Source organism: Nuphar pumila, chromosome 13 (genome assembly GCF_984573655.1).
Source record: "Nuphar pumila chromosome 13, dmNupPumi1.hap1.1, whole genome shotgun sequence".
In the NCBI taxonomy this organism is placed as follows: domain Eukaryota; kingdom Viridiplantae; phylum Streptophyta; class Magnoliopsida; order Nymphaeales; family Nymphaeaceae; genus Nuphar; species Nuphar pumila.
The window spans coordinates 97,530,907-97,675,085 of NC_143261.1; the positions used below are offsets into that span (position 1 = coordinate 97,530,907).

General features: G+C 37.0%; 4 protein-coding genes and 1 long non-coding RNA gene across 11 annotated transcripts in view; 4 read left to right on the forward strand and 1 right to left on the reverse strand.

The window, feature by feature from the left end:
* The first annotated feature begins 13,766 nt into the window (after window positions 1-13,766).
* LOC149819356 (ammonium transporter 1 member 1-like) lies at window positions 13,767-16,134 on the forward strand. Its single transcript, XM_089984976.1, has one exon. It carries the CDS (start codon window positions 14,063-14,065, stop codon window positions 15,590-15,592), a length of 1,530 nt encoding a protein of 509 aa, XP_089841102.1. The 5' UTR covers window positions 13,767-14,062; the 3' UTR covers window positions 15,593-16,134.
* Window positions 16,135-22,465: 6,331 nt separating this feature from the next.
* On the reverse strand, window positions 22,466-73,174 carry LOC149819357 (uncharacterized). 5 transcript variants are annotated; one of them, XM_089985521.1, is made up of 17 exons: window positions 72,979-73,172; window positions 71,333-71,423; window positions 70,989-71,125; window positions 70,268-70,423; window positions 69,888-70,004; window positions 69,719-69,803; window positions 65,787-65,895; window positions 65,545-65,612; window positions 65,291-65,413; window positions 64,612-65,208; window positions 64,004-64,521; window positions 55,144-55,347; window positions 54,972-55,032; window positions 50,122-50,232; window positions 24,463-24,576; window positions 24,290-24,379; window positions 22,466-22,747 (listed from the first exon to the last, which is right to left on the reverse strand). In XM_089985521.1, exons 3-17 carry the CDS (start codon window positions 71,096-71,098, stop codon window positions 22,718-22,720), a joined length of 2,493 nt encoding a protein of 830 aa, XP_089841647.1. In that variant the 5' UTR covers window positions 71,099-71,125; window positions 71,333-71,423; window positions 72,979-73,172; the 3' UTR covers window positions 22,466-22,717. The 5 variants fall into 5 exon arrangements, 4 of the variants coding, with proteins under 4 accessions (XP_089841647.1, XP_089841645.1, XP_089841646.1 ...); XM_089985519.1 differs by having other exon boundaries at window positions 64,004-65,208; window positions 72,979-73,174; XM_089985520.1 differs by lacking the exon at window positions 72,979-73,172 and adding an exon at window positions 71,531-72,226 and having other exon boundaries at window positions 64,004-65,208.
* A 26,514-nt stretch (window positions 73,175-99,688) lies between these two features.
* LOC149819358 (uncharacterized) lies at window positions 99,689-118,715 on the forward strand. Of its 3 annotated transcripts, XM_089985019.1 has the most exons (6): window positions 99,689-99,878; window positions 100,071-100,145; window positions 113,593-113,677; window positions 115,778-115,859; window positions 116,540-116,619; window positions 118,290-118,715. In XM_089985019.1, exons 3-6 carry the CDS (start codon window positions 113,633-113,635, stop codon window positions 118,329-118,331), a joined length of 249 nt encoding a protein of 82 aa, XP_089841145.1. In that variant the 5' UTR covers window positions 99,689-99,878; window positions 100,071-100,145; window positions 113,593-113,632; the 3' UTR covers window positions 118,332-118,715. The 3 variants fall into 3 exon arrangements, 1 of the variants encoding a protein (XP_089841145.1); XR_016427262.1 differs by lacking the exons at window positions 115,778-115,859; window positions 118,290-118,715 and having other exon boundaries at window positions 99,708-99,878; window positions 113,590-113,626; window positions 116,540-116,675; XR_016427261.1 differs by lacking the exons at window positions 115,778-115,859; window positions 118,290-118,715 and having other exon boundaries at window positions 99,708-99,878; window positions 113,593-113,626; window positions 116,540-116,675.
* Window positions 118,716-120,799: 2,084 nt separating this feature from the next.
* LOC149819359 (uncharacterized) lies at window positions 120,800-121,710 on the forward strand. The gene is made up of 2 exons (XM_089985590.1): window positions 120,800-120,923; window positions 121,395-121,710. Exons 1-2 carry the CDS (start codon window positions 120,802-120,804, stop codon window positions 121,597-121,599), a joined length of 327 nt encoding a protein of 108 aa, XP_089841716.1. The 5' UTR covers window positions 120,800-120,801; the 3' UTR covers window positions 121,600-121,710.
* Window positions 121,711-140,939: 19,229 nt separating this feature from the next.
* The window catches only part of LOC149819360 (uncharacterized), a 9,629-nt gene continuing 6,389 nt past the window's right edge, over window positions 140,940-144,179 (forward strand). The window contains exon 1 of the long non-coding RNA XR_016427243.1: window positions 140,940-141,582. This is a non-coding gene — a long non-coding RNA (uncharacterized LOC149819360). The remainder of the gene's footprint in view (window positions 141,583-144,179) is intronic.

Sequence of the window (144,179 nt, forward strand, 5' to 3'; positions counted from 1 at the left end):
TAATTAAAGTAAAGCATTCCAAAAAAGGGATATATCTCTTACAAAGAAAATATGCCCTTGATTTGTTATGAGAAATAGAAAAAATTGGAGCCAAAATTGTTAGCCTACCAATTGAAATAAATCACAATTTGGAAAAGGCCTGATAGAGAATGTAAAACAATATCAAAGGTTGGTTGGAAAATTAATTTACCTCACTGTAATCCATCTAGATCTTACCTATGCCGTCAGCGAGGTTAGCAAATATATGCAAGCTCCACGGCTATCTCATTTAAAGGCAGTAAATTGGATTCTCAAATATATTAAAGTGATGCCTGGACAGGGTATATGTATGAAAAGGAATGGTCATTGTAATGTGAAGGCGTTTGACGATGTTGATTGGGCAGGGGACAACATGGACAAAAAATCAACAATAGGTTTTTGTGTTATAGTGGGAGGAAATTTGGTTTCTTGGCATAGTAAAACATAAAAGGTTGCGTCTCGATCCAGTACAGAAGCCGAGTATCGAGCCATGGCTATAGTGATAGCTGAAATCGTGTGGACCAAAGTGGTACTCAAGGATATGAGAGTTGAGGTTAAGCAACCAGTCCAGTTATATTACGACAATCAAGCCGCAATATATATATCTGCAAACCCTGTTTTTCATGAACAAACAAAGCATATTGAAGTTGATTGTCGTTATGTTCGTGAGAAGGTGCAAAGTGGTGAAATTACAACTATCTATACTAAGAGTGAAGATCAAGCAACAAATATATTTACAAAGGCAATTGTTGACTCACGTCTAAGACATATACTAAACAAGCTGGGTGCTATGGACATTTACCGCCCCCAACTTGAGGAGGAGTGTTGAGCTATATATGCGTAATTTTAGAAGCTTGCATTTTGTTATTGATATCTTGCCTTTCTCAATACTTATCTCTTTGTTAAGTAGTTGGAGTGGTATCTATTTTTCAGGGATTTTGTTTCCCTTTAATGATATCTCCACAAGATGTTTCTATTTATTTTGTAACAACTTGAGAGAATATCAATACATAGAATCGAGTGTGGCTCTTGTTACCATGGATGTAAGTCATCTATGGTTGAACCACGTAAATGATGTGTTTTTCTTTTGTTCTTAATTCATTTTTATTCATTTTCGTAACAATATAACTTACTAATGACCCTAACATAATCAAAGTGAAATGGAATGGTTACCCTAAAATGAGCGGGCCCACTAGTAATATAAGCAATAAATTGGAATTTTTAGGGCCTATTTGCATGTTGTAAAGTGGGTGGCTTACCAATGAAATACTTGGGTCTTCCACCATATTTGAAGGTCTCTAGGGAACATCATTGGAGTGTGGTTGAAGATGGGATTTACCAAAAGATTCAATCTTGTGCCTTTTGGTTTCTTTCAAGAATGGGTAAAATTGGTCTAGTGCAGTTCAACATCTCTTGCTCAACGATTCACTTTCTCCAAATCTTTAAAATTAAAAAAAAAAGTGAAAATAAGGCTTAACTCTTTTTTTCAAAAATTTATTTGGCACGGATCTTTAGAGAGTAAAGCTAAGGTGAAGATTAATTGGGCCTTACCGCTAGCTATTGGAGGCTTGGGTATTCACAATTTAGAAAGATTTAATAAAGCACTTTTTGGCAAGAATTAGTAAAAGAGAAGACAATCTAAGCCTTATTTTTATGAAGAAATATGCCTTGCATGGTCTTGGTGTTGGTCTGAAAATCATAAATGGTTAAGAGGGTCAGGTATTTGGAAGGGTTGGACTTCGGTGCTTCAAGCTTTTAATGAAGTGATAAAAATTAAAATTGACTGATTTTTTGTCCAGAACCTTGGCATTATAATCTCAAATTAAGAGACTTATACCCTTTTGTTTATGATCTTGTTCGTGTTGGATTCACTGGTTGATGCTTTACTAGAGTCTGTAACTCTGTCTGCATCTGTATTGTATCTGATCCCCTTTTTTCTGTCTTTAGCAAACAGCAGGTGATATCTCATCGCCTGTTACTGTTGCGACGTTTCCTATATATGCTATGAATAAAGTCTTATTTCTCTCAGAAAAAAATTTTAATTACAACTTGTTCCATTTTCGAATAGGCTTTAAAGGGTTGATTTACATTTTAAGATGCAGTTCATTTGCATTGCATCAGGTGACATTTGACCTTATGCCAATATATAAAACAGGCAAATATATATGACACTGATAATTAGTATCTGATGGATCGTGTTGTTCCCCTATTACAAGTAATTATAGTTTTATGTTTGGTTCCATCGCATGTGATTTGGAATCACATGAGATGGAATTAAATGTGATGTGAAGTCATATGGTTTCAAATCACATTCCACCATGTGATTTGGAATCACGAGATTCACTTCATGTGATTTGGAATCTCATGCACGTGAGAGGATGAATCTCATTTGACAGCTAACCAATCATGTGATTTGGAATCTCATTTCAATGAGAAACTGAATGTGATTTGAAATCACATTTGAAGTGCCTCTCATGTGGTGGAATATGTGATTTAAAATCATATGACTTCAAATCACATTTGATGGAATCACATAAGATGCAACCAAACATACCCCAAACGTGGTTTCAAATCACATTCTGTTTCTCATGGGCATGGGATTCTAAATCACATATTTGGTTAGCTGCGCAAATGCGATTCATTCTCTCATTAGCATGATATTCCAAATCTCATGTTTGGTTAGTTGTGCAAGTGAGATTCGTTCTTTCATTTTCCAAGAATCAAGTACTTGTGATACCCTCTTCATTAATAAAAGTGTCTCTTTATGAACACCACGAATACACTTTTTCAGATATAATGTTGGTCTATTAATATTCGCTTTTTTGCTCTTTTTCTTGCCAAGGATCTGTACAACGGATCAAGGTGGATCAACTATAAGAACATTATTCTGATGTTCTAAAGCAGGATAACTATGTTATTTCTAGAATCCTAAGTACGACTCATTCCACATCCACACATTATATACTTTATACTTGAATTGATTTGACTTTTCTTCTTGTAACATAATAAAGTTTTTATGCCATTCAAATTTCCATAAAGAATTCAAATATGGGAACTGGTATCCACAATGACACTTCTGATTGGGGAGGATATGCCAACTGTTTTGAGGTTTCTTGTGGAAGCTCCTGAAGATTCTGCGACTTCATTATATGAAATTCTTAAGCATGATGCCGTTAACTGCTGGCATAAGAGTGCAATATCTTTTATTAATCAATGGAATGGATTTTATTCTTGGTCCTAGTTTTATTTTATTCAAAGTCATCCTACTGAATACTGACCCTGTGAAGGTTGCCATCATTCAATTAATGACATTTCTTGTGCCGTTTGATCACGTTTTCGTCAAATCAATCATCTCTCTCTTATATATATATAAAGAAATCAGAATGAAACTCAATATTTGGCCAAATTTTCTACTGCTGTTGACCTTTTAATTTTCAAAGTAGAATAGTGAAATGTATGGTATGAGGTATTTGACAAATCTGCAAGGTTTGAAATGGACCGGGATCATTAAATAAGCATCTTCCACAGATAGAAGTTGAATATTCATTTGTCAACTCGTTTTGGTACCTTGTTCCTTTTTCAACTTTTCAGTATCTTTCATGATTCATCGTTTTTCCTCAGGCATATACGTGTAATCTTGTATGCCATTGATTTCTTAAAAAAAAAATCTTTGAAGTCTTTTATTGTGAACGAGCCTCGAGTTTTTAATCCTTCAACTATGTCACAGGGATTCGGCCAACAGGGTGCTGCACCTGTGTCGATGCGATGCAACTCGGGTGCGGGTAAGATTGCAGTCAAGCCAACCCTAGGTGCGGTCAACGCACCCAGTGTTATAAATGTCCAAATCAAGACTTGAAAAAAATACTGTAAAAAATTAGTGTTACTGATGTTAACTGTTAATATATATCCTCTCGCTCTCAAGTTTTTTTTTATAGTGCCGCATCGCCGCACCCTGCACCTATGTGACATAGTCCTTCAAAATGTACTGAAAATGTGTGCTACAATTTTATTGGCCTAAACTTTCAAAACCCCAAGCATGTGCACAAGTGTGTTCATTTCCAATTCATTTTTTTTTTAAAGACAAGCTAAGGTTAGGCAGACTCCTACCAGATATCTCTTAAGCAGAGGGATTCGAACCTGGGCTTTCAGCTTGGTACAGGACTCCACTTACCACATGGGATACCACCTGGGTGGTACTTCCAATTCATTTAAAAGAGAGGATTGATGTTCATTTTTGACATTTATGTTAGGAAAGTTTTAAATTATTAATGGTTACTACCAAAAGTGTTTTGAAAAAGTTTAGTCCCATATTTAAGAGAGAAAAGTTTTTCAAGAGGTTTAAATAGAGAGTTTGTAATCTATTCTTTACTTTGGTAAGCCTTGAGTATTTAGGTGGATTGCGGATGTTGATGCGCATCGTGCAGCAACGGACGCTCGCGCACACGCGCGCGCACGTGCGTGCGCAAGGGTGCTTGAGGCGCAATGTGGCGTTTTGATGGCGCACTTATCCATTTTGATTTTTCGGTTTTGAGACATCTGGCCGTTTGAAAGGTTTTAATAGCATTTATATTGAGTTTAAGACGCTTTGTGACTGTTGGACGGTTTTGGAGGCCTTTGATTGACAGTCAAAGGTGGGTGACCGTTCAGGTACCTTTCATCCTATTTTCAAACTGTCAGATTTATGGCCTTTAATCTCATTTATCGCAAAACATTTTGGCCTCTCTAAAAGGTTATAAATATCTTCTATTTTTGTCTTTTGGATATCAGAATTTCTGACTCTCCAGTTTTCTCCTTTCTTTCTTCTCGGTTTGGCTTGCAGAGTTCATGTGTGGGAGAGGTCATCTGTTCTTGCGAAGCAGTGAATCTCTTGAGGTTCAAGCCTAGTTGTATCCTGGGAACTCAGTCGTAACAAAACCCTTTTTCGCATCTTCGGAATTTCCGGAGTGGGGCAATTGAAGTTCTAAAGATAGCGATCTTAAGAACGTGCCTCTAGGCTTGAATTCTCTTTTCTGAAATCCTGTTTTCACTAGGTTGGTATAACAATTTATTGTCATGATATATATCATATGGCACCTTATGAGATAACTGGAGCTTGATTGGTAATCAAAAGCATGTGCATGCGAATGGAGGAATTGCCTCGCCCTTCCACCAAAAAGTGGGGAGTTCCCAATTCCCATCCCATCCATCAACATTGCCTTACAAATTTTTTTTCAAGGACTCTAACCCTCAAATTATGTAAATTTTCAATAAGAAAAACTAAAATTCAGATTATATGATTACTTTCAATTACTTTCTGCCTAACATTATTCAGGCCTTTACTGTGGACAGAAAACTATGGCATTTCCATAAACAAAGGGGTGTACGTTATGGGCTTTCACTAGATTTTAATGCTCTTACTTCATAATTTTGGCATGTTCATAGTACTCTTTCTGTCTTGGGCATGCAGATTTGGATGTGATGTCAAACAAAAAACATAGTATAGATTGTAAGGGGGTACCTTTGACATGTTTTTTCCACTACATATATTTTTTTCTGAATTTATAACCCAATGACCTGGTCGCGCTGGCTCAGCCTGTCATACCTACCATCGCCATGCCGGCAGCATAAAACTCTGATGCTAGGACCCTGCCCCCGGGGCCTATGCTACGCGTTGGCTTGTGCAGAGGAGTGATGCCCATGATAATGAAACCTTGGCCCCAACCCACTACGCCAACCCCCTTGGGGCTTTTTCCACTATATTTATGATGTCTTTATATTTTTATGGGAATATTGTGAAACTCTTCTGCGGGTTGCCACTTGAGGACAACCATACTCACAAATCTCATTTTCGGCAAAAAACTCATGATAATTTTGACAATTTTGTTTTCTTTGAAAAATATTGGTGTATATAAAATTATCAAATATATATAATAGAGTGAACATATAAATAATAATAATAAATTAAGTTGATTTTTAATATGTCAATATCATTTTAAAATCATGTTAATATGTGATACTTTCAAATCAAACTACATTAATTCGAAAATATTGTGTTCGTAACAACAAAATAATGATGACCGAAAATATCTTAATGTTTTCTAACATCGGAGATACTTGTGACTATGAGGAAAACCCTCCTTGGCAACCCTAACAATGCTCGAGTTGTACTATCTGGTGAATTCTATCAATTCTTATCAACCCGATAAATTCTTGTCAACATAGGACACATATGATATATTTATATTTATATTTATTTTTGATAAACAAGATGGGGAATATCCCAGTTTATATATATATACACATGAAAATGGGTCGGTGCTAAACCCATTTGGTGCTAAATGGGGTTTTCAGCTTTTCCGGTGCTTTTTATGCGGTTCCGGTCATATAAATGTGTTGGGCATGGTCGATTTACTAAGAATTTACACCTGGATCATGTGTTTTCAATGAAAAAAATGATGTTTGGAGCCTTGAAATTTTACAAAGATTTTGGACAGTTGATTTTTTGAACTTTATAAAAACTCACCCATGTATTGGAATCAAATGCTTCAAGAGCTGATCCTCATAAAATCAAGTACATAGATCACATCTGCACGGTTAGAATTTAAAAATAAAATGAAAAAAGCCCAAAAACCCATTTAGAATGTGGTTTAGCACCAAATGGATTTAATTAGCACCGACCCATTACTCATGTATATATATATATATGTCATGTCAACTTATTGTGATCTATAAACTCTTTATTTACATAGATCGAATCTCCAAAAAAGAAGAAAATTAAAGAAGCATACGATCATGCTTGGCATGTTCTAGTTACTGCTTTTATGCATCAAAGTTGAATCCAAGGGAAAATTTGGTCATTTTTAAGCCACCCTTGTCTTCATGATTAAACCTAGCTACTAACATAACATATCGACTCCAATATGAAATTTGGCCCGTTTTAAAATTGAAATCACATATCATATATATTGACAATTATTAAACCTACCATCATAATAAATAAACCATGCTAGATCTTACAATTTGTAGATTTACACAAACAAGAGTGTATCACCAATTATATATATATATATATATATATATATATATATATATATATATATATATATATATATATATATATATATATATAGAGAGAGAGAGAGAGAGAGAGAGAGAGAGAGAGAGATGAAATTAAAGGCACATGATGTGTAGGAAACTCGCGGTGACCTTGTTCCCCTTAACTCGTTGAGGATACTCAATCTTGTTCTCTATCGCCAGCTAATGTGTCCTGATTGGATCTCATTTGTAAGAAGCCCAAATGATTGTATTAAGGATGTAAACGGATGGGACTCGATTTGGATCTAGGCATTATTGAATCTGACCAAATCAGATCTAGCCTAATCGGATTCAACTTCTGGTTCAGAGAGTTAGATGGGAAACAAGGCAATGTCCAACCTGGATCTTGTGAATTGGATTGTTTCAGATTCAGACGCAATTTTGCATACCAAATCACGACCCAATTATTAATCATGTCGACCTGATTTACTGAATTTGACTAATTGGATTCAAATTCAGACATCTATCTTATCCAAACCCGACTAACTGGCGTCCCTAATTATATATTACATCCCTACAAGAATTTTATTAAAAGCATGAGAGAATAAATATATTTCACAAGTTTCAGAGGCAGAATCTTTGGCTATTAATCTGGACATGTCTTGGATCCAATGCTGAATTTTTTAACCAGGGTTTCGTGGTGATTTTGTCTTGTGTATTAAAGTGTCGAAACTAATTAATTGTTTGTTTGTTTATTGTATGGCTGTGGTTTCTCTCTCTTGTGTTATATATATATATATATATATATATATATATATATATATATATATATATATATATATATATATATATAGAGAGAGAGAGAGAGAGTTGGTACATAGAGTCTAGTAGAAAACGTCATTTTTCCGCTTTTTTATAGATCTAACCTTATAGGTGTGATCTTTATAGTTTTTTTAGTATTAAACAGGTCTTGGATCATGTTTTTATAACATGTAAGTTGGTTTTCAAAAGGATTAAAAAATTAACAGCATACAATGTACCAAAATTTCATAACTCAAAAAAATATTAATTTAAATCAAATAAAAATGAACAAAGTATGATCAATAGCAAGCAAACCATGCTAAACACATTTATGACCAGACTGAGTGGATACAACTTGGACCTATGATTTGCCAACTAAATTGTACATACAGTAGACAGTAGCTTCTGTGCACACACAAACACAGATTATATATTGGGACCTAGAATATTCTGTGTGGATAGAATATACGAAATTTGTTGGCTGCTTGTGTTGAATCTGAGCTTTGTTAGTTGTCAGCCTAACGCATCATTTCTATTTAACTTTATCACGTTTCCCTTCATTGACTTCAGCTGAGTTTTTAATAACCACAACCGTTTGCCACAGTTGAATGAAAAATAAATATTGCTAGATACTTTCAACTTGATTGTGCCTTCAGCCGAGGTGAAAGAGAGAGATTCCATTGGACACCATGGCTATATATGTTCTTTTGAGAGAGAGAGAGAGAGAGAGAGAGAGAGAGATGTTTAGAGTTAATGAAGAAATAAAGATTAAAACACGGCTAAATTCTAGAGAGAGAGAGAGAGAGAGATGTTGAGAGTTTTGCTTTAATGAAGAAATAAATATTAAACCATGGGTAAGTTCTAGAGAGAGAGAGAGATCACATGTTTAGAGTTTTCCTTTGATGAAGAAATAAAGATTAAACCATGGATAAGTTCAAGGGAAAGAGATGACAGGTTTAGAATTTTTCCTTTTATGCAAAAATAAAGATTAAGCCATGACTAAGTTCTGGGGAGAGAGCTGACATGTTCAAAGCTTTGCTTTAATGAAGAAATAAATCTTGAAACACGAGTAAGTTCTAGAGAGAGAGAGAGAGAGACGACATGTTTAGCGTTTAATTGCGTGATGTCTTTGGCGTAGTAAGCAAGGTGAAACGATGCTAATTTGCCGTAAATAGTTTAATCAATAAACAAAGGCTAAACCGGAAAACTAGGCAACTTACCACAGGGCTTCAATCCCTATGCCATATGGAAAATGTTTGTCCGTACCTACCACCCCTACAAAACGGCTCGAACAACGGAGTTTCCCGTGTCTCGACGCTTAGGACACGTTTGGAATCAAGAAAAACTTTATAAGTTTTGATAGGATGATTTATCTAAAAAAAAATTTACTCGTTTGGGTAGAATGAGAAAAATAAAATGAGAGAGAGGAGGGAGTGGTGGTAGCGTGATGAATGGTGGTAAAAAATCATAGGGAAGGCAGTTTTCCGAATGGTGGTGGTGGTGGTGGTGATGATGGGAAGATGGTAGGTGGTGGTGGTGAGATGTGAGGAGAGTATAAATCACTATTTTCTTTTGTTAGGAAATATTCATGGAGGAATGTTTCCTATCAAAAAAATGTACTTTTTAAAAAAAAAAACTCAGCTAAAAAAGTCTCTCTTATTTTGAAAGGTTCGAAAAAAACATACAAATTTTTCAGTTTCCTATCTATTTCCCACTTCCAAACGTGCACTTAATGTTACTGGTCCATATTATAAGCATTTTGATTTTGGTCGGTTGGAATATGACGATTTGTGAGTCGTGAGGGAAGCAAATAAAATATAAATGTCTCAAAAATTGAACATGTTTCACTTTCCTAACCCTTCAATTTCTTTAGTTAAAGTTTACAACATGAACCAGTCATTATTATTCTCATGATTTTATAGGTATCATTGTATCAGAAAATAGCAATATTTCCCTTTCAACCTTCTCCATGAGGTAATAGAAAAAAAAATTAACCCTGCCTCTCAAGCCATAACTTAATAACTTCATTACCTTTAATCATAGGTGTGATAACACGTTATGACTCTTAATTAATGTTAAGTCTGTTCATTCAGGATCTTGACCATTAATTTAACCCAACCTTCTAAAAAAACAAAAACAAAAAATAAAACCTTGCTCTATATACAAATCACCTAGAGATTAAATTATTCCTCCATTTTTATAGTTGTGCTGCTTGTGCATCATTCGTGATGCAAATCATGAGGGCAGCATAACATGGGTTAGCTGACAGTCTTGTCAGCTATCAAATTCCTCATGAAGAAATTTAATAATCTTAGGGAGCCAGGACAAAATTGTTAAGAGGGTAACCCCTTGAAGGGTTAAAATTGATCTTATTTGGTTAGATATCCTATCCAATTCTAATTAACACTTGTTCCCTCTAATTAGTGGTGTCAATAAACCAGATTGTATCTGATATCCGACCGAATTTGATTCTGTTTAGTTGCATTTAGTAAGTCAAACAATATCCGATCATAATCGGATCGATGTGGATATGGTTTGGATTTTTTGCTGCCGAATTTGGTAAATATCTGAATTTGACAGATATCCAAATCCATTTACATATAGAAAAAGTGGATCTGGTATGATCTTCTCACCATCCGAATCCATTTAGCCAACGTCCATTAATCAAATATGATATTGGCCACATCTTATCCGAATCCGAACTGTTTACATCCCTAGCTTAAATAGACACTTTAATATGAATTCATATCATTTTTGGACTTATCCAACATGACTTTATACAAATTTGGATCCATAGCCACATCCTTTTTTTTTTTTGAAGTTTTCATTTGGATCAGGATCAAATCTAGATAACCATTTGTATCTTCAACATGGATAACCATAAAACCATTGGCTTCAGCTTTTTCTTTTTACCACGCATTCTCATAGCCAATGCAGATCTGGCTCAACTCTATTTCATTGGACCTATGCCAGATCCGCATTCAAATTATGTTCTAATAGTTAAAAAGTTTGATCCAGGCCAACCATGATCAAGGGTCGAACTCTACCCTGCCGTGACTTGGGATCCTCTAAATAAGGGTCTACCCGGCTACCATAGCAGTCTAACAAAGAAGGAATCCAGTTATCTTAGAGGACAAAAAACGAATATCTTGAGAGTTATAAAGTAATTTATACAGAAAGAACCCCCTTCGTTTCCTAATTCAAACAGGTATCACCTCTCTCTCTCTCTCTCAAAATCAACTAACTACCTGTTTGAATTAGGAAACGAAGGGGGTCCACTTTGAGTGCATATATATATATATATATATATATATATATATATATATATATATATATATATATATATATATATATATATATATATATAGAGAGAGAGAGAGAGAGAGAGAGAGAGAGAGAGAGAGTCTGACCATACATTTTTGAAGTCAAAGGGAAAAAGTGAGGTGGTCGAATATTCAAAAAGTTTACTCTGAATTTTTTTTCCAAATATAATAAATTATAATTCCAATGGTTGCATCATTACTGAAAACGAAATAATAAATATTAAAAAAAACATGCCCACTTATTTTTCAAACGTTTACTCTGCACTTTCTCCGCATATTTTCCAAATTTAGCAAACTATAATTTAGCAAATTTAGCTTCACATCTGCAATTGAAATAATAATTTAAAAATCGCAACCACTTATTTGCAATAATTCAATATCATTCCCACCAAGGCACCAACTTTTTTCACCAGTTACCGAAGCTAATACCCACTAAGCGAATACTGGATTGGATAATTGTGGAATAAAGAGGACATATGGTTTTGAATTGGAGATGGTACCTTGATTTAGCATGAAAAAAATGCAGGCATGTCTTTGAAATATGGAATAAAAGAGGTTAAGTAATTAAAAGATATGGTTGTGGCTCGGCTGGGGGGATAGCAGGCTGAGCCAGGCGCAACCAGGTCTTCATACTGGGTGCAGTTTCTTTGGGTTATAAATCAAAAATAAAAAAGTAATTGTCATCTGTTTTTGCTCCCTTTGGCCAAAATTCATTGAAGAAATGAATGGGGAGGATCTAGCCATGAGCTATGCTTGCCACTTCATCCATGAACAGCTCATTTTTGTTGATTTTCATTAATCGTCTAGTTGCACCAGTAGAGAAAACCACATAGTTTATTGCTTTAGGGTTGTCAATAGATCTAATTTTGCCAATATCTAATCTGGTAAGATGAAACCATATCTGATTATAATTGGATGCAGATATGGTTTTGATTTTGTTGCCGCCTAACCAGATGGGTATCCGGATTTGATGGATATCTGAATCCTATTACATGTAAAAAGCAGATTTGGTATGAGCTTTTCACCATTTAAGTCTGAATCTGAAACTGAATCTGAATTTGAATATGTTTAAGCCATTAGTAGGATCTAGTATTGGCCACATCCAACCCCAATCCAAACCTTTTATATCCCTGCTAGACTCTAGTGCTACAACTGATTCAATGAACCATATCCACTAGCATCCATAAAAATACCAACCTCAGATTGTGAATCAGTATCTGCCATAAAAATATAATATAATATAATTACAAACGAGACATATTTATCAATACACATGAAAGCTGTCCAAGTTCGTGATGTCCTCACTTACCACTTACAGAAGTAGCAGGTTATAGGAACTTGGGCACGCTTCAAACAGCATCAACCGTATCCCTAACACTAACCAACTCTAGCCAAACCTCCTCCAACACCACCCAAAAAGGAGAAATTTTGGCAATTTAGGAAAAGTTAAAGCATCCCCTGCCCCCAGAAAAGGCAAGGCAAGGAAAAGTTAGGAATAATAAGTCAAGATGGACGCCTTATTGAATTATCAATAACTCCAATTAACAGTGGCGAGAGAAGGAAATAAAAGAGCATCACAATCTTGACTGAAAGAAGTGATACGATTCTAAAAGAATAAGAGTTGTTGAGGGAATGGAGGCACTTTGATGTAATACCAGAGGACTAAATTTAATAAAAAATGCTATATTACCTTACTCTTATGCACAAAAACGGAAGAAAAGTAAAAAAAATGAAAAACAAGAAATAACTCATTTTAATATTTTGAAATCAACTTCAATTGTCGACTCTCTAATCTCTCCCTCCTCACAAATATTTATAGAAAAATAAAACCCTAACCCTACAATGGATCTTGGATAAGATTCTAATACAAAAGCAAACCCAAAACAAAAATTTAAAATCCTAAATACTAATTACAGAATAAACCATCACTGCTCTCTTCAGTGTCGCACTCAATGAACAACAAGGTCTCAGTGAATCTTTCTTCTCTGATACTAATTTGTCACGAGCATAAAAATTTTTGCAAACTCGCAACACATTAGACTGCTCAATCTTGCCAAAGGTTGCGCACCAACACTTTTCTATGTGTTAAATCATTTCATTAGCCCTACACACCACCATGTGCGCTGCTGCCTAGCGAAAGTTGATCAACTGCATCTTCAAATGCGTATTCTATTTAGTCCATGTCACTTAGTGCATAGCTGTCACATACCAATTATCACTTCTGAAAAAAGCACAAACTTGCATTAACATTGTACGTTATGGTGTGTATTATGATTTTATGTACACGATACAACAAAACCTCGTCACTGAAAGAATAAGACATTGCGACTCCAGTTCGAAGACTAGTTGATAATTTAACACCATAGCGAAGAGCACTACTCAAACTCATTCACTGACGCCTAGGCATTCTATCGTCTAGTCTCGAGTTATCATACTCGGTTGGAATCACCTAAGGTGATCCTTGAGAGAATTAGCTATAACCCACTGCATCCAAAGGGTACGCTTAAAAAACTTTTGCAAGTCAAAAGATCCTTACCGATCAGCATATCGGCGTTTCTAGGCTTGATGTATTTTTCACTGAGTTCGATTTCTAAAACTGAATACGAGACAATTTTGGTATATTTCAATAAAACCCCAATTAATAAAAAATGATACACGCATGCTACTCACTCTCTCGTTTCTCGCTCTTTTTTTTTTTCTTTCTTTCTACAAGATGTGAATCGCCTAGCTGCAAGATTTTGACCATCTCGGTCTATTTATACACACGAGAATCAGCACTGTGGGACAAATATTTCCATCCCCCCGAAGAAAACCCAATTCCCCAAATCTCTCACTCTCTCTTCTTCCTATCTGTGGCCTCTGGTTGAGTTGGGCCTAAGGGAAGGGAGACGGACTTGCAGCCAGCGATGGCGAACCTGACCTGCTCAGCGCAATACCTGGGGCCGCTGCTGGGCGGCTCGGCGAACGCGAGCGAGGCGGCTGACTTCATCTGCAGCCGCTTCCAGAACGCCGCCGACCAGTTCACGGCGACCACCTTCGCCGTGAACAACACCTACCTCCTCTTCTCCGCCTACCTCGTCTTCTCTATGCAACTCGGCTTTGCCATGCTGTGCGCCGGCTCCGTCCGAGCCAAGAACACCATGAACATCATGCTCACCAACGTCCTGGACGCCGCCACGGGCGGAGTCTTCTACTACCTCTTCGGCTTCGCCTTCGCCTTCGGCTTCCCAGGAAATGGCTTCATCGGAAAGCACTACTTCGGCCTCAAGGGCTTCCCGAGCTCCACCTACGACTACAGCAACTTCCTCTACCAGTGGGCCTTCGCCATCGCCGCCGCCGGCATCACCAGCGGCTCTATCGCCGAGCGCACCCAGTTCGTCGCGTACCTCATCTACTCCGCCTTCCTCACCGGCTTCGTCTACCCCGTCGTCTCCCACTGGTTCTGGTCCAACGACGGCTGGGGCAGCCCCTTCAACGCCTCCAACCTCCTCTTCGGCACCGGCGCCATCGACTTCGCTGGCTCCGGCGTCGTCCACCTCGTCGGCGGCGTTACCGGCCTCTGGGGGGCCCTCATCGAGGGCCCCCGCATCGGCCGCTTCGACCACGGCGGCCGCTCCGTCGCCCTCCGCGGCCACAGCGCCTCCCTCGTTGTCCTCGGCACCTTCCTCCTATGGTTCGGGTGGTACGGCTTCAACCCCGGATCCTTCAACACCATCCTCGTCCAGTACTCCGCCGGCGGCTTCTACGGCCAGTGGAGCGCCGTCGGCCGCACCGCTCTCACCACCACCCTGGCCGGATGCACTGCCGCCCTCACCACTCTCTTCGGCAAGCGCCTCCTCTCCGGTCACTGGAACGTTGTTGATGTCTGCAACGGACTGCTCGGCGGCTTCGCCGCCATTACCTCCGGTTGTTCCGTCGTCGAGCCGTGGGCCGCCATCATCTGCGGCTTCGTCGCCTCGTGGGTGCTGATCGGCTGCAACAAGCTCGCCGCCTGGGCCAAGTACGACGACCCGCTCGAGGCGGCGCAGCTCCATGGTGGCTGCGGCACATGGGGCCTCATCTTCACGGGGCTCTTCGCCACCAAAAAGTACGTCAACGAGGTCTACTCAAACAAGGCCGATCGCCCCTACGGCCTCTTCATGGGCGGAGACGGCAAGCTCCTAGCCGCAAACCTCATCCAGATCGTGACAATCATCGGGTGGGTGAGCGCCACCATGGGACCCCTCTTCTTCATCCTTCACAAGCTCTGCCTGCTCAGGATCTCTACAGAGGACGAGCTCGAGGGGATGGACAAGACCCGCCACGGAGGGCTGGCCTACGCCTGGCACGACGACGGCGACGGTGGCTCCGGCAACGGCTTCATGACGACGCCGCCCTTCCGGGTTGGCGATAGGTCGCCCGCCACCGTCAAGAAAGATAACAACAATGAAGTCTAAGTCAACCAAAACTCTTTCTCTCTCTCTCTCTCTCTTCCTTTTCAGTGCCCTTCTGTGATTTGGGAGGTAGTGATTTGTGAATTATGGGTAAATTTTTTTTACTTTTTTTTGTAATCTTTTTGTTTTGTTTTTTGTCCCTCTTGCTTGTTTTTCCTCGTGTTTGCGTTGGAGGAAGGAATGAGGTTTGATGGGCCAATCTCTCTCCCTCTCTCTCTCTCTCTCCATACCCTTGTTTGTTTGTTTCTCCTCGTGCTCGTGATGGAGGGGAATTTGATGGCTTGTTTGGTGATGGGCAGGATGGGAATGTGGGGTTTCATGGGATAGAAACCACAGAATTCTGATCCTTCTTGTCAGGGAAAATGAGGGCTGTGACATATGGGGGGAAAGGAAATGGGTGAGGGTTCTTGATCTCTGTGTTCGTTCTCTTGTGAGTGGTGGGGTACCCTATTTTCCTGTTCGCTTGGAAAGGTGGGGCTTGTAAAATAAGAGGATTTTTACTGTACTGCTTTTCATATATCAATGCCATAAATTTTCACACGAAAGCGAAGCTTCTGTCTTCTTTCTCCTCCTTTTTGGAGTTTGTGGGTGGGTGGGTGGGTGAGTGTTTTCATTGTGGTGTGTACGCCTTTTCTTTTGTACGGTGAGAAGTTGGTGTTGACTCTGTCTGCGTAAGGGACAGGTCAACTTGACCAAGTTCTTGGAACCCTGTCTGGGTCCAATTTTGACAGGGTTTGGTAGGTACGGATCCAGGTTTGAATGAAAAGCTTTTTTTTTTTCATTCCATAGTTTGTCCATCGATCCAAATAATCAGAGTGATCACCCCTTCATGATAGGATGCTAGCTATGTCATATGGATACATGGATTCGACTGTGGTGATAAGGGAATACTGCCAATTTTAAGAAGTTTTTAATATAACTAGTATATAACGAAAGATAGTCAACATGAAGTATCCTTAGGATGTATGTCACTTTCCTAAATGCAGCTAATGGTTTCATTGTTATTGATTCACATGCGACTCGCTGTATAGAAATACATAGAAAAGAGAGAAAATAGTGAACTACACAAATGTCTGCCATAGTTAGGAGCCAAGCATGATCGACCGGAAGTTTTTTGGGTGTTCTTTATGAATCTGGACCCATCGATGTGTTTAGCATGATCAATTACATAAAAAAAACGATTCGTGGATGATCCAAGATTCCATTGCTATAATATCAAACATGTAAAATATATTTGTATGGTCAGATTTGACAAAAACATGAATAAAATTCGGAAACTCGATGGTCTTTTGGTAGGCACATGTTGGAGTAGGCAGCTATCCCCCACAAAAATTATAAATCAACCACTTATTGGGCTAACAAGTTTTGTGGCGCGCAGGTTAATCTAGATACTTTTGAAGCTGGATTTAATTGCTGGACCCGTGTTTTAGTTTCTTTAACCTAATCATTTAGAATCAATGTTATCAAAATTATCAAAATCTAATTGAATTGGCCTGAATTGATAGAATGGAAACGGCCCTTTTTCAATTCAATTTGAAGGCTGATTCAGCTGTATCAGGCCAAATGGGCCCTTATACTTTCTGAATCTGGTCCAAGTCAGCCTCTCTCTCTCTCTCTCTCTCTCTCTCTCTCTCTCTCTCTCTCTCTCTCTCTCTCTGTATATGTAGTCATTTGTTTAAATGCACTGATTAAAAAATGATTAGCTTCTATTTGATTTCAACTAGTTCGGCCTTATTTTGGAAGACCGATTCTGGCTCTCTGGGGGCAAGGGGCAAGCTCATGGAGTTTTATGCTGTCAGGACAACGACCCTAAGTACAGCAGGTAGAGCCAGCGAGGCTAGGTCTCAGATATTGAGAGTGGTTTCTCTGCGTAAACATCAAAAAAAGAAAAACAACATTGATTAGAATTCATGGTCGAACCCACATCAAACCGTGTGCGGACTGGTCAGCTTCTGTGTTTGCCAAAAGTATTGCTGTGGATGATCCATGTCCTAGCCTTGTTCACACCAGACTCAATTGAAGAGCTTCTAGATTATAGGCGGCTACTTTTGCAGATCTTGACTGGGTCTACATCTCTGGCTAGACCAGAAACGTTTTCTGAAACCATGACAGACACCAATATTGTCCCATCAACAAGCCATGTACTTTTGAGTCAATGGACCAGACAAAAGATGTCCACATTGAATTATGGTGTCCTTTAGCCTTCTCCAAATTTAACCTCAAGTGGTCCATCTAAAGTTTTCATTGGCACATTTTAACCATAGGTGGTCAAGAAGATGATGACCCACCAAAGGTCAGGCCAATGTCAGATCAAAAATCAAATTTCACAATGACCATCTTCCAAGAAAGCAAGGAAAAGTCAAGAAATGAACGGCTCTCTGCTTTATTTTTACTCATCCATGATAGTGACCATGGAATCTTAAAAGAAGTTATGACATCTAGCATTAATTAGAATATTGTTAAGGAAAAAAAGGGAAGAGGTCCCCATGATCTCCACCTTCAGTGAACCATGACAGAAACACAAAAACATGCTGTAATATATGTATCTTGAATATATTCTTGCAAACCAGCAAATTTTTCCTGACATTGATTTGAAGAATTTCTAGTTCACAAAAAAAAACTACACTTAGAAAAGAGTTGTTGATAGATTAGGAGGCCAGCTTGTTAGGTGGATGAGGTAATTCAATGCAATTTGGTGGCATAATTCAATGCAGGACTCCTATTTATGAATGCACCAGTTTGGTTCCAATTCATATGCAAGCTATAACCAGCATCCAAACACAAGACTTTCTAATACTTCATGGATTTCCTTTAGGGTGCGTTTGATCGCCGAGGATCTGACATCTGAGAACCGATGGTCAGATCTGATATGCAGCCCATGCCGGATCTCTGGTTTTGCAAACAGAAGATCGTAAACCCTTCAGTTTGAGATTATCAAAAGATTGTGGCCCCTGAGGGGGGTCACTAGTCAAAGATGTGTATTAGATATCTTATCCCTGGCAATCAAATGCATCTATTTGTTTTATGTAAATTTTATGAGAAATTGCAATACCTCAGTTTCACATGAAACAAACATCAAATCATCCTATTCGGAAAGTGTTCTGCTGGCACAAGTGAACTCCAAATTTTTTTCATCACCTACCACTTTTTATAAGTAAATCCTTTCATACCTCGCTTGTAAAGGCATTCTCATGAAAAAGCTGAACTGACAGGACTTTTTAGAGATCTGTGTTCATTCCCACGAAAGACCTTTCCTTTCCATGGGAACGAAACAAGCATGCCCATAGTGCTGCTTATCAACAAAGTAAAACTTCGTACTCTCTTTCTGACCTGAATCCTGCTGCAACTCTCTCTCTCTCATATAGCTTAATTTCTAAGTGTAAACAATATAACAAGTCTTAGAATGCTTATTACTTTTTTTTGTACCAAATGAGGCAAATTTGAGGATGTCACATAGTTACTGGGATGCGATTCCTAATGAACTATACGAGGACAATAAGGGTAGCCATTGGATCAGGCCAGGCCAGCCTGCCGAGGCCTATTAAGACCCAACAGGCTCGACCCAAACCCAGGCGACCCAAAGCCTGATCCAACTCTTGTTGGGTACTCGGTTTCAAGCCAGCCAGGTCCAAGACTTATCAAGTTGGGTACAGGTGAGATGGGTCAGGCCCTTTAAGCCCAACCAGTTAACGGGCCGGGCTGGGCTCCATTTGCAATCATGTTTTAGCCCAAACCACGCCCGGCCGGTTTACTAGTTGGGTCAAGTCAAACCCAATCCTTGTTGGGCTTGGGCTTCAAGTGGCAGCCCAACCACGCCATTTCTGACCAGGTACTTGAGAGCCTGTCGCGGGTTCCTGGCCCATTGCCTACCCTTAATATTGTTGAGGTGTTTTTCATTTTTTGGATGAAATACTATAATGAGGACCCAAAATTTATCAATATCCGATATTAGTGAATAGCATATAATATTGTAGAATTGGTTTCCGGGTTCTCATGGAACAACCCATCCTACCAAAAGGCTAACAGCATAATATATATAGATAAAAAGGAATTTTCATTATCATCCTTACAATGCCCTAGTTGCTAAATTCCCTGAAATTTGGCATCTTTTTTATCTCGTTTTCTTTTTCTAGTCAAGCTTGATAGTAGACCTCTAATCCGAATAGCGATCCGGGATTTCAAGTAGCAACTTTGAATCAATTCCTTCTTTGCATAAGCTGACTTTAAATCTACTGTAATAAGTTATTTTCTTGTATTCTTTTCTTGTCTAATTCTTTCCTTGCTTAAAAGAGGGAGCAAAGCTACCTACAAAGAAAGTAACAATTGAGGGAGCTGACCCATTTAGAATGAACGACGATAAAGATTAAACTCAATAGGAAACTGTCATTCCAGTGCCTAAGTGAGATAGTATGAGAAATCACCCCTACTCTCTCACCAATACAATACCTTTTGAAAAGGGCAGGCTAACAAATCAATACCCTTTTCAAAAGAAGTAGCTAATTATTCCTTACACTTTTAAAAAGGTAAGAACAACAATAAAGCACTCTTTGTTCACCTAAGGTAGAAATAAAAGATATACCTTTTAACATATTGGTTTTTTCTTCCTTCCTGCCAACAACAATAGTAGCTCATTAACCTTTAGGTTAAAAAACAACTCAATCACCCTTCATAGCTTAGACCTAGTCGTAGTATGAGGGCCCTCACCATCTCTGATTCTCCTCCCGAAAGATTGTAAGGGGGTTTTCAATCTCCGGTATGGTTGGTGAATCAATGATGAGACATCAAAGGTTTAAAAAAAAGAAAAAGGATTAAATAGCGGCAGTTGTGTAGCTAACTGTCGCTACATATTTAATTATGTATAGTGGCAATCGTAATCGCCACTATATGACAAGTTTAGTGGCACTTGAAATCACCACTATTGAATTTTTACTATACATTTCCACTATTTCTCACTAGTGGCAATCTCTAAAATGGCACTTGTAAAGCTACTATAAACTCTGTTGTGGCAGTTACAATTTTCCCTATAAACAATCAGTGGCTTGATAAATGATAGCATTTTTAAGTTTTTAGTGGCAGTTTTGGCTGCCGCTAAAGATCTCTTTCCTTGTCCAACATAATACATTGTTTATTTTCGAAGGACAGAGTTATATTGCCTCTTGCAAAATTCTTAGTGGGCCCAATATATAATGGCAGTTACAATTGCCAATGTTTGACCTATAGTGACTGTAGCACATGAGTCATGACCAGTTGCAATTTCCACTTGAGAAAATTAGGGACATTCCCACTTGCCACTATTTGTCCCTATAAGCAATTAGTTATTACTAGGGGTGTCAATGGGTTGGGTTTGACCCGGACCCGACCCGTACCATACCCTATAGTTTCAGGGTTTCTTAATAAACAAAAAGGTCCGATTAGAATCTGGGTCAGACACGAAGGGTCAGATTAATAGATGGAGTTGGGTATGGTTTGTGAAATTTCATACCAGACCTGGGCCCGACCTAAGTTCCGAATAATATCCATAATTTTTCAATGTAAAAAAGATTTAAAAATATTATTTTACCATGTATGGTCCAGGTCTGGTTCATGGAATCCTTATAGGATCCGGGTATGGTTTCTCTTATGACGAGTCTGATTAGACCCAGGTCTAGACCCAATACCATCATCTCAAATCAGGTCTGGGTTTGGTTCCACCTGGATCCAAACAAAACCCAACCCATTGACACCCTTAGTAATTACCACTAACACTACAGTAGTAACTTGTAATTACTAGACCCTATAGTGGCAGTTACAATTGCCGCTATAGGTACCCCTGAAGTTGTTTACTGTCAAATCGGCCCCACACTAAAGGCCTCTTTTTTTTCTTAGATTGCACAAAATGTTGTTTTGCATAAAAAGTGTAAAATAATGAAAGCACAGCCGCAGTTGTTACCACCGCTACAGAATTCTTAGTGGGACCTATAGAATGGCAGTTAAAGTTGCCACTATTTGAACTTAGTGGCATTTGCAATTGCCACTGTACTGCAATTCCTACTTAAAAACATAAGATGGCAAGAAGCAAGTAATGAGGCCCCAAACACGGGTATAGCAATGTAATATTGCCACTAAAAATCTATTGTGGCCATTTTTTTTTATGAAGTGCCACTATAGCACACGCTTTTTGCTGAACACTATTGCACCTGTAGCTCGAAAATCTGCCACTGCACCCAATGCTGACTGGCTTTTGGTGCAGTTGCCAGTCGCCAAACAGTGGCTGTTTACGATGTCTATGGTGGCAGTTTCTACCACCACTATAGACTGTACAGGTGGCTTTAATCGGGACGCCATTCATCCTCGCGCAAAAACTGTGAGCCCCATTCATGAACCATGCATAAAACCGCATGCGGTTATTCTCGCTCCAATATTTTCTTGTGTGAGCGCGGATAAGCAAGAGATCTGAAACTTCTTGTTTGCTCCATGAACAGGATCGATAAGCAATAGAACTGAAACTTTATAGAATTTGGCAAACCAAAACTATATCCAAATCATCAAATGCTGATATGGTTTTTGACTTTTTGCAACCGAATCTGATGGATATCTGAAATTGACGGACATGTGAATCTGATTACATGTAATAAACTCGATTTTATGAGTTTTTCACCATCCTTATCAAAATTAGAATGGATTCAGCCAACATCCAACCCGAATCCGAATTATGCCTTACATTCTGAATATTCTGCATTGTTGATTTTGTACGCCCTATGCCAAACGCGTGGCCAGCTTCCATCACAAGTGTGCACACCGTTTCGACATGGCAAAATGAAAAACGTCTTGCTTCGAGAACTTATGCCATGAAAATGCTAGCCCAGTGATGTACCTTACAAATCTACCATGTCAAAATTTTGCAATATATTCCTTCAGCATAAATCTTAGCGGGCATTGCGCGCGTGCTCACCCCAGTATTATACATTAGTAGAAGAGGCAACCGTACAAGAAACAGTTAACTTGTTACACACAAGAAACATACATAGGCTATAAATATGATGAACATGGATGGGTGGCATCGCTCTGTGGTGTCCCGCTGCAAAGATGACAAGGACTGCATTCAAGATGAGCATCACACGGTCTAGTTGGCAGAAGCAGAAAAGAAGTTCAGCATTCCAATGCAGCATACGTCTGCACCTGTCAAAAACATATTGTGGGGGTGAGTTCACAGATAGCACCATTACATCCCCCATCTCATTCACAACAAAATTTACAAGTGAGTGAACCTAATCACAAAATGAACAAGCTAAGAACAAGATAGCAACTGCTGTAGCAAATTAAGGTATCTGTATATGCACCAACTCTCTCAAGCTGACTAGTTGGATGCTATAAAAGAAAAAAATTTAAAACAAGTGTATGCATGAAATGAAAAATCTTGAAAGTAAATCTTTATCACATGGTCCAAGAAGCTACAATTGATTCATAGCTGATCACTCAGAGCTTCGTTCTCCAAAAACTACAATCTTGTTTATTTTTTTGCTCTTCGTGTGGTAACACAACAGGACAATGATCAAGACCACCTCTTCCATGCCACAATTGGCATGGAACGCTTTACAGGGCCTGACTTGGATCCATTGGCTTTTGAGGAAAATACTTCAGAAGAGTAAATATCGATTTTAGATTTAGGCCAGAAGCTTCCCTTTCGGCTTTTGCTTATTCTGGACTCGAAGATATATTTTGTGGTTGTCCATTTTTTTCCTTAAAATTACAAGTACCTTGATATTTTTTTTAGTTATATATGCATATTTCATAAAACTCTTCTATGATCAATTAAGGAGGTATAACATCAACATAAACAATAGATAAACTGTGGGTGCATTCTGTCTGAATATCTAGTTTTCAAGGCACAGTGTATGCAACACCCTGTGCCCCAGTCTGACACCAACATTCATATCGGTGTCCAAGTAACACAGTCCAGCCCCATATATAGAGCAAGTCTGACACCAACATTCATATGACTTGTGTGCTTTCTTGTCCAGACTAAAGATGTAAGCATCTTTCCTCTTATCCAGTCCTACCAAACAAGTCATCCTCTAAGATCCAGCTCCATAGATTTGTGGACTTCTCACCACATGGCAGAGGTATTGTGAGCCCAAATTCTGGAGGTGAAAAAGATCAACGCTCTGCCTTCATATTATCCTCAAGACTGCTACCAAAGAACCCAATCCCATTCCCTTTAACAGTCACCAAGTTAAATTTGTTCAGGTAAATTCGAAACCCTAAAATGTAAAACATGCCTACATGTTTTCACCATAGCCCTCTCAAGCTCCAGCCATAGACAATAAGCGGATTACAAGCAAATATAATCATACTATATAATCCACCATCCCCCAATGTCTACCAACCTATTATTGATAATAGCAAACGTGTAATCACATACCACATAGTAGTGTGTATTGTACATATAAAATATGTACTCTGTTCCACCATTACAGCAATACTGCCAACTATTCAGTAAAGAGCATGCAGCATGACTGTTGCACTTGAGCTTCATCTGATAAAAAATTGGTCTACCTGAGTATTACAGCTTAACCAACTGACAAAAGCCCAAAAAAAAAAAAAAGATCTCATCGATGCAAACATTATTGATGAATCAGAGAATGAGATGACGGCCAATAATAATTCAAAAAGAGCTAATGCAAGGAATGAAATTATTGTGCAACTTTTCTTCCATTGTACCTCAAGAATATTTTTGTCCAGAAAAAAACCAGGGCCCATACAATTTGCACTGTTGGAACCATCATAATGTAAGATCCGAAGCTTCCCTTCCTGCACAATGAAAACAAGTGGAGTTATCAGGAAAACATAATCAGAACCTCGAAGGTCATATGAGCAGGATGAGTATTTCTTGCCTTAGTTCCATATACAAGACCACCCCCAACTACTGGGTGAAAGCAAGCAACATTAACTTCATCTTCAGCGCTGGGAAGGATGCTGACAAGCTCCATGTCTGAAACTTTATAGACCTGACATTTTAAAGGACAACATTCACATCTTCAAAAGCCAAAAAAGGTGCAGATATATTATAAGGAAATAAATGTTTTTCATTGTCAAGAAATATTAACAGAATATTCATCTCCACTACAGGTTATAATTGTTAAAATGTAAAATATAAAGTGTAACATATATATATATATATATTACATTATATTATTATTATATTTTTTTATTTTCTTATTTTTGCTTTTTATATATACCTAGTTCCATTTGAACTAGATATATAATCTAGTCAAGTTCTTGTTAGAACTTTACTAGGCTATAGTCGTTGGACTCTAGTCCAACAGCTATAATAAGAGCCGTTGGACTAGAGCCAATGACTCTTTTTGGGAGAGCTCAAAGTGAGCTCTCCCCTCTTCATTCTTCTTGTATAAATAGGGGTGAACCCCTCCATTGCATGTATTCAATGCTTCTTAAGCATTTTGGTTATTAATAAAGATTTTTTTTATTGTTGTGTTCTTCCTTTTATACCCTTTTATGCGTTTTGCTTGAAGTGTCTTTTAGACACTCTTTTGGTGGATTCAAGTGCTTTTATGGAATACCACTATTTCATTACATAGTATCAGAGCCGTGGAGATCTTAGATCATGAAAAGCTTCTGCCTCGTTTTTTGTGCCACTTGCAAAGGGTGTTTTATCACCTAGTTCTTGGCTTAAGAAGATTAGTTTGAAGAATGAGGCTATTGAAAAAAAAAATTGCTACAAATATTTGTATTATCTATCATCTCTCCTATACTTTTATCTCTTCTTTTCTCTCTTCTTTCATCTTTTTCTCTCTCACCCTTATAAAAAATGGAATAAGATCACCATCATACCCATGACGCTAAATGATACTAGTTATATAATGTGGGTTTCGATTATGAAGCACCACATTTGGGAAAAAGGGTTACGGGGTATAGTGGATAGTTTCGATTTAGAACCTAAACTATCTCTTATCAAAATAGAGGGTGATAAAGAAGTTCCTCTAATAAAAGAGGAGAAGAGCAAAGCGTTAGCCACTTATGTAAAGAAATGGAAAGAGTGGAGAATAGGGTATGCAAAAATTATGCCATAGCTAATTAATAACATAGACATTAAAAAATGCTCTAGTCTTATCAAGTTCGAACATGCCGATAAGGCTTGATAATACCTTAAAAATGTGTATTTCCTTAAAGATATTGCACATGTGTGCAATTTACAAGACAATGTTCGAACAATGACTCAAAAAGAGAAAACCATTTGGAAATATTACAATAAGTTGTCCGAACTTTGGGAAGAATTGGCTCTTTTAGAGCCACACAATGGCATTGTCCCGAAAACATTGAGCTCCGTAAAAAACAACTTGACATGGAACATTTTTATCAATTTGTAAACGGTTTAAGACCGAAATTCGAGTCGACTAAATCGGCTTTCTTCATCGAGGAAAAATTCTCTCTATCGTCGATACTATAGAGGAACTAACTATGGAGGAAAACAGAATTAGAAAGAATACTCCAAAACCATAAGATGATTTTGTTCTAGTTGTATCTAGACCGGGTAATCATTTACGCTCTTACAAGGCACCTAATTTCAATAGACAAAATGGTGACTTTGATAGAAAAAAGTTATTTGCCACCAACACTATAGGCCTCAGTGTCATAAACTTAGAGAGTTGCGACATTTGGATCGAAACCCAAAGATCAAGATGCACTAGTTTTTATGGCTCAATTAATGGAGATTCTCCAACCCCTTATCAAAGGAGCTTCCTCCTCATCTGAAGCCTCAACAGGAGCATATGTTTCATCCTTCTCCTATCCAGGTAACTTTTCATGGCTTCTTGACTCTGGTGCTGCTTTTCATATGACCCCAAATAACAATAGCTTATCTGAATGTTTCAAAAATAAGTCAAATGTGTCAAAAGTTTACAGCTAATGGAACCTCTCTTGAAATAAAAGGAATAGAAAAATTTGAAAAAAATCCATAAAACTAAGAAATTTTTTATTCTAGAAGTTAGATATATTCCTAAACTAAATTTAAATCTTTATTTGTCTCTCAAATATCTTATCACGGATGTAATGTCTCATTTTCTTCTCATGGTTGTTGGGTACAGGATCTTCAGTCAAGAAAGCCGATTGGGGAAGGCCACAGAGAATGAGGACTCTATTACATAGATTTTTGGAATTGTCTAAGATATCTTTTTGTTATAATATTCAAAAAATAGAGTTGGATTTGTGACACAAAACACTTGGTCACCCTCATATGGCCAAAATCCAACATTTTCTAAGTTTAGAAAAATTTTGTAATTATGAGAATTTCACTTGTAAAGATTGTATTCTTGGCAAAATGAAAAAATTACCATTTCATGATTGAACCTTTGTTTCTTCCAGACCACTTGAATTAGTATATTCGGATGTTTAGGGTCCTACACCAATTATTTCAAAAGGTTGATTTGCATATTATGTCAGCTCTGTCGATGATTTTTCTAGACATACATGGATTTATTTTCTTAAACATAAATCTGAAGTCTTTTCGTACTTTCAAATATTTCATAATATGGTTAAAAACAAGTTTCAAAATGATATTTCTATTTTTTGCACAAATTTAGGGGGAGAATTTATGTTCAAAGAATTCAAAGATTATCATAATTTACATGGCATTACACATCAAAGGTTTTGTCCATACACACAACAAAATGAACTGGTTGAACGTAAACATCGACACATTGTGAAAACAACTAGGACATTATTAATAGCAAACCAAGTTTCAAAGGAGTTTTGGGCAGAAGCTGTAAAAGTATCTTCAACAAGATACTAATATCAAGACCTTAATATTCTTGATATTCAACCCACCACGAAAGCACAATAAGAACACTTTAGAACACTTGTGCACAAAAAGCACAACCCACAAATAACTCACAAATGCACAAAGGCATAAAAACAATGGAATCAATTTATTGAGAACTTGGGCTTTGACTCAAAGCCATACTTCGAATACAAGGGGAGAGCCCCTATTTATAACAATCCAAAAGGGAGCCTTGGAGGGGCTCCACTCATAGACGTTGGAGCCCCTCCAACGGTCACAAATGTGACCGTTGGAGGGGCCCAACGTCTATTTGAGTGGGCCCCCCAAGGTTCCTTTAAGTGAAAAAATAAAAGAAATAAAAATAAAGAAAAAGAAAAAGTAAAAAGAAATTACAAACACATTCAAAAGGTGAATGTGCGTAAAATGGAAGAAAAGACGAAACTACCCCTATGACTAAATAATAAGAAATATATATTTTATATATATAACAACTAGATACATATACATATATATTAATATATGTATATGTATTACCTTATATATATAAAATATATATATTACATTAGGTAATAAGATACATAATTTAACACCCCCCCTCAAACTTAGGGCAGGATGACCGAGAGTTTGCTAAGAAGAAAGTTGAAACGCGGAGCACACAAGGCTTTGGTGAAGAAATCCGCCAATTGATATTCGGACGTGACATATGGAAGGTCAATGATTCCCTTGAGGTACGCCTCTCGAACATAATGACAATCCATCTCTATGTGTTTGGTTCGCTCATGAAAGGTGTGATTTTTGGCGATATAAATCGCACTTTTGTTGTCACAACAAAGCTTGGTAGGTCCTTCAATAGTGATTCCCATGTCTTCCAGCAATTGGTGAATCCAAACAATTTCCATGGTAGTAGTTGCCATGGCACGATATTCGGCTTCAGTTGATGATAGAGACACCTTTTGCTGCTTCTTGCATCTCCATGAGATTAATGAGTCTCCTAAGAAAACACAAAAACCAGTGGTGGAGTGACGGTTATTTGGGTCACCTCCCCAATCAGAGTCAGTATAAGCAATTAACCTTAATTCAGAAGAAGAAGACAGAAAAACTCCCTTATTAATAGTGTGCTTTAGGTATCTTACGACACGTAAGATAGCACCCATGTGAACAGAAGTTGGTGCATGCTGAAATTGACTTGCCGTATGCACCGCATGTGAGATATCTGGTCTGGTGATACTTAGATACATCAACGATCCTACGAGCTGCCTGTAGGGAGTAGGATCGGAGAGAGGAACACCATCATCAATCTTCATTTTTGCTCCTACTATAGCAGGAGTTTCACAAACTTTATCATCTGTAATACCTGACCTGTCAATAATCTCAGATGCAAGCTTAGTTTGAGACAAAAAATACCCTCTATGAGAGTATGCAACCTCAATACCCAAAAAATAAGTTAAGAAACCCAAGTCAGACATTTCAAACTTATCCTTTAAAATGGACTTTATGCTTTTAATCCCTTTAGAATCACTCCCAGTAATAAGCATGTCGTCCACATATAGCAACAGAATAACAATCCCTGCATTAGACTTTCTAACAAACAAAGCAGTATCAGTAAAGCATGATGAAAAACCATTATCTAACATCACGGAGTTAAACCTATCATACCAAGCTTTGGGAGCTTGTTTTAAACCATACAGTGCTTTCCGAAGACGAAGCACTTTCCCTTTAGGATACTCCATTCCAGGAGGAGCATCCATATATACTTCTTCGTTTAGATCTCCGTTTAAAAACGCATTCTTAACATCCATCTGATAGATGTTCCATTTATTTATTGAAGCAACGGTTATAAGACATCGGACGGTGACCATCCGAGCAACGGGGGCAAAAGTCTCCTCATAATCAATCCCATATTTTTGACCATATCCTTTTGCTACTAAGCGGGCCTTATATCTCTCAAGAGACCCATCACACTTAGTTTTGACTTTAAATACCCATCTACATCCTATTGCTTTCTTATCTTTAGGAAGGTCTTGAAACTCCCAGGTTTTCGCTTTCTTTAGGGCTTCAAGTTCATTATTCATAGCAATTATCCATTCTGGGTATTTTCGTGCTTCCTCAAAATCCCTAGGTTCTATGTACGAGTGAATGGCGCTTAGACAAGCTCTATATTTTGGTGAAAAAGACTCATATGAGATGAACCTAGAAGGGGGTTTTCTTGATCTTTCGGTCCTACGAAGATTTCCTTCACTTGAAGGGGTAGACTCATTATCATATCTTTCGAGGGCACTTCTAAAAGTACTCCTATCTCTATGAGAATAGGTTATAGGATCTCTATGTGGTTCTTCATTAATGGGTTGATCAGTATGAGTTTCATCATTTTGATTTGTTTCATCATCGCTAGTATCATCATCTTCAGTTAATAAATCAAACAGAAAAGAATAATCTATATTCTCGTCATTAGTTTCAAGTTTTTCGAAACCACTAACATTTTCCAAAAAGCTTACATTTCTAGAAACATAAAGTTTATCACTCTTAACATCATAACAGCGAAAACCTTTATGAGTTTCAGAGTAACCAAGAAAGGCACAAGGAATGGCCTTAGGGGAGAGTTTGTCATTTTTATCAGTAAGGACAAAACATTTACATCCAAAAACCCTTAACCTGCTATAATCAGGTTCTTTTTCGTATAATTTTTCAAACGGGGAAATCTTGTTCAAGTTTTTAGATGGAAGTCTATTTATGAGATAAACAGAAGTAAGAGCGGCCTCCGCCCAAAGTTTTTCGGTATATTTTGAGAAATGAGCAAAGTTCGTGTGGTTTCAATAATATGCCTATGTTTCCGTTCAGCCAACCCATTTTGTTGGGGGGTTTTGGGACAAGACTTTTGATGAAGAATTCCATAGTTTTCAAGATAGCTTTTAAATTCATTGGAAAGGTATTCACCACCCGAATCGGTTCTAAAAATTTTAAAATTTCCATTGAATTGATTTAAAACCATCATATGAAATGTTTTAAAGGTTGAAAAAACTTCATATTTATGTTTAAGAAAATATATCCAACTAAACCTAGTGAAATCATCCACAAAGATAACATAGTAAGAAAAGCCTCCCTTGGATATCACCGGAGCTGGACCCCATACATCGGAGTGAACAATTTCAAAAGGTTTTGTTGTAAACATGGATCTTTGAGGAAAAGGAAGACTTCTCATTTTTCCAAGAATACATTCATTACAAACAAAATTTTCATTACAAAGATGCTTAATAAAAGGCAAATAAGAGATTTTAACAATGTTGGGATGACCCAATCTCTTATGCCATACATGAATATCTTTGTTTTGAGCAACATTACAAAATTGATTCTTGGGAATTTTAAGAAAATCAACATAGTAGAGGTCTCCTCTCCTAGAGCCTTCCCCAATCAATTTCCCGGACTGGCGATCCTGTATCCAACATTTATTAGAAGAGAACTTTATATCGCAACCATAGTCCGAGAGTTGAGAAACGGAAAGTAAATTTAAGTTTAGCTTTGGAATAAGACGAATTTTTGGGATAAAAAAATCTTGTTTTTCAAAATTTCCCATTCCTTTAATTTCAAGAGGGGTTCCATCCGCGGTTGAGACAAAAGATGGAAGACGATTTTCAGAATAATTAGAAAGAAAACAATGACTTGGAGTCATATGGAACGAAGCACCAGAATCAAGTAGCCAAGATGTCTTACCAAGAGAGGAAGAAGATGACATGGCGGCTCCAGAGGTGCCTCCTTTGAGAAGAGGTTGAAGAGCATCCATAATTTGATGAAGCGAAAGAGGTTCATTTGATGTTGAAGGCCGTTCCTCTGATTGGGATGCTAAAGCCGCGGCGAGGAACTTCTTCCATTTGGGACAATTGGGTTTGATATGTCCCGGTTCTTTACAAAAATGGCAAGTTAATTTGCTATAATCTCTCTTGCCATATCGATCATTTTGCCCTTGATTTTTGAAATGGGGCGGTTTGTAGGTCTTCAAATTATTACCGGGTCTTGACACGGCATTGACCACTTCATAGTCATTTTGAGAAGGTGTAGCAAGAATACTTGGGTTATTTTTACTAAACCCCATACGTGTTTCCTCACCACTTAGCTTGGTGATGACATCTTCAATAGATGGGGAGGTAAAAGCCGATAGAAGGGAGGACCGAATTTGCTCAAATTCGGGTCTAAGACCATTTAAGAAGTTGAAGAAGCGATCTTCCTCTAGTTGTTTGTGCCTTAATTCAATAGCTTCTCCGCTCCATTTTGGTTCGAGCATGGCAAGCTCGTCCCAAATAGATGATAATTCGGCAAAATATTCCCGAATAGATAAATCATTTTGTTGAAGAGTCAAGGCTTTCTTTTGGAGGTAGTATTTGTGAGACAAGTCCCTTGACGTATACATTTTTTCAAGGTATAACCAAGCTTCGGAGGCTTTTTTAAATTTGATGATATTGGCATTGATCTTGGTTTCTACGGACGAAAAAATCCAAGACAATATTTTGAAGTTCTTCATTTCCCACTCATCATGCCTTTTGGAATATTCTTCTAAGGCCTTTTGTCTATCTTCTCCTTCAAGAATCTTGATTTCCCCTTTCTCTATAATAGAAAGCTTGGGTTCGGGTTCCGATATGGAACCTTGAACATAACTCCAAAGACCTTTCCCTTTGATATGGGCTTCCATGTTGCCGGCCCAAACATGATAGTTCGAACCACTAAGTTTAAAACCAAGGGAGAAGTGGGAGTCTTTTTCACCCATTATGGAGAGGAGAAGATGAAAAATAAAGCGTACCTTAACGGATTTTCAACCTTTTCTTGACGAAAGTTGCTTCTAAAATATTGCCCGGAGCAAATGCTTTACTCAAAAACTTCACTAGCTTGAGGGCACGATTTTCGAGGTGCTTTACAAGAGGCGAGATACACGATCTTCTTTCTTCCAACGAGGCTTTGATACCATGTAAAAGTATCTTCAACAAGATACTAATATCAAGACCTTAATATTCTTGATATTCAACCCACCACGAAAGCACAATAAGAACACTTTAGAACACTTGTGCACAAAAAGCACAACCCACAAATAACTCACAAATGCACAAAGGCATAAAAACAATGGAATCAATTTATTGAGAACTTGGGCTTTGACTCAAAGCCATACTTCGAATACAAGGGGAGAGCCCCTATTTATAACAATCCAAAAGGGAGCCTTGGAGGGGCTCCACTCATAGACGTTGGAGCCCCTCCAACGGTCACAAATGTGACCGTTGGAGGGGCCCAACGTCTATTTGAGTGAGCCCCCCAAGGTTCCTTTAAGTGAAAAAATAAAATAAAGAAAAATAAAGAAAAAGAAAAAGTAAAAAGAAATTACAAACACATTCAAAAGGTGAATGTGCGTAAAATGGAAGAAAAGACGAAACTACCCCTATGACTAAATAATAAGAAATATATATTTTATATATATAACAAGTAGATACATATACATATATATTAATATATGTATATGTATTACCTTATATATATAAAATATATATATTACATTAGGTAATAAGATACATAATTTAACAGAAGCTGCCCTAACTGCTACCTATTTGATTAATCGAATGTCGTCTTCTTCTCTAAAAAATACAACCCCAATTGAAAAACTTATGAATCTTTCTCCAGACTACTCTAGATTGAGAGTATTTGGATGCAAGTGCTTTGTTGTCACTGACAAAATTGACACTTTCTCCTCGTGCGATTCTCTGTGCCTTTTTAGGATATGCCGATAATCAAAAAGGCTAAAGGTGTTTTAATCCTCAAAATGAAAATTTGTATATATCAAGAAATGTCTCTTTCCTAGAAAAAGAGAGCTTCTTTGATTTTGAAAAACCTAAGGAAGTTACTAAATACTTCTTTCTGATAGATCTAACATCAAAATCTAATGAATATGATTTTGAATGTGACTTTGACAATGATCGAAGTACTATTGATATTGATGACAATGAAGAGCAAATCCATAGGGATGTAATTTTACAATATTCAAAACGAATGTAGTCAAACCTTTCATGTGCACTTGAAAAATATTCTGAAGTACCAACCAGAAGATCATCCTGAGTCTCAAGGCCTCCTGAAAAATTTGTGTCATACGAATCCTTTTCACCCACATATAGGGTAGTTATTGCATTAATACACTCATATGAGGAACCATTATCGTACTCATAAGCCAAAAATCATGTATAATGGGTAGAAGACATGAAAACTAAGTTAGATGCACTCGAAAAGACTTCTACTTGGACTATTCAAGATTCCTTTAGGTAAGAAACATATAGGTTGTCGATGGGTTTACAAAATTAAAACCAAGAGTGATGGAACTCTTGAGAGATACAAAGCTCGATTAGTGGCTAAAGGCTATGCCCAAGAATATGACATTGATTATGAAGAAACATTTGCCTCAGTTGCTCGTATGATCATTGTTAGAACCTTAATTGCCTTGGTTTCCATTAGAAAATGGCTCATATATCATATGGATGTCAAAAATACATTTCTAAATGAAAATCTAGTTGAAGTGTACATGAAAACCCAACATGGTATTAGTATTCCCAAGGGTAAGGCTCTTCATTTAGAAAAAGTTTTTTATGGCTTTAAACAAGCACTAAAAGCTTGGTATGATAGGTTTAGTCGTGTAATGCTTGATATTGGTTTTCAACCCTATTTGACTAACACTGCTTTGTTTATTAAGAATTTTGATGCAGGGATAATAATTCTTCTTGACATGATCATCACCGGAGGCGATAAACAGGGAGTTGCAAATATCAAAACTCTTCTTAAAACTCATTTTAAAATGACTGACTTAGGTTTATTAAGATATTTTTTAAGAATTGAAGTTGTTTATTCCCCTCGTGGGTATTTGATATCTCTATCCAAATTTGCCTTTGATATTGTTTTCAGGTCTGGCATTACGGATGATAAGAAAGTGGACACTCCAGAAGTTGTCAATGTTAAAATAAGAATTGATGATGGAGAACTTCTTGATGATCCCACTCCTTACAGACAGCTTATCGAAGCACTTTACTATATTTCCATTACTAGGCCAGATATAACATGCGTTGTACACACCGCTAGTCAGTTTCAACATGCTCCTACTTTTGTACACATGGGAGCAGTTTTGCGTATTATTAGATACTTAAAGACCTCTCTCTAACGAGGTCACTTTTTATCTGCATCATCGTCATTAGACTTAATGGACTATACTGATGTTGAATGGAGAGGTGATCTTAATAATAGGCACTCAACCACTGACTTTTGTGTTTTCTTAGGTGAGTCTTTAATTTTGTAGAGGTGCAAAAAGCAGCATAAAGTCTCTCTTTCCTCCATCGAAGCTGAATATAGAATCATGGCGACCACTACAATGGAAGTTGTTTGGCTCAAGAGACTGTTAGCTGACATGGGAGCTGAAGCAAAACAAGCTTCAAGAATATGCTGTGACAACAAGAGTGTGATCTACATTGCAAGCAACCGGACATTCCATGAGCGCACCAAACATATTAAGATGGATGGTCACTATGTTAGAAAGGAATTTTTGCATGGAACTATTGATCTGCTATATGTTACATTAGAGTATCAATTAAGCCTCTCGTTGCTCCTAGATTTCACTTCCTCTTAAACAAACTTTCGCTGATTGTACCGTAAGTTTGAGGGGGAGTATTAAAATGTAAAATATAAAGTGTAACATATATATATAATAATAATAATATATTATATTATTATAATATTTTTTCTTATTTTTGCTTTTTATATATATCTAGTTCCATTTGAATTAGATATATAATCTAGTCAAGTTCTTGTTAGAACTTGACTAGGCTATAGCCGTCTAGTCCACCAGCTACAATAAGAGCCGTTGGACTAGAGTCCAATGACTCTTTTTGGGAGAGCTCAAAGTGAGCTCTCCCCTCTTCATTCCTCTTGTATAAATAGGTTTGAACCCCTCCATTGCATGTATTCAATGCTTCTTAAGCATTTTGGTTATTAATAAAGACTTATTTTATTGTTGTCTTCTTTCTTTTATACCCTTTTATGGGTTTTGCTTGAAGTGTCTTTTAGACACTCTTTTGGTTGATTCAAGTGCTTTTGTTGAAGACCTCCATTTCATTACAATAATTAATAAACTCGAGTCATAGTATTTTCCAGACAAGCAGTAATGGTTTTATGTCAATGATTACTTATTTGACATCACTGAAGAACAATACACTTTATCAGAGAAGAAGACTTCTGAAGCCCATTGGAAAGCCAGCCTTTTATGTATGTTAACATTGCATAAAAGTATATACTATCTTAAAGATTGTAACAGATGCCCATACTGACATGTTACATAAATATTACATAAACACCATTATATCACGATGTTTTCTTAGCCAGAAAAGGTGTTCTCTTATATCAAGATTCAAGAGTGATAGGTTGTACAAGTTGGCGAAGACTCACAACAGCAAAAGGTAAAAACGCAAAATAAAAATAGGCAAGCTAAAAACAATCCACACTGAACATTGATGCAAAGCTATGCTCCTGGGTGGAAAAGCAGAAGCCTATGTGGTAACATTTACCTCTGGGTAATTAAGTTTGGCCTACAAGAAAATCATTAAGATGAGGTACTTTGAAAACCTCTATAAAAAGAGAATTTGTGTAAAAACACAATGCTAGAGACAAGAAGTGTGCACAAAGGCACAAGGAGAACTCTCACAAATGCACAAAGGCACGGATACACATGCAAAAAGGCATGGAAAAGTATGAACTTCAATATATTGAATCCCAAAGGGGCTTTACAAAAAACACTCTCAAGCTAGAGGGAGATCACCCCTCTATATATACAAAAAAAAAAGGGGGGGGGGGGGGGGGACATTACATTTTAACTCTCTCTCTCTCTCTCTCTCTCTCTCTATATATATATATATATAAAGAAAATTACATTTTAACACCCCCTCAAACTTAGGGTGACATAACCGAAAGTTTGCCAAGAAGGAAGTTAAATCTTGGAGGGCATAACGCTTTGGTGAAGAAGTCTGCCCGTTGATATTCTGATGTTACATATGGGAGGTATATGGTTCTTCTTAAGTATTCTTCACGAACATGGTGGCAGTCCATCTCAATGTGCTTCGTGCGCTCATAAAAAGTGTGATTTTTGGCAATATAAATTGCACTTTTATTATCACAACATAGTTTTGTGGGCCCTTAAACTTGAATATTCATATCTTCCAGCAAGTTGTGAATCCAAACAATCTCCATAGTAGTAGATGTCATGACTCTATATTCGGCTTCTGTAGATAAGATTGAGACCTTCTGTTGTTTCTTGCATCTCCAAGAAATTAAAGATTCCCCTAAAAAGATGCAAAAACCAGTGGTGGAGTAACGGTTATTCGGGTTACCTCCTCAGTCAGAGTCAGTATAAGCAATTAAATTCAATTCAGAAGAAAAAGATAGAAATACCCCATTGTTTACTGTACCCTTTATATATCTGATGATGCGGAGAATGACGCTCATATGAACTCTAACAGGTGCATGTTAAAATTTGTAGAATAAGATGGGGTTGTACAGCCACCCGTGAGTGTAGAGAGAGAGAGAGGGAGAGAGAGAGAGAGAGAGACGGCTGCACAATAGAACTCGTTAAATGAGATTAGGGCTTCTCTCTATATTAAATAGAGAGAGGCAAAACAGAAAAATTACATCTAAGTCCTTATAAAAATAATATTTCAGAAAACCTCTAATATATGAGAACTTAACCAAAAACCACCTATTCTCAACACTCCCCCTCAAGCTGGAGCATAGATATCTATCATGCTCAGCTTGTCACAACATCTGGAGAAATTTGGCCTAGCAAGAGGCTTTGTAAACATATCTGCAACTTGGTCTTCAGACTTTAGGTATTTTGTAGTGATATGACCGGCTTGAATCATATCTCTTACATAGTGGCAATCAACCTCAATGTGCTTTGTTCTCTCATTAAAGACAGGATTGTTTGTTATATATGTTGCCGCTTTGTTATCGCACATCATGGTCATTGGAGAGGAAACCTTCACCTGGAGATCATTAAGAACAGTGCGAACCCATATCAATTCAGCAGCTGTTTGGGCCATAGCCCGATATTCTGATTCTGCACTTGACCTGGAAACCACATTTTGTTTCTTACTTCTCCATGAGATCAAGTTGTCTCCCAAAAACACACAGAATCCTGTGGTAGACTTTCTATCTACTACAGATCCAGCATAGTCAGCATCAGAATAGGCTACTATCTCCAGAGTTCCACCTTTTCTGAACAGTAACCCCTTTCCAGGAGAGGATTTTAGATATCTGAGAATCATTATGGCTGCATTTCAGTGTACCTCAGTTGGTTTGTCCATGAACTGGCTAACTTTGCTTACTGCTAAAGCAATATCTGGTATGGTCACAGTTACATATAATAACTTCCCTACTAGGGAGCGATAGCTTTTGCTATCAACAGGTTTTGACCCTTCTTCAAACAACTGAACTTTATGGTCCATGAGAATATTTGTTGGTTTAGCTCCCAACATGCCTGTTTCCTTTAATAAGTCAAGAACATACTTCCGCTGAGACAAAACCATCCCTTCACGGCTTCTAGCAACTTCTATACCCAGAAAATACCTGAGTGAACCAAGGTCTTTTGTAACAAAGTGTTTTTGAAGATGAGCCTTTGTGGCTTCAATAGCTTTCACATCATCTCCTGTAAGAATGATGTCATCCACATATACCACCATAACAACTATGTCAGAGCTAGTTTTCTTTATAAAAAGTGTATGATCTGCTGCCGATCTATTAAAGCCAAAGCTTGACATCACTTCAAACAACTTTTGAAACCATGCACGAGGACTTTGTTTCAAGCCATAAATCGCCTTTCTCAATCTGCACCACCTTCTGACACTCCCCCTCAACCTCAAAACCTGGAGGTTGTTGCATGTAAACGGTCTCAGATAGATCCCCATAAAGAAACGCATTTTTCACATCTAATTAACACAAGCTCCAACCATGCTGAACAGCTACTGAGAGAACAAGACGGATGGTCCCCATCCGTTCCACAGGAGAAAAAGTTTCAAAGAAGTCGATTCCATATGTCTGAGTATACCCTTTCGCGACTAATCTGGCCTTGTACCTGTCAATAGAACCATCAGATTTGTACTTTATTGTATATACCCATTTACATCCAACAATGTCAGCATCTGCTGGGGAATCAACTAGATCCCAGGTATGCTGAGAGACCAAAGTTGTCATTTCTTCTTGCATAGACAGCTTCCAGCGATTATCGAGTGCTGCCTGGTGATAGTTCAGAGGAATGGTTTCAGCAGACAAGGCTGAAATAAACGACTTCATTTGATGTCCAATTCTGGCATGGGAGACATAATGAGATATGGGATATAAGGTGCATTGTCTTGTCCCCTTTCGTAGAGCAATAGGCCTGCTATCATCATCCTGAAGATCACTTTTGTCAGTAGAACTTACCTCAAGAGAAGAAGAAGATGAAGGCTCTTGCGGACATGGAGCTCTACGCACATATACCAATGGCGGATTATTAAATCTGGAGGAGGATAAAGTTTGGTTCGGTAAGGAGGGCACAGATTCCAAAGGAAAAGGAGGGATAGGTAATGGAAAAGATTCAGCTGGATCAACCTGCAACGGGGAACCGGAACTAGAGTAATATGGAGAAGATTCCAAGAAAGATACATCCGCACTGACATACTCTCGGCGAGAAATAGGATCATAACATCGATAGCCCTTTTGATTTTTTTGGATAACCGATAAATATGCATTTTGTAGCTTGAGCGGCTAATTTATCACGGTCAGGGCCAAGTTTGTATACAAAACAAACACATCCAAATATTTTTGGTGAGAAAGAAAAAAGTGGGGCATCAGGTTTTAGGATATGTAATGGAATTTGATCACCCACAGAAGACGAAGGCATGCGGTTGATCAGATAGCAAGCAGTGGTAATCGCATCACCCCAGTATAAGGCAGGAACATTTGATTGAATCATAATGGTCTTGGCAACATCAAGGAGGTGCCGATGTTTTCGCTCAGCCACTCCATTTTGTTGAGATGAATAGGCACAGGAAGTTTGGGGTTGGATGCCATGATCTTGGTAAAATTGTAAGACCTTTTGATTTAAACTCGAGAGCATTATCAGTGCGAACAATCTTGACAATAGATTCAAACTGAGTTTTTATTTCAAGAATTAGGGATTTGATAAGACTTGGAACTTCAGACCGTTCTTTTATTAAAAATACCCATGATAACTTAGAGAAATCATCAACAATAACAAGATAATAACGACACTGAGTCCTAGTATGAATCTTACTAGGACCCCATACATCTGCATGAAGAAGTTCAAAAACTTTATTACTAGACTGACTCTGACTCGAAGGGAACGAGCTTCGATGATGCTTGCCCAACTGACATGCTTCACACTGAAATGATGTGGTGGAAGGAATCTGAGGAAAGACTGACCGAAGCTTTGACAATGAAGGATGACCAAGACGACGATGCCACTGAACAGGACTGAATGAATGTTCCACTGCAGCATGAACAGAACCCATTGGATGATGTAGGTAGTAAAGTCCATTTTCTTCATAGCCTCCACCAATCTTCTTCCCCGTCAGCAAATCCTGAAAATGACAACCCATTGGATCAAATATTACTCTACAGTTTTGTTCTTTTATAAGGCAACTAACAGAAAGTAAACTTTGAGGAAAGTTTGGAGCATGAAGAGCATTTTTCAACTGTAATGAGGAGGATATAGAAATATTTCCCTGACTAACAACCGGGGAGGAGCTCCCATCGGCTAATGAGACTCTAAGTTGAGCCTTAATGACCTTTAGATCTGAGAAAACACGTGAATTTCCACACAAATGTCTGGATGCACCAAAGTCAATAACCCACTTAATATCATTCGGATGGAGATGATTTCCGGTTGAAAAGGCAACCCCAGCTATAGGAGTGGGGGAACTCAAAGGTCGAAGAGCAATCAACTCATCATATTCCGCACGACTAAGGGTGATACTACTTTCATTTGCAGTGATAGTCTCTGGTGAATTTGTTGCCTCAATAGTAGTAACATTTGCTTTGGGGTTATATGACTTGGATGAAGAAGAGCTTGGCCGACCATGCTTATCCCAGCAACGATCTTCTAAATGTCCAGATTTTCCACAGAATGTACATTGAAGCTTTCCTCTGCCTCCCATACCACGTTCACGTCCTCGTCCTCGTCCTCTGATATTCTGAATATTTCCACGCCCATAACCAGATGGGACAACAAGAGCAGATGACTGAGTCACAGGCTAAGATTGTGGCAGAGAGATCGCAAGTCTACTCAGACGATTGTAAGCATCAGCAAGAGTGGGAACATCTGAACCAGTCAACATTTGAACTTTTGCAACAGAGAAATCTGAAGAAAGACCTGTAAGAAAACGAGCAACCATGGTTTGTTCCTGATGATCCTTTTGCTTCGAGCAACAAAGAGGCCTGTGAGCATTAAGTCTTTCAAACGTAGCTTTGACAGAGGCATAGTACTGGGCCAAGGTCTGATCTCCCTGTTGCAAGTTATATATTTCTTGTTCAACTTGCAGGATCCGACTGACATTCGTTTCTTGTGAGTATGTATCACGAAGATTGTCCCACATTAGTTTGGCTGTATTATAGTAGATCAATCCATCGGCAATATGGGGTTCTACACTATTCATGATCCATGACATAACTATGTCATTATCTTCATCCCAAGTGACATATTTTCTCAATTTCTCAGTGGGTTCGCCTTCCAACAAAATATGTTTTCGACGATGTCCAGATACCGACATCATAAAAGTTCTGGACCACCTGGCATAGTTGGTTTCATTCAACCTTACAGAAGAGCCATATGAGAATGGGTTGGCAAAAGCCTTATACTCCCCAATGTGTTCCAGTTTGGAATCACATTTCGAATTTTCAGCCATACTGAAAAAAAACAGAATACCTCACTTGAACAGCAAGTGTTCAAGAGAAAAAAATTTTTTCTTCAACTCAACAGGAAACCACACCTGTTGTTTCCACAGCAAACAACAGCCCACACACGAAATAAAATTCAGTCCAGCAGGAAATCACACCTGCTACTTTCCACGACACAGAAACTTAAGCTACCATGTTTCCAAAAAAAAAAACTCGACACAGCAGCCACATTCTAAAATAAACCAATCCACTGAAACAACTAAATTTCAGTTGATGTTGATAGCACAGAAATCACGAACATTGAATGGCCCAAACACATCACAATAAATGAGAGACTGCAGTTGCAAACCAAAGTATTCACTACACTTGTTGTTCTCCAACATATAATGCACGACATCCAGTAAGTATCACAAGTAATTAGCACAGAAAAGGAAGTTGCATTCACAACAGCACAGAAACGGAAGTTGCATTCACGGCAGCACAGAAAAAATATTTTCAGCTGCTCCCAAACAGCAGGAACACACCTCGACAAGAACTTCAGCACTCACGGCAACACAAAAAAAATCTGACAGCAGGAACACACCTCGACAACTCACGAACAAAAAAAAATCACGTCATAGTAGAAACCAGTCTCGGCAACACTCGGTCGCAGTGGATCTTCTCCTTAGATCTGACGACAGATCTGGGTAACATCCCAGATCTGTGATCAGATCTTCCCCAGTCAACCCCACCGAACCTGAATTTTAAAAGGCCGTAGTGTTGTTGCTCATCGTTGGTGAGAAAAAAAATCAGTCCCTGTTGATGAAGATCACGCTCCCACGATCGAAGGCTCTGATACCATGTAGAATAAGATGGGGTTGTACAACCACCTGTGAGTGTAGAGAGAGAGAGAGAGACGGCTGCACAATAGAACTCGTTAAATGAGATTAGGGCTTCTCTCTATATTAAATAGAGAGAGGCAAAACAGAAAAATTACATCTAAGTCCTTATGAAAATAATATTTCAGAAAACCTCTAATATATGAGAACTTAACCAAAAACCACCTATTCTCAACAAAATTGACTAGCAACATGTATTGCATAAGAGATATCAAGCCTAGTAATGCTGAGACACGTTAAAGATCCAACCAGTTGCCTGTAAGGTGTGGGATCTTTTAGAAGAATCCCATCATGAATCTTCATCTTCGAACCCACTATTTCAGGAGTTTCACAGACCTTGTCATTTGTGATTCCTGATCTGTCAGGAATCTCACAAGCAAGTTTAGTTTGAGACAAAAAATAACCATTGTGAGAATAGGCAACCTCAATTCTCAAAAAATATGTCAGAAATCCTAAGTTTAACATTTCAAATTTTGAAATCAAGATAGATTTAATGCTCTTATTTCCTTTGGTACCATCACTTGTTATTAACATATCATCAACATATAACAGTAATATAACAATTTCTACATCAAATTTCTTAACAATGCAGTATCAGTATAGCAATGAAGTGAAACCATTTTCTATCATTACATTGTTAAACCTATCATGCCAAGCATTGGGAGCTTGTTTCAAGCTACAAAGAGCTTTACGAAGACGGAGAACTTTATTTTTAGGGATTTTCATACCAGGTAGAGCATCCATATAGACTTCTTCATTAAGATCTTCATTTAAAAAGGCATTTTTTTCGTCCATTTGAAAAATATTCCATTTTCTAATTGAAGCGATGAAGATGAGACATCTGACAGTAATCATGTGTGCTATTGGAGCAAATGTCTCTTCATAGTCAATCACATATTCCTGACTATACTCTTTAGCTACTAAGCGAGCTTTATACCTCTCAAGAGATCCATCACTCTTGGTTTTGACTTTGAACACCCATCGGCATCCTATAGTTTTCTTTCCATTGAGAAGCGTTTGAAATTCCCAAGTGTTAGCTTTCCTAAGCGCTTTGAGTTCACTCTCCATGGCTTCTCTCCATTCGACACATCTTTTGGCCTCTTCAAAAAAATTTAGTTCAAAATATGAGTAAATGGCACTTAAACAAGCCCGATATTTAGGAGAGAAAGAATCAAAAGATACGAATCTAGAAGAGGTTTTTTAGTTCTTTCGGTTCTTCTAGGATTTGTATCATGTGTGAAGATAGATTCGCTAGGTTCACTGTATTGTTCAATAGCACTTCTAAAGGTACTTCTATCTCCTAGTATAGGTGATAGGGTCTCTAGTTATATTTTCTTCTTGAGAGGTAGGAGAATTAGAATCATTGTTGTTTTAAACCAATTCTTTGTCACTATCATATGTTAATTCATCATCACTAGAGATATCATCTTTAGATAATAAATCAAATAGAAAGGAATAGTCGACATTTTCTAAGTGTGATTCATTCTTTTCATAACCACGATCATTTTTCAAAAACGTCACATTCCTTAAAACATATAGCTTATCATTTTTAGTATCATAACATCGAAACCCTTTTTGGGTTTCAGAATAGCCAAGAAAAACACAATGAATGGCTTTTGGTGAGAGTTTATCATTTTATTCGTAAGGACAAAACACTTACAACCAAAAACTCTCAATCTATAATAATCGGGTTCTTTTCCATATAGAGTCTCAAAAGAAAAAAAATTATCTAAATTTTTGGATGGAAGACGATTAATAAGATAAACGAATGCAAGAGCTGTCTCGGCCCAAAAAAATTTTGTAATGCTTTGGAATATAAGAAGAGTTTTAATGGTTTCAATGATATGCCTATGCTTCCTTTCGGTCAACCCATTTTGTTCTGGGGTCTTAGGACACGATCTTTGATAGACAATACCATAGTCTTCAAGATATTTCTTAAATTTATTGGAGAGATATTCACCTCTGAAATCGATCTTAAATATCTTTAAATTATTATTAAATTGATTCTTAATTATCATACGATATGATTTAAAACATGAAAAGACTTCATTCTTGTGTTTAAGAAAATATATCCAACAATATCGAGAAAAATCGTCCACAAAAATCACATAATAGGCAAAGCCTCCCTTGGATGTGACGGGTGTCGGTCCCAAAATCTGAATGAATAATTTCAAAAGGTTTTGTGGTAAACATGGATCTTTGTTCAAAATGCATACTTTTCATTTTTCCAAGAATGCAATCATTACAAGAGAAAGTATTTTTACAAAGATTTTTAACAAAATGCAAATAGGATAACTTGGTAATGTTGGGATGACCAAGTCTTTTGTGTCACACATTTATGTCTTTATGTTGGACTACATTACAAAAAGGAGTTTTAGGAATTTGAAGAGAGTCCACATAGTACAAGTCTATCTTCCTAGAGCCTTCCCCAATCAACCTCCCAGACCGGTGATCCTGTATTAAACACTTATTAGATGATAATTGAATGTCACATCCAAGGTCCGAGAGTTGAGAAACGAAAGTAAGTTTAAATTTAATTTTGGTATAAATCTAACTTTGAGAATAAAGAAATTTCGGGTTTCAAAGTTTTCAATTCCCTTAATTTCAAGAGACGTGCCATCCACGGTTGAAACAAACGATGGTAACGAAATTTTAGAATATTCGAAAAGAGAAGAAATGTTTGGAGACATATGAAATGAAGCACCCGAGTCTAAAAGCCAAGAAGTTTTACTTGGAGGGGAAGGAGTAGATACGGCGGCACCGGAAATGACTCCCTTAAGAAAAGGTTGAAGAGCTTCCATAATTTGATTTAGAAAGATAGCTCCATTTGTGGAAGTAGATGCACTTTCTTCTTTTTGAAGTTGGGATGTAGTTGTCATAGCCAATAATTTCTTCCATTTGGGACAAATTGGTTTGATGTGTCCCGGTTCCTTACAAAAGTGACACACAAATTTGCTATACTCCCTTCTTCCACCTTGTCCACCATTGATCCTTGATTTTGATTTTTAAAATGAGGTTTATATGTCCTAAGTTGTTCCCGGGCCTAGAAACAGCATTTGCTCCATCACACTCTTCTTGATTTGTAAAGATTGCAAGAACACTTGAATTTTGCTTGCTAATGCCCATACGAGTTTCCTCTCCACTTAATTTTGTAATGACGTCTTCACGAGAGGGAGAGGTGAAAGAGGATAGAAGAGAAGATCTAATTTGCTTAAACTTGGGCCTTAGTTCATTCAAAAAATTAAAAAATCGATCTTCTAATTGTTTATGACAAAGATCTATGGCTTCTCCACTCCACTTTGGTTCGAGTATAGCAAGCTCATCCCAAATGGAAGAGAGTTCGGCAAAATACTCCATTATAGTCATTTCCCCTTGAATAAGGGTTAACGCCCTCTTTTGGAGGTAATACTTATGGGACAAGTTCCTAGAAGTGTACATCTTCTCAAAGTACCTTTGAACTTTATAATATTGGCGTTGATTCTTGTCTCAACGGAGGAGAAGATCCATGACAAGATCATGAAGTTCTTCATTTCTCACTCATGTTTTTTGCTATATTTCTCAAGATCCTTAGTTCTTTCATCTCCCTCAAGAATTTTGATTTCCCCTCTTTCAACCAAAGTGATTTTAGGCTCCGATTCCGTAATCGAGCGTTGAACGTAACCCCAAAGCCCTTTTCCTTTAATATGGGCTTCCATATTTCCGTCCCACACGTGATAATTGGAGTCATTAAGTTTAAAGCCAAGAGAGAAATGGGAGTCTTTTTCACCCATTAGAGAGATAAGATGAGAGAAAAGAATATGTATCAAAATAAGATTTTAAATCTAGTTGTAGTAATCTTCTAAAATTTTGGATGGAGAAGAGTCTTCACGCCAATCACCAAAAAGTTAAAGGCTCTCTCTCTCTCTCTCTCTCTCTCTCTCTCTCTCTCTCTCTCTCTCTCTCTCTCTCTCTATATATATATATATATATATATATATATATATATAAAGAGCATTACATTTTAACAGTACAAGAGGTGAATAAGCAAGGCTCTTGATAAGAATTTTATAACAATGAACCAAAATTATCACATTATGTTGATTAGTTGATGGAAAGAAAACACCGTAAAACATGATTTAGTTTGATGGAGAATTCTCATATGAGCTGATGCACCCTATTCTACCCATAGTGCTTCATTCATTCTGCCCAAAACACCACAGATTATTCAACATTATTATCTGTGATGTTTTTCCAATTATTGCATCAAAGGCCAGTAAGACAAGAAAACCCCAGTCCCTTCAATTCCACACCTTACATTTAAATATTCCTCCAATTTCTTCTCAATATCCTTTATTATGATCCTCCCCTTTGCAAGAAAGGCTTATAACTCAAATCGCATTCCTGTTCTTAATTCCAACTAGAGGTTCTAATTTCTAAAAGATCATTTGAATGCTCAGGTCCATATTGGTTGAAGAAAGCTTGTGCTTAGACGCTATGAACTTAACCTAAGTTTCACCAAACTTGAGCACAACATATCTTCACTCATCCCTTGTTCATTTTCCATGTGACATAGCAATTGTTCCTAGTGTTGGATCTTCATCAATGTTGTCAATATCATATCATATCACACAATATCATACTGAATATCGTTATCCGTATATCGGTTTGTTGGTCGATACAATTCAAGCTAAAAAATTGCAAACCAAGAGTCATTGTTAGTGGTGGCCACCGGCCAGGGCTGGGAGGGACCCGATGGGACTGACTGATTTGAACACCCACCAAAAGCCTGACACAATTATTATCGGGTCAGGCTTTTGTGGTCATGATCATGACCTGCCTGACTAACACGATAAACCCAACTGCCCCATGACCCAATCATAAACCAGAGAGAGGTGCCCCTGCCGGTAGCCCCTCCCATATGGCCTATACCCATCTCCTTGACCTGTGTTGGTCGACCTCCACCTCCCCGAGTACCATTCATGCAGAGAGAGAGAGAGAGAGACTTTTTCTCTTCCTAAGAAAGGAGAGGAGAGACTCTCTCTCTCCTTTACTGTCAAGTCATTGTGGCAGGTGGCAGGCTGACAGATGCCTTTTTCTCTTCTAAAAAAAGGAGAGAGAGAAAGACAATGTCTCTCTCGCTTTTTCTCCTGTTAAACAAGTGACAGTTGTCATAGGACAGCTACTTTTTCCAAAGTTCAAGAGCGGGCAAGGAGGGCAAACCTTTGTAAAGTTTATTTATTTTTTAATATTTTTTTTACAGGTAGTAAAGGCCCAACTCAGGCCGGCCCTTGTGCCCAGGACCGACCCAATCAATTATCCGCTTGGGCCCGACCCGGCAATATTCGAGCTGTGCTTCCGGGCCCAAGTACCCAATAAGCCGCAGGTGATGCGGCTCAATGCCCACCCCTAGTTATTGTTTATGTATCATACAATATCATGCAATCTTAGTTGTCATAGGCGCTAGGCAGAGCCTAGGCGGTGAACCCCTAAAAAGGCCTAGGCGGTACCCCAAATAAAAAAAAACATAAGAAACATGTATACAACATAAAATCAATCAACAATAAGCAATAGACAAATAATATGTCGTTGAACACTGTAAATCACTTATATTATATAACCTTAACCTACTCAAACAAATTAAAAATAAATTAACAATTGAATAAACAAACCATACAACTAACAATGTGAATGAACAATACATAAAAAATAAAATCATGTATACAAAAAAATTAAAAACAATAGACATAATACAAGCAATAGACAAATAATGCATTCTTCTTCTTCTTCTTCTTCTTCTTCTTCTTCTTCTTCTTCTTCTTCTCAACAATAGACATAATACAAGCAATAGACAAATAATAAGGTTTTTTTTCTTCTCAACAATAGACAAATAACATGTCTTCTCCTTCTTCTTCTCAACAATAGACATAATACAAGCAATAGACAAATAATGTCTTCTTCTTCTTCTTCTCAACAATAGACATAATACAAGCAATAGACAAATAATATGTCTTCTTCTTCTTCTTCTTCTCAACAATAGACATAATACAAGCAATAGACAAATAACATGTTTTCTCCTTATTTTTCTTCTTCCCCTTCTCGAAGAAGAAAACAAATGACGTCTTCAAAAAAAAAGCCTAGGCTCTAAAAGAAGCCTAGGCGGTAATATAGGGCCCCACCGCCCAAACCTGGTCACCCAGGCGGCGCCTAGGCGCCGTGTTTGACAACTAAGCATGCAATATGCGTATCGGACAAGTTGATGATCGCCGACAACTTAAAGTTCCAACGATTGAAAAAGTAGCACCTTGCCACTCTTGGGTTTTAGGGTTATTTTACATAGGTACTTCTGAAAGGGTGTCGACCCCTGCCAACATGGGCACTGCTACTTCATCGGTGTGAGCTAGACCAGTTTTGTATCTAACTGATCCAAACCAACCCATTACCTGTTACGTGGGATCATTTGCATCCACTTTTAGGTGCATAAATAGTTGTTTTCATCCATTCTCGTATGGTGTTTGATGACATACGTGCATGCATATACACATTCTTTTCTCAAAAGAAACATCAATATGTATGTGTGACATAATTTCAAACTGTAACCATAATTTTTAAATCATATCACCCTAAAATTTGATGATTCACCGATAAACAACCTCTATGAGGTGTTTTTCCATTACATCTACCTTTTTTCAGTCGTAGGCACTCTTTTTTAAACAAGTATACTTGAAAACCAAACTCTAGAAGATCTAAAAAGTGTTTTGTGCAAGGATCTACACTTTTTAAGGTAGAAGAGAGATGTAACACCCAAAACTGTAAGGTAAAAGGTTTTATCTATACTATTTACACTTTTTCTTCCACTGCCAACCCGTGTTTGGGAACTTTTAGATTATAGAGGAAGAAAAACAGCATGGGATATTGCAAACAGATCAAATTGGAAAAGATTTTGAAGGTATTAGTAAAATATTGTTTCTGTGAACGATACAATCCATGGTGGATTATATAGATTAAATGCCATGTTGTACGCCACGACAGCTCCTTCATATAACCATGTACCTCATTGCATATTCCATCCAATGCTCAGGATAAGTTTGTTAATAAACTTACAGAAAAAGATAGAAGAAAGACACAAGTGCGAGCTGAATTTGTCAGGCAAACATTGTCAAAGGTCATCCCTAATTCAAAAGATGGCTCATCCCTAGTTGACAATTGCAGGCCACAGACTGAGAAAATCCTCAAGCTGATGACTAATTTTATATATACAAGTATATTATTTATTTATTTAGGCTTCTAGGCTCTAGCAGCCTCGGCCCTAATGTATTTTGTGACTTTTTTTTAATAAACTTTTATCATTTTATATAATCATGAACTATGATGACCTTACACATGTATAATGTTTTTCGCTGTAGCTATTTATAATTATATTTCCTTGAATTTAATGATTTTTACTACTTTTACATTTTTTTGTTTTTTGTTTTTAATTTTAAAAAACTTTTGTTGGAGTATCTTATGATATGATACTATACAGTCCGATACACCTGTATCCTAGACCCTTTTAATATGTTTTTTAAAACATTGTTCTTAATTGTTATCATTGTTGAACTAGGGAAGAAATAAGATCCTTAATTTTGTGCTTTCTTATTCTACATTTTGCACTAATGAAAATAAGTAATCTTCCCAAAGTATTCACTTAAACCAATTTATATGGAAAAACATGACAAGTTCATCATCTGAACTTCGACTAGCATATAGGATATAAAACAGAACAAAGAAAAGGGCATAAAATTTTGAGTATCCTATCAGTGGATGAAAAAGAAAGCCATTGTAATCAGTAAACTGAAGATTAATTCTTTTCACAAGCATGCTAGCATATATTAGCACATCAGTGGTCATGCTGCAAGCAATAATAAATTTGCTTCAATCCACATCACATGAACTAAGACTGCAAAACTTACCTCCAAAATAGTGTATGGTATATTAGTCTCCCCATCAACGACAAGGCTTCTAAGAAGAGAATTATGGCGACGACCATAAGCTAACAATATGTGTTCAGATGTGGGTGAAAACTGCAACGGACAAATCCAATCAACATAAGGTCATTAGCAAAACCTAAAAGGAAAAATATGTAGTGCAATACAAATGTATGAATCAGATGATACAAAAAGCTAGAACAGTTTAAGGTGCCCCATGGTTTGTCCCAGTAGACACAACACCAGGTTTTGACTGTGATGAAGTTTTAGTATCGTGGCAGCATATGTATCCATGTTTTCAGGTGCTTCCATTTTAAAGTTAAGATCCTTTTTCAAGGTTTATTGAGTGAGCCAAAGTTGCAAACCCAAGAAAATATTCCATGGATAATTATAAAAAAATAGACACTTAGTCCCCATACACAAACATGACAAAACAAGGGTAGACGGAAAAAGTACTACTAGAAGAAAGAAAACAACAAAAAAGGTGGCAAAGAGAAAGCAGACGTGTAGATATAGAACAAACAAATAAATAAGTGCACCCATATAAACTCGCATTAAAGTAAGGAAGGAAAATATTGAAGTTGACATACAACTAAACATAGGGAAAAGTATGTGGGGAAAGAAAAAATTTGCAAGTCGACGTATAATTAGGGAAGAGCATGTAGTGGATGAATTTAGTACTAACAAACAACTTTTTGTTGAGGAAGGCCCAATTGAGTGGTGTCGCTTTGTGGGAGCCTATCACTTCTTATTTTCCAAAGGATGGCATATGTAATAAACGCTTTCTCAAAGGGCTGTGGTCTTCTCATGTTTAATCTCCAAAGACAAGGCTTTAACTCAAAACAACCTGAATAGAAGAAGATCTTCTTTGCCAAATAGGTGTTCTCATGCCTATCTGCTCAAGAAAACTCTCTGCATCTTCTCTTGGTTATGTTCCTTTCTTTAATATCAAACTTCTTGATCGCATGGCAGGATAGGAGGATTGAAATTAGCAGGTTTGCGTAAATTAGACAGGTCATATTGGTGCCATCAGTTAGAAGTGTAAGAAATGGTTCAAGGTATGGAGATTGTGTGTGGTGACTTGGAAAGAGAAGACATGTTGGATCTTTGAAGGACTTGCAAAGACACCCAATCGGATTCATTTCAGAATTCAGTCCTCTATCGACGAGAGCGGAGACCCACAGAGGGGTGGGTTTTGTGGTTGTAAACGCTGGGTGAGATTAGCACAATCCGCTCTCCTCTATCAACCTTTACGCTGAAGAATCATGGGTTAATATAGGTTTAGACTTTAGTCTGCATAGGCTCTAAGAGCACTGCAGCTTCTTTTCAAAGTGTAAAAGATTAATTATACTAGTTTCCCCCTTTTTCCCGTAATGCTGTAACTTTTGGGCACTGTTCATCTCCTTTTAAATTGAAAGCTTGCTTTCCTTCAAAAAAAGTAAAGATAAGGAAGAAAAGATGGCAACATTTGGGAGAAAATCAATGGAATCTGTAACAATGCAGCAAACATGATGAAGTATCTAACTGACCAAGTGGCACATCTTGCCCAAGATTCAATATTTCAAGACTTCATAAACACATAACAATTGCACGTTTTCCAAGTTTTCAAATACTAACCTTCTTTTTCCTAAATTTATTGAAGGTTCCATTCCCTAAAATTTCATCAAAAAGTTGGGCCATACATGACGTTAAAAATGGCAATTTGTTCCTGCAACAGTATTCCAGATTTATCGGTGTCTCGACTATCTCAAATCACACTTGCAAATTTAAGTAGCTTTACTTTTACCTGCCATTTATTTAATGGGCACTCTAGGAACCCTCCCTTCCATGACTAACAGAAAAACATATCATAATTCATATCCTTAACATCTTCAGCTTTGGCAAATACTGAACATGTTAAATATTTAGTGACCATCAAATACTCAGGAAATTCAGTAATTATTCAATGCTTAGAAGTAGAAATACAAATACAATAAATTTTGTACAATCAATGTTTTATCAAAATTCTAAGTCTCCCAATGACAGCAAGGTAACATCAACAAGTAGAGTGTACAGAGTTCCCACTTGTTTGACCCTTTTGTCATGTTAACACCCATCTAGAGGAACGCTAGTCTTTCAAAGCAACATATGCTGATTGAAAAAGGCAAAACATCAAGAGCATCAAGCAGTACTTCTAGACTGTTCTTTCCTACACCTGCCTAATCAGCATCCAGGGATCGCCCAAAATGCAGAATCTAGGGAGACGCTTCATGGGCAGAACTCCTTCCAAAGTCCAAACATTTAAAGAAGCTAAAAAGTGCATTTTTATATTGTTTTACATATATACAGGGAGTAGAACATCCTCAGCAATTTTGATAATCTCAAAGCCACTTTAAGTACTTTCAAGAGCCAACCAAATCCTCCAATATTACAAAGGATGAAGCTTGACAAAGTCCTCCAAGCCACAATGTGAAACACCCTAACATTGTCTTATTTAGTATCTCACCCGTGTTGGTGAAATTTAAGTTAAACTGTAGGTGTTGGCCAACACAAAGATACAAACTGCATCATGTTCATCCATCAACATTCCTGCTCTCACTCTATCCATGCATCTGTACCATAGCCTTTAACTTAACCAAGAACCAGTCAGCCATTAAAACCAAGATGTGAAGATTCAATGTCCCTTAAGTCTTCTAGCAGCAAAACATCGCCTATATTTAACCCATCATTATGAGATGATTTGTACCAGACTTAAGCAGGCCAAACTTGCCTGTTAATCTAGCTAATTTGTATCCAAGGCTTTGAATAACATTTTCCGAAAAGGCTAACTATGCTGATTGTAAGCAAATGTGGATGCTGAGAAGCTCTATATCATACATCAATCTACTATAAGTCTATAAGTTGTTTAACATAGGAATGTTTGAAAAACATGGGTACACATGGAAACTTCTGGTCCCACATTTTGAAAACATTGTGTCTATTAAACAATTAATGGTTAACAACGGTTTGAAAAATAATATCATCATAAAAATATGGTTTACAATGACACCCACAGCATGTTTACATGGAGAATTTAAGTGTCTCTTGTTCTTAGATGACGAATATGGCCTCAAAGGGGGTGTTCAGGCATGGATAACTTTAACCAGTAAATCGATTAGTGTGAATAAAAGGAGACGGACACAAACTAAACCTCCCCCTCCCCCAATCCCCAACCTCAGTGGTAGACAAGGACATTATTACTATCATCTGCAAGCTGGGAAGAATGGAAACCAGCATATACAGAAAAATGAGGTAGGACCGCTCTTCAAGCATCAATCCTTGCAGGAAAGAGCTCTCTAGTCTCCACATGCAATGCCAAGAAGCTGATAGGAACTAACCAACCACATAGAAAATGTACATCTCTGGTTAAGAACATTGCAAAATCAACAATCACATAATCAAGGACCAAAAACCAAAATCTTACACAAAATGGCCTTGGCAAGGAGAGCGGATCCTTTAAAACGCTGGGTGAGATTAGCAATCTCACCGAGCGTTTTCAACCACAAAACCCACCCATGTACTGTAGCTCAGTACAAGTGGGACCCACATAGGGGTGGGTTTTGTGGTTGTAAACGCTGGGTGAGATTGCTAATCTCACCCAGCGTTTTACAGGATTCACTCACCTTGGCAAGACCATTTAAGACATTGATGTACTTTTAGTGCAGTGGGCATATTAACAATATGGACATGGACAAGCTTTGGGAAGCCCACCAACTATTTCAAAGTAGATTCATGGAACTTATGTGAGACAATGAAGGGGAAAAGGTGTACGTTTCCTCCTACCCTAACCAATTAAAACCATTCCTCCTGTCCTAGTTAATAAAACAATTCACAAGCTTGAAGTGACAAATACAGTGAAGACTACAATGCATTTTCCAGGGAGCCCATCGGCTTTCAAAGGTTTCTTCAGGTATTAGTGACATCACTGTCGCATTCATACACTTATGGAAGAGTTAAAATACATCAATGGCCCTAATTCCTGAGGAGCACACAACTAAGAAACACAAGATTTAGGAGCATTCAGTATTAGCAATAGAAATAAATATTATTTTGAAGGTTAGATCAGCTCAAAAGGGTTCAATCCATCCAAATGAATTGCCAGAAACCAGAAAGCCTTCATCATCAGAAAGAACTCTCATCAGATGATATATGGTGCAACAAATGTTTTTGTGCAACCACATTGTACCTGATCTGCGCTCGATGTTGCATGGATGAAGTGTTTTATGACTTTTAAGCCTATGAGAAATCACCGTATTTATGTATTATCACAAATTTTGCAACCAAAAAGACTTCAAAATTAGAGAAAAGAAGGATTTTATCTGTCACAAGGATACTCCAATTCATTGGTGATGTGTTCTGTTATATACTGTTCTTAATGTAAAATTAAACAAGATAATAACACGTCCCATGTCCTTTTTGCCGTGCCCTTATGACTTTGGTTTTTAGTTTTAACAAAAATACAAAACAAAATAACAGTTTGTCAGCTTCAAAGAGAGACGAAGAACTAAGCTGCTAAGGTGGTTGAATCTGGCCTTACACAAAAAAATCCTGCAACATAAACTGAGGGATAAATGGACTTAAATGTTCAAGAGGAGATGATAAATATTGATACTGATAAAATGTTCAAAAAATAGAGGGAAAAGCGGGGAGTCATCTTCAATTCCGACTATTCCGAAAAGAAAGGTTTTTCATTTTAGAAGCTCTCATAAGCAGAAAAGCACAGACATACCAATAGAGGATGGCATGCAATATCATATGAAAATGCAAACAGTATAAGCAAGTTGTCTTTCATGTTTATCAAAAGTAAAGCAACTAACCTGAATGGAGGTTAGACAGTGAGCAGCTCTGATAGCTCTTGATGCAAGCACTTCCCCAAAACTATAGGGTAAATCATGCACAAACTATCAATAAATATTCAGAAATTGTCCTTGAAGGAGAATAAACAAAAAAAAGGCAAAATACTTCTACAAACAGAGGAAAAGGTCATACGTTGCCTCCTCAAGAGAATATATTCGAAGTTCGTAAACAATTCGGTGTGCTGCAATTGGGTGCCTTGTTGGGGAGGTTGCAGCACCAACACCATCTTGATGAATCTGTAGTTGTGATCCAGGATCCATCTCAATGTGAGGAAGTATACATGCAACACAAGAAGCTAAAAAGCGACCACAAGGAGAAAAATGGGCTCCCATTTCACTGCCATGACAAAACATGCTCGCTATAGTCAGAAAATTTAGCCTAAGATGCATATCACCCCAAAGTTATAACACTGCAAATGCGAATTAACCAGAATCACTCAAAAAACCAAGAGATAGGACGAAAGTCATAGATCCTTGCTTTTTATTTCTTGGTATGTGAAGAATTTAAAAATAGAAAGAGTAAAAAGCACTGCAACCTGTATAAAAGATTAATTTTCAGTTAGTTGATTCAGTCAATGTCATGAATAGCGTATTGTATTGTCCGACATGACTAATAGTGTACTGTATACTATCAGCCTGTGTCATCCTTATTGTACAATAAACAGGTCTATACCAGTATGTATCATACAATACATGTACCACACGAGTTGACAACTGCCAAGAACTTAAAGTTCCTAATAGTTGGAAAAATGTTGTCAGCCACTTTTTTAGGGGAGGTACTTTGACCCCATTTTCACACACAGATCCTTAAAACAACTTTCCCGCTTGCATTTTTGACCAAGTCAACCTAAAAATTTGGGGATTTACCTAAACCCAAGCCCTAGGGAGTGATTTTTTGCTCTATCTACCCTCTTCCAAGCCCAAGCACCCTTTTGGCATAAATATATCAAAGAATCAAGCCCCAAAAGCATCGACAAAGGTATTTTATAGAAGGATTTAATTTGTTAAAGTTGAAAAGGGCCGTGAAACTCGAAAGCACAAGAGGCACAATCAACACTATTTTAAAGGGATTCTCAATTTTTCCTCTTCATATTCTTTTTTTCTCCTTCCGGTAACCGTTTTTTTTGGTTTTAGGTCAAATTTGCTGATGAATGGAGGAAGAAACCGCTGATGCAATGACTTGGAGTGGCAATATTACGAAGCAATCGATTTGAGGAAGGGTCCACAGAGATTAGTGAAATGTGCTTTCTGTCACTGTGTAATTACAGTGGAATGTACAGATTTATATGTCACGTTGTACCTATTCCTCTATAGAATCATGTACCTATTCTCATATTTCATCAGATGTTTGTGCTGAAATTATTCTTAGCCTGGTACAAAAGGATTGAAGAAAAGCACAAACACAGGCTACATTCATGGCACAAACAATGTCAGAGATCATCCCTAATTTAGAAGACAAAATGTTTGACAATGAAGATGACTCAACACTATTATTGTGAACTACAGGCACCGGAAAAAAAATTCTAGAGATGAAGAAGCATTGGACAGAACTACGCAATGAAATTAGAGGTGTCAACAGGTCAGGTTTGGTTCAGACCCAGGTGGAACCAGACTCAAACTTGATTTGAGATGATGGTACCGGGTCCGGACCCAAATCTAATTGAACCCACCATAAGGGAAACCATACTCAGATCCTATAAGGATGACATGAATCAGACCCAGACCATACCCGGTAAAATAATATTTTTTATCATTTTTACATTGAAAAATTGCATATCTTAATTGGAACTCGGGTCCGGCCCAGTTCTGCTATAAAATTTCACAAACCATACCCGGCTCCATATATTAATCGGACCCTTCAGGTCTGAGCCAGATTATAATTGGGTCTTCTTATTTATCACCAAACCCTGACCCTATAGGGCTTGGTACGGGTCTGGTCTGGGTCAAACCAGATCCATTGACACCCCTAGATTAAATATTGAAGATTTACATTTCAAAATTTTGGGAGTAGCCAATGGCTTCAAAATACTAAGCATTTAGGCTCTAGCAACTCGGACACTAATGTGTTATAAACTTTTGTTATTTTATGCAATCATGAACCATGATAAAACATGTACACATCTAATACTTTTTGTTTTAGTTATTTACAAATGTGTTTTTGCTTATTTGTTTGTATTAAATTTTTTGGTTGTTCATCACTTTGCTGTTATATATTCGTTGGTTTATTAGTCGTTTCTTCTTCCCAGTTAGTATTATTGAAACAATTTGGTAATCCACCTTTATGTGTATTCGATGTTCTAAATTTCTAGTAGTTTAGTGTTATGTTGATATACCGTGTCATTTGAAATTCATGATTCTTTCTTGATTTTTTTTTCTATTTTTGAAGTTTTAAAAATCTTTCTGACATGTATTACAATACAATACAGATTGATATACCCATATCTTAGACCATTCTAATATGGGTTTTTGATATGTTTTTTACAACATTAGTTTTACTATTTTTTATGAAGAAGTTTCCAGGAAGGATTGCAAAATATGCCAACCAAAAGAAGCAGAAAAAAGCAAAATACTGGCAAGCTATTTGGATGTTTCCAAAATTGTTGTTTTGTGCATGTTTGGCTGCCACTATTCCAAAGAATGTACTTTTGAAAACTTAAAACATTTTTGGAAAAATAGCAAAATATTATTTTCTTAAAACGATTTTGTTTTTTGAAAACTAACTTCTCATATCAGGCCTTCCCTTTTCTCAAATCATATATGCCTTCCTTTTGTCCCACGCATGAGCATGGAACTTCCAGCAAGCAAACTGCCGACATGAATGCCTCCACACTTGCAACTGCAACAACTCGATGGTGAGCTTTGTAATGAAATATGTGGAAATGCAATACAAGAATGTTAATGCATTAACAATGTCAAATAATGGATAATCACAAAGGCACAAGAGAGATAAGAGAGAAGTCCACAGTGGGACAACACAAAAAGCCTTTAAAAAGGCTACACAAATAAAAAAGTAAAGAACTTTATTGAAAAGGAGCTCACAAGCTTGAGAATACAAGGAGAGAACACCCCTATTTATACACAAAAGAGAGGATGAAAAAAGGCAGCCATTGGGGGGCTCCAACATGGTGTCGTTGGGAGCCCCCAACGGTCATATTTAATTTATGACCGTTGAGGGGTCCCAACAACTATATCTGAGACACCCAATGCATATTAAAAAAGAAAAAAGAAAAAGAAAAAAGTAAAAAGAATCTATCCTATTTAAAATAGTTGTTTCTAGTAACAACTATGCAAAAAAACCAAAATACCCCTATCGGGTATCGTATATATATCTAAGTCACACGGACTCGACTAAAAAGTCGACACACCCCAACACGGGTGCGGACACTGGTGCGGCTTCGGACACAGGGCGAACACGGGTGCGGCTTTGGACACAGGGCGAACACGGTCAACTAAGTGTCGGACTCGGTCAACGCATTGGGGCCGAGTCCATCCACATTTTGGACTCGGTCAACTTTGACCGCGACTATTTTTGTCCATTTATTAAATTTAATTTGGACTCTGGTCGGGTTCGGATCCAGACCCGACCCGGATCCAAGACAGTATCGGCGTCGGATCTTATTATTGTTATATATATATATATATATATATATATATATATATATATATATAATTGTGTCATCGTGTGTAAAAATTTTAAAATTGCTTTGCACCTGTGTCGTACTCGTACCCCACCCATGTGACACACACACACACACACACACACACACACACACATATATATATATATATATATATATATATATATTAACATCCCCTTAAACTTTACGGAGAAATGACCGAAAGTTGGCTAAGAAGAAAAATAAAACAATGTGCAGGAAGAGCTTTAGTGAAGAAGTACGCCAACTGATAATATGATGTGACATATAACAAGGTAATTGTTCCTCTCAGATATTCATCACATACATAGTGGCAGTTCATCTCTATATGTTTGGTGCGCTTATGAAAGGTGTAATTGATGGCAATGTAAATTGCACTTTTGTTATCATAGCATAGCTTCGAAGGATCGAAATGTCAACACTCGTATCATTAAGAAGACTTCGTAACCAAACAAGTTTTATAGTGGTATTTGTCATAGCCCGGTATTCGACTTCAGTAGAGGATAGCAAGACTTTTTGTTGCTTTTTGCATCTCTAGGCAATCAGAGAATCTCCTAAAAAGACACAAAAAACAGTGGTTAAGATTCTATCATTAGGGTTTCCTCCCCAATCAGCATCAGTATAAGCAATTAAATTTAATGATGAGGATGAGTATAGAAATAGTCTTTTAGTGATAGTATTCTTGATGTATTTGACGATTCATAGCACAACACTCATGTGAGCAGTTGTAGGAGCATGCTGAAACTGGCTAGCAGAGTGAACGGCATGAGCAATATCTGGTCTCGTAATGGACAGATAGGTGAGAGAGCCAATGAGTTGTATGTAGGGTGTGGGATCTTCTAGAAGAGTCTCATCCTCCAATCTAAATTTAGCATTGATCACTTTAGGAGTTTTCACCTTCTTATCATCTAAAATTCCAGATTTATTACATATATATGCAACAAGTTTCATTTGAGAAAGTATATATCCTTGGAAAGAGTATGCAACTTCAATTCCTAAAAAATATCTTAAGAATCCTAAGTCAAACATATCAAAATTATCTTTTAACAATCCTAAGTAAAACACCAATTTGATCATTCCCTATTATAATCATATCATCTACGTAGAGTAGAAGAATAACAATACTAGTTCCTGCATTTTTTACAAAGAAAACAGTGTCATTATAGCATGAAGGAAAACCCAGACTAGTCATGACATTAGTAAATCTATCATACCAAGCCTTGAGAGTCTGCTTAAGACAATACAATGTTTTTAAAAGTTTAAGAGTTTTTCCCTGATCAATGATAAATCTCGGCAGAGGATCTATATAGAATTCTTCATTTAGTTTTTCATTAAGAAAAGCATTTTTAACATCCAATTGATATATATGTCATTTTTTAGTTGACGTCACAACTATTAGGGTCCTAACACTAGTTATTTTAGCCACGGTTGCAAAGGTTTCCTCATAGTCAATACCATATTCGTGTGAGTATCATTTAGCTACTAATCTTGCTTTATATCGTTCTAAAGTTTCGTTATTTTTAGTTTTAACTTTAAAACCCCACCGACATCCAATAGGTTTCTTGTTGGGAGGAAGTTTAACTATCTTCCAAGTGCTAGCTTTCTTAAGAGCATCTAATTTTATATTCATAGCTTCAATCCAATGTGGTATCTTTTTGGCTTATTATAATGTATGGGCTCGTGATGGGAGTGTAAAGTTATTAAGCAAGCCCTATAATTAGGTGTTAATGTTTCATAGGACACAAACCCATTTGGTGGAATGGATTCTCTAATAGATCGTCTAAGAGAGGTTTCTTATAGAGACTCATTGTTTTGAGAAAAATTCTCTAAGGCACTAATAAGTTTGTTTTGCTCACGCAGAGTATAAACTTGAAGGTTTTTAGAATAATCAATGATGTCATCACTACTTGGTGATGTTTCAATATTAGAGTTTTCATGATGTGTCATCTATTATTTCAAAATGATTCAATGAATCATCACTGGAATGCATATCTTCCACTGGAGAAAGATCATACAAAAACATATAGTCAATTTCATCTTTATTATCAAAACTTTCAAAACCATTTTCATTTTATAAGAATGTCACATCTTTGGAAACATAAAGATTATTATTTTTGAAATCAAAGCATCTATATCATTTTTATTTCCACTGTATCCAAGGAAAACACACTCAACTGCTTTTGGAGGCAACTTATCTCTTTTATGTAAAAGTACAAAGCATTTGCAACCGAAAACACGTAAGCGATCGAAGTCGGGTGCCATATTGAGAAGTTTTTCATAAGGAGAGATATTTTTCAAAATAGATGATGGCATACAATTTATTAAATAAGATAAGGTTAAAACGGCTTCAGCCCAAAAAAATTTGGGAAAATTTTTAGAAATAATTAATGTTCTAGCGGTTTCTACAATATGTCTATGTTTTCTTTCCGCTAGCCCATTTTGTTAAGGTGTTCTACGACACGATCTTTGATGACAAATTCCATTTATCTTTAGGTAATTTTGGAAATCATTAGATAGATATTCTCCACCCGAATCGGATCTAAGAATAGATATATGGCTTTGAAATGTATTTTTAACTTTTATGTAAACTCTTTAGAAAATAAGAAAATTTTCGATTTAAAATTAAGAAAGTAGATCCATACATACCTAGTAAAGTCATCAATGAATGTTACATAATATGAATAACTACCCTTAGACATAACCGGAGATGGACCCCCTGCATCCGAGTGCACAAATTCAAAAGGTTTTGTTGGAAATGGAATAGATTTCATTTTCTTAATAATACAATCTTTGCAAGTCATCTTTTTCTTTACAAAATTTGTTCACAAAAAGAAAAAGATACATTTTTGAATAGCTTGGATGTCCAAGTCTTTTATGTCAAGTTGTATAAAATGAGTTTGAAGGAAAAGTCAAATAATCCAAAATAAAGGTCTCTCTTCCTATGGCCTTGCTCAATCCGCTTACCGAACTGGAGATCTTGCACAATGCAATCATTAGATGAGAAAAATATTTTACATCCATGGTCGGTAATTTGAGAAACAGAAAAAGAGTTAAGTTTAGTTTTGCAACAACTAACTTTTGGGACAAAAAAAATTGAGAATTTTTGGAATCTGGTGCTCCTACACTTTTTATTTTTAACAAAGTTCCATCGGCCGTAGAGACACAAGATATTTTTGAATTTGTGCATACATTGATTAAAGCATTTTAATGAGGAGTCATATTAAAAGATGATCATGAATCTAAAATTCAAGAATATGTATCGGGCGGTGATGTAGAGGCAATGGCGGCACCCGATGTAGAGAAGGTAGCTTTGAGAATTTGTTGAAGAGCCATGAAAATTTGTCCAAGTGTATCTTTAAGATCTCAACTCTTGTCTTCATCTTCCTTTTTGGTAGTTGATTCTTCAACAGAAGCAACCTTAGGCCTGAAAGTTTCAACAAATTTTGGGCAAGCGGGTTTAATGTGACCCGGTTCATAACAATGATGACAATCAATCATCTTTCTACCTCCATCATAGTTACTATTGTTGGTAAAGTTACCTTGTCTCCCAAAATGTGGGGGTTTATATGTTTTAACATTGTTGTCGGGTTTAAACACGGCTAAGACCTCATCAACACTCTTACTCATGTGAAGCCGAGTTTCTTCTTGAATAATTTCGGCAATAGCATCATCCAAATGAGGAAGAATAGATATATATAAAAGAGAGGATCTAACTTGCTCAAACTTGGCACGAAGCCCAAATAGAAATAAAAAAAAAAACTTTTTTGTTCCATTTATTTTTGCCTAAGTTCCACATCCTCAATGGCAACCTACTTAGGCTCTATGAGTACTAATTCATCCCATTGAAGATTTAAAGCATTATAGTAATCTTGAATGCTAAAATCACCTTGTTTGGTGGTACTCATTTTTTCTTGCAAGATCTTTTTTGATATACATACCTTTCATAAATAACCAAGCCTCATTGGCTTTACGAAATTTGGCAATGTTAGCATGTACCTTGAGTTCTATGTTGTTCATGAACCATGCAAGAATCTTTGCATGAATCCTCTCTCAATCTTCCACCCTTTTTTATGTTCTTTAATGGCCTTGAGGCGAGCATCTCCTTAAAGAGCTTTCTCTTGACCTCCTTCTATCTTGGTGAGCTTTAGTTGAGGTTCAGGAATAGAACCCATTACATAACCCCAAAGTTTTTTTTTCTTTGTGATTATTCTCCATTGTGAATGCCCATATCATGTAATTCTTGCCATTGAGCTTGAAGGAGAGATCAATCTTGGATTCCATTGTAAAGACAAAAGAGAAGAAAGAAAGCGTTGTCACGACTTCAACTCCAAGAACCATATGGCTCTGATACCATGTAATGAAGTATGCGAAAATGTAATACAAGAATGCTAATGCATTCACAATGTCCAATAATAAACAAGCACAAAGGCACAAAAGAGAGATAAGAGAAACCACTATGGGACAATACAAAAAGCCTTCAAAAATGCTACACAAATAAAAAAGTAAAGACCTTTATTGAAAATGAACTCACAAGCTTGAGAATACAAGGGGAGAACACCCCTATTTATACACAAAGAGAGGATGAAAAAAGGGAGCCATTGGGGGGCTCCCACATAGTGTCATTGGGAGCCCCCAACGGTCATATTTATGACCGTTGGGGGTCCCAACGACTATATGTGGGACCCCCAATGCATATCAAAAAATGAAAGAAAAAAAGAAAAAAAGTAAAAAGAATCTATCCTATTTAAAATAGTTGTTTCTAGAAACAACTATGTAAAAAGACCAAAATACCCCTATATATATTAACAAAGCCTCCCATCGGAGAATGGTTCGTTCTCTCCCAACTGGATTTTGATTTTGTGTTCCAACTCTTTGGCTTTGTTCTTTTGCCCCATTATTATTTGCATCATAGAGACACCATACTGCAGGCCCACCAACCAGCCACCTTCCTTTGCCCAATTACTATTGGAATCATATAGTCACCGGACTGCAGGCACTCCCTCATGAGTCAAATCCCTGGTGATGGGATTTTTAATGCTTTGGCAGATCAAGGGCAAAGGAGGAGGCCAGATTCAAAGTCTAAGAATTATTATGCTTTCTTTTATCCTCTTCGCATTTTGGGGTATCATACGATGCAGGGAAAGAGTATTTTTATTTCTAGAAATTATAAAATATTTCTAAAACTCTAAGTGGCAGCCAAACACACTTTAATGCCATGCATCATCAAATACTTCTGAAATTTTTCAAAAAAACTTGCTTTGAAAATATTAATTTTATCAAAAACTTTTTTTCAAAAATGACAATCAAAAGGGCTTTAACCTGGCCAAAACATCATACCTACAAAGAACGGCATGCGGTATAGTTAAGCGGCAAGTATCTGGATCCAGCTGTGCACAAGGATTTTGGTTATCATGCGGCCAAATTCTTAGCTTCACAGTGCAAGGCAACTCTGCAGCAGCAGTTGCAGCTGACAGTGATGCTGGTGCAGCAACAACATCAGAAGCCAGTGTACCAGCACCAGTATAGGGAACATTATCTAAATTAGGAGCAACAGATGCTTCTCCAGAGCTTACATTTGTCATCAACCTTGAGCGTGATTGATGCCGTGAACTGGATCTGACAGTGCCTCTTGTTACTGCTGAAGAAGCAAGACCAGCTTCCACACTTTGGGCTGCCTGTGAATCAGAAGCTGAGACATCTGACACAATTCCTCTAATTCCTAGTGAATGTCCCTGAGATCCATCAGAAACAGGCAATATTGGATGTATTCCAGCATGTGACTGACCCATCAACCAACCTTGCAAAAAAGGCAACTCCCAACATGATGGATCACCAAGTGGCAAAAACTGATGTAGCTGTCCAACAGCAATGTTTCTTAGTAGAAATTGAAGATTAGAATTTCCAGAAATACTCGATTGATGGATGGTGGGAGAAACCCCCATTGCCAGGACGGACTGCCTGCGAGGTGATTGTGGAGGATCTGTACCACGAGGTGCTGAATGGACAGGAGGTCCAGTCGATATCGTCCCATTATTAGCATCATCTGATCTTTCCATGATGTTGCCTGTTCTTCTTGGCTCAAGCATGTCAAAAGACTGTCCCTCAACAGCTTCCATTAAGTCAGCTGTAGAGTCTAAACAAAAGCCATCTGTCCCAGTAATACAGTTACTAATGCTTTCAGGCAAATTACTAGAACTAGAAGCTAAGGAGGATATATCCATGGGAGCTGCTACATAGTCATGGTCACTTGTGCTTCTATCTGTCTGAAGCTGTGGAGAAGATTCCCCTACTTGTGGACCAGAGTTTGAATCAATGACCATACTATCTTGCTGTGAAGATAACGAGACATGTTCTTTAACAAGAGCAGCAGGCAAAAGAAGACCAGGGAAGGTCATCATAGGAGCTTGGGTGCTGATCACAGTATCATTATTTTGGCTGGAAGTAGAATAAACATTTGCAAATAACACAGCAGAGGGAGGGTAATGCAAGTAGCCAGGAGATGTTGCTAGAGTCATCGAGTCTGGAGAATCAAGATCATTGACCTGCAAGAAGTTAGACATGACAGCTATCATATAAAGAGAACAGTGAATAGTGAATGAATACATTAACATCAGAAGACTCTACCTCAGCAGTTAAAAGAAATGGAGCAGCATGAGGGTGAAAATGCACAGCTCTCAGTGAACGACGAGTACGTAGCACAATTGAAGGAGAAGACTCCCCTTTCTTGCTGTATTGCCATATGTACAGCTGAAAATGATCAAAGGCAACAAAGCCATTGATTAAAAAACAAATAAAATAACAAAAGGAATAGTATAGCAAACTTCAATCCTTGCACTGAGGAGAATTATCTTCTAAGTTATCTAATTAGCATTCATTACCTTATGACCTGAGGCTACAGCAAGCAAGTCCCCCTGAGCATGAAAAGCAATAGAAGCTATGGGACGATCTGCTTGAAGAAATATGAGGCAGTTAAATCCATGGGGATTAAATACAGAAATATTTCTCAAAAATAAAGCAAACAGATAAACTTAAGAGTATGATACAGGTTTCATCTATTACTAGAACAGACAAGTTTCTAATTCAGTGGAAATCTAACTGGGTTTTAGAGAAATGTAATTACAGAAATCGCGTGATCCTATACATTCTGCACTGTTGGCATCCCACAAACGAACTTCGTGATCCAAACTCCCACTGGCAAGCACTTCTGGATGTCCAGGATGAAACCTCACCTGAAGAGGCAACATACATTTAGCATACATAGGGAGAAAAAGATGAACCAAAATGAACCAACTGCACCACATAAAAAGATAAAATCAAGAAGAAATTTGTGTCAGATAAATATGCTTGCAGTGTATGGTGCAAGAAATTATCCAACCACTAAATCAAGAATACTTGTTGGATCGCAACAGATGTTACTCAACCATCATGTTCTCAACTTGATACAGTGTAAATTGTAATAGTTTATATGTTAGGAGTTACTGATTCAGAAGATCAGAACACATAAAACCCCAAGTTACGAGCACAATTATCTTTTGCTTTCATAACGATGTCATGCTGTCAAAATGACACTTGGACACTAAAGTTCCACGCCATAGTCCAAGGCAAAATTTGCATTTTCTCTTTCCAAATTTTTAACTATTGTATAATAGTCTTTCCAGTATGTAACAGTACTGCAGACTGCTTGTGTACAACTCTTTACTTTTATTATCAGACAAGCATAATTATAAAGTTATGCAACATGCACCAAGTTAACACTGCCCAAATAACATCATATCTTTGCTTCATACTAAACCAAACCAGATTCAACCATGCATACAAGACCGACCTAATCAAGCAAGTTTCAACATTTAAATGGAACTTGATGGTATTTGTCCTTATCAGGAGTCAGCTATATGTGGCCTTCAGATCCTAGCAAACCAATTAAACTTGCTGGATTACGGGTTAAAGTCCATGCATGGCCTAGGCTAATGATAATAGGTTCACCAAGTTTAAATTTGACCAAACAGCAATATCTGAACCAAGAACCTCTCAGAATCATAGAGACATTTGTAGAGTGATGTCCCACATTCACAACCAAGCTTGTTGGAAAAAGAATACTCCAAAACTTAGTGAAGTATTGTTTTTGCATTAAACCATAAACACGAGCTAGGCTAATTACCATAGAGCCATTGAGTAGAGTTAATAAAAATCGCAATGGTTGAAGAAGGAATCCATCTATATAACATGGGCACTTCTACCATGCTCCCATTTTGATGTCACACCCATGTTGCATCTGTTAAGATTACTCTATCCTTTTTGTATGTATATATTTATTTATTTATTTTTATTTATTAATATATTTATATATATATAATATTTATATTATATATATGTACATATATATATACATATATATTCATTGTAAAGTCAACTAAAGTTGACTTTACACTAGTTGTTGGGAACTCAATCCAACAGCTAGATTTGTGTTGGGAACTAAGCCCAACAGTCTAGTTGTTGGGAACTCAGCCCAGCAGCTAGAATTGTGTTGGGAACAAAGCCCAACAGCTAGATTTTTAGTCTAATGGCTAGAGAGGACTTTCTCTCTCCTCTCTTTACTCTATCTCTTCCTCTCTTTTCTCTCTATATATATGGGGTGTGTGTGTGCCTATTGTGGGTGAGAGAGTGATGGGTAGTTTTAGGTTCTTTTGTGTGATTTGAGTGTATTGTAGTGAAGATTAAATGTATTTCTTTTCTTTTGTATTTTTAAGGTTCATTATTAATGAAGATACATATTCATAAAGTATTGTGTTTGTTGTATTTATTTTTTTCATTCATATGTATTGCATTTTGGCAATTGGGTTTGGGTTTTGAGTACCTTGGATTCCGCATCATTTCGTGACAGTATCTGTAGCAGTAATAGGTACACCTAAACATAGGTGAAGTGGTTTCAAACTTAATTAAACCCATTTTATTCAACTTATGATCCAGTTAATGTCTAATCTATGCTCAACATCAAAAGTGTTATTATCCTTATATCTAGAGAATTTTGTAAAGTGTAGCATATTTATGCTTTTGCATCTGTATACCCACATACCCATGTTTTCAGAAATTCCGGTGTCATTTTTCGTACACATGTCGTACCCCATTCCCATACTCATGCGACACAAAAATCCATCATAATCTTAGAAGTATGAATAGAAAAGCCAAAAAAAAACTATCATGGACTCCAAATGTTTAACAGCTAAGCCATAAATTCCAACAGAGAGCTCCAAATGTGCCTTGTGATTGCTTTCCCTACTCCAATAAGCCTATTGAACTGCCCATCCAGGATTGCCTAAAAAATAAGTCAATGTGTCCCAAAGGCAAGAGAGAGAGTTGAGTCTGCAATCCCTTCCTCCTCCTCCTGCCTGATTTGATTTGCCTCAAGAGGATATATTAGTCTTACCACAGTTATAGGACATGGGCTGCCAACTAGGATGATGGTGGAAGATTGTTTTAACTAACAATAGCCTCAATAATAACATAACCATAGGGCGGCAAGTCATGCAGCCTAAAATAAACAACCCAGTAGCCATGGTCTTTGTCAAATGTACATTGGCTCTAGAAAAGGTGGGCAAAAAGCTTGGGCTCAACTAAAGCTCATTTAGATAGATAAGCCAAGCCCAATCATAAGGTTTAGGCTTGACAAAAGCTCGATTAGCTTAAGTTTTTTATTAAACATGTAACGCATGAATGAATAATATTAACACAAAAACCAACAATGGTACAATGGTACAATGGGAAGGGTCTTTTATCATGCAAGAGGTGACAGTTGAAGTCCCGAGCAATTCACTTTATGTAAAGGTTTAAAAGAAATATATAGTTTTTTGTTAACACTTGGCACGAGCTTGTGCTTATCGTTCTTCTACCAAACCAAGCTTGAACAGCCCTAGACGAGCTGAGCAGTTCTAGGCTACAGATTGAACTTAAGTGCAACCAAGTAACCTCAAACTAACTGCATAAAGGAACTGTGCATAAACAAACTAACCCAAGCTGGCCAACATTTGTGGTCATACTCCTCCCAACCAAGGTAATTTGCACCAATGTGTCATGTACTATTAGTTTGGTAATTATGAATAACAAAATTAAGCTCTCAGCACACTAGGCAAGCCCCATGAATTATCAACGATTCAAAATTAAAATAAAGAATGATGGGAATTGTCACCATAGAAAAGCACCTCATGATGAAACTAGTGGTGCTGCTACCAACCTCTAGACAATTGGAGCTCACCAAACAAAACTTGACAAAAGCAAATGGACACGGGAAAAGTCAAATTAACCAATGCCAATGAGGCAATGAACTATCGAAGAAAAAAAAAAGAGCTTAGATATGAGACCTTACAAAGATACCCTTAGCAACTCAAAGTCTCAAGAAAGAACCACACAAAATTACAACCAAATAATAATATAAACCTTAACAAATTCAATAACCCAAACATTCCAAGTGACAACAACACACACACACCTTCCTTTTCCCATCTAGAAGGCAATGCTGTACCATATAGTGTTGCTGCCTGCTAATGAGCATAACTTCATTCTTTACTACATGATGAGAAATCCACCATTTCTTATGTTGACCATGCTCAGTGAACTCATTATTACAACAGTGTTTGAATTATCTAAATTTGTTTGAATGTACAGGAAGAAAAATCAACTTGAAAGTCATGGAAACACCTAAACTTGAGACCCTCCCAAGTGGTTATTTTAATGATGAAAGCAACTACCACTCTTTCCCAAGTCTACCATGCTCAGTCAACTCATTACAGAATATTTGAATGATCTAAATTTCTTTAAATCTACAGAACAAATAAACAACTTGAAAGACAGGGAACACTGAAATTTGAGATCCTTCCGAGTGGCAAGCAAATTTCAACAACCCCAGATGTTAAAATTTAAAATAAAAAGGGACATGATGTTGCTTCAGCCAATGAACCTGCCTTATACAAGAAGGCGCTTTCTCTTAATTAAATGGTTAAACGATAGGAAACAAAGCTAAAGAGATTAGATGAATCAAAATAGCTAACAACATCATACCACCCAAGGAGTACGTCTATGTCCAGTCAACACTTTTAAGCAGTTTCCACTATGACAATCAATTATCTTTACCGTGTGGTCACCACTGCATAATAATGCAGAAAAGCATGTCAGATCAGGAACAAGCACGAACAAATGGATACAAATACAAAAGGCAGTACAAACTTACTGAGTTGAAGCTAGGGTCTTCCCATCAGGACTAAAGGCCGCAGCAATTGTTGACCTAGGCGGTGGCACCAAAGGGCAATACCTAGCAGATAAATGCCTCAATGACTCTGCTTCAACCCTGAAACATATAGAGAAAGTATTCTAGAATTTTAATAGAAGCCATAGAATGATGCTACAAAGATCTGCATTTGTTGACTTTGAAAAGTAAATGCCAGAATAGGAAAACCAAAATATCAGGAACTGAAATCAATGCATTTACAGGCATGATCTAGAATGATATTGACTTCTTCTCATAACACAACATTATAACAAAATTGTTTATAAAAATATTAAAACATTAACACAAACACTTGTGGGGGGGGGGGGGGAATGGTGCAGCACCAGGAAAGAAGACGCTGTCTTGCATCTGTTGCTTCACATCGTGCCCTGCAATAATTTGCATCCTGACTAGCAGCATCCCCCCAGAGTCTTTTTGCTGACCTCTTTACTCGAGGAGAAATTTCCCTCCAAGCTAGCAACTGAAACACATTGCTGCCACTGACAGAGCACATAAATACCAGTCAGAATACTCAGGCGTAATGTAGTTTCATCAATTGCTTCTACTCAAACCATTGTGACAATATTTAACGAGACCACTTGAAGCAATATTTAACTGTGAAAAGACTCTTCTGAAGCTATCAATTTCAGTCAAATATGAACCCCAAAGTTAAAAATTCATATTCTCACACACGGACACAAAGTGCCAAAGACTTCTATATAATTTTCTATTTCACAAAATAAACCCTAAATTTAAAAATATGTATTTTCCTTACATGGAACATAAGTTTTATATGCATAAACATATTTTCATACATATATACATGCATGCATGTGTATGTACACAAGAATAATGTCATCTACGAACACCTTTTATTAAACAAGACACATTCACTATGCAACCCAAAATAAAGGAACAGGCAGCATTCAACTCAGACACAAATTGTGATCTCATCTCGCATAAGAAAAAAAATGAGCTAGGCTCATAAACAAGGTAACTTTGTCTCAAGGATCAAACTCTGATGGCCATGAACAACGTTAGCGGATGAAAAAAATCAGTTCTCACCTCTGTCTAGTGCATGAATGAGTACGAGGTTCAGTGTACACTCGGGATGAATTAGTGCGTGAAGTTGAAGTTGAAAGAACATTAGTGTCATCTGACCAAGATTGAGTCATTTCTTTCTTTAAGCCACATGCTCCTTCCTATGCATTGGATCATTAAAACAAGATATCATGTGATATGTCCAAACTAAAAAACTTATGAACCAAGCATGATAAATCACAAAACGAAGTTATACCTTAAAACCAAAATCATATTCATGTTCACTGCATACAACTTAACAGGCTTATATATGTCCAAACTAAAAAACTACTGAACCAAGCATGATAAATCACAAAACGAAGGTATACCTTAAACCCAAATCATATTCGTGTTCACCACATACAACTTAACAGGCCTATTTAACCATAGAAGCCACTGATCTGAAAAGAAACGGTATTCCTGTAATAAAATAACAAAGAAGAAGCTGTTTATTTCTCTTCTTTGAGGAAAGCACGGATAACAAATAATGGTATGATGTGAAAAGCTCATCTCATTAATATATCAACCTGACCAAGAATAACTATGTTTGAAGTTAATGCAATCAGGAAACATCAATAGTGCAGAAAGGTAACCTACATTTTGGTCAATTCCAGCAACTGCAAAAATGAAGTATTATATCAAGAACCAAAATTTAATTATAATAATAATAAAAGCAGTGCTCACACCACTAGCACACAGTTGGCACCGACGAATTGCATTGGCTATCTTGCCACTAAGACACATGCAGAAACCTTTGTAAAATGTTGACATAAAGAGTCTGTGTAGGTAAGAAATGAACCAGGCACAAGTACATCTAGATACCGAGGTAAATATTACATATAGCTCCTGAGGAGGACTTGTGCTCATAAAAGATGACCAATGAAACATCGCATTTGACACATCAGAGGGGTTGTTCCATTTGAAAATGTGACAGAGGGAACAGGTTCCTTAGATTACATATAGCTACTGGGTGTTCTAGCAGAAAAAGGAATCAACAATTGAAATATGCCTCGATCGAAACGGTATTACAAATATCCCATCTGATCATCAAAAATCCCCTTATAATGTCACGAAGAGTAAATGCCATATTTGTTTGCATCATATGGTGCCAGGCATGCATGCTGGACATTGTGCCCAAAAAAAGAAGGAAAGAAAAGGAAAGTGATACAATGGCGTAATGAACTCATGAGCAAGAGCCCAAGAAACGAATTAAATGATCAAGCTGCTTTGACCTTACAGCCAAAGGTCAGAATTTTACCAATGCCTGGATAACAAGGAATTTTAGGACCCAACAATGGTAAAAATCCATTAACAGGAGAGTTGAGGCCAATGGAAATCAACACGAATCCGCTGTGACAAGCTCGCAATTCAGCTACACAAAACATTACCAATACAAAGGCAAATATTAACTCTTCGCCAAACTACAAATAACTCAAAAATACGATCATTATGCTCAAAACAAAAAAAATCTCAATTTACAACAATCTAAGTGAACGCCGCCCACCACGTATATCACCAATCCTCCACGATTACCCTTCGTAGGTTGAGCTACTGCCATGGAAACGGTTTATTTCACCTACACGTCCGCTCTTGCCCATTCCCAGATCGCAATTCTGATCCCGTCTCCCCTCCAAAACCCAAAAGAAATGCGAAAACAAGAAACCCAAAACTAAAACACGATAAACAAAAGGGATCGTGGCCCCAATCTTCCCTCCAAGCTCACTCGCCCAAAGAAAACAACCCACCAGAACAAAATCCCCCAAATTGATCCCAAAATTTTCCTACTCTTCGATACAATTATCAATTATCGACGCACGACTCCACCACCCACGCAAGATTGGACTCCGCCGTTCCAGAATTTCCCGATTGCGACGCGGAATTTTCAATTGAATTCGTACGATTGGATCACTATCGACACAACGCTCAAATTCCGATGAAAACTGCGAATCGATCGCTGTATGGGAAGGAGAAATACCTCTATGCGGTTTTTACGATCTTAGATCAGTGCGAGCAACAAGCAGAAACCATAAAGAGAGAGATGGAGAAGGGGAGAGACAAGAAGTCTGGTTGTGGTCGTCGGAAGAAGGAGACGGGCGATCTCTCTCCCTCTCTCTCTCTCTGGACGTCGATTTTGAAAACCCTAAGGAGGAGAGGAAGAAAGAATAGTCTAAGAAGGGAGGCTTCTACGTCGAATGTTAGCGATTGCCAAGAACAGAGTCGTGTAAAAATGCCCTCTTTCATATGAATTTTAACGTTTATGCCATGCCATGCCGTAATGCGGCTTTTTTTATCCGAAAAGGGAAATTTTTTTAAAGGATTTTTTTTTAATTTAATACCCGAAAAGATGCTCCAGGCAAGAAGATCTGGTCGCGCTTGCTCAGCTTGCCATACCTACGGTCGTCATACCGGAAGCATAAAACCCTGAGGCTAGGGCCCCTGCCGGCAAGAAGATCTGGTCGTGCTGGCTCAGCTTGCCATACCTACGGTCGTCATACCGGAAGCGTAAAACCCTGAGGCTAGGACCCCCTGCCGGCAAAAAGATCTGATCGCGCTGGCTCAGCTTGCCATGCCTACGGTCATCATACCGGAAGCGTAAAACTCCGAAGCTAGGACCCCTGCCCCCGAAACCTATGCTAGGCAATGGTTTTCACAAAAGGACGACGCTGTTAATCAGCCAAGGCCTCACCCCACTACCCCAATCTTTATTGGGGCTTTTTTGAAAGGCCTGACAAGGAGTATTTGAATTTTGAGTAGGGCGAATTTATAAAAGTGTATGCTCTTAGATTTGCTATTTGCAGAAAAGCACCTTAAGTTCCAGGACTGGGAGTATAGGGGAGAGATAAAACATTATTTTTTTTTTTAAAGGCAAGCTGGAGTTAGGCTGACCCCTATCAGAACAATAGTCGCCCCCAAGTGGCAGAGGGATTCGATCCTGGTCTAACATTATTTTTTTAAAAGGCAGGTTGGGGTTCTGCGGACCCCTACCAGAACAACAGTCACCCCCATGTGGCAGAGGGATTCGATCTTGGGTCTTCACCTTGACAGAGGACACCGCTTATCATATGGGATACCACCTCAATGGTAAAACGCTTCGCTGTTTTGGGGCCTTCGGATTGACACAAGACCCCGCTTACCACATGGGATACCACCTCGGTGGTAAAACGCTTTGCCGTTTTTATTAACATGGTAAAACGCTTTCACGTATTTTAGGTTTGTTGTATTATTATTTATTATATTTCAGGTATTTTATTAAAAAGTGAGTTTTCTTTAGTATTTCAAGATTTTCGTGAGAACTATATTTAACACTGGCTGCCATCGCTCATTATCAAATGGGCCGATGGCTAATGAGTTGGTTTTGTTTGTTGCAGTTAGGGGTGGCAATCGGGTCGGGTTGGCGTGTCAGCATACCTCAACCCGAACTCAACCCGTTTATTAAACGGGTCAGTTGTGGCAAACACGAACCCGACCCGTTTAATAAACGGGTAACCCGACATGACCCGCCAACCCATTTAATAAATGGGTTGGGTTGGGTAAACGGGTTTTCAGGTTGGCGGGTTGACGGATCGGGTTGGCAGGTTGGCGGGTCATGTTGGCGGGTTGGCGGGTTGACCCACCCGCCTAACCCGTTTATTAAACGGGTCAGCCGGGTTGGCGGGTTGGCATACCCCCAACCCGAACCCGACCTGTTTAATAAACGGGTTACGCGGGTCGACCCGTTTATTAAACGGGTTGGCTTAAGCCCAACCCGAACCCGCCTAAGAGGCGGGTTGGCGGGTCGTGTCAGAAATTGCCACCCCTAGTTGCAGTGCGTTAGGATGTGTAAAAGGAATTTTAATTAATATTTTGTGGGAGAAAAACAAACAAGATTAATAGACTTGATGATTGTTGGAAATTCAAATTACAGTTTTTCTTTTCGGATAATAACTTGGATGACCCTAAAATAGTATACCATTGCTAACTGCAAGTCAAAGAATATAAAGGTGACCAATTTATTATTGTTCTTTATAGCCTATAAATTTAATTGTTGGTCTTTCAGGCGACAACTTACTGATTTTTTTTTCTGGCGATAACTAACATAAAGTTTGATCTTTCTAGGCGATAACAGACATGAAGCTTGATTTGTGTTCAATTATAGAAAATAATGCACATATGTAAATTTTAATTTATTTATATAACTATGTGAAGCGAGCCTAATCGGGTTTATCAAGCTTAACCGAGCTGGATTACTTGTTCATGCTCGGGTTGTTTAATTGTAATGAGTCTAAACCTTTGTTCAAGCTTGACTCATTTATTTTCAAACAAGCTCGAGCTGAGCCCAAACTAGCTCGGCTCCCTATTGGCCATGTCTGACGTATCTCACTATATTTTCAAATTTTTTATTAAGTCAAGAGCAAAGAAAACCACACTTATTTAGTTGGTGAAAACCTTTGAGTCCTCCCTGCCCACTAATCTATTTATATAACTATGTGAAGCGAGCTTAATCGGGTTTATCAAGCTTGTTCAAGCTCAGCTTGTTTACATGTACCGAGCCAAAACCTTTGTTCAAGCTCGACTCATTTATTTTTCAACAAGCTCAAGTCGAGCCAATCCCAAGTTAGCTCAGCTCACTATTGGCCATGTCTAACGTATTTCACTACATCATTTTCATTTTTTTTTTAAGTCAAGAACACCAGAAAACCACACGTATTTAGTTGGTGAAAACCTTGAAGTCCTCCCAACCCACTACGAACTGCACCATCAAGTTGGGGTTAGGCAGACCCCCACCAGTTATTCGGAGAATTTTGAACCTGCAACGTCCCACGACAAGGAGACGTGGACTGACAGCTCCTACCAACCACGCGGAGCCATAGGTCATCATCATCTTGGGGTGTGACAAGGACATATACTTTGGAAAAAAAAAAGACTGTAATGTCTTCATTTTGAAAATAACAACTTACAAAAAAAGTGACTAACTTAATAGCTATTTGCAAATAACTGCCCAATTGAAACATTTTTGCATTTTAAGACCACGTTTTATCCTCCAGCATTTTAAATACCCCGCCTGAAGTGCAAAATAACGTTTTTATCATTTTCTAATGAAACGGCATAACTTAATGTCTTTCATTAAATATCCTATAGTGACAGCATTGGGTTTGAATGAACAATGTCGACTTAATGATTTTAGGATCGAGCATGTATCCGAAACATAAATGACAAAGGAAAGTACCTAAATGTAATAATCAATATGTTGGTGGATTTTTTTTCCTCACCACGGTGGTTACCATGTGGCCTGCAAGGTCCAGTGTCAAGCTGAACACTCATGATCAAATCCCATTGGCGCACGGAGGCTGTCCATTGCTTTATCATGGTTGGGGCACGTAAGGCTGGGTGAACATGTCCGCAATCGCATGTTATACCTCACAGGGAGGTAGGTCTAGCCGCCTAAGAGTGTCAGTGGGCAGGGTTTACTCGGACCGGTCGTGTACCAAAACCTATAGGATCCGGGTATGGTGATAAATAAAAAGACCTGATTAAGACCTAAGTCCAGACTCGAAGGTTCAATTAATACATAGACCCGAGTATAGTTTGTGATTTTTTACACCAGACCCGGGCTCGACCTACAAATTTTCAATGTAAAAATGATAAAAAATATTGTTTTACCAGGTATGGGTCATGTAGTTCTTATCCGGTCCAGGTGTAGCTTCTCTTAAAGTATATCCCATTAGACCTGGGTCTGGACCTAATACCATACCCAGAAATCGGATCAAGTCCGGTTCCACCTGGATCTGAACCAAAGTCGATCCCTTGACACCCTATGCCGGCCCATTAAGTGACCCGGTTCTTTGTTTACGCAAACACCAAGGCTATGGATCTTAGTGAAATATCTCATTATGTTTTCTCACCCTATTTGGATTAAATGCGTGGATTTAACGCATTTTACACAGATAGTTTGACTAAACAATATTTTATTTAATTTATTTTATGTCCAAGCGTGTCTTTTTGGGTGGACTTGATTTGGTCATTTATGGGCCAGACCCAGTCAAGCTCGTCATGTGATCGCCGTAAATGTGGTTCAAGTCGGCTCGGGTCTGATCTGCAGCCTGTCCATTGAGCCCATGGGCTAAACTCTAATCAGCCTGCTTAGCGTATTCTTAGAGAGGTGCAGGATTTGGACCATTTGACTTTGTTGGACCCATTGTCCACTTTTAGAGCTTTCTTTTTAGCTTTTGAGTTTCTCGTGTTTTTTCGGTAAAATCATAGGAATAAAAAATGTAATTAAAAAAAATATAATAAAAAAATCAGTAAAATTTATTTAAAAATAAGAATACACAGTTTTTTTATGATAAATAGCTGTTTAAAACATAAATATCATGTTTAAATTGCAGTATTTATGTTTTTTCATAAATCTCACGATATTTTAAAAATTGCCCAAGAAATTGCCTTTTTAAACTTTCAAGCAATTTCTAGCCAGTTTTTCATAAATCTAGGGATATTTGTCACTATGCTGCCCAACCTTACGAGTGGACATGAGTTTTTATGCATTTTAGTTTGGAGTTAGGGTTGAACGATATTGTAAACTTAAATTGGACCCAAATGACGTTGTGTCGACATTTTGTTATTGTTTTGCAAATAAAAAAATTCTAAGAAACAAAGTTATATGCTTATGTTACAACAATGTCACATCAAAATGCTTTATTTTGATGAAGTTCAAAAGCAACCCACCCACACATAAAGTTCTAGCATTCATAACATATATTAGTCAATTTATTTTGAGATATCATTCACCTAAGTCGAGTTAAGAGGATAAAGTTATGTCACAAAGCAAACGTGGACACAAGGACCCACGATGTGGGATCGACTTTACATCCAATCTTTAGTGTAATGCTTCAAATTTTTTAACTTGAGAAATTTAAGAAAATTAAAACTTTTGTTATAATTGATTCTTTTGAAATCAAATTGGTAGCACAACATAAATCGTTTAATTAATTTAAATTAGCAAACCTATAGCAGATTACAAGTGAAATACACCACACAAAATATTGAATCTCAATTAGTTTGAACTCATACACATTGATTCAACCGGAGAATCCTAATTTCACGATTCATTTCAACCAAAACTTCAAGTGATATATATTGCATTGAAATTGTTCAACGTCAAAAGTTAACATGTCAAAACAAGTCCAACAACGAAAGACGATAGAGTGTGATTCTATGATTGACATAAGTGATAAATAACTCTAGCATTTATAGCCATGATACACATTCATGAACATATGTTACAATGCTTACCTTTTCAAACCACAATATCACAAGTGGTTTATCAAAAATATTATAATGTTAATGGCAGCATTTCAAACATACAAATACTAACTAAGAGTTTGTATTATCAAGGCATATTTCTTAAATCATTGTGTGAACATCGAGTCTTTATTTCAATATTTATAATATTTACAGTCATTGATTGAATATGTTTTAGATCACTTGAAGTTTTATCTATCAAGTTATATACAAGTACATAAGATAACGGTAATCCACAAGCATTACATAAATCCAAAATCCAAGGCATAACAATGCTTTTGCATAAGTGCTCAATCGTGGTATGTCCACTTTACCAAGTATCTATACACTATCCACATCTACTTATCAGTCCTTTATATATATATATATATATATATATATATATATATATAGTTCATGAATTTTCATAAGTGTTAAAGTATTCTTCCTTGAAAACCAATATAGGCAAATCGGAAAGTCAATATAGTCAAATATGAAATTTACTATAAACAATATTCAAATCTCAATATGGTCAAATTGAACAACCCAAATTTTCTGAATATATATATATATATATATATATATATATATATATATATATATATATATATCGAAATAACTTGATATATGTTCAGGTTTCACAATAACAAGGTTAACATCTTCCAATATCATATTTTATAGATTACATGTTGGTCAAGAGCAAAAAAGACTCTAATTATCTCTAAATGTCTATTGCATTATTTGAACTTTAAAGCATGCATAAACAACAATGAATATCCAAAATATTCATAATTTAAACATGAAGCATGTGTATTTAATATCTTACAACATTTAATCTTTCAATGTACGTAATTTAAACATGACATGTGCATAATATATACATATAGAGAGAGAGAGAGATATTGGTAATTGCTCACTAACCATTTTTTTTTTGCCATTCCATTATTTTTTTTGCAATCTTGACCCCATAAATGTGTTGAGCATGGTCGATTTACGAGGAATCCACACTTGGAACTAGGGGTGGCAAAACCTAACACGACCCGCCAACCCGCGTCTTAGGCGGGTTCGGGTTGGGCTTAAGTCAACCCGTTTAATAAACGGGTCGACCCGCATAACCCATTTATTAAACAGGTCGGGTTTGGGTTGGGGGTATGCCAACCTGCCAACCCGGTTGCCCCGTTTAATAAACGGGTTAGTCGGGTGGGTCAACCCGCCAACCCGTCTGCCAACCCGTCAACCTGACCCGAGAACCTAAGAACCTGTTTACCCGACCCAACCCATTTATTAAATGGGCTGGTGGGTCGTATTGGGTTACCCATTTATTAAATCGGTCGGGTTCGTGTTTGCCATAGCCGACCCGTTTAATAAATGGGTCAGGTTCGGGTTGAGGTATGCTGACCCTCCAACCCGTCGGGTCAACCCGCCAACCTGACACGATTGCCACCCCTACTTGGAACATGTGTTTTTTATGAAAAAAATGATATTTGGAGCCTCAAAAATTTACAAAGATTATTTACTATTGTTTTTTTGAACCTTATAAAGAACCACTCATGTGTCAGAATCGAACATTTTAATAATTGATCTCTACTAAAATCAAGTACATAGATCACATATGTATGGTCAGAAGTTACAAATAAAATAAAAAAGATTTAAAAACCCATTTAACACCTAACGTGTGAGCAGCTACCAATCACTTTATATATTTATATATCTATTTGTGTGCATCATTTACGTCAGAGTAATATTTGAAACCTAAGCGTAAATCTCTATTCTAACTTGCATGAAATAGAACCATACGAATATACGATTTAGTGTATTTTTTCCTACTTTGAAATCTGTGAAGTTTTACAAATTAAGAAATCCCCCAAAAAAAATTGAAGAATTTTCTTTTGAACTACGCGTTGTGGGTCACACTTGCCAAAAATTTAAATGTGTACGAGGACTTGGGCGTGTATCTTAGGTTCCGTGTCACAAGAAAAAAAATATGTGTGAGTATGACAATGTACCGATATGTGTGCTTGATGACGACGATTCAAGTAAAAGAGGAGGATACAACTCCTCCCTTGAGTAAGTGGTGATGTCGTCGGTGGATGGAGGACAAGCGTCAGGGATGGTGGCGCTGGTGTGGTTGCGTTGACGGAAGTCATTGTCAGTGGCTTTCAGAAGACGAGAGTGGTAGAGAGAGATGAGAGAGTAAAACATGAAAAGACAGAGTGAAAGCCATTTTATAGGCAAAAGAGGGAGAAAAACCAAAGTGTGAAAAACCATGAAATGAGAAAACCAAAAAGGGCTTTGGATTGACTTGGGCCGATCAATTGGATCTCGTGCCAACCCACGTTATTTAATATTTGATAAGTTAAGTATTATCAATGATTAATTGATAATATAATCAATTAAAATTTGATAATTACTAAAAACAAATAATCAAATATCATTTAATCTTAAAAAATTGCCAGATAATTCATTTTTATCTATTAAAAATTCAAAAAACATTGTGATACATTTAGGGCAAATACCAAGTCATCTGATTCATATAAGAAAAAATGGGGATGCCATTAGAAACTTGTGGCCATAATTTTACTATATATTTACACTGCCAAAGAAACTGAATACTACACAAGTAAAAACATGGTGAGTAGATTTGCTGGATAAAATCTTAAAACTCACTATGAAGGGGAAACATTTTTTTCTTTCATTATATCAAATGAATTAAACTTAAATAAAATAGACGTGGGTGATTTTTTATATGTTATAAGAATTTTTTTATTTATGATAAATTAATATATGAAATATATTTATAGTGGTTTTATTAAAACTACAATGTTTGTGCCATTGCATTCCATTGTAATACCACCAAAATGGCATGTCCATGTGACTGATCACTGACCTGACCAGTTTTGGGCCAATCAGCCTAAGCTGGTAAAAGCTCCAAGGTTGGGGTTGACGTGGGGTGGGGCCTTGGCTGCTAGACGGTCTGTCAAGGTTTGATTCATTGACATCATCCCTCGGAGCAAGCCAACGTGTATCATAAGCCCCACAGCAAGGGTCCTAGCTTCGAAGTTTTATGAGGGCCAGGTCTTAGTACCGGGTGCAGATTGCAGTTTCTTTTGGTTATAAAAAAAAGAAAACCTAAGCCAGTAAAAAACATTAATATGCCAAGCATGCTAAAGTCCAACAAGCATCGACGTGCACAAACCCATGACCAGCGAAGTAGGTTATATGTTCCCCCCTGGAACACACAGGTGCATGTCCTCGGGTCTGAATGAGCGCCACATATGTAAGCACATGGAGCTCGTTTCCTCGTGTGTATTTGCATCACTTAGCATCGAAGTGTGGTGTGTTTGCAAAGACTTAAGTACCCTTTCCTGCCATTAGCACCATGAAATGATGTTTCGAGTAAAAGACAAAAATGACCTCCCGCCAGAGTTTGCAAATACTTAAGTACCCTTTCTCGCCATTGGCGTCATAAAACAATATTTTGAGTAAAGAACAAAAATGTCCTCTTGCCATAAAGGGTTAAAATCATCATCGTTTTTGCCCTAAGGAGTAAACTCCTCTACTTTAACTGAATTTCCTCGCAATATGTCACCCTAAATGTTCTGGATCACCCTTTGACAATGCACCATCTACTGTAACAGAAGCTCCCTTTGACGATGCAGCCTCTGTCATCATCTAGTGCCGCCTGAGCACCCTTTACCGTCGTCTGCTGCCGCCAGAGCACCCTTTGTCGTCGTTTGCTGCCGTCGGAGCATAGTCGGAACACTGTTGCCACCATCGGTTGCATCTACCTTCTAGGTGTTTCTCCTCCACTGTCGAATTAGCAAAACTTGTGTCCTAGAAGGTGAGTTTTGTGTAAGTTTTCGTTATATAAACAAATCGATTTGTAAATCCGAATGCTAAATTTTATAAGTAGTTGTACTATACATGCTAAATAACACTTATTTTCATACTCAAACAAGAGTCATGAAAGGCAACGATATGTACTTACAAAGGCTAAATTTCTACAACGATTTGTAAGTTTGAAATTAACAAAGAGTTATAAATTTAATACAATGGTGATTTGTTCGATGTAGCAACGATTTATACATTTGAATCAGTAGCGATTTGCGATTTGCGATTTATGATTCATGATTTATACATTTAAAGCAACAACGATTTTTACATTTAATGCAATAACGATTTATGATTTACAATGATATGTACTTATGAAGGGTTCGATTTCTACAACGATTTGTACGTTTAAAGGAGTGCTTTGTACGTTCGATGTACCAATGATTTATACGTTTGAAGCAGTAGTCATGTGCATTTATGATTTATAAAGTTACCACGATTTGTACTTAAGTTTGCTAAACCATACTACGATGTTTACTTAGGAAGCAAAAACGTTACAATGATATGTACTTATGAAGGGTGTAATTTGTACAATGATTTATATGTTTGAAGCAGCAACAATTTATATGTTTGATGCAGTAGCGATGTGTAAATATGAAGTTACCTAGATTTGTACTTAATTTTGCTAAATCGTACAACAATATTTATTTATAAAGCCGAATATTACGACGGCTTGTAATGTTGGTGATTGTGTAATGAATGTGATAATTTGTAGTAATATATATTTGGGAAAGCAGTTGTAACATACAATGATGCAGTTAAATTTATGTGTTGTGTAGGTTTGTAATGACCATAATTCGTAAGACAAGAAAGCCTTCGCTGTTTGAGGGGATTACTCTTGGAGAAATCATCCGCCAATCTGATATATATGAGGGTTATGTAAAGATCATTGAGAATAAAAAAGACAGAAACAAATTATTGGATATTTATTATGTGGAGCCTGATCCATCAGATATTGAAGATGAAAAGCAAACGAAGAAAGATGAGGAAGAACTAAAGATGAAGAAGAAAAAGAAGGATGATAAAGAGAAGGAAATGCAAAGGAATAAGAAGGAGGAGAATGAAAACTACGTGTACTTATGAGACAAAAGGATTTCTTCTTGTCGACCATGCAAAATTAAATCTATATGCACATCATTCTTCATGTTATCTGTCATGGTCGTCAGTTGCATCGCACTATACTATGCATTGAGTTGTTATTTACCGTGCCAATAAAAGAAATGACTTATTGTATATGTGTGTTGACAATAGTGATTCAAGAGACAACAATTTAATGACATATACGACGCTGTGAAGCAATTTCAACTTTAATCACTAAATGAACAACAATTTGAATACGCACATTGCCACCGCAATCGTGCAATAATGTAAATGTCGCACACACATGTTTCAATATCCTACAAATCGATACTAGCAAACACATAATATGTTATAAATCGATATACATATCCATAATATATTGCAAATCGATACAGAAATTTAGAATAATAGCTTACAAATCGATATTAACAAACAAAAAAATATCTCGCAAATCGATAATATGTTACTACAACAGCGTTTTGTGTTATACTATTCTAATATTTTATATACAAAGACAAATCGTTGTTGCTTACATAGACGTCATTACTTAAATCGCAATCACAATCGGAATCCAGGTCTCACAAGGCATATCGATTTTTGACAACGAGCGGGATGTGAAATGATGTTTCTTTTACAAATAAATGACACATATTTTCGTAACAAAGGCAAATCGTTGTGGCGATTTATGATTCATGATTTACACATTTAAAGCAACAATGATTTATACATTTAATGTGGTAGAGATTTATAATTTATAAAGTTATCAAGATTTGTAATCAAGTTTGCTAAATCGTACAATGATGTTTAATGTTGAAGTTCAAATGTTACAACTATATGTACTCATGAAGGGTGTGGTTTCTATATTGATTTGTACGCTTGAAGCACTGATTTATACGTTTAAAGCAGGAACCTTAAAATCTTAATGCCTAAACTCTAACCCTAAAACCTAAAACCTAGACCTAAATCCTATACCCTAAACCCTAAACCCTAACCCTAACCCTAAAACCCTAAACCCTAAACCCTAAACCCTAAACCCTAAACCCTAAACCCTAAACCCTAAACCCTAAACCCTAAACCCTAAACCCTAAACCCTAAACCCTAAACCCTAACCCTAAAACCCTAAACCCTAAACCCTAAACCCTAAACCCTAAACCCTAAACCCTAACCCTTAACCTTGAATCTAAACCCGAAGCCCTTAATATCTTACTAAACCCTTAACCTAAACTCTAAATCCATAATATCTTACTAAACCCAAAACCCTTAATATCTTACTAAACCCTAACCCCAAATCCTTAATTTCTTACTAAACTGTAATGCTAAACCATAAACCCTTAATATAACCCTAAACCCTTAATATCTTACTAAACCCTAACCCTAACCCTATACCTTTAATATCTTACTAAATCGTAATGCTAAACCATAAACCCTTAATATATTACTAAACCCTAAACCCTAACCCTAAAACCTATAAACTAAACCCTATACCTAAACCCTCGATTACGAAGATGATTCGTTATATCAATTTATAAGCTATAAACAAGATATTTTATATCAATTTATATGATATTTGATCATTGATTTGCGTTATACTATGACAATATTTTCGTAACAAAGGCAAATTGACTAAACATTACAACGATTTTTATTATATCAATAGGATTTTCCATATCGATTTAAGAAAATGTTTTGATTCTTAATATCGATTTAAGATATTGTTTTGATTCTAAATATCTATTTTTAGGATATCAAAACAATTTTTCAAACTGATTTAAGATATTGTTCTAAATCTTAATATCGATTTTTTTGCTGATTCTTGATATCAATTTAAGTTATTATTTTGATTCTTAATATCGATTTATATGTTATTGTTATGATTCTAAATTTTGAGTTATATGCTGATTTTATATATCAATTTGTAAGTTATCAACAAAAATTTTCATATCGATGTGTATGATGCTATGACAATATTTTTCGTAACAAAGGCAAATGGACTAAACCGTTGTCACAAATCGTTGTAATAATCGGCGTTCGTAAATAAAAATCAAATAATCGTTTAGCGTTTTGTATAGTGAAAATGCCACTGATTTGCTTTTACTAGTTGTTCTTATCATGATTTACACAGTTGAGTTAATAAACGTCTGAAACAGTGAATTATGAAACGTAAAAGCAATCTACTAGTAATGAATCGCTTTGCATAAATTTTGATAAACGACTGAAACAGTTTGCACAAATGTGCTTTGTACTCATGCACCGAGTTTTTTATCTCGATATGGCCGACATATACGTCATTGTGTAAATCGTTATACCATCGCGATTTACACAATGACGTCTGTCTTTTAGACAATGAACTTTGTCTAAGTGAATGACACGTACCATCACAATTTACACAATGACGTATGAAGGCCACATGCTATCGCGATTTGCTTTTAGAAACATATATCGTTCTCGTCACAATTTTGTAACTACAAATCTACATGATTTAAAACCACATTCATATACAAAAAATATTTGAATTTAGATACAATACATCATAACCAATGGTTTGGCTTAGATACAATACGTAACCATCATCAAGAAAGAAAATAGATATCATCACAAGTATGAAACCCACATCCAAATTAGTGAGGAGCTTCTAATGCAATTCAGGTGCGGGAATGTGAAAAGCTATTTATGGGAGGATATTTTTGTCAAATACATATTTATCTTTATAAGACTACCATTTTTACATAAGCGATCACCAATACATCTGTATCGTTCATCGTCAAGTTCATTTTCTGCTGCAAAGTGATTCTATTTGCAGCTGCGAATATATCCTCTCCAATAAAATGAGCTCATTAGTAATGGCATGTCACTGCACCATTTTCCTCGGGTTGAGGTTGATAGAGACTCGAGCAATAGTGCATCTTGAGAATATGCTTCACGAACTTCAGCTCAGACACTGTCCCCTTGAAGAGTCGATGGGCTATATCATAAATCTCTTTTACGTATTTGTCGTAAAGTATATCGAAGATAAATACGTAAAAGCGACTTATGATGTAGCCCATCGGCTCCTTTAAGGGGACAGTGCTTGAGCTAAATTTTGTGAAGTATATTCTTAAGAGTGCACCACTCTTGAAGTCTCCATCAGCCTCAACCCAAGGAAAATGGTGGAGTGGTCTGCCATTACTAGCGAGCTCATTTTCTTGGAGAGGATGTATCCGCAGTTGCACATAGAATCGCTTTACAGCAGGACATGAACTCGACGATAAACACTATGGATGTTTTGGTGATCTCTTCTGTAAAAATGGGAGTCTCTAAAAGATAGATATGTGTTTGACAAAAATGTCGAAGAAGGAGAAGAAGACGGAGGAGAAAAAATAAGAAATTGTGCTGCCGCAAAAAAGATGAAGAGAAGTTAAATGAACTAGGGTTTTACACCTCGACAACGTATCGGGTCGTGTCGAGTTGGGTTTTATATATATCTATACTAGTATTCCAAATTGATTTAAGTTATTGTTCTGAATCTTAATATCGATTTTTTGCTGATTCTTGATATCGATTTAAGTTATTGTTTTGATTCTTAATATCGATTTATATGTTATGATTCTAAATATCGAGTTATATGTTGATTTTGTATATCAATTTATAAGCTATCAACAAGACTTTCCATATCGATTTATATGATGCTATTAATAAGACTTTCAAAATTGTAGGCTAGATGAGACAAGGATTTATACATGTAAATAATACCTGTTATAACGATTTATACATGTGAAAGATACATTATTAAATAGAATTCACGTGCTTTTTGGATGAAGCCATTTTATGAATGGTGATGCAAAAAAATATTAACAATTCTATTTTTTTGGCTCACGATTCATGAAAATGGATTCATCCCAAAACTATTTCTTTGTGAACAAAATCGATATGGAAGTTCAGCCTAATAGCTTACAAATCGACACTACAAAACACATAAAATCTTACAAATCGATGTACATATGGCAAAATATATTATAAATTGTGCCATATCTTACTAAACCCTAAATCCTAAACCTAAATTCTAAACATTATACCTAAACCCTAAACGATGTGTAAATTTGAAGGCTAGATGAGACAACGATTTGTCCATGCAACTGTATCGCGATTTGTACTAATGCAAATTACGATTTTCATCCAGTTGTGGCCGATATAGATGTCATTGTGTAGATCGCGATAGGACAATACATGGTATAATATCTTACAAATCGATAATAGAAAATATCTAATATCTTACACATCGATATACATATCGCATAATATATTAATCATTGATACGACAATCGAGTATAATATTCTTAATATCGATTTAATATATTGTTTTGATTTGTAATATTGATTTCTATCGTGATTATGTACATCAATTTAAGATATTGTTTTGATTATTAATATCGATTCAAGATATTGTTTTGATTCTAAATATTAATTTTTAAGATATCAATAAAAATTTTCAAATCGATTTAAGTTATTGTTCTGAATCTTAATATCTATTTCTATGTTGATTCTTAATATGGATTTACGATATTGTTTTAATTTTTAATGTTGATTTAAGATATTGTTTTGATTCTAAATATCGATTGTTAAGATATCAATAGGAATTTCCATATCGATTTAAGATGTTTTGATTCTTAATATTGATTTAAGATATTATTTTGATTCTAAATATCGATTTTTAAGATATCAATAAAAATTTTAAAATCAATTTAAGATATTATTCTGAATCTTAATATCAATTTCTATGTTGATTCTTAATATCAATTGAAGATATTGTTTTGATTCTTAATGTCGATTTAAGATATTATTTTGATTTTAAATATCGATTTTTAAGATATCAATATGAATTTCCATATCGATTTAAGATGTTGTTTTGATTCTTAATATTGATTTGAGATATTGTTTTGATTCTAAATATCGATTTTTAAGATATCAATACGAATTTCCAAATCGATTTAAGATATTATTCTGAATCTTAATATTGATTTCTATGTTGATTCTTAATATCGATTTAAGATATTGTTTTGATTCTAAATATCGATTTTAAGACAATCTGTATTTGATCATCGAATTGTGTTATACTATGACAATAATTTTGTAACCAAAACAAATCTTTGTGGTCGACAACACTATCATTATAAAATCTTTTATTATAATACATGAACCGCAAAAAACATGAACTGACAAAAAATCTTTGATGGGTCCCATAATCATTAAACTCCTCGGCTATAAAAGGAGTTATTCGCAATATTTCCCCTAAATGTTTCACAAAAATTTTAACGTTTTATCTTCTTTCGCCAAAGCACCCTTTGCCGTCTCGGTAAGTTTTTATGTTGTGCAGGTTACCAATGGCTTACATTTCTAAGAGAAGAAACGCTTCGTCAGTAGCGGGGAAAACTCTTGACGAAATCGTCCAATAATATACTTTGTATGAACAATTAGAAGCATACTACTGAATAATGAAGATTGAGAATGATAAAGAAAGGAAACAATTGCTAGTAAAGTATAGAGTGGAGCCTAATCCATCAGATATTGAAGATGATAATCTAACAAAGACTGATAAGGAAGAAGTACAAGTGAAAAAGAAGAAGGATGACAAAAAGAAGCAAAATGAAAGGAAGGACGAGGATAATGAAAAAAGCAAAGAAAATTAAGGCAAATGAAGGAGGAGGAGGATAGGGAAAACAAAAGAATAATAAGGAGAAGGAGGAAGAGAAGCGAAGGCAAAAGGAGGAGGAGAGGGAAAAGCAAAGGAATGGGAAGGCGGATGAGGAAGAAAAGGAAAGACAAAGGAAGAAGCAAAAGGAGGAGGAGGAGGAGAGGAAAAGGCAATTGAAGAAGAAGGAGGAGGAGGAAGAGAAGGAAAGACAACCGATGAAGCAGAAATATTTTGAAAAGCAAAGGAGGATAAGGCAAATAAAGAAGGAGGCGGAGGAGTGGGAAAGGCAAAAAAAAGAATAAGGAGAGGGAAAGGCAATTATAGAAGAAGAAGGAGGAGGAAGAGAAGAAAAACCAAATGATGAAGATGGAAAAAGGAAAGGCAAAGGAAGAAGCATCGAGATGAGAAAGAGAAGGAAAGGCAAAGGAAATAGAAGGATAAGGTGGACGAGGAAGAGAAGAAAAGACAAAGGAAGAAGAATGAGGATGAAGAAGAAAATGAAAGGCAAAAGAAGGAGAATGAGGACGAGAAAGAGAATGAAAAACAAAGGAAGGAGAAGGAGGACGAGAAAGAGAAGGAGAAACAAAGGAAGGAGAAGGAGGACGAGGAAGAGAAGAAAAGAGAAAAGAAAAAGCAGGACGAGGAAGATAAGGAAAAAGTATACGATGAACACGAAGAACGAAAGGAATGAAGAAGTACAAAAGCAGAGGAAAGAAGATGATGAAGAGGAGAAAAGTGTGACCAAGGTACGTTAATCGCTACTGTATGTCGTGGTGTACTATTATGGGTATTATTATGTATAGCGATTACTATGAATAACGATTACTCGGTATAACGATTATTATATATATAGCAATTATTTTGTATAGCGATTAACTGTGATTTGATATTTTGTGTTACAGGCATGTCAGAAGAGAAGTAGAGCAGCAAGTGAAAAGCTGAGAGGGCGGTGTCAGTGGCCTGTAGTTCTATCATGGTTTAAAAAGCTGAGTGAATATCAAAATGATCGATTACGAAAGATGCACTTCGGCGGCCTTCTGGACCAACATTTTTTTAAAAATTGTTGGAACACTATGACCTACCTAGTCAATAAATGGAACCATAAGACAAACATGTTCCAGTTTGGGGGTTTTGAGATCACCATGACCCTATAAGATGTGGCATGGATTACGGATCTTAAGTGCCATGAAAGTGTTGTCATAACACAAGATTCAAACTATAACTCAAGGGACAATTACACGACCCTTCTAGGAATGACGTGAGTGTATTTCTGATGGAGATAATTACTCAATGATGAAAGTTTATTTTTTCTGTAATAAATGGGAAGGTCGGTCGGCTGCATGTGCACCTGAAGCAGCTGACCAAGAGTTGCGCGACTTCCTTCTTTGTTTTTTGGGACTTACTTTCTTTTCTGATTGTTTTGGTTCGAGAATAAGTTACTTGTGACTGCAGTTCCTGTAAGACTTAGATGAAGTCAACAACTGGGCATGGGATGCTACTATGTTTGCACACTTGTACAGTCAACTTTATCGTGCGAGTAGGAGTACGAAAACCGTCGGGGGGGGTAGCCATTTGTTTAGGTATTTGTTTATTACATATTTAGTGCTTGTGGACTAAACTTGTTGAAGGTCGTAGTCTTACTAATATATTATTTTTGTAGGCATGGACATGGGAGCATATTATCACCTTACGTCCTCAATGTGGCATTGCGGTTTGTGTTTTTTCCAAGATCGGCGAGTGGGATTCAATAAATGTCAAGGAGGAAAATACTTAATTCATTTTAGATGGACTGCAATTAAATGAGGTAAATGGTTTAAAATCGTTTAATATTTAGCATTATTAAGTAATCATCGCTTTAAGATTCTGCCTTCCTTAGTACAAATTATTATCTTCTTTGTATCTGGTGTGAGTTTTATGAAAACCCTTTTTAAAACAATATTTTTAATGAAAATTCAGTGAAAGCCAGACACCAAAAATATAAAAACCGGCTCGCACAAGTGGTGGAGTCTGGGTCGATCTCAGGGAACGAAAAATACTTCGTATTCAAACACACAATCTAACTACTCTTTATTGCCAAAATAAAAAGAATTAATTAAATAATTAACTACGAGAGTGCGGCCCTACGCAGAGGGCTTAAACAAAATAAATAAATGGTTTTATTACAGACCCAATTAATAAAATAAAATAAAACCCTAATCTAAAAAGAAAAGAAAGGCTTCAGTGCTTCGAGTCTTCTTGTCCCTTCTTGAGGTAATGTATGTTTTCTTGAACTTTTGCTTTTCTAAGGGCTCTTTGAGGACCTTTCTGAGGGTCTAAGGGTCACTTGAGGGGACCTCAGAGGGCTCTTTAGAAGCTCGAGATCACTTCTCTCGCACGTCCAAACGCTTTCCTGCAACACACAAAAACAAAACAAAAAGCAGTACGAGGAAGACTAACTAGGAATTTCCTAACAAATGACAAAAAATTTAACACAAACAGGATTTGACTTAACTAAACTAAACTAAACATGAACTATGAACGAACATGTAACAACCTACACTAAAAGCCAGAGTAGCAAAACTACCTAACTAACTAAAAAAATCAAGAAAACAATTGTAGTAGCTAAACTTAACTAATTCAAGAAGCAATAGATTAACTAAAGTGAATTAAAAAAAATCAAGAAGGTAATCAGCTGAACCTATTAACTAATATTAACAAGTAATGACATGAATGAGAACTAAAAATTGGCTGAAGGTAAATTACCCTAATTGGCTAATCCCGAATTGATTAAAACTACTTATTAACTATGTGCAAGATAACATAAATTATTAACTAACTAATGAATGACAAAATAAACTAATTCAGTCTAAATTCTATGTTGTAAGGAAGATGAATATAAACTAATAGAATCTGGAAATAAAACACAAATATATGTTTGACCCAACTATGATAAAACATATGTCAATGCAATGATAACATAGCAATCAACTACCCTGTTTTTTACTACATATGCATGCTCAATAACCCTACAACAAATCACGTGAGTTCAATGTAATATAAACTAACTAAATAAAACTACCCTAAGCTATCGCTACAGGCAATGCACTAGTTGACAAAACAAAACCCGTTAATAGGAAGCAACAAAAAGAAGGCTAAAACGTTACTTGAATCTGCCTAAAGTATGATTCACTAACCTATGTAAAAATCAAATAACCTTACCTACAAAAAAATCTGTTAACTGCAATTGCTTAAAATGTTGGTTAAGGAATAAATGGCTGAAACATATAACTAATGAAATTAAAAGCTAAGGCACTTAAGCATGTATCGACTAAACTATGTTATTGACTTAAGAAAATGCAGATGTTAAACTGAATCACGCTGTAAAACAAAGATGCTGAACCTACAGAAACAAAAACGTTGAACAAGAATGAATAAAACAAACACAATGAAGCAAAATAAACTACCGGCCCAAAAAATATTGTTGAACCTAACACTATATGCACAGACTGAGTCGACCGTTGAGAAGGAATCAAAATAAAAGATCAAACACGTTGCTACCCTTTTTTTTTCTCTTTTTTTAAATTTTGACAGACAAAAAACAAAGAAACTGTATACCATGTAGATCTAACTATACGGTACACACCACACACATTAACCCTAAAGACAAAAGAAGGAAACAATTTACGCAGAATTTAGGATATGATTTTTTTTTATTCTTTTCAGCAAAAAAAAAAAATAAGAAACTATTCTGAACACGTAAAAAAAAGAGGGGAGAAGAAGTTACCGAGTGGATCGGCTGGACTGATTGAGGGAAGAACGGTCTCTCCCTATATCAGATTTTCACGTTGCCTCCCTTTTGCTGAAGGAAGAAGAGGAACCCGCTGGCTAGAAAGAAGAAGAAGAAGAAGAAGAAGAAGAAGAAGAAAAAGAAAAATCGGCTGAAGGTAGAGAGAGAGAGAGAGAGAGAGAGAGACGTCAATCCCAAAGAGAGAGATGTCTTTTTTTTTTGGCTGTAGAAGATTACTTATAATACTAAATTAGGGTAAAAGAAAAATTTAAAAACAAGTCCACAATTTTCCATATTTTTCAAAAGACCCATTTTAGTAAAACAACTTTTATTGTCTAAAAGCAAACAAACAAACTTCCTAAAAATTAAAAAACCTAAGCAAACTAAACTATGATTAAAACATTCTAACTATAATAGAAACACTAAAGAAAATATATGCAGGGAAAACTTTGAAAAATACGAATTTCTGATAAAATTCAATTCAATGCAATTTCTCAGAACTAACAATAAAAATGGGTTTTTAGATCGATTTTAACACGGATCATGCATAAATAATGATTAATAAAATGCAAGTATTATGCATGATCAGTATCTAACTTTCATTAGCGTAAATCGTTATAATGTTTAGCATTCTTAAGTAATCACTGCTTTAGGATTTTGTCTTCCTTAATAGAAATCGTTATCGCATTTGTATCTAACTTTCATTAGCGTAAATCATTACAATGTTTAGCATTCTTAAGTAATCATCGCTTTAGAATTGTCTTTCTTAGTACAAAGATTTATAAGATATTATGCTAAATTGCTTAATATCGATTTGTAATATATTATGCTGAATTGTCGTATATCGATTTATAAGATAATGTATTTTTCTAGTATCGATTTGTGAGATATGGTTTTATTTGTTAATAACCGATTTGTAATATATTATGTTGAATTGTCGTATATCGATTTATAAGATATTATGTGTTTTCAAGTATCGATTTATGAGATATGGTTTTATTTGTTAATATCGATTTGTAAGCTATTATGTTGAATTTTTTTATATCGATTTGTAAGATATTATGTGTTTTCTATTGTCTATTTGTGAGATATTGTTTTGTTTGTTACTATCAATTTGTAATATATTTTATTGAATTGTAGTACATCGATTTGTAAGATATTATGTTGAATTGCCGTATACCGATTTGTAATATATTGTGTTGAATTGTCATATATCGATTTGTAAGATATTATGTGTTTTCGAGTATTGATTTATGAGATATGGTTTTGTTTGTTAATATCGATTTGTATGCTATTATGTTGAATTTCTGTATCGATTTATAATATATTATGCTCAATTGATGTATATCGATTTGTAAGATATTATGTGTTTTTTGGTGTCAATTTTTATGATATTTGTAGTATGATTTCTATTTTAGAATTACAACAAATAATTATAACATCGCAACACAGAATTATCGATTTACAATAAATAATTATCGATTTACAACAAAGAATTATAGAATGATAAACATTACAACGAATTGTACGATATGAAAGTTAAATGCTACAACTATTTTGTAACCGAAGAATCCACACACGATTCCTATATTGCGTTGCTCATTTTTTAATTAAAGAGAGCCTGACATGAAACAAAACAATATCAGACACTACATTAAGTTCAACAAGAAATGCAAACATCCTCCCAAAATTGTTACATACCAAAAGACTTGTCAAACTCATGTCATCGTTCCACTTAAACAGGTCTGGTGGATTGCAAGTTCTAACATTGTAGTGCATGTCTGTATGGTATTGCTGCATGTTGAAAATTACACAAGTTAGATATTGATAGGTTGCACGTAATACAATTTACATGAGAAGCAATATACTGTATTACGTAGTTGTTCATGCGAAGGGCTTGGTTGCTTAGGGGTTAGTTGTTTCTTTGATATTTTCTTGTCAACCATATCCAGTGCACCCTTTGTCCTCCGACAACTGCGATTTCTATCATAATCTACAATGTTTACTCCAGACTTATCGAAGATGATGTTTACGCTTCAGCGCAATTTTTCACAAGGGTCAGGGGAAGCGTGATTTTCACCTACGTTGTTCGATACTGTTTTCTTAGATTGGTCTTCATGAGCTACAATAGACTCATGGTCAATTAAATGCACTTTTTCAAGTAATTCTCTTGACACTTTTCTTATACATACATAGGCTTCTTCGCTTTTCGATGCTAAATCTGCAATATGCATAGGTGACCTACATCGTTGTTGGCAACGGGAGGCTATATGGTACTTCTCATCAACACTAGATGGACTCACATTATTTGTATCTAGCAATTCAATATTTGTTTGTCTCGTCCATGCATTATATATGACTCAAGTATTTCTTGTATCTTCTCTTGATTAAGTTCCTTTAATGCATGACGACATAAAATGCCTTTGAATTCAAACATTTTGCACATACATTCAACTGTTCCATTGTCAACATTGTACGTAACATATGCTTTTTGCATTTTTTGATGCTCTTCATCCTCTCATATAACATGGTATTTGTGCATATTCTCATATTGCATATGTCTTTCTATGTTGCAATTCATGACCTGTATAACTTTATTCCTAGTCTATTCAAATACAGATAGTGTATACAAATCTACAGGTCACGTCAATATTTTTATGCCCAAAGTTATAGGGCGGGTGTTGAAGCATTTCACATCTTGTTTAAACTCATTCTGTCTAAGACCGTCTATAAATAATTCATATTGTTCCATGAAATGAAACATTGTTAAACATGAATACGAGTTTTTTTTTAATGTGACATGCATAGATTCAGCTCTTTGTGTGCTTATCATACATGCACAAAAGTATTGTCTTTCATATGCCAATGCCCACTTCTCTTTGTCTGCATATAAATATTGTAACCACACACATTCTTCAAGGTCGTACATCTGAATCATTTGCTCTCAATCAGACATAAAGGTGACTTCGTCTATGCTCTCAAGTACACACTATCTAAACTTTTTATCAAACCCTGCCTTCTGATTAAAAATGTGTCATATGTTCTTTGTTACATTTTGAAAGATATGCTACAAACATAGGCGGTGATGTGCATATGGCCATATATGTGACACTGTAGTTGCAATTGCATGATCACCATCTGTAAGTACAGCTCCAGGGTGCTTTCCATTCATTGTTGTGTAAATACTCTAAACAGTCACTCAAAGGTTTCCTTGGCCTGATCATAAAAAAAAGCACCGCCTAATATGCAGCTCTGTGAGTGATGGTTCACTCCGAAAAACTGCGCAAATGACCACTATTCCGTATTAGTCTTCACTGTCGTATAAAAAATAAGCACATCATTAAAGCATTCATAATTCACTCTTGACTTTGAATCTGCTTAAAGCATATTCACAACATACTCATCTTCATCCAGTTGCATTGCACTAAAGAAACCAGGGTCAATGTTTGATTTTTTATGTAGGTAATCAACCAAAGAACATGTTCCTCAATTCTTCACGTTTTCTAACCTCTTTCTTCTCAAGTGGTTTCTTAGATCCATAGGTGTGAATGATACATTCTTGGGACCACCATCTACGTGCGCGCACAAATTGTATGTCTTTCTTGGTGCAATGCCGACGCTATCAACTATTTCAGCAATTGCAGCATGCGCTTCAGTTACTTTACGATGTGACCATAACATAGGAGTCATAAAATGAAGTGACTAATTTATGGTTATGATCATTGATTAAAGTATGAACTGTGTATTTCTTATTCGAAAGTCATCTTAACACCATTCTCGGTGGACAACCGCATCTTGAATCTGGCTTGCTATTTGTTGAATTTTCACTTGACTTCTTCCAACCTTTCTTAGAACAGACATATGCCTTTCTCACCGCGACACCCTGTGCATTTTTTGCCCAAGAATATCTTATAACACTGAAGCCAAGTTTTAAGGCATAATCATTATAAAATTTGTATGTAGCTTCCTCATTATTAAACTGTATTCCCTCTATGGGAACATAGTCAAGTGTACTATCATGTAGACTTAAGGTGCCTGCACCTTTGTCAAGTGCACTGTTATGATTGTCTACCTCATTATCGATTTGCATTTCGTCTGTTGAAATATTCAAGTCAAGAGTGAATCCAATGCCCGCACCCTTCTTATCATGTGCATCATTAATGTACATATTCAATTCTTCATGTGCGTCGATAGTACAGATGTTCGTTGCTCCATGACTTCCCAATGATTAAGATACACCATCTTCACTGCAACTAGTTGATATGCTCAACACTGTCACGAGCAAAATATCAAATTGTGTTAGCCAGTGCATACATTTACTATGATTTATTCAAGATGCATATAACAACAACTACCGATTAGTTAAGCATAATAGCTTACAAATCGATATTAATAAACAAAACCATATCTCACAAATTAATACAAGAAAACACATAATATATTACAAATCGATATACGATAATTCAACATAATATATTATAAACCGGTATACGACAATTCAACATAATATCTTACAAATCAATATACGACAATTCAACAAAATATATTACAAATCGATAGTAACAAACAAAATAATATCTCATAAATCGACAATAGAAAACATAAAATATCTTACAAATCGATATACGACAATTCAATATAATATATTACAAATCGATATTAACAAACAAAATAATACCTCATAAATCGACAATAGAAAACACATAGTATCTTACAAATCGATACATGACAATTCAGCAAAATATATTACAAATCGATAGTAACAAACAAAATAATATCTCACAAATCGATAATAGAAAACACGTAATATCTTACAAATCGATATACGACAATTCATCATAATATATTACAAGTCGATATTAACAAACAAAACAATATCTCACAAATCAATAATAGAAAATACATAATATATTACAAATCGATATACGACAATTCAATATAATATATTACAAATCGATATTAATAAACAAAACAACATCTCACAATTTGTCATTAGAAAAAACATAATAACTTACAAATCGATATACGACAATTCAACATAATATATTACAAATCAATATTAACAAACAAAACAATATCTCATAAATCAACACTAGAAAACACATAATATCTTACAAATCGATATACGATAATTAAGCACAATATATTACAAACAAATATTAATAAACAAAACAATATCTCACAAGTCGATATACATGTTACTACAACCGCGATTTGGTTACATTGCATATACTGAGTGAATGGACGATACCGGATGGGGTAGAGGCCCTTGCTCGCATCTGTAACCAAGCATTATTGTCAGAATATCCCACCGCCTTATAAATATCTTTAAGTTTCCAACCGTTGAAACGATATAATCTGCCTACAATAGCAAAACAATGCCTTAATGATGCTCACGATTACATACGTTCTTCAACAATAATATGATGACATGAAAATGTACTCATGATGCTTTAATGGTACTTGTTGGAATGTTTGTGCATCATTACTTTTTTCCATATTGCCCAACGAAAACGAAGAAAAAGAAAAGACTATAAAAAGATATGGTCGACAAATTTCCCTTTGACGCCCACCAATGATCGAACAAGTTGTTCGATTTATAGTTATCTCCACGAGGTAGAAACGAATCAGGAAAAGTTTTCTAACACATGGCAGGAATGAGAAGACGACCATGTGTTGTAGCACAAGCTATAAATAAAGGCGAAATATGCAAATCTATGTACGAAAAGTGAGAAAACATTTTTGTCCAACGCATATCTATTTTATGGGAGGACATTTTCGTTAAAAGCATATCTACATTTTTTATATGTTATTTTATTATAAAAGTCATCGTGGGCAACATTGACATATGAATTATCATGGGTCCCAAGATATTCCTTAGTACACACCAGAACACTTGTTTGTGTGTGGGAACACACAACAGCCTTCCCACGACCAGTATCCAGCAAGATCCCGTTTCTTGGCATAATCCTGGATAATCCGGGAGCAATCAAACCTCACTCGAAAAGCGAGTCGATTGAAGTGCGGTCCGTTCGCCAAGAGCCCCTGCGTTTTTCCAGCGCGCCAGGGCTTCAAAAGAGCCGAGAGAGAGAGAGAGAGAGAGAGAGAGAGAGAGAGAGAGAGAGAGAGCCGAAAGAGGATCAACATTATCACACATGAAGATCAACAAAATGTTGAACCCAACAAAATAGAAAACAAAACTAAAATATAGAAAAACAAAAGCAAAAGGAAAAGAAACTACTGCCAGCTAGCAACAAACAACAAAGCCAATCTCAACCAGGATCCTCTGGAAAAGAAGGAACCACTGATGAGTGAACGTTGTTCAGACGGAAGGAGAGGTCTCTAAGATGCATACGTAGAATCGCGTATACATCAACCAAGATTTTATGGACAAGATTGTTAAGGATGACCGGAATTTGACGGAAAGTAGCATCATTGCGTGCCATCCAAATAAACCACCAAGTAGTAAGCAACCATGTCTTCCAGATCAATCTCCACCGCTTGCAACGTCTAATTTCAATAGGGCCTAGGAGCAGATCAAGCGCAAAAGACTCCTCTTTAACAATTACGTTCGGAGATCTCCACGTGCTATTAAATAGGGCCACGAAGATTGGGCAGGACCAGAATAAATGAAAAGTAGTTTCTTCAGCAGCTTGACACAGCACACACCAACTTGGGAACTGAAAGCCCAACTTCTTTAAATAATTGTGAGTCTGAACCCTATCATGCAAAATTAACTAAGCCAAGACCTGAGATCTTGGGGTAGGGCCCTTACCCCATAACGCACACTCAGGGAACCAATCTGCCCCTGGGGCGAGCAACGATTATACACTTTATGGGTGTGGAACGCACCATTTGGTGCAATAGCCCAATGCAACCACTGATCATAATTACTTGTATCCCCAATTTGATCTCTGAAGGACGATAAGGCTCTCAGCCACATGCTTCGCAAGTACGAGATCGCCAGCCCCCGGGTTCCGTGACGAGAGTTAGATAAATCAGGAGCCCCCCGGGTTCCATGACGAGAGAGAGAGAGAGAGAGATGGGGGCGGCGAAGGAAGGCGAGGTGGTGACGGCGGGAGAAGTGCTGGGCAGAGGCTCCGACTTTATGGCGGGGAACGGATGCTACCTCTCCCCCCACAACAACACCATCTACGCTTCTCTCATTGGGCGCTTCATAAGAACCGCTCCCCCTCGGGCCTCCAATGATAAGGTCGGTCTCTCTCTCTCTCTCTCTCTCTCTCTCTCTCTCTATATATATATATATATATATATACATATTTTTTGCCTTTCTCAACTCTGTGTGCATTCATTTCCTGGTTTCAGCCACATACCCACCTCCCCAACTTGGGTTGTATCTGTTTTCGACGGGAAATTTATGGGATTTTTGCTTGTTTATCTGCAGAGATACATTCTTCAAGTTGTGAGCGATAAGGCCCGCGGTGTTGTACCTGAACCTGGATCCGTCGTGCTCGCTAGAGTAAGCAGTATCTGTCTCTCATGGTTGCTGCTATCTTTAGTATAAGAACTCGGTTCGTTATGTTGTTTGCAAGATAGATCGTTTGTGCTTCGTATTATTTTTATATTGTATGCTTCGTACAGTTTTTATATATCTTCTCTACGATGGCAGAAGGAATGCAGGACTGCCATTTACTGTTGGGGGGTTTTGCTTGCTTGTTTTGATACGTGGGGGACGTAATGAGGGGTTCTTCGAAACGTTGAGAGTCCCCTCAAACATTTTGATTGTTTACCTATTCAGTTGAGGGAGTGTGCCTGTTCCAATTAAATTGACCAGAAGGAGTTGAGTGTTGCGTTGAGTTGATTGGCATGACATGTTAAGCGTCTGATTACACACGAGTTTGAAACCCCAACACTCTCTATCTATGACACCTAGGCACCTGACTTGTAGATTTGAACGAGGCCTCATGTCTTGGTTTCTTATGCTCACTGCAATTGTGAACATGACAGTAAGATGTAGCAATTTGGATGGGAATAGAAGCCCAGACGTTCACCATTAATTTGGAGTATTCATTCACGATATGATGCATGCCAATGATATTGATGTCAATGGTTGATTAAGCCCATGTTAAATCGACAAAATGATTGGCTGGTTTTGATTTCCATTTTGAATTCCTCCTAGTGGCCTTATGCTAAGCCCCTGCAATGGGCATATTCATTCTAGTTGTCTCCATTCATGACCCATTGATATTCATTTGGATGATACCTTCAAACCCAGTAGATTTCAATAATTGCTCTGGTGTGATCATATTGCTGTTTCACGCGAGTTAAATATCATTATCATGGGGCAATGATATGCTAGCTATATCTTTATTGTTCAATTTGGCTAATCCTGTTAGGTGCATATTTTGTTGGTGGTGATGGATGTTTTAGTAATGAACCATCGTATAAGCATCTATCTTGAAGTTCATGATGTATCTGAGTTTGGGTTATACAGGAAAGCTTTTCTGCCTCCTTTGCTGACAGAAAATGAAATTCAGTGATACGACTGAGATCTCTGGGGAATCATATTGGTTGTGGTGGGAATTTTTTTTTGAAAGTCAAGCTGGTGTTAAGCAGACCCCCACCCCTTATTATTCAACGTACCACTGGGTTTTGAACCTGCAATGCCCCACCACAAGGAGACGTGCACTGACAGCTCCTACCAACCATGCGGATCCCCGTTGGTAGTTGTGATGGGAGTTTGTATTACTATTTCTATCCAAAATTAGGAAATCTCACATCATTTTCAATAACTCTGATGTTCTATCATTGCTGCAATCTCAAATTCAAATTGTCTTATTTGTCTGTGACTCTGTGGGGTTCTTACCTGGACAAACCTTAAACTAATCGGTGTAAAACTGTCTGTTCATAAAACACTTATTGTAAGTACAGATTGGTTTTAGTAATTCTGCATCAGCGAATAATGTGCTTTTATCTTGCATCTGATTGACTATGCATGCCCTTTTCACAGATAAGGGGTTTGTTAGTTAGATCAATGCTTGGTAGGCTTAAGCCTATTCAGTTGCTTGCAGAACCATCCATTTTTTATCTACTTCTTTACAAATCAGATTCTTATGTTTCTATATGTTAAAATATGTAATCTCATATAATATCTCATATGTAATCTCATAGGCTTGTAGTACCTTTCTCTTTTTCCTAGTTATTTTTAGTTTAGTTAATCTTAGTTAGAACATAACTAGAATTAGGTTAGTTTTTTGTTTTTGGACCTTTTTAAGCCTTCACCTTTTTGACTAAAGTCAAAAAGCATCTTTCAAAGGAGCCGTTAGACTCCCAACAGCTCTAATAGAGCCGTTGGGAGTCCAACGACTCCTTTGAAGGCTTTTCATTCTCTATAAATATGGGGACTATTTCCCCTTGTATTTTATGGTTTTTGTGGGAGTGAAGAGATAGTTTGGTTGTGAGTTTCATTTTCTTTCACGGTATCAGAGCAAGGTTGGTAGAGGCAATCGGTACAAACTTCTTTGTGTGCATTGAGAAACGTGCCATTCAAGTTTTCTTCAAGAGAGTGAAGCCTCTTTGAAGGAGTGGTCGTGTGTAGCTTTGAAAGCTTGGAGGGCTACTTAATCTTGCTCTTTGTGGTAGAGTATTCTCTTCTTTTACTCATTTATTTTCCTCTTCTCCTTCCCAAGTGTGTAAAATGGATGACAATGAAAATGTCACCATTAAGCCCATAAAACTCAACGATTCAAATTATGTAACATGGGCTTCTATCATGAAGCACCTTATTTGGGGAAAAGGTCTATGGGGATTAGTCGATGGAACTGATGAGAAACCTAAATTAATTCTCACCAAAGGAGGAAGAGAAGTACCTCTTTCGGAGGTAGAACAAGCCAAAGCCATCTCCACATATGAGAAAAAGTGGAAAGAATGGAGAATGGGCCACGCCAATTTCATGCGATAGATGATTGCAATTGTTAATTATGCGATAGATTCTCCTTATTTCATTTATGGTCGAAATTATAGTTACCAATACTACTAGGCACATGCAGATGCTTTTCAATTTAGTGCACAAAAATCAGGAGATATTATTTCAATATAATATAACATTGCACACATCCCTAAACAAATTTTTTGGTTGTTTATACCACTGTGTTTGCTCTAGCTACATATCTCTTGCAATACAGCCATAGTGCTCTGAATGACTTCACTGAGGGTGCCAGGACTATTAATGATGTGCGACCAATTTGCTTTCAGACTTGCAGTATTAGTCTGACATCCAAAACTATGTGCAAAATTGATCCACTAAAGTTCCTAAAAATGACTGAAATTCAATATTCCTATTCATTACAATTCATAGAATATTTTCATCCATTTGATCAAAGAAGAGAGGAACGAAGTCAAATACAATTGAATATTCTGTAAAGCAAGATGATAGTTGCCTTGTTTTAGAAGGGCAACACTTTGAATTAGTTGAATCAGTCTAATAGTTTAATAATCTATGAAAGCAAATATGTCAAATGTCACCAACATGGATTATGCATCTTTGAGTCTTTGGCACGCTGATGGCCATGGTGAGAATGTCAATTAATTAATCTTCACTTTTTGCATGCGGATTGCGGACTCATAAATAGTTCACACTAAACCTTTTCCCAAATAATGTGAAATTATACTTCTACATATTCTGTTTTTTTCATGTTTTACATGTATCCTATATTTTCTAATCGATGTGAATGGTCACATTTTTATCACAAAATAGATTCATGAAAAGCATCAAACTCATGCCTACCTAGGGATGGTTCCTGACTCTATATTGAAGAAATACACCTTCATGTGCAGTCTGTGCCATAACTCTATATTGAAGCTCCACACTAAAGTGTGAGCCACTATATTTCTTGCTTCATGAATCATGATGTCAACAAGTAACCTCCCATTAAACTACAACCATTCAAAGTTTATCTTTTACCATTCTCAGTACAAAATTATAGATACACTTGTTTTAGAATTCATGATTTGAGTACAGAATCCATTTTTTTGTTCTGTTCGTCATACAATTTGATGTGCGGCTTGAAGATGAGAGTTTAATGAAATTGCATGATTTCGCTCTCTGTGCTCACTGCATATGCTACTATCCATCTTGTCAGTTGGATATGTTGTTTTTTCTGACAGGTCCTCAACTCATCCATGCATCCTTGGGTGCTTCATCAACTCTATGATCTGTCGGCCTTTCTAACCATAAGATTCCATCCTTCAATCAGTATACCAAAAGAGATGCTTTATAATGTCTTGGTGCTTGAGAGTTTGTCTCCCAATGAGAAGATATTCCTTTGCCCTAGACCAGATTCTTAATTTCGGGGTCTGGTACAATCTTCATTATGAGCACTAGTTTCATGGTCTTGCCACTTGGGCATTTATTTGTTGCACTTGCATCAAGTCATCAATGCTCACAAGTTGACTAGATGTGAAGAATCTATTAGTTACTAATCAAAATAGCTTCAACCTACATTGTCTTAATTTCGGGGGTCTGGTACAATCTTCATTATGAGCACTAGTTTCATGGCCTTGCCACTTGGGCATTTATTTGTTGCACTTGCATCAAGTCATCAATGCTCAGAAGTTGACAAGATGTGAAGAATCTATTAGTTACTAATCAAAATAGCTTCAACCTACATTGTCTTTGCCAAGGTTGTAAGCATCGCATTGTTACCAGTATCAGTCCGGCCCAAAATAAGATATGCATTGTATCGTATAATAAAAAATGGTAAATTTTTATTTATTTTTTAAAATTCTAAAAAATTTCTAAAAAAAATCTAAAAAATAAAAAAATAGCAAAAATTATAAAAAAATTTATAACACATGAAACAATGATGAATTGCACAAAATACCATGGTTCGAAAACCCATTGACTCGTGACTCGGGCGGGTCAACTCGGTGACTCTTCCGGGTTTTGTTAACTTTTGATTTTGTATAAAAATAATGTATTATTAGCCAGCTAAATACAAAAAAGCTAAAAAATGACATGATTTCTTTTAAACTCACTAAATAAATAAAATAACATCATACTAAGTTACAACTAAGTTACATCTAGTCATTTACTAACAGGAAATCGATGTGACACACAACTAAACTAGTGTCTCTAACTATAGATTCTATAACATAATTCGTGTAAGCAATCTAACAATATCAATGAGTTAAAACAAAAATAAAAACAAACATTGAACTTTAAAATCTTCAATAAATTGAAATTGACTAGTAAAGTTGAAAAATTAGGCAAAATAAAAGCCTAAAATAAGTAGGGAAAAGGAGTACAAAAGACTGCAAATTCTGAGCAATTTTCCAATAAAAAAGCGACTGCACGTGCAAAGATCAAATTCCCTCACAACATGCACAAAAATCATCAATCAGATATTTGAACTTCCACTTTACTTTGCACTCTCTAAAGTTCCAAAAATCAGCACGTTCTCGATTGCCATTTCGGAGCAAGCTTACATATATATTATATACAACTTTGAAGCCGTAACTCAAACAAAACAAGCACCAAAAAATAGAGGTCTGAACATCCAGCCTTACAAGAACAACAAACTCACAAATTACAACCAATTAACAGAGCTCTGAACATCAAAACTTACAAAAGAAACAATATCATTTCAAGGTGCATGCTCTTTATCATGCAACAAAGTTGTCATGATTAAGTGGAAGGAGGGAATTAAAAAAAGAGAAGTAAAAGAAAACAAAAATAATCTATATCCAACAATATCAAGTCGGATGAAATGTTTCTTGATGCATGTCAATTTTTTGTTCTATAAATGGTTTCAAGAAAAAGGCTCGAAAAGCAGAAATCCAAGTAACTCTACAAGTCTACCTCATTACATGATCCATCCAACGGCTCGGCCAATAACAACAAGTCAACCCCAATATCCCCTCATTTGATACACCCAAATTCAAAATAAGACAGACCAACATGAACCAAAATTGAACCCAAACATGAACCCTCTTTCAAGAACCCAAACAAACCAACAGAGCCCCCTCAAATTGCAAGAATAACACCACCACCAAACGTGAACCCTCTTTCAGTTCACGTTTCAGAGAGAGAGGTCTCTCTTCCCCTCCTCCTTCATGACCCCTTCAGAGTCAGACTGAGGTCACACTATCATTGTCACAACCCTCACATTTGAGAGAGAGAGCAGTTCTCCTCCCCTTCTCTATAACCAAGAGAGGTCACAACCTTCTTTCGATTAAGAGAGAGAGAGAGAGAGAGAGAGAGAGAGAGAGAGAGAGAGAGAGAGAGAGAGAGAGAGAGAGAGAGAGAGAGAGAGAGAGATCTTACCGGTCACCGTTGTGACGCCGACGGGAGTTGTTGAGTGCTGTAGTGTTGCTGCTGTCTCTAGGAGGATGGAGGAAATCATGATTCAGTAGAAAAACCAAAAACGAAAGGAACAAGAAACCTAATGTCGGGTTTCCTGTTTCCCAACATTTAAAACTTAAAAAAAGTTTACATGAAAACTATAAGTAAAACAATAAAACTCATGTTTTTTTCATGTTTTTAAAACTTTAAAACTCATTTTTTTTTCATGTTTTTAAAACTTTAAAACTCATGTTTTTTTAAGTGAACATTGCTTGACTCGCCCGAGTCTCATACCAGTCAAGGCGATCCGGGTCGAGTTAACTGAGTCAATGAGTTGACCCAGCGAATTTTCAAACCTTGCAAAATACAACAATAAAATCATATATGAAACATTTATGTCTCTATGAGCTGCATAATACATCATCAAACATCAACTATCTCACACAAATAATGCAAAATATTAAATATATTGCAATTAAGAACATGCCACAAGACTCATACTTTCATATTACATAAAAAATATTATGGCAATAGTTGCACTTGATTTTCAATCGGTTTCCACTCATTACTTTTGTACTCCATTGTCATGTCGGACCATATGACACCATATTTGTTCGAGGAGTGTGAAACCTGATTTCTACCTTAATATAAATCCCTAATGTTTGTGAGGTTTGGGGGCATGATCCCTCGAGGTGGAATTTTTTTGAGGGTGGTTTTGTAATTTTACTCATAATAGAGATTTTTTTACCTTAATCCACTTATTTGAGTGAAAAAATGGTGGAAATGCACTCTTACTTGAGTAAACCGTACAATCTCTCTCTCTTGCGCATGGATCGGCCCCCAAATCGCTCTCACTAGGGTGCGTAGATACCCCTCTAATGGCTTCCACACAAATGAAGAAGTCAGACCTCAAGAGATCTTTAAAACCCAAAAAATAAAAAACAAGTTTCAACCTTTTTTAAAGTGCGCCGAAGGTGTATCGTACGATATACCCTGTATCATACGATACAAGACTGGATTGTATGACACATACGATACACACTCGTATCGCGATACAATTGTGTATCGTATCACTTTTGCCCCATAATAATGATACGTATCGTATCGTAGGATACAGTACAATGCTTATAACATTGGTCTTTGCCGAGTGTTACATGAACTTGATCATTTTTTCAGTTAGATAACTATAAATAATTAAATACATTTCTGCATTGTACTCTTATAGCTTTTATAAATTATGCTTTGGTTGGTGCATTTAACCATGGATGATAACATGGCTTTCTTGAATTCCTAACCTTAGGTAGATATTTCATTTCACTCATCAATATAAACTAGAAAAATTGATTAGCTTACCCTTATTTCTTTACCATTGCATATTCTATTCATGTCATGATTCATGATTTATTTAGTGTCTTCACACTCTCCACATGTGACAGTAATATACTTAAATAATATTTTTCTTGATTCTTGAAATTGATTTCCCGCATTGAATTACGTGCATGCTTTAGATTTCATCAAGGCATATGCTTCTTTTGTGAGTATTGTTAAAATATGATGTATACATATATATCTATATATTTAGATTATGACATATACACATATATATCATCATATATATGTCTATATGTCTATCTAAATATATAAATATATATATTTATTTTGTAATACCCGATAGGGGTAATTCTGTCATTTCACCTGTTCACGCATATCCTAGATATGCTTCTTTTTCTTTTTTATTCTTTTTCCTTTTTTGCTTTTTTCCTTTTTCTTTTTTTATTGTTTGAAGGGGTCCACATAGAGACGTTGGACCCCTCCAACATCCCTATGGGAGCCCCTCCTTGGGTCCCTTGCTGTGTATAAATAAGGGGCATGGCCCCATGTATTCTTTAAGCTTCTTATGAAGCATTTTATGAGTGAAATATATTTTTTTACCTCTTTGTGTGGTTGACCACCTTTTGTGGTTTATTTTGCCTATTTGTGGCCTCTTGTGTATGTGAGTGCTTCCGTGCTTACTCTTGGAGATTTCGCCTCTCTCGTTTCGCACTTCATTACATGGTATCAGAGCCTTGGTTGTGAAGGCTTCATTGGATCCTCTCTTGACAAGTAATATCTCTCCTCTCTCTTGTCTCAAATTTCTTTTTCTAGAAATGGCCAACAAAGATGCAAAAATCGATCTCTCATTCAAATTGGATGGGACCAATTACCGCATGTGGGCGGCCGCTATGGAAAATAATCTCAAAGGTAAAAAACTTTGGGGTTATGTATGTGGAACCATTTCGAAACCACAATTGAAGTTAACTAAGTTTGAAGGAAATGAGGAAAAAACATTGAACGAAGAAGAAAAAGAGAAGGCTATTCTTGATTACTCTTCTAAAATGGAAGATTGGGAAAGTGAGCATGTTAAAATTCTAGCATGGTTCATGAATAATGTCGAATTGAAGATTTGTGCAAATCTTGCTAAATTCAAGAAGGCTAATGAAACTTGGTTTTTTATGAAAGGCATATACACCCAAAGAGACCTTGCTAGGCATTTTTTTCTACAAGAAAAGGTAAGAGCTACTAAGCAAGGTGATATGAGTATTAGGGATTACTATAGTGCTCTATCCTCTTTATGGGATGAGCTTGTTCTTCTCGAACTGCAGTGGGAAGAAAGTGCTATTGCCATGAGACAAGAGCAAATGGAAAAAGAAAGGTTCTTTCAATTTATTCATGAGCTTCGTCCCGAATTTGAGCAACTTAGAGGATCCCTTCTTCATAGGGCCTCTACTCCTCTAAGTGATATTTTGACCGACTTATGTCAAGAAGAAACTTGGTTGGCCTTGAAAAGAGATGTTGATGAAGTTCATGCCGTGTCTAGACCCGACAACAATGTTAGATCATATAAACCACCACATTTTTGGAAGAATAATGGCGGTGGAGGAAGAAAAATCATTTGTCATAATTGTAATGAACCAGGCCATATTCGTCCGGATTGTCCTAAATTCAAAAAGAAGGTGGCTTCCGTGGGTGAAACTCTTCCTATCATCAATGAAGACTCAAAGAAGGATGAAGACATAAAGGAGTCCATCGCTCATCTAACCGAAACCCTTCAACAATTTATAAAGACGAACTCCTCTACATCATCCTCTTCACCTTCCACTTCCGGTGCCGCCATCTCCTCCTTTCCAGGTATGACTTCTTGGATTCTTGACTCGGGTGCCTCTTTCCATATGACTCCAAATGCATCACTTTTTGTCAAAACCAAGTCTCAATAAATTTAAATCATATGTATCCACCGCCGATGGAACATCCTTGAATGTTGAAGGCATTGAAAATCTTGAGAAAATTTATGACCAAAACAAAGAATTTGTTGCTCCCAAAATCCGAATTATTCCAAAACTTAGTCTAAATCTTTTTTCCGTTTCTCAAATTACCGATTTTGAGTGTAATGTCTCTTTTTCACCAACCCATTGCTATGTGCAGGATCTCCGGTCCGGGAAGCGGATTGGGCAAGGCCATAGAAGAGGGGACCTTTATTATATGGATTTTTTGTCTTTGCCATCCAAATCATTTTGTAATCATGTTCAATCTAAAGATATTGAGACTTGGCATAAGAGGTTTGGACACCCTAGTATTTCCAAGTTGTACCTCTTTCCCTTTTTGGAAAAATTTTGTAATACAAATACATTTACATGCAATGATTGTATTCTTGGCAAAATTCATTCCATTCCATATTCACATAGTAATTTCGTGTCAAAAAGGCCTTTTGAACTTGTGCATTCCGATGTATGGGGACCGGCACCCGTTATGTCTAAAGGGGGTTATTCTTACTATGTTTCTTTTATCGATGACTTTACCAGATATACTTGGGTTTACATTATTAAGAATAAATCCGATGTCTTCACTAATTTTAAAGAATTTCATGTTCTTATTCAAAATCAATTTCAAAACAATATAGCCATATTTAGATCTGACTCTGGAGGGGAATACATGTCTAAAGATTTTCAAAATTATTTTAAAACAAATGGAATTTTGCACCAACGATCTTGTCCTAAAACTCCGCAACAAAATGGTTTTGCGGAAAGGAAACATAGACATTTAATCGAAACCACAAGAACTCTTCTTGTATCTAAAAATGTTCTTAAAAATTTTTGGGCCGAAGCCCTTCTTACCGCAACATATCTTATAAATCGTATGCCCTCTTCTTCTTTAAAAAATGTTTTACCTTTTGAAAAATTATTTAAAATTACCCCTGATTTTAATAGACTAAGAATCTTTGGATGTAAATGCTTTGTACTTAGTCAAGGACAAGATAAATTGTCACCTAAAGCTCTTGAATGTGTATTCATTGGCTATGGTGAAAATAAAAAAGGCTATAGATGCTATGATGTTCGAAACAATAAATTGTATGTGTCAAGAAATGTTAACTTTCTTGAAGAACAAAATGGTTTCGATATCCACACATCTAAATAAGACATTGATTATTCTTTTCTATTTGATTTAGCTCCTAGAATTGAATCCTCTGAGGCAATTAGTTGTGATACTACTTGTGATGGCATCTTACATTATAATGATATACCACAACATGATAATGTTTCTCAAAATGAAAACCTTAATGATATAAATGTTTACACCCGGCAGTTAGGAAATGAACATCAACCTGCTATTGACAGATACTCTCAAGACTTCTCTTTAGAAGAATCTATTGATAACAACCCACTGAGGAGATCTTCTCGTACTTGTAGGCCACCACAAAAAATTGTGTCTTATGAATCCTTTTCTCCAAATTATAGGACTTGTCTCATGTTAATACATTCGTATCATGAGCCTACCTCATTCAAGGAAGCTAAAGATCATCCACATTGGATTGAAGCTATGAAAGTCGAATTAGAAGCTCTTAACAAAGCCCGAATTTGGAGCATTATTCCTCAACCATTAGGAAAAAAGGCAATTGGGTGTAGATGGGTATATAAAGTCAAAACCAAATGTGATGGATCTCTAAAAAGATACAAAGCTCGCTTGGTTGCAAAAGGCTACGCCCAAGAATATGAGATTGATTATGAAGAAACCTTTGCTCCTGTAGCCAGAATGACTAGTGTACGAACCTTAATTGCTTTAGCTTCCATCAAACAATGACTGATATATCAACTCGATGTTAAAAATGCATTCCTAAATGAAACTCTGTGTGAAGTTCTTATGGACCCTCCGCCCGGTCTTAAAATTGGGAAAGAAAATATTCTAAAATTTAACAAAGCTCTCTATGGTCTTAAACAAGCACAAAAAACTTGGTATGATCTTTTTAGCAAAGTAGTTCTTGATAAGGGTTTTTCTTCATGTTACACGGATACTGCTTTGTTTGTTAAATCTTCTAATGAATACATAACAATTTTGTTACTATATGTTGATGACATGATTATCACAGGTAATGATAAGAAAGGTATTGACCTTATTAAAAATATTCTTAAGAAGAATTTTGATATGTCTGACCTGGGTTTTCTGAGGTATTTCTTACGAATTGAAGTTGCATACTCCCCTAAGGGGTATGTCCTATCTCAGATGAAGCTTGCTTCTGACATTATTGCCCGGTCGGGGCTGACATATGACAAAAGGGTGGAGACTCAAGAAGTGATCAATGCCAAGATGAGAGCCAGTGATGACACTCATTTAGCAGACCCCACGCCTTACCGTCAATTGATTGGATCACTAACATATTTGTCTATCACCAGGCCCGACATTTCACATGTAGTTCATAGTGCAAGTCAATTTCAGACTGCTCTTTCTACTGTTCACATGGCAGCAGTAATGAGGATTATCAAATACTTAAAAAATTCCATAACCAAGTGTGTATTCTTATCCTCTTCTTCACCTCTTACTTTACTTGCATATACTGACTCCGATTGGGGGGTAACCCTGATGATCGTATTTCTACCACAGGTTATTGTGTGTTTCTTGGTGAGTCACTTATCTCATGGAGGTGTAAGAAGCAGCATAAAGTCTATCTCTCATCTACCGAAGCAGAATATCGTGCGATGACCACTACCACAACTGAGGTTGTATGGCTAAGAAGCTTGCTTAAAGATATGGGTGTCTCATTCTCAACTCCTTCAAAGCTGTATTGCGACAACAAGAGCTCTATCTATATTGCTAGCAATCACACCTTTCATGAACGAACAAAGCACATTGAGATGGACTGTCATTATGTTCGTGATGAGTTCTTACGGGGCACCATTCAACTCCCATATGTTCCTACCGAATATCAGTTGGCGGACTTCTTCACCAAAGCCTTGCCATCGCCTCGCTTCTTCTTTCTCCTTAGCAACCTCTCGGTGATTTCACCGTGTGTTTGAGGGGGGGTGTTAAAATATGATGTATACATATATATCTATATATTTAGATTATGACATATACACATATATATCATCATATATATGCCTATATGTCTATCTAAATATATAAATATATATTTATTTATTTTGTAATACCCGATAGGGGTAATTTTGTCATTTCACCTGTTCACGCATATCCTAGATATGCTTCTTTTTCTTTTTTATTCTTTTTCCTTTTTTGTTTTTTTACTTTTTCTTTTTTTATTGTTTGAAAGGGTCCACATAGAGACATTGGACCCCTCCAACGGTCATAAATATGACCGTTGGAGGGGCTCCAACGTCCCTATGGGAGCCCCTCCTTGGGTCCCTTGCTGTGTATAAATAAGGGGCATGGCCCCATGTATTCTTTAAGCTTCTTATGAAGCATTTTATGAGTGAAATATATTTTTTTACCTCTTTGTGTGGTTGACCACTTTTTGTGGTTTATTTTGCCTATTTGTGGTCTCTTGTGTATGTGAGTGCTTCCGTGCTTACTCTTGGAGATTTCGCCTCTCTCGTTTCGCACTTCATTACAAGTATTATTTAGGATTTTGGGCTTGTCCATATCTTGTCTAGGCAGTTTCTTGAATACTGTTTCTTTTACCAAAGATTTAGCAACATCATTGGGCAAAAAACGTAAATAAATTAGAAGTAAAACAGAAGGAAAACTAGATTTTGAGATTTACAGGAGTTTCACTTGAGTACTATCTCTTTGTATTACATTTCTCTACTCCGTCAGCTATATGGACAAGTATGAAGCCTGGGGTGAACACCAGGTTTTGGAGTTTGGATACTTCTGAGCAAACCCTAGATGTTAGACTCAATGCATGAGGCTAAGGGGCTGCTAGTTAGTGTCTGTATGTGTGATATGGAAGGTATTTCTGTCTGTACTCATATTTTTCTTCGGTAAAGGTTTTTAATATCCTAGTTCTCGCTTGCAAGTCATTTTGTTCTTCAGATTATGTATTATGAGGTTGGGCTTCTTATGATGATAAACTTATTTCTACCATTCTGATTTGATTATTATGGGTTGGATTTTTTAGCTTAAACAATTTGTTTCAGGTTAGAATTGCCAACTCCTGAAAATAATGGCTTGAATTTTCAGATTGAAAAATGGAAACTCTATTTTTTGTTTATAGTTTATGCCTGTTTAGTAGACATGCAACCCTGTTCATTTGAAATTTGGTAGTCTTAATGTAAGTTTTTATTGATCATAACATTAATGCGGCCATGTATATGATCTGAAGGAGTTCTTAACCTAATTTTTGTCAAATTAGCAGGCAACAAGATGTTCGGGCAACAGAAATTGACAAGGTTGATATGCACTTATCTTTTCGTTCTGGTGACATTGTCCACGCTTCTGTTGTATCCTTTCTTACTTGGACCTGGCTGTACACTTGTCCCTAGCTAGTATTTTTGTGATATTATGCTTGGTTGTATGCTAATTTACTTAGCCTGACTCTTCTTCATCTGGTTTAGCAAGCCTGCTTTTCCTTTTTCAGTGTGGTTTAGCTGTTTGTGCAACACATTGCATGTCTGCAGTGGAAAAAAGTCTTCTAAGAAATATAAAATTCCGCATAAAATATTTTAAGCTGCAAGATCAAGAGATGAAAAGGTTGATGTTAGGAGTGTCCACGAGGGAATGCTGAATTTGTCATACAATCCACCTTAGAAAAAGAAAAAGGTGCAAAGCTGAAATTTACTGATATTAGCTACATGATTACTGATATTTACTGATGTATTTGGTGAAAGGGTAAGAGCACCAATTCTGTGCATGGCTTCTGATCAGCGAAGGGCTTAGCATCTGAAGTACACATAATCAAGTTTTAATATTCGAGTGCCATTATTAGCTCAAGTATGTGACCATGGTGTATCTTCAAGATCTTCGAATGATCTAAATTATTCTTGGACATAAGGTTGTGTATGGATCATTAGATCCCCAAGCCGAGAATTTACCAAGCCCACCTTTCACACACCATATTCATACATTTGCATGAAATGTGGAGTAGAACTCTTGAAATATGGACCAGAATTCTTGTTCCCCAATAAACTAGAGGCTTTTCAGCTTTTCAACAGGATGCAACATTACCACCTATAAAGGTTATGACAGGGAACCCCTGGAATAATGGCAAGGTTTGGGGCCCACAGTGCTGTGCAATTCTCACTCTTCAGATATCTAGGAACCCTCATTACTAAGGGCTCCCTTGCTGCCTATTTACCATTTACCCATACACACTCTAAGAAATCTCAATCTGCATTCTGCATTCTGCAAAAGTATTAAAGAACGTAACTCTATCATCTCAAATCTTGAGATTCACTGTTTAATGGAAGTGATCTAAATTACCTTGGTCTGAGGTTCTGTTAATAATTGCCTATGCCATTAATGGTCTGATAAGGGGGTGATCTTGATGGGAAGTGTCCCTTTAGAAGTCCTTATGTTCCTATATTTCATATCACTCTAGTTTGTCTTCAGACCTTATTTTATTCCTGGTGAACTTCAATAAAACACTGAGCACATAATGAATTATGTCTTTGTTATAATTAAATCTGGTTTTCAACCTTGAACTTCAAGAATTTGTTGCAGTGACTCAAAGTTCATCATACTTTTGGTTTTCCTGATTGAATAAGAATAAGACTGCTTTAATTTTGACGTTCTAAACTACAAGGCAAGATTTCATTTTGGTGTTTGGGTAAAATTTGCGACACTTGAGTCAAGGCATGCACATGTACGAAGACACATTGTAAAACCAATTAAGGTGTAAATATTTATGCAAGTTTGTGTTCTCAGTCTGTCACTTGTTGTCTATTGTTGATCTCATTCTCTCAAATCTCCTTTTTCAATTAAGGACAATTATTTGATGTAAGAAAAAGGCAAATGCTAATCACAACACTGTTCTTTTGTCTCTAGGTGCCTATTTGTTAGGCTTTATATGAATCTTGCTATTAATTTTAGGGCGGTGCCATTCCAAGCTTCTCTCCTATTATGTTAATATAAGTTAGAGATCCTGGCCTAATGAGTTCTCTCTTCTATTATGAACTGTTGGTAAATATATGACTTAAGAGTCTAGAAGAAACAAGGCTAGCAATGGTGATCTATGTAGGTGAAATAAGGATTCATCGTGTATGAGGTAATTCTTTGAGTTGGATTTTTTGCTAGTACAATTTTGAAGCCTCTCTCTCTCTCTCTCTCAAAATGGAAACCTTTGTGCAAGGTTTTCATTGTTCTCCACTTTTTGACTAGTTGCTCTCATGTGCCACTCTTGCTGCAGACGTCTTTAGGGAATTTTCAGTTTCCATATTTTTGTTCACAGGCTAATTTATTAAAGAACTATAAGTTCTCTTTTCCTCTCTTTGGGACATGTAAGTGGCTGATTATAATAGTTATTGCTTGATAAATTCTTCTGGGATGATTTTTTTTATAGCAATTTATGAGAGATGGAATTGTTAGACTTGATTGTTTTGAAGCTATCTCTTGGGGATGCACGGGCCTATTACCTTTCGACTGCAATGAATGAGTTGGGTGTTGTGTCTGCTGAAATTATTGTAGGTAATTGTTTCTTTTACTGCTCATTATGCTTATAAAGGAAATCATATAGAAGCGGCTGTTGATGTTCTTGCTTGTATGTGTCATAGAGTCAGTAAAATCTTCTCAAAGAGACCATTGTTTTTTTCCAGTTTACTTGTTCTATATTGTCTTGTAGATTATTTATTGTATTTTTCTTACATCACTGTGTAGGAGATGATGGATGCTAGTATTTACTTTATTTTTCCTGTTTTCCACTAGATAAAGACTTCGTATAAGTTCCTTTCTTTATATAGTAAACTATATAGTGTTTACTATAAGTCTGTCACCAGGATGTCGTCCTCCTCATGTTGCAATGACTTGCAAAAACAAAACCAGCTCTTGGGCCTTGTGCAGTAAAAGTATGAGCTGTTATTATCATATTCTGGACAGAAAATTCTGGTTTTGATTTTCCAGTAGATAGGATGAGAGGGGAAAAAGAAGACCTGAAACTTGCCTGTTTGCTAGTAAAACATGTGCTGTCTTTGTGGCTTCCAGTAGGACTACAGGATAACCAAACTTAAAAGTCATAGTGCTTAACGAACTCTGGTTATGTTGGATCTTAAACATTAAGTATGTTTGCTAATGGAATCTTGGATACATAGATTTATTTTGAAACTTTCTTCAGGAGGATAACGTCTTCTTGATGTTTGATGGTGCTTTAGGTGCAACTATGATTCCTATCAGTTGGACAGAGATGCAATGTCCATTGACAGGTCAAATTGAACAAAGAAAAGTTGCCAAGGTAACATAGACATTTCTATGTATGAGGACATGTTTTCATTTGCTGCTACCTGTGAGCTATGGATCAGCTTCTTTTGTTTCTGTGCCAATATATGATGACCTTGCCTTTGATGGGTCCGACGAACTTCCAATTTTCACGGCTTATATGGATCTTGTTGGGCCTAAGGCTCGCCACATCTGTAATATGAACAAGTTTTAGTCATTATCTGAAAAACTATCCACATTGGCTACTTCTGAACATTAAATGGACACAGCAAACTCATTGACCTTTGCGATCATATTCAGTACCCCCTACATAATGTATGTAGAGCAGCCACATTGACTGGTGATGCAGGTGGATCGTAGACCCTACTAGCATGATGCTTCAAGATCCAAACCTTCCATATATTACTTGACCATGGTTGTGGTCATGTCTATCCAGACCCTGCGATCTCTTTTAATAAGTTGGTTTTTCCTGGTATAGATCAACCTGGCATTGGTTATATTGATGCATTCCATTCAAGATGATCCATACTTTTCCCATTCTCAGTCAACCATTGGTTTCATATGCATGTATAAGAATGACCTTTATCAGGAGAATTGGATTGGTATCCAAAGCTCCACTCATCTAGTAGGGGCAACTTGTGAACATCACCAAGTTGACAGGATGTCAGAAGTTCGAAACCCTTATGGGGCGTCCTTTGCCGCAAGGTCGAAGCTGGGTGTACTCACTTGGGCATTGTGGACCTGAAGGGTTTTACCAAGCTGAGGCCAGCGTGATTGGGGGGTTCCCTTCGCCTAGCAAAAAAAAAATCAACATATTCTTTCCAAAGGATGGATGATGTTTAAGAAATTTGTGTTACTGCCTTCTCAAGATTGTTAAGCAAAGCTGAACTGGCCTTTTGTTGTTTCCACCAATGTTGTCAGCATCGGCCTGAATTGGGGTGAATTGTCCAGTACGTATTGTATCACCAAAAATTGATACGGAACAGACCTGAATCGGATAATTTTCAAATAGATCAAAAAATATTTTAAAATACATTTTAATAGTTTTTGACATGTCATTCTCAGGTTAAAAGTTGGGCGATATTCATCTCCGAATGGATCTGTATCCCCTGCATAACAGTACAATCAGTGCTCTGTGCAGGCTGTCCATCATGGTGCAGGGTGGTACAGTTAAGATGGTATAAAGAAGCCAAACTAGATCATCTACTGTCTTTGATCTATTTCTGGTATGCATTATCTGACAGTGGTGAAGGGTCCAGGCAGCACCATTGTCTGGGAACTGCAGGGGCTATTGGTGGCTGTGGTCCTTGAAATTCAAAAAGTTGGTTTAATGTATCAATAATGGAGAGTAAGAATGAATGAGGGAATAGGACTCCTGAAGTTTGATTGGCTCCGTGTAGATAGCACAAAGCCTGATGATGATGCCAATGACTAAAACAGTAATTGGAAACTTTTAAATTAACGAAAAATAAATAAATAAGAGAAATAGAATAATGAGAATTTGAGGAAAAAAGAATGAAACTGTGGAAAATAAAAACAAGAGAACTAGAATGGTGAAAGATTTACATAGGCATTTACAGATCGCATCTCTTGAAACTCAAAAGTATTGTGGCGACGAAGGTTATGAATTGCATCTTATCTGCCTTGTTTTTTCTCTGGAGAATCTGACTTTTCCTGTTTTTACAGGTGAGAACTCCTTGGTGGATAGGGGGACCTCAAGGGTCTTAACAACCGGAGGTTAGCCAATGTGCCATCAGTGGCGGGGGAGTCTTTCTCTTGACCTATAAAAAAAAGAGTGTTTGGGTAAAGCAAGTGCTGTTCTTCACCAGAATATGAAAATGAATTGCTCTGAAAGGTCTCATCAATGTGCAGTTTCTGAACACTAAAACCTTTGGATCTTTAGCAAGTTTGTGGTTGAGAAGCCAGCACGCTTGTCTGCAACTATTGATTACTTTTCCCCTTTGTATTTAAACCACAAGTTGCTTCATTGTGCTGCACATCTTGTGGAACACATGGGCATGGCTTGGGAATCTGTATGCTGATGACCCCACCAATATGATTCCCACCGATGGTTCTCTTTTAGACAGTAATGAAATTGTGGTGATTTATTAGTAAGCATCGATTCCTATTAGCTCCAAGAGGGGTTGGTGTAGTGGGGTGGGGCCTTGGTTGCTAGATGAGCAGTCAAGGTTCGATTCTCATGGGCATAGCTCCTCTGCGCAAGCCGTGTAACATAGTCCCTGGAGGGGAGGGTCCTAGCGTCGGAGTTTTACGCTACCATCATGATGACAGTAGGTATGGCAGACTGAGTCAGCGCGATCAGGTCTTTGTGCATGGTGCGGTTGCTTGGGTTATACATCCACAAAAGCATCAATTCCCCTATTAAATGTGGTCAACGAGCTTTTAGCAATCAATGCCTGACGTTTTTTAGATCTTCTGTGATGAAATAAATTGCCAAAGAAGAAGGGCACCTAAAAGTATAACAGTTCGGTTTTACTTCCTTTACAACGAGAACATGACTGATCCAAGACCCATTTCAGTTCAATGACTTTCTTGTCTAGTTTTGACTGATGAGACTTCAAGGGGTATTGCCCACATGGTCTGGAGGTCATGGTTAGGGAGGCCTCCCCTGCCCCAAGTTCGAATTCCCATGTGGGCAACCCCTTTCACACGCGAAGCAGGAGGCTCTGTGGACATGAAGGTAGGGCACCCACAGAGTTTTACACTGCTGGAATGACAACCGTAGATGTGGCAGGCTAAGACCACCGCGGCCAAGTCTCAGATGGCAGGTGTGGTCTCTCTGTGTAATAAATGAAAAAAATGGCTAATGGAGGTTCAAAGTTGCTTGAGACATCTTGCCTGGGAGAAGATGCACCATATTCAAACATTGGTCAATCCAAGCTGGATTAAGCTAGTTGCATTTCTTGTGTTAACCCAGTTGACTTCAACCTAGGCCTTCGAGCCCATTCATTTGACGGGCTGCGCTTGAATGGACTGCGTCCACACCATCTTTGCAACCAGAAACTGGCTCTTTTGTGTGAAGGAGAGAACCTATCAAACCATGACCCAGCCAAGACCTGGTCTACAAGCTCACAAACTCGATCCAGGACTGAGGACTCGGTCTTGCCACAACGAAGCTAGGCGATTAATGGCAAAAGGTCAAACCAAGCTGAACCACACCCGCCTTGGTTGCACGAGTGGCAGAGGGCCTGGAGCAAAGGTGCTGGCTACTTTGTCTCAGGTTCGACTCCCACTGGGTGTACGAGTGTCTTTGACTGTTGGGATCCATAAGGGCTTGGGTGTCGGTGACTCCACCCGGGGTTTACTTTGCAAGGAGTGGGCCTATTAAATGACCCAGTTGTCGGCCAGAGTTCGTCATCATAAAAAAAAAACTGAACCCCAGACCGAGTTGATTCTCGACCAGGCTCGGACTCATTTTAGCTCTATCTAGGGCTATAGGCCCAAGGCCCAAACGTGTAATAGAGATGAATATGCGTGATAAACATCTCGACCAAGATGGCTCCCATGCAATGCCATCATCGGCAAAGACATTGATTTTATCTCGGTCAAAGAGTCAAACTGAAAGCAACAAATAAACAGCTGCCACATAAACTCGTTTGATTATCGGGTCAACGTTGACCAGTTACCACAAATTACATCCTCACCCCCAAAATGGCTTCTCCCTCACACTTCCCCTCATATTCCTTCTCTCTTTTTTCTTCTCACTTGTGCACAAATATAGTAGGGATGGGATGCCATTGATCTCAAGATGAATGGCATCCAAACCTGTACCGATGAGATGCCCATCACTTGGATGGGCCCACCTTTTTTCTCGATATTATCGTTCTTGTTTTGAATGGACGACATCTCAATGATTTCAAATAAAGGGCTCACAGTGACCCTTATTCTTTGTTTGATTGGGTGTCTTTCATTTTCAAGATGATCAGCATCCAAGGCGCCTCAGACAGTGTTACCCTCAGAGGTGCCTCTGACCTGATTCTCTCTCTATGGTATATATATATGCCTCTCATTCAACTCAAGACCAAGACCAAGACCAAGACCAAGACCAAGAAAAGAGAAACCCTAACAAGTCGAGCGGAAGAGAAGGATAATTGCTTTCTTTCTTTCTTTTCTTCCTCATCTTCCTTTTGCTTGCTTGCTTGTTGTTATATTGGTGTTTTTTCTTTCTTCTTCCTTCATGGCGGATTCTTGTCAAGAAGACTCGGAGTCGAGGCAGGAGGCCAGTGTCTTTGATATAAGAATCGAGCACGAACCTTCGGACTCGCGCTTGTCAGAACTCAGTGTTCGATCATGGCCAAAGTAAGCTCTCTTCTTCTTTTGCTTCAGTATTTTGTTTAGCTTGTTTTCTTTTATTTTTCCTTCTTGGTGGTGTACTTAGACTTTTTACTAATGTTAGTCCCAACCAAGGCTCTGGATAAAGGAAGCGGGTTGGTGATGTTGATCACTACTGATTATTGGAAAGCTTGATGACCATTTTGATGATTTTTATAATTTCAATGTATTGGAACTGATGTGATGTGAAACATTCTAGTACTTGTTTATTTGAAAAGAAACGTTCTAATAGTAAGTTTTCAACTTTAATGAGATCTAAGTTTTTCAGTCTACAGAATGAAAAGTTTTAATAATTTGTGAGGGCCATATTTTTGGAATCCAATAATCTTGATGGATTTTTCTCAGTGGTGCTGCAATTAATAATATGAAGCTTTTACATTCATGTTCTGATTTTTGTTACAATTTATGAATGTTTTAATTTGTTTTTTTTTTTCTCAGATGGGGATGTCCTACTGGGAAATTTCCTCTAAAATTCGACGCAGAGGAGACGTGCTATTTGCTTAAGGGTAAGGTGAGGGCGTATAGGAAGGGGTCTTGGGAGTATGTGGAGTTCGGAGCAGGTGATTTGGTGGTCATTCCAAAGGGTCTCAGTTGCACTTGGGAAGTTTCTGTTGCAGTAGATAAGCACTACAAATTTGATTGATCTTGTTCTGTTCGATCTCCTGTTCTTTTGTTTTTCATTTTTTTAATCCTTTTTTGGGTTTTTTTGTTTGGTTTTTGTGGTCTTAGAATTAATTCAATCAGGGAGCCGTTGAGCCAAGGATGCATGTTAGCAATAAAAAAACATATTTATTCTTCCCTCAATATGTGCCTTTAATGCTCCTTTGGCAGAGAGAGAGAGAGAGTTTTGGGGGATAAACAGGTAAAATCACCTTACCAAAGTCCCTTTTGTCCAATAGTGAGTATACTCAGCTTGGGCCTTGCACCCATAGGTTTCAAATTCTTGATGTTCTTTCAAAGGCTTGGATTAGTCTGCATTTTAACCAGGATGTGGACTGATTCTAACTGTCTAGATACATTGGTTGGATATTTTGGATTTCTATGTCAAAGGATTGGATCTTCAAGTCCCCTTTACCCAATAAGGGATACACTCAGCTTGAGCCTTGCACCCATAGGTTTAAAACTCTTGATGTCCTTTCAATGGCTAGGATTAGTTCACATTCTAACCAGGATGTGGACTGATCTTAGCTGTCTAGATACATTGGTTGGACGGTTAGGATTGACATAAGACACTGTGTTCAATGTCAAAGGATGGGATCTTCAAGCCCCCTTTGCCCAATAGGGAGTACACTCATCTTGGACCTTGCACCTGTTTCAAACTCTTGATGTCCTTTCAACGGCTATGATTAGTCCACATTCTAACCAGGATATGGACTGATTCTAACTGTCTAGATACATTGGTTGGACAGCTATGGATGTCTAGCATTGACATAAGACATAGTATTATATGTCAAAGGATGGGATCCTCAAGTCCCCTTTGCCCAATAAAGTGTGCACTCAGCTTGGCAGGTTTCAAACTCTTGATGTCCTTTCAACGGTTAGGATTAGTTCACATTCTAACCAGGACATAGACTGATCTTTGTTGTCCAGATACATTGGTTGGACGGTTAGGATTGACATAAGGCACTGTATCTTATATCGAAGGATGGGATCCTTTTTGAAACTTGTGACCGCCTCTAGGACCTTTTTACATCCAGACGTTCATCCTAACCAACTGACCACATGGGGGCTCAAAAGTATGATTGGTACAACATGGATAGCATTTTTAATTACTCTCAAACTTAGCAAAATTTTGGAAGTTTGCAAAATTACAACAAAGTTTTTATTTGGGTTAATGATCATAAATTAATCGTTGGATTGTTCTTGGGTTAACACTAATTCATGCTGCCAAAGGATGGCAGGGGACTGGGGGGAGGTGGGGGACAAGGTCTCCACCCCCCTCCATCCCCGCATTCCCGTTCCAAATGGGGCAAGGCGGGGCCTCTGTTTCTCACTGGTTCACTGCTATCCCTAAAGGTATTTTAGTTATTTTACTAACGGGGATAAGAGATGGGGGCGGGAGAAAGCATAAACCTATCCCCGTCTCCATCCCCGCCAAATGGGGCGAGGAAGGGCAGGGCCCCATTTTTCCCCGATCCACTGCCATCCCTAATGCTGCCTTACATTTTAAGTTTCACATAACTAAAAAAGTTCTCAGAAAACTAAAAAATCTCCATCACATAACTAAAAAATATAAAAAGTATCATGAACGCTCAACACATTCCCAGAAAAAAAAAATTTAAAAAATAAACATGTCATTTTTTCCCAACATTTTTTATTCAATGATGAACAACCCTTGCCGACCGGAGTTCCACTTGTCTAGTAGGAGCAGCTGGTGCAAGTCACTTTGTGTTGAGACATTGCAGGTTCAAAACCCAATGACATAGTTGTATAAGTGGTAGGGGTCTGCCTAACCCCAGCTTGCCTTTAAAAAAAAATGAAGAACCCTCACCGAGAACAAAGTTACTTAATGCAAGCATCCCCCTGCTAGTTTAACCATGGCTGGGGTCCCTGGCATCCAAGATCTTATGGAGCCCACAAGTTAAAGGCAACCACACATTTAGTGGGTGTCTAACCTGGAACGAAGGGGTCAACACCTTCTCCCCGAGCCCCCAGCCACTCGAGCGATCATTTTTTTTCGATGTTAAATAACCATTATCATAGCCTACGAGATCATGAGTTTCGGAGTTTGAAAGTCACAAGTGCATGTTACTTGCCAACAGTGGCGTAGCTAGGATTCATGTGAGGGGGGGGGGGGGGGGGGGCAAACAGGGGTGTAGCAAAAAATATATATTTGGTGTGATAGTAGGGGGGTTGGGGGGCGTTTTTTTTTTTTTGAGATAAAATCTATTTCATATGGACAAATCAAACTATTTGTTGCAGTCAGGGCTGGGCTAAAAAATGAATAAAAATCTATTTCATATGGAATCAGGGTTGGGCTAGGACTGGGTTTTTAAATTTTTTATTTATATTTTTTTAACTGTTTTGGGAGTCAGGACTAGGCTACAGCCCAGTCCTGCCACCCCCCCCCCCCCCCCCACAGCTCCGCCTCAGCTTGCCAAGAAGGTTGAAACCAAGCATAATCCCCCTATGGGGTAAGGGGGGAATGGGGTTTTTGCACCAATGCGCTAGATAGTGAGTGAGGTCTTTTGTCCAAAAAAATAATGACAATAAATATTATGATAATATCATAACAAACAATATAATTGATATTTTGTTAATTTAAAATAAAGACTAAAATTTTAACTTTTTTTTTATGATTTTCAAAGTAAAGACTATAATTAGCTTGGCGGGTCATTATGCATTTTCTTTTGGCAGACTATGCACAGTCTTGTGTGATGTTAACAAGACTATTACGAAAGGATGGTCAAATATAAAATGAAAAATGATCATAGTGTACGACAAATTTGATGTGTTTTTTTTTTAAATGCTCATAAATTTTAAAATTAGTCAGATATTCAATTTCATAGGTTCTTAACTTTTTTAGATTTTTTTTACCCTTAGCATGAGAGAATCTCTCGATTTTTGTGCATTACGTCACAACACTCCCTCGATCTCGCTAAATCTCACTAAAAATAAAATTTGCACAAGATTTTTGCATAAATCACACATTTTGCATATTATATGATGCAAAAATAACTATTTTACATCCAACAAAATAGATTTGCATAAATAACCCACACATCCATAGCGGCCCCGACTCCGCACCGCTACTCCAAGTCATGGAGGTATACCTTAAAAACTTTAAAAATAGTAAAATAATATTAAAATGTTATTGTATCGTGACATAGTAAAATAATGTAACGTCCCTAAAAAATTCAACCTTTAAAAACCTTTCCCCAAACCCAAAATTTCATGAAAATTTAAAAATTTTCACATGTTATAAAGTTTTACATGACTCTCGAGAGTAATGTGTCAGTGAGTTCATCTATGACCATGTTCCAACTATTTTAAATATTGGATAACGAGCCTGAGAGTAAACACAAGCGTATATTAGTCTACAAGTATCAGATACAATACGAAACCAACCTTAGACATAACTCGATTGAGTTTATTACTCTAGAAAAAATCATATATAAAAATGCGAAAGACATAATTTATTTAAGGGTTAAGACAATTGAGGAGTTACGTAAAAGTTGAGATTTGCAATCATATCTTAATTATTGTATAAAAGAAAGCACAACATCCACGAGTCTCTCTCATTTCAAAATATTTACAAGTTATTGAAATACAAATAATCTAGAACAAAAGCTAATGTTTACGAGTCTGAAAAGAAATGAAGTTTGAATCTCTCAAGAATCATGAGTAAGAGAGTCCCTCTGAGTGCACAATTCTTTGATTTAATCTTTCAGGATGATATCTGTAATATGATAAGATATTAACAACTTTTCTATAGAAAACTCAAAACAAACTTAAAGAATAAAAATCAAGTTTGTAATGGTACAACCAAAGTGTCATTCTCAACATTTATAAAATGAGATTTAAGGAAATCCATATCAACCTTCATTCATATTGCATTCATTCATTGACATCCATAACATTAATTTGCATAAATGAACAAGTAATCAAGCAACTTCACATATAATTGCATCAAGTAAATATGTCAAATCTCATTGACTCCATCTAGTGTGAAATACATGTGCATGCTTTTCAAGCAAGTTTGAACATAAGAGTCCCTCCCAAACATAATATATGCATTTATAAAGTTGCATATGAAAAACAAGTTAAAATTTTATTCGACCATTACAACATACTTTATACGTGCATGTTTTACAAGTAAATAAGACATACAAGTCTATGAAAAATGAAAGAATTCACATTCTCTTCACAAACGAGCATAAACATGTTCATCTCACGACTATGATATGCATTCTTACATTTATGTAATCATTAAGTGTGTTCTTAGTATCATCTATGCACTTTTTGCATTTTTGTCATATAAAAAATATGTCATTTATCTCGACCTTTCCCGTATGTTTCACACATATATGCACCTCACGTGTATTCTGTCAAATCCATGACTTGAATCATCAGGTTAATCACATGACCCTATATATGTCTTTTTCATTTGTATGTACACTTATATGCAATGACATATATAAACATTAAAAATTTTTACACATCTACTTATATATGTTTATGCATATGATAAAAGTGATTTTACAAATCTAATGCAATATTTTTCTTAATTATTTAAAACCCATATAGTACAATAGAGGGTATAATTGTCAAGAAACAACAATAAAAATATTTATTATTCTATGTATTTTATTTTTTCCTTATATAATTTGATTGGGTTTATCCCAGATGGTCAATCTTGCAATATAGTGACTGGGAGATGAACACAAAGTCTTTGTATTAGTCAATGCTTGCGTATGCCACCCAAGCTAAAAACAAAAATAACGTCTTCCCTTACTCTGCATGACCCTACCCTGTGAATCCTCAAGTAGGTTTATCCCCTTAACCCTTGAGAGGCAGGGACAAGGCACACGTAATCCTCCAACATCATAATACCTAATGAGGTTTGTACCATCTTTTTCTCTCGAAGAAAGACACATGATCATAGTGGACCTGGTGATCTCGCTGAGATCGGGACATACCCGACTATCTTGTTGAGATCGGGATGGACCCATCTATCTCATTGAGACCAGGATGGACCCAGCCATCTCGTTGAGACCGGAGCGGACCTAACCATCTCTGAGAGTTCGGTTTCATGGTCCCCTTATTTAGACCCATGGTCCCAGTGTTAGCTTTTTATTAAAGTCATTTCTAATGTCATTATCTCACAAGATAACTCTCTCATGCCCTTATGTGTGCCCTCATGCCATATTTAATTCATGCCCTCATGCATAATACATGACTCAATCAAATATATTTCGATGCATGATACAAGTCATGATTCATTTATGACCCTACGCATGAATCATTCAATTCAAATTTATATGCATAATACATTTATTACATACATGATACGCTTCACATGCAAACATTGCACAAACATTCAATTCAACCATGCATTCATATCGATCATATAACATTTATTTCATATTTCACTATCTAAAATCATGCCAAGCGTGATCTCCTGAGCCACGATAAAAGATAATTTTTATTCTCATACATTCAAATCATGCTTTGTATGATCTCTGAACTACATTTCAAGGTTTGCACGATCTTTTGCATTACACACTCACCATGGGTAGTTTTTCCAATTTTCATAAATATTGCATTCATTTTCTTTTTTGAATATGCATTAGCTCAATGGCCATTTTACGATACTTGACATTAAGTATCATTTTATTTGTGGTACTTGCATGGTAATTCACATATTCATAATATACAGTACATTTAAGCATTCATATAATTCTAAACTGAATTGATACGTGCCTCTATGCACTTTTAATTGTGAATATAAACATTGCATGAGTATTTGCATAAAGCTCAATTGGCAATGTGCGTGTTAACATAGTTAACTACACACATTCGTGCCTGCTTACATGCATTTTTATGACGCATCTCATATATAATCGTAGCCATGATGCAATTATATTTAAAACCTCTTTAAAAATGAGTTTTAAATTTACATAATTTATATTTGAAAATGGGTAAATCACGTTTAAAACCACTTCTAATTTTGAAAATTTTGCTCTCTTAGGCATTTTTATCTAACACTTAGTGTGCGGCACAAATTTCGAGGCATAAACTAAATTTTTAGAATTATAAAAATGTATTACATATTTAAATAACAAATTTAATCATTTTAATTGTATGCTTACTATACTAAATAATTAGATTATAGTATAATCATTTAATTAAGCATCTCAAAAACCTAATTCGCTAACACGATACTACACTACACGAATCAATCAACATAACACTAAAATATACTAAATTGTGACAAAAAACCTAATTAAGCATTCAATGAGTTTAGTTTAGGGACCTTACCCTTGTAAAGTGTGGTAGAACTCGAAAGACCATGGTATTTAGCTAAATCTACAAGAAATTGCCTCTTTGGAAATTCACCGAATGCTTGGTGTGTGCGTGCAACACCAAGGAGAAACAATGATATGCATTCAGTTGGGGCACTCCTTCGCTGTTGTAGGGTGCTACATGACTTCATGTAAAATGAGGTGTCGTTAAGTAGATCCACAACAAAATCGACATAAAATGGGAATCAGGTAGGTCTATTTCTTCAAAATTGACTTAAACAATACCAAAATCAACAAGGGTTGGTTGACTGTGGCTGGGTGTCTTCCTCGGTATGCATGCACTATGAAAGCAACCACAATGCTGCATGGTTTCTAGGGGCTTGATTCCCAAGGTAGAATCAAGTTTCTTGGGAAAATTGATCCAAACGAGGTAGAAATCAAAGATGAAGGTAGATAAAATGAATCCACGCCTATGTTGCTGAAGGAAAATGTCACCAATTTGCTTGTACATGATTTTCAATGTTGGAAATAACACAAATCTAAAGAAAACCTTATTTTTAGGGAAATCGACTAGGAGAAATGCTAAAAAGATGAAGAAAATGAGAAAGATGAAGAAGAGGAAGGTAGTGGAGGAGAGAACTCACCTTGTGGCATCAATGGAGGTTGAAAAACAAACACAAATCCCAATGTAGAGGTAGGCTAGGGTGAAGAGGAAGAGAGATGGGTTTCTTTCTCAAAAACCCAAAAGAGAAACAAGAGGGATGGGGTGTCGACCTTGGCTTGAGAAGAAAAGGATAAGTAATAGGGGTAAGATGCCCTAGTGGGCCCCACATGACCACGTTTAAGCCCCTTTGAGTGCCTATTCCAAACCAGGTCCAATTCGGATTCGGTTTGGATCCAATTTGACTCAAAACCCTAAATCAGATTATAAGTTTAATTAAATACTAAAAAATTAAAATTAAAATTTTATATCTTACATGTTTTATTTCTAGATTAAGAATAAAATAATATAATTCTCTTTAATTATTAAAAACCCTAATTTTGGGTCGGCCCTTAGGTCCAAACCCATATGGACTTTAGCTTTATTTATTTCCTAAAACAAAATCTTACCTTTTGCTAAAATGAAATAAACTATTCTAACTCTAGATAATCTATTGTTTTGGTATTTTTTAAAATTAATAATTATATTGATTAACTTAAATTATTTATAACCAAAATATTCTTTTGATTGAAATCTTTTTGTAAACTTTCAAAATATATCTAGTTAAGCTCAAAATACTTTGAAAATACCTTTATAAGTCATAACTCATTAATGTATATAGTTTTAATTATAAATTGAATATTTTAAATAGTGAATTGTCTGAAATAATTTTAAAAATACTAATTATGCTTTTGTTGTCGAGAAATGATCAATTGCACCTGAAAAATATGAGTAAATAAAATTTAAAAGCTGAAAAAACATTTATAACTTGAGGATAAAGCGACCTTTTATTTATGTGAATGATTTTTTTATTTATTTGTAAGCTTAAAAAATACAGGTTTTACAAATAATATTAAAATGTTATCGTACGGTATACCTCTGCTACTTCTATGTGCTTATAAATTCAACCCCCAAAACTTCCCATACAAGTTCTCTCTCCCTCTGGTGCATCGATGAAGCCCGTTCCTCTCTACGTCTACCATACGATGGACGAACAGGGCTCTACCGTCGCCATGGACGTCGATGACGGCGACTCCCTCGACCTCATCACCGACGCCTCACCGGACAAGCCCCTCACCGACGACTTCTTCTTTAACGCCTTCGACGACGATTTCGACGACGCCGACATCAATTGACCATCATCCGTCATCACTATCCCTAGCACACATGGTAGAACTCTTTTTAAACTTTTACTGTATTTCGGACCACCCATTTGATCCGATCGATCGATGGCCGAACAGTATTATCCCGTTTCCTTTGCGTATAATCGATAGTCTTTAGGCGTTTGATGGATGTTGGTACTGCTCTGTAATACGCTTTAGTGTAATATGTGATATTTTATTACTGAATGATCTTCTTTCTTGGGGTTTCGTTTTTTTTGCTTTGTTCGTCTGTGTTTGAATTCAGGAAATTCAGTGGAACTGGGATCCTTTTCCACTAAATTTTCCTTTGAGGCTGAAGAATAAATGGAATTGGAATCGAGTTCCACCAAATTCCTTCAATTGTTTGGATGCACCCACTTATCGAGATAAATTGGTTAAGTTGGGTATTGTATTGTTGGCCATGGTTTATCTCGTTTATCCGGCCATGTGGGTACACCCAAAATCACCATGACCGTGTGTGAAACTCTTGGAATTCCAGCTTGTTTGATGACTCTCCGCTTATATCAGGGTGATCGGGCAGTTCTTTGTCTGGTTTGTTAATGCTTGTAGGATGTGGTTTTGTGGGATTTGGGAATGTCTTGGCATTCGCTGTTGATTCTTGGCGGTGTGTACGGAAAAGATGAAGGAATCTCAGGGGAAGTGGCGTACAAGTTGGCACTGGAAGCATGCTATCAATCCCCTACCGTTGCTTCTATTTGCTTCTATTGAAATCTATTCTGTATCATAGGGATCAAATCTAGAACTTTACGGTGCTTTTCTTGATTTGAAGTTTTCTTTGTCGTCTTGAAAACAATTATTTTCTCTTGAGCATTGTGGAAAGATCTGAATAATGTGTAGTTCCACGTTTTTTATGTTGGTTGTATTGCATTTTGCTGCTGAGGTTTGATAATGGATTTTATAGCATTTGTTTGGGCTGTTCTTACAGTTTTTGGTGTAACCCCAGTTTGATCCTTGACCTGTTTCTCTTGAGGAAGTGATGCAAATCCGATGTCGGATTTGCGAGAATCTACCATTCTACAAGTTATGATCTACACCTACACTACTTTAATTTCTGCTAAGCTGTGGATCTATGGAAATAAGCAGAAAATCATGTAAAATGGCTCATAATTCATTCCATCTCCGAAAATAAAACCCTCTACGAAGAATATTTATAAAGAAAACACAAAACCATAATCTAATATGGATCCGAGATGGATCTAATACATAACTATAAAACAAAAGCCAATCCAATATCCAATATCCAATATTCAATTTAAATCTAATAAAATCCTAAAAGAAACAAAGGGATGCAAACAGATCCTAGACCCGATCGACCATGCTATGCTCCTGCATCAGGAAGGGACCAGAACTTTAAAGGTAAGCTGAAATTCCTCTGATACTTAGTATCTTAGCTATGATAGTGGGAATTGGCATGGTATGTGAAGCCTTATGAATAAAGTTTCATGGCTTATTTCAAAGCAAAACTGCCAATGTAACTCCCAATGCTGCTCACTGAGCTGTTTTAAGAATGATATGAGCATGTATCTGTCATTTCAGCAAGAGTAGAGAGAGGAATTGAGTTTTGGATTCTCCTGGAAACCTCACATTATGTATCTTTTTTATTCACCTGTGATATGCGATAATCCATGCCAAATTCTCAACCAACTGTTGGGGTTGAAGTGTAGTTGAGCTCATTATGGGCTGGCATGAGGTTAATGTTGAGCTTGAGAATTTAAGAATTTCAGTACCATTTGATAATGTAATACTTGAGTAAATGAGATACATTTATCAGTGACTTGGATTTTAATATTTTTGTTCAATGCCCACTACAGATAGGTGGTGTCTGGATATACCATTTATCCAGATAAACTAGATAATGTGAGTTATTTTAATTATGGAAAAGATGCAATTTGCCCCCCCTTATCCTGTTTATCAGAATAAATGTGTGCATCCTTAACACCCCCATTATAGTAAAATAAGGAGACTGCAACTTCCCTCCAAGGTAAATACATGCAGAAGGTTGTTGGAGAGAAGATTTGCCAGTTTGGAGATGGTAGCTATTCACTACTTGGTGCAAGGGTTGTAATAAGAGTAACCTCTGTGTTTTTTGAAGAGAAATCCAAACATATCCCTTCCATTCACTTCTCGTCCCAACACGAGATGAAGACCTGGGCCGTGATAAGTTGGCCAGGATTAGATATTAGATAATAATTTGATTGGCTTGTGTTGGGTGAGTACAGGCTTCTGAACACTTGTAAGTTTCTCCTTAGCTGCAATGTGGTTTCTTCATTGTTTCAGTGTTGCTGATTGTCACCCTTTCTTTTAATTTATCAGTAAATCTCTTCCAACTTTCACACACACACACATGCACACGCATGTGCCCACAAGTAGATACACATATACACACCACACAAACACATGCACACAGAGGTTCGTTAAATCCAGTTGAATGAGGCTGTCAAAAACTTTATGCTGTTGAAGGTATTCCAACAGTTGATGATTTAGGTTTCTCATTATGTGGAATGAAGCTTTGATTCTTCGAGAGGAAGTCAACTCATGTTTCCGTTCACTATCACACCTATGAGACAGAAATAATCTGACTGCAAGTGTTGCAATTTAATGTCCAAACCTAATGCATGTGTTTGTTCAAGGTGTAATAGAATTTTTTTTGATGAGTGTAGCTGAGATGCGTATGCTGAGATGGATGTGTGGAAATACAATATAAGATAAGATTCAGAACGAAGAGATACGTAAGAAGGTAGGCGTTGCACCCATTGAAAATAAGATGAGAGAGAATCGTTTACGGTGGTTTGGACATATTCGACGAAGGCCTAATGATGCTCCAGTTAGAAGGATGGAGAAATGGGAAAATATATTAGTTAAAAGAGGTCAGGGTAGGCCTAGGAAGACATGGATGGAGGTGATAGGAAAGGATATGAATGCTTTAAACCTCACCGAGGACATGGCATTGGATAGAAATGATTGGAGGAGAAGGATTCATGTGGAAGACCCAGAATGATTTTCTTTGTTGGTTCATATCGCCGACCCCAATTGTTTTGGGATGAAGGCGTAGTTGTTGTTGTTGTAGTTAACTCATGCTCATCTCCAGAGTCTTGAATCATATGCTAAACTGGTTACATGATTTTGAATGCATTATTCTATTTGATTATTTTGACCTGTCTAAAACTAGATTAGAATATGGTCACCAGGATCATGGTTAGTCTCAAGACTTGGAGAGACCACATGACACAGTCTTAGTATCTTCATCAATAATTATGCAAAATGTGTGTATTTGTACATTATATCCATTATATAATTTAGTTTGCAGTTATCTCTTGGAATTTGGACTCACTAGTAAAAAGTTTAGAAATAAATAAATAAATAAATCATATATATATATATATATATATATATATATATCTGTTTGTATGTCTGACTCACAGATCATGCAGGCCAGTAGATGTGGAGAACTAGAGCAACGGATCGACAATTCAGTATAGGCGTTGTGGTTTTGCAAGTTGTAGTTATGACCTGAAGAAATCTGGAAACCACACACAAATCTGTTTAAGGAACCATATGAGTTTTAGCATTATTTTGAAGTTGTGCAGAACTGGGGCCTCTCTCTTGTTTTAATGTTACACATGCAGATTAGAAAAACTATTCCTTTTCTGCCAAAAATGGACAAACTACGCGAGAACTACTAAATTTACTTGATTTGAATTTTACATTAGAAAGTGTGGTTACACAATGTAGTTAAACTTCATGACAATCATAATCTCCAAAACTACTGAAAAACAAATCCCATCTACGAGAATCAGTCTTAATCTGCCTTCAGTTGAAAATATACGAGTAATATTGGATTATGTAGATGATCATAACAGAAACAGAGTATTATAGGAGTACAAAAGTCTTTTCACCGTCGATCAACTAAATCCTGGGCATGCTGGTGGCCTCTTTTTTATTTTGGTTGGCTTTACAAATTATTTTCATATAATAGCTTGATGTATTTATCCTGAAATAAGAAAACATATGGCTGAATCACGGCAGGAATCTGAATGGCTAAAGTGATGATTGTGCCAACCAATGTATTGAAGAATTGGATTGGATCCAAAAGGACTGGATAGTTGAATCGCAGCATGTCTTTGCTTCTGTTTTCAAGTCAGCTTTGTTGATATGTTTGCCATGTTTTTCCTTGATCCTTATTGAGAAAACTGCAGAAAAAGTTGGAAGTAATAGTGATTGTGCTATTTTTCTGGGCGTGATGGAAAATAGGTGGGCCTACAACCTCTTAGTTGGTAGGATTGACTGATCGAGTAAATGGAGGCTTTTTTTTTTAGGGGATTGAGTATTTGGCTAGCATATTAAATAAGATCTTCACATTCCAACGATGCTAGGCAAACAGCTTGCAATTCAAAGAATTGGTGAAGTGCTAAAGGCTAAATATGGGTCCACTGGATCTAGATGTGTGTTTTGGCTGTGTAATGGATTGGTATGCAGGAGGCATTTAAAGAAGGGATTTCTATTTAGATTGGCAGCGTTGACGGTGTACACTTTCAGAGGGCTAAATATGGGCCTACTGGCACCAAAGGGGGCTTCGCTTGTCTGGTAGGAGCAGCTAGTGCACGTCACCTTGCGTTGGGACGTTGCAGGTTCAAAACCCAATGGTATAGCTGTAAAACTGGTAGGGGTCTGCCTTTAAAAAAAAATATGGGCCTACTAGGGAATCTCGAAGTTGGGGGTAAAAGGAAAACTCCCTATCCATAGTCCAAGGCCATGTGGACTACCTCCGGGGATCAAGTATTTCATGATTAACTGGTTGAGAACATAGTTACCGGAAGCGCATCCTTAAGGAGGGAAGCGTGTTTCCGAAGCGGAAAGCATGGGGAAAACTCACTTTCCACTCACTAGGCTTTTCCCCCGCTTCTCCTTTTATTTTTTATTTTTCATGTTATTATTTATTTATTTTGCATCACCCTCACTTCCCCCATGCTTCCCACTCGTTTCCTTCACGTTTCCTTTTTTCCCTTCACAATTCATACTACTACTTAACACTCGCTTCACTGCCTTCTCTTCACGCATCGCTTCCTTCTCAATTTCGCTTCATGGTAACTATGGTTGAGAATGAAACAAAGAAAAATCATGAGTGTTTTGCCACACAAGTTTGATTTCAGGTATAATGTCTCCATTTGTGAATGCCTTTATGAGGGGGAACTTAACCAAGGAGGAGGAGCTTTCCTTTCCACACCAAAAAGAAACATGTGAATACTCTTCCATTCTATCATTCATTTAATCTTTCCATCATAATTATTCAGAGATAGTCGTATTTTTTTGGGTAGTAAAAAAAAAAGAGACGACTATTTCTGCAGAATCATCTATCTAAGCTGAACTGATCTCGTGGACCTAAAAACATCAAAGCCAAAAAAATAATGCTTTAAAGGGTTACCAAATGTAAGCATCAATCAGACCTACAAGGGCTCCACCTTCTTAGTTAGGGGTGACTGTAGTTTGTCACTTGTCATGGGACCACCATGGTTCAAAACCCATGGTAAGCCTCATTTTGCCACAAGTTTGAAACTGGGTGTGTTCCCCTTGTGAGAGCGGCGGGTTCGTCAACTGGAGGCCTGCCAATGTATGGTCGGTGATGAGAGTTTTTTCACTTGGCCTATTGAAAAAAGAGATGTAAGTATCAACATGCATCGTGAAGAAACTTCTCATTATGAAATAGCTTCTGCATTTTGTAGAAGTCATCTTATCGTTTTTTTTTTTTCGACAGAGAAATAGTATCGTTTTTTTTTTACGCCAATGAACTCGGTGACACAGGCCTCATTTCCATAGTTATATTTTACAAAAAAATCATGTAATAGTCCCTAACAGGTTGATTGGTAACGTCTCGGCCAATCAGCAATTCAAGCAGTAACTTTTTTTTTTCATTTTTTTTATATAGTCAAGCTGGGGGGTTAGGCAGTAACTTGTTTGGAAACAATGTCACGAATATTGTTTTGGAAAAGTCTTAGCAATGAAAAATCTTGTGAAATTTTCAAGACATGTTTCTTATTATAAAAAATATCGGCATACATAAAAATAAGAAATATGATAAATGTGTGCAAAGTATAAACAAATCTTAATATGCATTATTTTCAGATAGGTGATTTTATAAAAAAACATCATTTTTTTTGGGATTACACGAAAAAGTCGCAATGTTTTCAAATAATGGGTTTAAATATATCACATTGTCTGAAAATATGTGTTATTCGGATTGGGATTAAAAGTTAGTAAGAATGAGGTAATGCGCATTGACTCCAATGTCGCAAAATCAATGACAACTCCCGTGATAAAATTTAAAATTTCTTTTTTAACTGATTTCAGTTAAATATCAACATATAAGTTTAACAAATGTAAGAAAATATGTAAAAAAGAAGAAGAAAAAATAATTGTACTCAATGACAAAAATGGTGTGTTTTAAAAAATGCCTCACAATTTATCAAATCCTTCAAATGGACAATTTCACATACTTGAAATCTGAAGCTACTGGCTTCCATTGGGTATGGTCTGATCCAGAACCGCACTGTATTGAAATATTACTATTTTACAGGCTATGTTTTATGTTAGTCTTACGAGGCCAGAGTATGGTTTGCCTTTTGGAGGTCTGGTCAGACATGAACCCAAACCTGGTACCAGTACCTCAGAGTTAGATCCGGGTCCTTTGAAGGTTTGACCTGTTGATGCCCCTACTTGAAGCACTAGGGGTGCAAATGGATCAGATTCAGTTGGTCCTCTAATTCAAATCTCCCATTTTATTCTAGAATGTGAATCTTAAAACAAGAACCCTGATTTGAGCTTTACAAGATCACACTTTATCATATTTCGGACTTAAATTTAGACATGCACTTTATCTCATGTCAAATTCAGATCCATAACAAATCCGATTTGTTTGCACTTTTTACACTAAGACACTTTTGGAAGAGAGAAAAACTCTCGTAGAAAAGGAAAGTTTTGCTTAAGAGAGTTTTTGATGTGAAAAGTTTCCCAATTTTTTTTTTGCTTGTTTGTGTAGCAGGAGAAAAGCGAAGTGAGAAAATGTGAAAAAATGACCGATAAAGAGGAGGGTGGTGGTGAGATGGATGGTCGGTGATTGTGAGATTTGATGAGATGGGTGGTGGGGAGTGTAAAAATAAATTTTCTTTTGATAAGAAACATTCCTCCACCTCCAATGTTTCTTATCAAAAAGTGTACTTAAAAAAAAAAACTCTCTTTGAAAGGGTTAGGATATCTATACTGATTTTCCATTTTATATCACTTTTTCCTACGTCTTTCTTCCTTTCAAATGTGCTCATAAATCTCTTCCTTTTTTTTTTATTGGATCATGTACATTACAACAACAACAACAACAACAACTACGCCTTCATCCCAAAACAATTGGGGTCAGCGATATGAACCAAAAAAGAAATTCATTTTGGGTCTTCCACATGAATCCTTTTCCTCCAATCATTTCTATCCAATGCCATATCCTCGGTGAGATTCAAAGCATTCTATCCTTTCCTATCATCTCCATCCAAGTCTTCCTAGGCCTACCCCGACCTCTTTTAACTAATATATTATCTCATTTCTCCAACCTTCTAACTGGAGCATCATTAGGCCTTCGCCGAATATGTCCAAACCACCGTAAACGATTCTCTCGCATCTTGTTTTCAATGGGTGCAACACCTACCTTCTTATGTATCTCCTCGTTCCGAATCTTATCTTTTATTGTATTTCCACACATCCATCTAAGCATCCGCATCTCAGCTACACTCATTTTTTGAATATGATGTCTCTTGGCAGCCCAACATTCCGTACCATATAGTAAAGCGGGTCTAATAGTCGTCCTATAAAACTTTCCCTTCAACCGCAATGGCATTCTACGATCGCACAACACTCCAATTGCACTTTTCCATTTCATCCACCCAACCTTTATCCTATGATTTACATCTCCATCAATTTCTCCATACTTTTGAATGATGGATCCCAAATATTTGAAATAATCATTCACCGGTATTTCTTGCTCACCAAGCTTCACTACACTCCCATCACTACTTCGTTGCTTACTAAACCGACATTCCATATATTCAGTCTTACTCTTACTCAACTTAAAACCTCTAGCTTCCAATGTTTGTCTTCATAATTTTAACTTAACATTAACCCCAACTCTAGACTCATCAATCAAAACAATATCATCAGCAAACAACATACACCACGATACATTTTCTTGAATTGATCTCGTAAGCTCATCCATCACTATCGCAAATAGGAAAGGGTTTAAAGCAGATCCTTGATGTAACCCAACCGTTATCGAAAAACTGGTTGTCACCCCTCCACAAGTGCGGACATTGGTTACTACTTCTTCATACATATCTTTAATTATACTAATGTACTTGAGAGAAACACCTTTCTTCATCATTGTCCACCAAAGAACGTCCCTAGGTACTTTATCGTACGCCTTCTCTAAATCAATAAAAACCATATGCAAATCTTTGTTCCTCTCTCTATATCTTTCAATAAGTTGTCTAAGAAGATGTATAGCTTCCATAGTTGATCTTCCAGGCATAAAACCAAATTGATTCTTCGATATCGTGACAACCTTCCTCAACCTAGACTCAATCACCCTCTCCCAAAGTTTCATAGTATGACTCATGAGTTTTATACCACGATAGTTTGTGCAATCTTGTATATCACCCTTATTCTTATATAAAGACACCAAAGTACTCTTCCTCCACTCATTAGGCATCTTATTTGTTCGCCAAATCAAGTTAAAAAGATTTGTCAATCATTCTAAACCTTTCTCTCCCAAGCATTTCCAAGCCTCGATAGGCATACCATCTGGGCCAACTGCCCTTCTTGATTTCATTTTCTTCAAAGCCTCTGCAATTTCTTTCTTTTGAATCTTGCGCATGAAGTCACGATTTATCTCATGAAAAGGAATGGAGAAGTCTCCAAGATCTTGAGCATGACTATCATTAAATAGCTTATCAAAATAATCTTTCCATCTCTCCTTAATCTCCTCATCTTTGACTAAAACCCTTTGTGTTTCATCTTTGATACATCTAACCATATCCAAATCCCTCGATTTCCTATCTCTCATCTTTGCAAGCCTATAAATATGCTTCTCGCCTTCTTTGGTATCCAACTTGTCATAAACCTCCTTATATACCTTAGCCCTCGTGTTTCGAACTACTTTTTTAGCTTCCTTCTTTGCTATCATATACTTCTCCAAATTCTCATTATCACGACTCTTACTTAGATTTCTATAACACTCTCTTTTAACCTTAATAGCTAATTTGACATCCTCGTTCCACCATGATGTATCCTTACCTAGTGGTGCACCGCCTTTAGACTCACCCAATACCTCCTTAGCCACTTTTCTTATGCCACCCGCTATCTTATTCCACATTGATTCTGAATCCTCCTCGAGACACCAATCAGCTTCCTTAACTACCTGCTCTACAAACATTCCTTGTTTAGCTCCTTTCAGTGCCCACCACTTAATTCTAGGATCTATCCTATGTCTATCCCTTTTGCGGCATTGTCTAATTCTAAGATCTAAAATTAAGACTCTATGTTGTGTAGCTAAACTTTCTCCCGGTATAACCTTACAATCGATGCAACAACCCCTATCTCTCTTTCTAATTAGGAAAAAATCTATCTGACTCGTATTAACTCCACTTTTAAATGTTACTAGGTGAGACTCCCTCTTCCTAAACCAAGTGTTTGCTACGATCATATCATAGGACAAACAAAAATCTAAAATCCTTTCTCCACTTTCATTTCTTTCTCCTATACCATAGCCTCCATGGATACTCTCAAATCCATCCCTACTAATGCCTACATGTCCATTAAGGTCACTGCCGATGAAAAGTTTTTCTCCATAAGATATCCCTTGTACAACTCCATCTAAATCTTCCCAAAATTGATGCTTAATGAAATCATCTAAACCTACTTGAGGTGCATAAACACTAATAATATTAATAATATCCGTACCTAATACTAATTTAATAAGTAAAATTCTATCACCCTTCCTACGGACCTCAACTACATTATCTATAAACTGACGACTCATAACAATCCCTACTCCATTTATATTCCTATTTATTCCTGAATACCAAATCTTATATCCCAAAGGTTCTATCACTTTTGCTTTCTCACCTACCCATTTGGTCTCTTGTAGACATAAAATATCAATCTTTCTCCTACACATAACATCTACCAGTTAAAGACCCTATGTTCCAAGTGGCTAACCTAATTTTATGGTCTTGGACTAACTTCTTTACCCCCACCCGTCCAACAAAGTGAGGGAACCCTTGCTTATTTGACACCACACCCGGGCGCCGGTGTGACGCGTCGCTTCTGGGCGACGACCTAGCAACCCTTGCCCATTTATCACTACTTCCGGGCCTAGAGAGTACAGCGCGTCGCTCAGTAGGGAACGCCCCAACGAAATTCTCATATTGGTTCATTTTCATAGGGTATGACTAAGTTTTTATGCTGGCTGTCACAGGCCTACCGCAACCCTCCTCCTTTATCCGGGCTTGGGACCGGCAGTGTATAACTAAAGAGTTATACACAGGCGGAGTTATTGGATCATGTACATTAATTAAAAAAATTGGCCTCAGTCTCAAATCTCGCACATGATTTAGCTTGTTGTGATTCAGGTTGGGATCCGGCCAATACTTGGATAATGTTTCATGTTTATGATGATGGAGATCATATCTGACCCGTTTGAACCACTGCGAATAAGGAAGTCAACAGGTTGGATATATTTGATATCCAACCCGTTACCGAATCCAATGAGTGTGATTGGGTTAAGAAAACCAAATCCAATTAGTAATCAAATTCGGATTCAGTATGAGGATTTCATAACCGAATCCGATTACATGTATTTTTTCAGATTCAGTATTAGTTTTTTCCCATCTGAACCCGAGTCCGATTAGTCAATATTCCAATTAGTCGGATTGGGCGTTTGACTACATTTGACCCGAACCCGAACCATTTATCTCCGGCCTAAAGCGTCTGGATGGCAAAATCGTAAATGTGTTCGTGAAGCGGGGCTCTTTCTTGAGCAGCTAAAGCGTACTCGAGACGCACCGACCTAATGGCAAGAGTATAAATTAGTCGTCAATCTGAGCACTTTTTCCTTAACGCGCGCTTTCACTCTAGAGCCATTCTCCCGCCAACCGCCCTCTCGGCCAATTCGAAATAACGCAGAGGGAGTTCGGTGTCTTCTCTCGCACCCTTCCCAAGAAGAAGAAGAGTGCTTCTGCAGGCCCTCGCAGAGTCCGTCTTCGCCTTCCCTCTCAGAAAACCAGAGCGATCTGTGATACCGAACCGATTGGAGGCCCTAATTTCCCCGTCAATCGGTGCTTAGCCCACGGCTTCTGCTTTCCTTTTGCTCATTCTCTCTACCCCTCGCAATTCTGCCCCAATCGCGAATTAGAGGCGTTTCCTCTCGAGATCTTCTTTGCTGTGCTGAGATTCCAAGGATGCAGAGCTGCGGCGGCGGCGCACGCTCGATGCTTAGCCCATTAGAATGCCGATCGGAGGAAGAATTCCGTGGAAGATGTAGAAAGAAGAACGACGATCGTGTTCTGTTCGATCTCGACCTTGGCGTCGAGTTTATCTGGGTTCGTGTTCTAAGCATGCGTGAGCGCCTGCCTATGATATTCAATGACCTTTTCTTTCGTTTTGTTTCTGGTTTCGGTTTCTGTGGCTCCTGCGTTCGCTGATTTTGATCTCTGCGTGAGGCGGGAGAACCGGGGATTTGTGGGATTGATGCTTCGGAGGAGTAGGTAAATTTGATCTCGTTTAATGTTTAATGCTTCTTCTGATCTTTATTGCTGCAGAATTGTGGACAAAAGTTACCATCTTTTGTGGTCCTCGCTTTTCGTGGGGATCTTCTTTCCAAATGATCTGTGCTCCAAAGCGATAGTTTCTGATTGGTGCATTATATAATTTTGTGGGATTGAATTTTACTTTTTTTTTCATATTTCCTTTTAAAGAAATTCTGGAGTCAATTGAGTAATGTACTTGTCGGTAAAGATTGGTGGAAGTTTATAATTGGATTTAGACGTTATGAGAGGGAATGTCTGATGATGATTTCTTGTCCATGGATCGTAATCACTCGAATATTTAGTTGACCAGGCAGTTTCTCCGTGAGATTTATGATGGGCCGCATTCTATCAGTTTGAGGAAGCGTGTTGATTTGCGTGCCTTTGATCCGTGGTTTGGTTTCTTTCTTTTCCTCCCTCTTTATTGGTTTTCTGGAATTCAGGAACCGTGCTTGCCATCTAAATGCTGTGGAGAGTACTAATCTGTTTGCTACTCAAGCAATTATGGTTACTAACTCGGCATCAGTTTCAGATGAAAAGGTGCTAAACATTGTTCAACTCTTAACGTTTGTTTGTTGATCCCAACAACCAGTCTTAGCACCCTGCTAACTAACCTGAATCGACATCTATATCTTTGTCCCTTAGACAAAGAACTGTATATATCGTCATGAACCTAGCCTTTAGGTAATCTTTGGGCTTGGAAAGGACCTAAACTACCATATATGGAAGATGTTTCTACACCAATTAATTGCAAGCATGCCATGGCAAGCTAATTCTTTGATCTTGTGTGAATATTGTTTTCTTACAAGTAACTGCAGGTTCTAGTCTTTAACTTGACATTCAAATTTGAGTTGCCATCTTCTACACGTATATTGTTGGTCCTAACAATTGCTAAATCATATACGGGAAGAGATTATTTACTTTGACAGCTGGGTTTATAATTTCTTTTTCAAATAAATTTCCTTTATGACCGGATCCTTGTTCATGGGCTTGGTGTGATCTAATCAACCTCAGTTCTTGTAGTCATCTGAGATCAAAACATTGTTTTCTAATTTCTGGCCCATCTTTTGATCACTAGGAAAAAAATAATCCATTAAAATGTCTGGATGATTTTTTATTGGTTGCGGTTATTTTGACCAAGTTTATTGGAAGTTCTGGGTAGCTTTGAGTACAAAATACAAACCGCTCTTTTTGTGGAAATGCTATCATGTACAAATGGTTTCTAATTATTTTTTTTCCCTTTTTGACTGGAACCTTGTTCATGGGATTGGCGTTATGTAATTAACTTTATTTCATCTAGCCATCTGAGATCAGAACAGTATTTTCCAATTTCTGGTTCATGTTTTGACATTAAACTGTTTGGATGTTTTTTTTTTTCGGTTGCCATTCTTTTGACCAAGTTTATTGGAAGATCTGCATTTCTTTGGGGTACAAACTGTTTTTTTTTGTGGAATTGCTATCAAGTAAAAATGGTTGGTAATGAACTCCTTGCCTACTGATCAATGTCTGTTAAACCATGTTCTATATTTATAACAATCTCTTATATTAATAAAAATTTTCTTGGGAACAAGTGATCCCTATATATTAAATTATTAATACAATTTGACAATCAGGTCACCAAAACCAAGATCAAATGAGTTTAACTTCACAGTATTCCTTGTCAGCCCTAGTTGGTATGTCAGTATGACTCAAAGTTACTTTCTTTTTTTAAATAATTTATTCTTTGATTTCGGGATTTTAGAGACAAGTTATGCGCTTAGTATTTACCTTTGTCTAACATGCTTTATTGGGTTGCTCATATTTGATAGCGTCAAGCTTGATTTTACCTTTGTCTAACATGCTTTATTGAGTTGATCTTATTTTACCTTATTTTGGATAATCACCGGCTTGATCATCAAAAAGAAAAGTTCATCTTTTCCTGAACTTTTTGCATATTGGGGATGGAACCTCTGTTTGCTTTTGTTTCTGCTTTATATTGTCACTATTGTGAATACCTTTGCCAATTGTTCTATCTCTATAGTAAAAGTGCTATTTATTGGGTTGAATGTAATAGTGTTATTGGTAAAGTTGCCATCTCAAGCATAGGTCAGGGGAGTGTTCGTCATGAGAAACGAAAATGTATGCTTATTAATTGCATCCAGTAGTGCAACTTTATTGATCTTTACTGTACTTCATGGTATCATCCATTTCTGTTTTTTTTTTTTTTTGGATTTATAACCTGAAGAAACCACACCTGACATGAAGACCTGGTCGCGCTGGTTCAGCCTGCCATACCTACGGTTGTCTTGCCGTCAGCATAAAACTCTGAGGCTAGGACCCCTGCCCCGGGGCCTATGCTACTCATTGGCTTTTGCAGAGGGGCGACGCCCATAGGAATTAAACCTTGACTCTCCGTTTAGCAGCCAAGGCCCCATCCCACTATGCCAACCCCCCTTGGGGCACCATTTCTGTTCGGTTGAAATCCACTTGACAAGCCTGATTTCCAAAGCAAGCCTAGGATCCTTTCATTGGTGGCTTTGCATGCCAGTTTGCTGAGTCATGGCCCTCCTATTTCTGGC

Coding starts and splice junctions, on each gene's coding strand:
- LOC149819356 (XM_089984976.1), top strand. CDS start 14,063: ATGGCGAACCTGACCTGCTCAGCGCAATACCTGGGGCCGCTGCTGGGC.
- LOC149819357 (XM_089985519.1), bottom strand. CDS start 71,098: ATGACTCAATCTTGGTCAGATGACACTAATGTTCTTTCAACTTCAACT. Junction 65,613..65,786: donor TATAGGATCACGCGATTTCT/GTAATTACATTT, acceptor TTCTTCAAGCAG/ATCGTCCCATAGCTTCTATT. Junction 65,209..65,290: donor CATTTCTTTTAACTGCTGAG/GTAGAGTCTTCT, acceptor AACTTCTTGCAG/GTCAATGATCTTGATTCTCC.
- LOC149819358 (XM_089985019.1), top strand. CDS start 113,633: ATGCACTTATCTTTTCGTTCTGGTGACATTGTCCACGCTTCTGTT. Junction 113,678..115,777: donor ACATTGTCCACGCTTCTGTT/GTATCCTTTCTT, acceptor ATTGTTTTGAAG/CTATCTCTTGGGGATGCACG. Junction 115,860..116,539: donor GTCTGCTGAAATTATTGTAG/GTAATTGTTTCT, acceptor ATGGTGCTTTAG/GTGCAACTATGATTCCTATC.
- LOC149819359 (XM_089985590.1), top strand. CDS start 120,802: ATGGCGGATTCTTGTCAAGAAGACTCGGAGTCGAGGCAGGAGGCCAGT. Junction 120,924..121,394: donor AGTGTTCGATCATGGCCAAA/GTAAGCTCTCTT, acceptor TTTTTTTCTCAG/ATGGGGATGTCCTACTGGGA.